Source organism: Python bivittatus, unplaced genomic scaffold (assembly GCF_059951505.1).
Source record: "Python bivittatus isolate LINGU-HERP-01145 unplaced genomic scaffold, Pbiv_v1 ctg000310_np1212, whole genome shotgun sequence".
In the NCBI taxonomy this organism is placed as follows: Eukaryota; Metazoa; Chordata; class Lepidosauria; order Squamata; family Pythonidae; genus Python; species Python bivittatus.
Window position 1 is genome coordinate 6,047,668 of NW_028277054.1, and position 143,220 is coordinate 6,190,887.

At 45.9% G+C, this 143,220-nt stretch overlaps 3 protein-coding genes and 2 long non-coding RNA genes across 7 annotated transcripts; 1 reads left to right on the forward strand and 4 right to left on the reverse strand.

The window, feature by feature from the left end:
- Positions 1 to 505: 505 nt before the first annotated feature.
- On the reverse strand, positions 506 to 19,546 carry LOC103067266 (protein BTG3-like). The gene is made up of 5 exons (XM_007437772.4): positions 19,486 to 19,546; positions 10,158 to 10,352; positions 5,623 to 5,760; positions 5,214 to 5,406; positions 506 to 2,258 (listed from the first exon to the last, which is right to left on the reverse strand). The coding sequence occupies exons 2-5, from the start codon at positions 10,328 to 10,330 to the stop codon at positions 2,073 to 2,075; spliced, it is 690 nt and encodes a 229-aa protein (XP_007437834.2). The 5' UTR covers positions 10,331 to 10,352; positions 19,486 to 19,546; the 3' UTR covers positions 506 to 2,072.
- A 4,547-nt stretch (positions 19,547 to 24,093) lies between these two features.
- On the reverse strand, positions 24,094 to 45,709 carry SPACA6 (sperm acrosome associated 6). Its single transcript, XM_088139961.1, has 9 exons — positions 37,144 to 45,709; positions 36,367 to 36,444; positions 34,014 to 34,082; positions 32,800 to 32,823; positions 32,604 to 32,681; positions 31,067 to 31,170; positions 28,050 to 28,206; positions 24,938 to 25,154; positions 24,094 to 24,250 (listed from the first exon to the last, which is right to left on the reverse strand). Exons 1-9 carry the CDS (start codon positions 37,433 to 37,435, stop codon positions 24,214 to 24,216), a joined length of 1,056 nt encoding a protein of 351 aa, XP_087996087.1. The 5' UTR covers positions 37,436 to 45,709; the 3' UTR covers positions 24,094 to 24,213.
- Positions 45,710 to 60,074: 14,365 nt separating this feature from the next.
- LOC148216115 (uncharacterized) lies at positions 60,075 to 90,212 on the reverse strand. 2 transcript variants are annotated; one of them, XR_015795986.1, is made up of 3 exons: positions 89,764 to 90,212; positions 61,488 to 61,591; positions 60,075 to 60,336 (listed from the first exon to the last, which is right to left on the reverse strand). It is a non-coding gene; the product is annotated as an uncharacterized LOC148216115 (long non-coding RNA). The 2 variants fall into 2 exon arrangements; XR_015795987.1 differs by lacking the exon at positions 89,764 to 90,212 and adding an exon at positions 65,945 to 66,368.
- On the forward strand, positions 66,412 to 71,010 carry LOC112542463 (uncharacterized). The gene is made up of 3 exons (XR_003086211.2): positions 66,412 to 67,103; positions 67,496 to 67,597; positions 70,554 to 71,010. It is a non-coding gene; the product is annotated as an uncharacterized LOC112542463 (long non-coding RNA).
- Positions 90,213 to 127,680: 37,468 nt separating the features above from the next.
- HAS1 (hyaluronan synthase 1) lies at positions 127,681 to 138,543 on the reverse strand. 2 transcript variants are annotated; one of them, XM_007441031.3, is made up of 5 exons: positions 138,474 to 138,543; positions 132,789 to 133,486; positions 131,046 to 131,271; positions 130,788 to 130,920; positions 127,681 to 129,385 (listed from the first exon to the last, which is right to left on the reverse strand). In XM_007441031.3, exons 2-5 carry the CDS (start codon positions 133,482 to 133,484, stop codon positions 128,710 to 128,712), a joined length of 1,731 nt encoding a protein of 576 aa, XP_007441093.1. In that variant the 5' UTR covers positions 133,485 to 133,486; positions 138,474 to 138,543; the 3' UTR covers positions 127,681 to 128,709. The 2 variants fall into 2 exon arrangements, with proteins under 2 accessions (XP_007441093.1, XP_087996088.1); XM_088139962.1 differs by lacking the exon at positions 138,474 to 138,543 and adding an exon at positions 138,279 to 138,451.
- Positions 138,544 to 143,220: the final 4,677 nt, after the last annotated feature.

Here is a 143,220-nt window from a genome sequence, read left to right on the forward strand (position 1 = left end):
TAGACAGTAGTCTACCAGCTTTTGTAATTGGAAGCACTGGACCACCTTTTTTTTATGATCCTAGCTGTGTTTATTTTATTTCTTAGCTCAGTATATATGCAATATATACTTGATGCAACAGCTGGAACTCCCTCCTCTTCTTGCAAAGTGATTTTTAAAACCTACGCCAGAAGCAGAAATCCAACACAACAGCTTTTTCTAGTGTGGAAACAAGTTAAAAAGTTGAGGTGCAAATTTAGGGATGCACAGCTCAGACAGTCTCCAAATTCAGCACCCCAAACATTTTCCAAGATCCATAAATGCTCCTGTTCTGCTCTCCCTTTCTTACCTGATTTCTCCCAAATTATCTTGCCCCCCCCCATCCTCGTTTTTAAGGCAAAAATAATATTTTTATCCCTGACCTTCAGAATCAAAACTTGGTTGAAAGGGAAGGGAGCCTCATTTTCATTTTATCAGATCACCTAAATCGACATCACAAAACAGACAGCCTCCATCTATCATTTATTATTCACTGTTTATTATTTTTAATACTTCATTTTGAAAGTTTTATAGAAAAAAGTATTTTAAAAAAGCAAAATACATTGTATCAATGGTGCATAAAAACAAGCTGCAGGTAATATATTATTTACACAATTGCATTCTGTCTATAAATTAAAAAAAGGTCCCTGATTGTTATTTACAAGATACATATTAATTATCATTAATAATAACACTTTGCCCATCATTGTCAATTCAGACAAGCTCCAAATATTTTAATAATAATAATAATAATTAAACTGTTCCCCACTCATCCCCCTTTTAACAACATCCCTTGAGGTAGGTAAGTATTATTTCTGCAGCTGTGTATAGAACTTGTCCATCCTTTGCAAGCACAGAAATTGCTTTCAGGCATAAAACTGGTCATCTTAAAAATCTCAGCTCCCCCCTTTTTTTCCCTATAGTTTCTAGCCCTTAAGTTGCAAGAATAGTACTTGAAAATGTAGAAATAAGAGTTGAAAGCCAAAGGCGAGGATGGCTAAGCAACATATAACAAGAGCGCACGATGCTAAAACTTTTTAGTCCCATCATTAGCAAACAGGATTAGCATGTTTGTTTCTCAAAAATGGCAGTACCGTGACTCCCTAAAACAATAAATTAATTTCTGCTAGTCACCATGAATAAAGCAAATGATTTCATCGGGATTAGAGTTGGCCCTAAAAGGAATTATCAATCATTACTTTTAAATGTGCATCTCAACTTTTACTGGGCAAATGTGCGCCGGCGGTTCCACAGGCAAAGTCAAGAAGACAGGCTACCATGAAGTCTGACAGAGCTCAACTTTGCTTGTGCAAAGCCAGTCGAGTTTAAACCACCACTACAGGGAAAACAGGTTTTGACCTCCCTGCAAGGAGGCTGCTGGTGAGTCCCCCCCACCCCCCCAAGGTTCCTGATCTGCAGTTTGAGAAGCCCTGAGTTAGCATATGGAAGGGGGCGATGAAACCGCGATCGCCCTCCCTGCTGATAGCAGCAAAAAGTTAAGTTATCCTTTTTAAAATCTCACAGGACACACCCACATAATTTAGTAATTATTAGCTAGGTTTTGCAGAAGCAGTAAATACCTTAAGCAAAGTTGGCTGGGCACAGGAGCCTGTTGACCTCGTTTTTCTTTCCCCACGTGTTCTTTCAGTCTCCAAATCAAAATATTTTCCCATCCCCGTTCCCCTCTGCTTTCTGCGCCAACTCCTAGATCTCATTCCCCTGCCAGTGTAACACAGGGCAAACCCAGGTCTCCAGTTTGATCCCTACATTGAAGTGCTAAATAATATACCATGATAATGCTACAGTTGTTTGGCACCATAGAAACAAGGCAGTACCACCCCCATCCTTCAGCCTAGGGGTGAGGTAAAGATGGTAACTCTGGGCAATGCCCCACCCGAGGAGAATTTCCAAGAGTTAGCAATCACCTGAAAGAGAATATAACAGTGGCTTTCTTCCCAGAACAAAAGGTCCCAACGTCAGTGTAAACAAGGCCAAACTCTCGATAGAGCTTAAGGTGCTGAGAGACCAAGGGTTTCCCTCAACCTCCTTCAGCTTCAGGCTTTGGAGGCCCGCTTGGTAAGGCGTTTCAGGAGATTCGGGTTGGGTTTCCGGGGCACAGATGATTTCGAGGGGACGTCGACATAGTAGAACGTGAGAGGCTGGTAGGCTGGGATGTAGCTGACCACATTTTGAGGGCATGGGACCCACAGAGGAGCTGGAATGTAGAAATACTGGGCAGCCTAGAAGGAGGGACAGAGAAGGCGGTTAAAAGAAGGAGAACACAAGACCCAGATCTTTGAGCTTCCCAGATCTGGAAGCTCAAAGACGCACAATCCATAAGGACTTTCACGAAGAATTGGTGAGCCCAACTCAGCCCACTGGGACAACCTGAATCAAATCAAGCCTAGTGTAATAATTAAGATAATGCCCTTCAGGGTGAGTTGGGCTCAGCTCCCAGTGTTTGCATCCATGGAGTTTTTCTTGGAGACAATGTGGAAGTGGTTTGCCATCAACTCCCACCAATGGCTACTTCTTTCAACTTCCCAGTTCAGCCTACAGCCCTGGAATTTCCTAGTGATCCCCTATCAAAATACTAACCAGGTCCAACCTGGCTTAACTTTCAGCTAGCTAGGTAACTATGGAGTAAGCCAGAGTCAGATCCCTGTTCCAACTATTTATATAGTCGCCCATCTCACACAAGGTGACTCTGGGTGGCGTACAACAATTATAAAAACAACTACATATAAAAAACAGTAAAAACACACAAAACAGGAGGGGATAAAATTAATAAGGGAGCCATCGTAAAATCTCCCCAGTCCCCTGGGTGCCCCAGGCCTGATCACATAACCAGGTCTTGAGGGACTTAGGGAATGGTAAAAGGGATGGGGCTAATCTCATTTCCGGGGGGAGAAGATTCCACAAGGTGGGCGCCACAGCAGAGAAGCCTGGCCTCCTGGGACCTGCCAAATGTAATTCTCTGGCAGACGGGATCCACAGCATGCCTCCTCTACCAGATCTGATGGGATGGGCAGATGTAATCGGGGAGAGGCGGTCTCTCAGGCAACCCAGCCCCATGCCGTGAAGGGCTTTAACGGTCAAAACCAGCACCTTGATTTGGACGTGGAAGGAAACTGGCAACCAGTGCAGCTCGTGAAGCAGAGGTGTAATGTCTACCACCCTAGGGGCATACATAACTGCCCGTGCCACTGCATTTTGCACCAGTTGAAGCTTCCAGATACTCTTCAAGGGAAGTCCCATGTAGAGCGCATTACAGAAATCCAAACGGGAGGTGACCAGGGCATGAGTGACAGTGATTAAGAATGGGTGTAACTGGCACACAACACGAAGCTGGGCAAAGGCTCTCCTAGCCACGACTGCCACCTGCTCTTTGAGCAGGAGTCGTGAGTCCAGGAGGACCCCCAGATTGCGCACAGGGTCTGTCTGGGGCAGTGCAACCCCATTCAGTACCAAAGATGGCATAACTCTAGCACCAGAAGGCCCCAGAACCCACAGCCACTCAGTCTTGCCAGGGTTCAGCTGAAGCCTGTTGTTCCCCATCCAGACCCCCACAGCCCCCAGGATAAGACATTCACAGCATTGCTTAATTCGCCAGGGGCAGAGATGTATAATTGGGTATCATCAGCGTACTGATGATACCTCACCCCAGGGTGACAGATGAGCTCACCTAGTGACCTCATGTAGATGTTAAATAGGAGGGGGGAGAGCAGCGAACCCTGTGGCACCCCACATAACAGGGGCCGAGAGCGGGATCTCTCCTCCCCAACCACCACCAACTGGAATCGGCCCTGGAGGAAGGAGGTGATCCAGCACACACCGTGCCACCCATCTCCAATCCTCTGAGCTGATCCAGAAGGATACCATGGTCGATGGTATTGAAAGCCACTGAGAGGCCAAGTAGGGCAAAGATGGATGCATAACTCCCATCCCGCCCTCGCCAGAGATCATTCAAAAGCATGATCAATGCTGTTTCCATCCCATACCCAGGCCTGAATCCTGACTGACAGGGATCCAGATAGTCCGCTTCATCCAAGGTCCTCTGAAGCTGTTGCGCAACCATCTTCTCAATCACCTTCCTCAAAAAGGGGAGGTTAGATACTGGACGAAAATTGTCCAGTATAGTGAGGTCTAGCAATGGCCTCTTGAGGAGGGGGTGAACCAAGGCCTCCTTAAGAGGTGAGGAACAACCCCCTCACTCAAAAATGCATTAACCATCGCTAGAACGCACTTGCACAACACCCCCTGGGCTGCTTTCACAAGCCAGGAGGGGCATGGATCGAAAGAGCAGGTGGCTGAGCTCACAGCTCCAAGGTCCACTTCCTCAGGTCCAACAGGTTCAAACTGTTCCCAGATAACAGGGCGAGACTCCTCCCTAGGCACCTCCACTGGACCTGCAATAAAGCCAGCGTCCAACTGAGAACGAATCCGGGCAATTTTATCCAGCAGATGCCGAGAAAATTCCTCCGCACGTCCCTGCAGAAAGTTCTCCAAGCCATCCTTCCCCGGAGGGCTCATGTCACCAGAAACAGGGCTGCGGGGCAGCTATTTGCGGACGCAATAAGAGGGGAGGAGTAATGATGCTTCGCCGCCCTTATCGCCACTAAGTAGGCATGAATAGCCGCTCTAACTCGTGTTTGGTCGAGTTCATCCCTTGTCAAGCGCCAGCGATGCTCTAGACATCTCTTCTCTCGCTTCCTCTCCCTTAGCTCTTCCGTAAACCACGGAGAGCGCTGGGATCCCCGAGAGGAGAGAGGTTGCATGGGCACGATCCGATCCAAAGCCTCAGCCACCCCTTTATTCCAAGCGGCTACCAAGGCTTCAGATGGACCATGCAGCAGACCAGCAGGAACAACCCGCATCTCCCTATGGAACCCACCCGGGCCCATAAGTCGCCGGGGGCTGTTGATATATTCACTCTCTCCATGCCTGTGGTTTGTATGCATTTTAATTTTTATAATTAATAAATTACTAAATTAATTATTATATTTTAAATCATATTGTTTTATATTCTTATAACGGTTGTATTTATAAGACTGTTGTTTTGGTTTGATTGTTATACGCCACCCTGAGTCACTTGTGAGATGGGCGGCTATATAAATTTGATGGATGGGTGGATAGATGAATGGATGGATGAATAAATAAATCCAGCTCCCGACATTGTCCTTGCAGTCTCTCACCTGTTTGGGGCTGTTTTTCCCATCTGGAGTTTTGCCCAGATCTGTTGTCTTAGAAAACCTGGCCAGGCTTTCATCCTCTGAATTCTCTGAGGGGGATTCTGAGTGATAGTCTGATGTTTCTGGCTCTGGCGTTGATTTCCCACTGGGGTTCTCTTCTTTCTTCACGCTGAAGTACCGGTTGTTCTCACCAAGCCTGGAGGAGCAGATGGGATAGGAGACTTCAGCGTGTTAAGGGCCTCTATCCATGTGGGTTCTCAACAGGCTGAAACTCAATAGGTGCTCTCACTTTTGGGGTTGGCTGGTTGATTTGTTAAGCAAGAGATCCAAGTTAGTAACCCCTTTTCTGGTGCCTCCAGGAGATGACCACGAGGTATATTTGAAACAGAACGATTGAGCCTAAGATACTGACCTGCAGCAAACTTCCCCAGGATCAATCCAGATGGAAATTTCACGGGGCAGTGCTAATTCCGAATAATCCAGACCACAGGCCATGCACGCCTTTAGGAGTGAATCATCAACGTGGTGCTTCCGATTGATCCGGATGCATCTGGGAAGAAGGAAAACAAAGATTCAGAAAAGGCTTCGTTAAAATGTAAAGCAAGTCGGATTCCCGGTACAGCCGGTGGTTGAAAGGGAAAAACCATATCACAAAACAAAGAAACAAAAACCCATGTGGTTTGCATTGTTCACTTTTATTCTGTTGGTTTTCTAAGAATTCACCCTTCCACCAAAGAGGGTGGTGTGAATAAATGATCCTCCTCCCTCCAACATTTGGCACAAGCCACAATTATATCACAGATGCCATGACATCACTGTGCAAATTGATATCATGATGATATGATGTCATGATGCACATGATGTCAGTCACTCTTCCTCTGCCCCCTGCTGTCTGCCTGCCCCACCAAATGCTCATGCCTAAAAGGAAACTCAGCCAAAACACCTTATCTAAGGATGACGTGTCTTCTGGCTGAAAAGACATTTGAATGGAGCTAAGGGTGCAAACAGATGTCTTGGGTCAGACCAACTGTCTAGTTAGTTCAGCATCTAAATCAGTGTTTCTCAACCTTGGGAGCTTTAAGATGCGGGGACTTCAACCCCCAGAATTCCCCAGCCAGCTGGGGAATTCTGGGAGTTGAAGTCCCCGCATCTTCAAGTTCCCAAGATTGAGAAACACTGATCTAAATTTTTGCCATGGCCAAGCAGATGTCTATGAAAACTCCACATGTAAGACATGAGACTAGGAGCGCTCCACCACTCATATTCCCCGTTGTCCAGAATTTGCCCATATTGGGCCACACAACCATCATAATTAACATGCCCAAAAGCTTTTTCCTTTAATTGTTCATCCCTCTGCAAGCAGTCCAGACTGGTGGCCATTCCCTACATCGTGTGATGGCAAACCTGATTGTTCACTCTTGTTCTCGGTGGACCAAGAGAACATTTGCTGCCTTTTAAGACCCAGGCTCAAAGTATCTAGCTGGCGTTTTGGAGAGGTGTCATTGCAATGAAGCTGGGAGGTGCGGCTTCGCACATTCACTTTGGGACCAACCCTGCCACCACCATTCCTTGAAAGCTCAAGGACAACAAAATCATATTGATGAAAGCAGAACCTCCCGTGAGTAAAACTGTGGTGCGGCAAGTTCCAGGCGGGATGTAGCAAACAAAAATTGCGGTGTGAACTGCGTGCTAACAATCGCCTGAGCAGCCAAACTAGTATGCAAACGGTGCCAATCAGTTACACAAATAGTCTCGAGATGCACAATACAGTTATGCCACAGCTCGCTCTGCAAACAAATGACTCCATAAAAAAGGCACTCATTGGTTGCTTCATAGTATACTTAAACGGCTGGGGGTGGGGGCAGAGACGTGGAAGCACACCAAGGCAGAGCTTTCGTTGCTGACCTCCACCATTTTTTTCTATTTTATTTTAAATGGGAACTTTAAAATATCCAAGTCCTTAGGACTCGTCATTCAACAGGCAGATTTAATATTTCGTGTAATGCCTCTGCTATATACTAAGTGCAGAAGCTCCTTTGCCTCTCTTTTCAAGGGAGATGGGCGGCCATATAGATACGATGAATAAATAAATAAAATAAATAAGATAATATGCAGCAGGATGGCCTGAAAGATGCACGTAGCAGCTCACCCTTTCGAAAGATTGTGGCTGATTCTTCAGACTATCTCTCGACCTGAAGCAGGCTGAAATCACACCAACCCAATTCAGGCATGCTGCCACCACCTTTCTTAGATGGTGGGGAGACCCAAATGAGGACATCCAGGTTCACTCAACAGTGCTGACCCCAAACTAAACATAGAATCATAGGGTTGGAAGGGACCTTGGAAGTCTTCTAGTCCAAGCATGCCAGATTAGAGCTCTGAGTGATGGGTGAACCCCTGTCTGCAGAAGAGCCCTCAATGGCTTGTTTCCACTCCCAACTGAAAAGACAAACCAGGAGAAACAGCGGCCCAATACACGGACATTCTGTTCATATCTTCTCAACACGACGCCAGTTCCCCCGTAAATCCAGATAGAGTTAGAAAGAGGATCAAAGGAATCAAGGAGGCCATGGCTTAACATATCTGCTGATAAATGTGGCTAAACTACACACATATCCAGTTTGTAAGATTTTGTAACTAACTCCTTTTCCTTTACAGTAACCCTGATGGGTGAGACTTTGAGAGACCCGCTCTTCTTGGTTACTGTTCAACAGTAGCCTACTTTTGTGGGGAAAACTGCCTTGAATCCTAGACTTTACCTTACAGCCTGGACGGAACCAAATGTTGATGCAAATATTATTAAAAGCCTGCTAAGCTGCTAGCGGAAGCTTAGAGGCTGCTTTTGGCCTTAAAAAAAAAAAAACCTGAAGACAGCTGCTTGGATGACCCTTCAGATAAACGGAAGTTTCAACATCTTCCTGTCACAACCAGGGTAAGTGTAACAAGAAGAAAAAAATCAGCAACCACTTCCATTTCCTCCATTTCAGCACACCACAATCCTGTTGACCGACAAAGGCTGTGAAATCACACTGCATCTTGGCTAACCGTGTGAACCAAGAAACCCCACCAAAGCTCCAAAATCACTCCGGTGTTTGCAGCGGGCCCCGTTTTCAATGCAAGTGTCATAGAATAGGGTGTCCCTGGGTTAAGAACACCCGGTTTAAGGATGACCCGTAGTTAAGAACGGAGCCTATTGTAGCAAAATTCGAGTTAAATACACAACGATTCGAGTTCATTACACAATCCTAGTTCTACAGTATTATACAATCATACTGTTCCGGCTTGCCTACAAATTCGACTTAAGGACAGACCTTGGGAACAGAACTTGTTCTTAAAGTGAGGACTACCTGTACCAGTTTTCCTATCTTACATCGTGGTTGGCAACAATTAGGGAGAAAACGTGACACCCCTTGGAAGGCTGAGATTGTCAGATCAAAGATAAGTGTGATACTTCTTTGTTATTGGAGTCTGTTTGCTTTTTTTTAAAGCTCTTCCATTTCGCTGTATGTTTTAAACTTTCCTGACCTCATTATGCAAATCCCTAATAATTATCTACTGGTTTCTTTGCAAGGCGGGACAGAGTGTTTAATGTTTCTCTCATAAGCAAAAATTGTATTTCCTCTGAAGGACAAACATAAGCCTATAACCTTGATAATCCACCACTACTGCAAACTGAATGTTGTTCAGTTAAAAATGTGGCTGGTTGTTTTGGTACTTTCTTAAAAAAAAAAAAAAAAGATTTAGGTCGCCTTGGCTTCAGATGTGTGCACCGGCTTCCGCAGTGCAGGCTTGAGCTTTTGAGGTCTCCATAAAAGTAATGCTAGAGAGTTGACAAGAGTTGAAAATAACTTAAACTGAACGGGAAGCGTTACAGCACCAGGCTTTGGGTGACAGCGGAATGATTAGTCTGCCTCTGAACATGTGCAGACGGCTTGGCTGGCCCTGGAGATTCTCCTTCTATGCACAGCATTGGAACATGTTGCACTATAGAGCAGTGTTTTTCAACCTTGGCCACTTTAAGAGGTGTGGATTTCAACTCCCAGAATTCCCCAGCCAGCATGGCTGGCTGGGGAATTCTGGGAGTTGAAGTCCACACCTCTTAAAGTGGCCAAGGTTGAAAAACATTGGTCTAATGTGTACGCTGTGTACACTTGCCAGGGGTTCTTCTTTGGTATAAAAATTCTGAGAATCCACTAAACTGCAAAGTTTCATGGGGAAGCTAATTCATGAATCAAATTATAAGAGGAAAACAGTTAATGGTGATTTCTACCTTTCCCACGAAATCCTTCCTCTCTCAAGTCTTCCAAACCACCTCGTCAGTTCCTCTACTGAAGCCTACTCGGGCTTTGTCCAAATGACGCCCCTCCAGATTCTGGCAGGAAACGATGGGAACCAGAGTCCCACACATCTGGTTGGGGTCATCTCTAAGCCATAAACCACAGCGGCTCAGTGTTTCTCAACCTTGCCCGCTTTAAGCTGTGTGGACTTCAACTCCCAGAATTCCCCAGCCAGCAGGGCTGGCTGGGGAATTCTGGAAGTTGAAGTCCATATCTCTTAAAGTGGCCAAAGTTAAGAAACACTGTTTTATAGGCTATCCTAAGAAAGCATAGGATCTCATCCATAGCTCTTCAGCTACAGCAGCTGAATTATCAGGAAGGGCAGAGGCAAACCGTGTGTCCGACCCGCCACGAAGCTGCAGTGCAAACGACGTGAATGATAACATCTGTGTCACTTCCACCACCATGTCACAACGCCCACGGTGCCCCCGAGTCTCTCTTGCCCACCCACGAGAAAGGGGGTCAAGATGAAGCCAGCTTCCCGGAGCTAAAACCGTGCACAGGCGTGACCACCCATCCACCGCCTCCAGGAACAGAAGAGAGAAACTTCTGCTCCCCGATCTCAGCCCGTCTTCCCTTCCCCAGCCCAGCCCACCCACCCCTCGCTTACCTATAAGCCTGTCCTTTCAGGGGGTTATCCGGGTACCAGTGCTGATGAAAACGGTCGCAGAGGATCCCAGCCAGGCACTCGCCGAAGCGCTCTACCTGCTCCCCGTCCAGCTTCTTGTGACGGTTCACCAGCCGAGCGATGAACCGGGCTCCTGTTTCAACCTCCTCTTTCATGCTGAGTCCTGCGTCGGGCGTCCTGGGGAGGGGGGAACACAATCCCATTCAGAGCTCAGAGCTCTGCCGAAAGGAGGGGAGGGCACCCCCCGCAGTTCCAGCAGCCCCGGGGTGCTCCCTGGGGCCAGGCTCAGCCGGAGATAGCAACCCAGTTCCGCTCGACGCGAGCGAGTCCTTTGTTTGGGGGTTGCGACACCGGTGCAGAGAAAGGTGAGTCGGAGTTGTGAGCGAGGAGGAGTGACTCACGGAGGAAGGGGAAGAGAGATTGCCAGGCTGTTGCATCAGGACGCGCCAAGGAGGCAGCAACGGGGTCACACTGAGGCCCTCACACGCGTATATGCATTAGCAAAGGAGAGCAGCCAACTTGGCTGGCCCAGGGTCACTCAGAGGCCATCTAGCCCAGCCCATGCGAGGCAAAAAAGGAAGATCAGTAGGATTAATGGCTGGTGTAACGTGGTCTGCTCTAGCCCTTTGCTCCTTCCTATTGGGGATTGATTTGTGGACCCCTTTCTGTCCCCCCTCGCCCCTGCCAAACTGGCTGTGAGCAGTGAAACCCCTCTACGTCACTGTTTCTCAACCTTGGCAGCTTTAAGATGTGTGGACTTCAATTCCCAGGATTCCCCAGCCAGCCATGCTGGCTGGGGAATCCTGGGAGTTGAAGTCCACACATCTTAAAGCTGCCAAGGTTGAGAAACACTGGTCTACGTTTTAAAAAGACATCTAAATGTAAATACAAATCTAACAAATACAATGAAATAACAATAAGTAATTGAGTCAAGATATGCAATATATAACAGACATTAACCAATCCATCTTTGGGAAGAAGAATGATGGTTAAAGGCCTTAATGTGTTACTGAATCATATTTCTAAAGTATGGAATTTGTCACTTCATGAAAAGCTTTAACTCCATCAAGGCTCGAGAGGATCCTTTTTTAATAATTGGAAATAAACTGACTCTCCTGATTCTAAGGAACAGATCCAGGATGTGAATCTGTTATCCGTATTTCTGAAAAATCTTTTCTAAGATGAAGCAATCTGTTCCTGTACGGTCTAAATTTAATAAGCTTACAGTTTGAATTACTTTTATCTTGCTATCTATAGCTATTATATGGATCTCTTTTCTTACAGTAATTAGTTTTTTGTGGGGGGGGGTCACTGTGTATTTTTAATTGCCGTAATATAATCAGGTTTACTTTCTTCACTGTACAATCGCTAGCTTTTATTTCTCTTCTGTTAGGGCTGTAGTTTTCTGTATTTCACTAACAAATGGAGCTTCCAACCAAATTTCGATATAGATATGGATCAACAATACATCCTTGGCCGCAGAAAGAACATTGCTAAATTCAGCAACAAATCTGCAAAAGTGAATCAAAAGGATAATGGGGGGACTTGACCAAGTAACATAACAGATTTTCATGGTTGCAATCTTCTCTTATGCACCCTCCAGGTAGAAAAGCTGGCAATAGAGATACAGTTTTTGTAGAGGATGGCAAGGATATTTCCAGCTATAAAAGACGCCTTAAAGAGGTTGATATCATGAACATTTTCAGTCCCACCGTGTATTTTCCATGGTGCTCTCTCTGTCTCTCCATTCTTCAAAGGAAACCTTATTTGTTAAATTTATATCCAGCCTTTCCTTCCCAGATATCAAGGCTGTGTATAGAGCACTCCCATTTCCCCCCTAACAACCCTGCAAGGTTGAAACTCAACCAGCCTAACTCACTCAGGGAACTTCCATGGCAGAGAATAGCTTTAGCACTGCACTCCCCAATCTTACTCCCACATAACCACCAGACCACATTGGCTGGGTTCACATAATTCACTGAACCTTAAACCCAGGTCAGTTGCTGTGCTCCCTTTGAGTTTGCTATACTCAAAATGAACATACAACATTCCAGTATAACAAAGCTGGGACTGGACCACAAACTACCCAATCCTATTTTAGCCTAGTGCAGGTTTTCTCAACCTTGCCACTTTAAGAGGTATGGACTTCAACTTCCAGAATTCCCCAGCCAGCATGGCTGGCTGGGGAATTCTGGGAGTTGAAGTCCACACCTCTTAAAGTGGCCAAGGTTGAAAAACACTGGTCTAGCTTGAGATCATCTGTTAAGCTGAAGCCCAGCCTGATAGGTTGAGCTAACTACACAATTCGAAGCTCCCACCAGTTTTTCAAAAGTGGAACCCTGAATTGTCACTTTTAACTCATTTATTTACATTTTTTTTAGCCTCCCACTCCAGTGGACTCTGGAGATCAAAGGAGAGACGAAATGGGATGCCCTATGTTTCATTTCAAAATCAATCCTATCCAGTTCAGTTTAGGTTTTGCACTCTGTTTGGGGGAGGGTGGCTTCAGGCTTTTGTTGGTTGGGTGTTGCCCAGGATCACACAAAGAAGGGACTGGCGTGCAGCTTGTACTCAGGCAGACACAAACAGCCCCAGCCCTAGATAAGAAGACTCCGTCCGTCTAGTCACAGGACTTTATGAACAAACTCTTCTCGGTGGAACAGCTCCGTTTCCTGGAACGGCTTGTTTCAGCAAAGTCCCTGCTAGCGAAGGAACACAGATGCACACCCACAACGGTTGCAACATCAGAGGCTGAGCTTGAAACAGGCAAGAAAGCAAAACAAAGGGAGAAAACAGGGTTGTGTGTTTGTCTACAAGCGCCAAGCACGTGTGCTCTGCTTACCTCCTGACATCAGCCCAGGCAGGCATTGTGTGTCTGTTTGTACACACACACGCCCTTCCCATAAGCAATGACCTTTCTACCTGAGATAGTGTGTGCTATACAAGGGATTTACAAGTCATTCTTGCAGAAAGCTCGCTCCCTGCCACCTTCCAGGGAAACATGGATGTCCCAAAATGAGGGTAATATGGGTCAGGGTTGCACCCACTCATATCTCTGCCCATCGCTGTCCCCAAAGCAATGTTTCAGTCCAAGGTCTTCTGTAAAATCTGGCAAAGAGATCGTTGGCTCCCAAACCCCACCCCAGCCCATTACTAGAACCTCTGTACGTGTCATTTACTACAGCAATGTTTTTCAACCTTGGGAACTTTACGATGTGTGGATTTCAACTCCTACTATTCCCCAGCCAGCATGAGAGTCTTCCCCAACCTAATGTCCTCTGGATGAGTTGGGCCTCAACTCCCATCATCCCCAGCAAAGAGACCAAACTGGCCTATAAAAAAGAGCAAATGAAGAATAGAAAAGAGACATGGCAAGGCAAAGCATTACATGGCCAGTACACACACACACACAAAAAACTAGCAGGCAAAGCAGATAACAACAAGACCTGGCAATGGCTAAGAGCAGGACAGTTGAAGAAAGAGACAGGGGGGCTAATTCTGCCTGCACAAGACCAAGCCTTAAGAACAAATGCATACGAAGCCAGAATTGAGAAGACAGCAACAGATAGCAAATGCCACCACTGCACAGAAGCTGAAGAAACAGGGGACCGCCTAGTTAGCTGCTGCAAGAAGATCGCACAGACTGACTACAAACAACGGCACGACAAAGTACCAACAATGGTGCATTGGAAGATCTGCAAGAAATACCATTTGCCTGCAAGCAAGAACTGGTGGAACCACAAAACAAACACAGTAATAGAAAATGAAGACGCTAAAGTGCTCTGGGACTTTAGAATTCAAACAGACAAGCACCTGCCACACAACACCCCAGACTTAGCAACTGTTGATAAGAAAGACAAAGAAGTCTGGATAGTGGACATTGCGATGCCTGGAGACAGCAGAATAGGAGAGAAAGGACTGGAGAAAATCACAATATACAAAGACCTGCAAATAGAAGTAGAACGACAAAGCAAAGATAATACCAACAGTAATAGGCCCCTTGGGCACAATCCCAAAACATCTGGAGCACCACATGAAGACCATCAGCATTGACAAAATCACCACCAGTCAACTGCAAAAGGCAGCTTTACTTGGAACAGCTTGGAATAGATGATATCTTTCAGACCATCGAACAACATCTGCCTACCCCAGGTCCTTGGGAAGGACTCAATAGGTGGATAAAAATGCCAAATCCAGTCTAAAACATCTGGCTGATTGTGCTACCAATCCTAATAATAAAACAATCGATCAATAATAGACAACACAACCCTCTTGCAACAGGGATGTAAAAACCACCCCTTTTGCAGCCCCCAGAAACTTCCCAGATGGAGCAGGGCCAAAAACCTCGTCCCTATTTGGGGGGGATTTTAGGACACCCAGTGGAATTCACTTTTTTTTCATCTTTTAGTCCCAGTGCTGCCCACAAGCCGTGGCATATACCCACTCCCACCTTACAGATGGGCCAGGAATCTGGTCCCTGACCATCTCACCAGAGAGGGGCCACCCTTTGCTCAGGGACTCCAGGCTGACCCCCATGTGCTGCACATGACAACCAAGTAGCCTGGAAAATACCCCCCTCCCAGGGACAGTTGGCAGCCCTGCCAGGTAAAAGAAAAAGGAACCCAGCTACTGTACAGCCGCCAGATTAAGCCAATTCCCAAGTGCCCAAACAGCCTGAAGCAACTAATTGGAAAGGAATGTCAGTCTCACAGGGTGTTCCCACCCAGTCACAAGACTGGCTAACTGCCATTACCGCAGCCGGCTAGTCTAGCTCACCTGGAGCTTTCCCTGTCTCAAAAAGACAGGTGAAGGGAGACCCAGATACCACCACAAGAACAGAGCCCCTTCCTTGGAGCTGCAGGGAATTCTCCATAGATCCCTCATTTTGAAAGTGGGAGGGTAAGGGGACAGAGAATATTTAATTCTAGGTAGTACCTGCTGGATCTCCAAAAATTGAGATTAACAGCCACCCTCCCCACATTTCAAACTCCTCTCTCTCTCTCTCTCCACCCACCCACCCACCCACCCATCCATCCATCCATCCATCCATCCATCCATCCATCCATCCATCTCTCCAAACTAACAGATGTTTAGACATCTATAGATGTTTAGATATCTACAGTGGGCTACAAAGTACCCACGTGACCGGAATCCGGGAAATGTCTTGCCAAGCAGGTTTTGAAATAAGAACAGGGGGAAAAGCCCAAATGTTTTTACCAGAGGCAGAACAGGAGCACAGACCCTCCTCTCAATTAATGTCAAGCCCAAGCAAGGAAGGAGAGAGGTTCTAAACGAACAAACCTGAGTTTGCTGTGAAAATCTATTTCTAATGCAACAGATTGGATAAACATCTACATGGGTGACTAAGCCAGTCAGGAATCCGGGACCCCCCTCCCCAATACTGGCCAATTGTTTCAGTCCAACCAAGTGGAGATTTATCCACTGGGAATTTAACATTATATATGTGACGCTGGCATTCAGATGTTGCTGTGCTTTCCAGTTGGATTTATGAGACCCCAACAAATGCTTGAGGTGGGAGAAGGGAGTTGTAGTTGAAAGGGCTCTAAGACAATTGTCCCCTAGTTAGAGCACAGATTTATAGCGGCTTTTATTAAGACTAACACATTTATTAACACATAATAACCCCAACATTTTGTTAGCTTTTCTGCAAAAATACCACGTGTTTCCCCTCTGAACATTTGCCCATCATTTCTCCCCATGGGAATTTCTTCTCTCTCCTATTTCCCTCTTGGACTTTTAGTTCCTTCTTCAACTTTAGTTTCTTTGGACTGTCCTCTTGCTTCATTAACTTTTCCTTTCTATCTATAATCCCAGTGATAATAAAGCTTATTCTCAGGACACTCCAAGGCTCCTTGCCAAGATTTTGGGGTAGGGAAGGAGCAAGAGAAGCAGTAATGCAGCAACATGATACCTGGGAAATCCTCAGTCCAAACCCCATCTTTCACACACACACACACACACACACAGAAAAATCACTAGATTGCAGATTTCACACAACCTACTACTAACTTAACTCAAGTTAACAAAACATAACTGCTGTATCTAACTAGCATGCAATGCTCTTTGCATCCAAATTCTGGGGTCTCCTTGCAAGACACTGTTTTATTAGGCTTGGCTTCAGCTTAACAGATGATAGAAATTTAGCCATTGTGCTTTAGGGCTTAAGAGATGAACTCAACCAGTTGTGATTCAATCAACAAACTGGTTCACAGAGTATGGCTTAACAGGATATGCAAAGCCTGCTTAATTTTCAGAATGCTATTTCTGTTTGAACATTCTTCCTTGGCTGGTGTCTTGGTTAGAATTTTGTTGTGAAGTCTATCTGTTCAGTTTTGAAGCTCCCTTTGTGCTAATTGCTGTATCTCAGTTAACTTTCCTGGCAAGCTTAGGGAAAGATTCTAGTCAAACTCAGTTAGAACCCCTTGTACATCCTGAATTTAGTTCTCAGGTCAGCACTCTTAGGATCCCAGTACAAATGGTCAACCTACTGACATAGTTGGGTTAGTTTGAAAAAAGGATGTATTTCTTTGTATGACACAATGATGTTTACATGTTCAGAGCCAAGCTTCATGCGATAAACAAACATGCCAGTCCATTCCTCTGTTAAAATTCAAAGTCCTAAAGTGCAGTTTCAAGATGGGATAAGGAATCGATCAAAGGAATGGAACCTCCAGGTTCAGAAGTAGCATACCTTTAAACCCTGGAGGCTAAAAACAAGCCCTCCAGCTTATGGGCAGCCCCCAGGGGCCATCATTAAATTACAGAGTGATGCAGTAAGGACATTTTTCGGGAAACCAAGCCAATTGCACTCCAATCGAGCACATGACCTGAAGAACTGGCTGGAAATGAAAGAGAAGAGAGGAGGGGGAAAAAGGAGAGAGGGAAGGGAAGGGAAGAGAAGAGAAGGAAGTGTTTACTAATAATGTTCCTTGCAAAGAGAGGGAGTGACGGGGGCGGCCCTCAACAATCACCCTATGGTCAGGCGTGGATAAAGTCAGGCTTCAATACAGATAAAGACTTCGGAAGTTACGGGCAGTTTCATCAGCTTTTGGGAAGACCAGGGTGTGTGTGTGTGTGTGTATACGCATGTGTGTGCATGCAAGGGCAGGAGAGGATAAGCATCAGTGGGGGGGGGGGAGGACGTGGTAAGTGCAAGGGCCGACTGGCACTCAGCAGGGAAGTGGGCATAGCAATGGGGACATATTAAGGGTGGAGGAGGACAGGACGGACCAAAGCATTTAGGAGTGATGAATTCCATACAGGGAAGAAAAAAAACCAAAACCTGGGGCCAACCTTTCTTGGGTCAGTTCAAGATCTCACATTTGCATTTATGCCATGGGGTTAGCTTGGTTAATTATGAGTTTCTTTTTATCTTTTTGTGACTTTGCCTCTTCGCGGTTTTTTTTTTCCCTGCCAAGAAACTGGATGAACTCAGAAACATGATGATGTTAATTTGGGAACCAGAGGCATAGATTATGGGAATGCGACTTCCCTGACTTCCCTCCCTCTCTGCGGGTGTTCAGGCGTGCATACAGACACACACAAAACTCATGGCACCTTCAAAATGGTTTGATCTGATAAGGCTGTCTGCACATGATCCCAGACTGGGACGTTTCAAGATGTGCTATGCTGTTAGTCTGTACAGTTTTTAGGGCCACTTCCTCCCTGAAGATGTTTAATTTCTTACACTATCATCCAGCCGTTGCTGGGATGAGAGAACTATGGCAAAAGCAGCTTTTCTAGCCTCGTAACAATCCTTGGGTGATGCTATATCAGTGTTTTTCAAACCTGGCAACTTTAAGATGGGTGGACTTCAAGAGGTCCATCCATCTTAAAGTTGCCAGGTTTGAAAAACACAGATATATTCTTCCTTCCCCTCCCCACCCAGCAGCAAGTGACGGATTTGACTAGAAACCAGCGTATATGGATCCTAACCCAGTGCACTTCCCCACAGCAAATGATCCTATGGCTTACTCAATTAACCCAATTTTCCTATGGCTTATTCAGTTAACCCAATTAACACACAAAACCTGATTTAGGGGCTTGCATCACACCTGACACCCCAAGCAATGAACCACAAAAAGATGGCTTAACAACGGCTGGATTCCCACCATGTGATGAACACCGGTTAGCCAAACTCCCTTTTACCCTGGATTGGTAGGCTGTGTGAGCCCAACTCCTGAACTGCAAATTCAAACCATAAGGACTGTTTTCATTGGGGATGCCAAGCTAAAACGTGGTTTATTCATTTGGGGTGCAGCATGCTTGAGGGCAATGTCTGGGTTACAAGGATGGTGGGAGAGAATGGGGGCCTCATGCAGGCCAGTAATTGTTCAGCTGGGTGGGGGTGGAAATACCCATCCTCCCTCCACTCTTGTCCTTGAGAAAGGATGGGGGGGGGGCACCATGAGAAGCCTTGCCCTACCCCCCATCAAAAGCAGGCTTTAGCATCAGAAACTATGGGGCAGATCAGTTCTTTTCCTTAACTAAACATAGGGCTGAATCCATGAAAACAGAATCCCAAAATGTGTCTATTTCACACACACACCCAAATATTCCAGATTTGCCCAGACATCTCCTTTTCCACTCGGTCCTCGAGGAGCACGGCATGCAGCGCGAAGGGGGCCCAAACGAACACTTCCCCTCCCTCCGCGGCCCGCCACTTCCTCAGACGAGCCCCCGGCCTCGCCACGCAGCGCCCCCCATCCCAACCGGCTCTCCCATGCTGCTGGCCGTGGGAATAAGTCAGCGCTGCGTCCCAGGCTCCCTGCAGCGGGCGTCGGGCTGGGGACGGGAGAAAAGGGAAGGAGTTCAGAGTGGCTAAACTTGGGGTCGGGGAGGGAGCAGGGACGGCGGGCGTGAGCGGAGCGGAGGGTCCCGAGGCGGGCGGAGGGAGCGCAGGGACGCCGCGGGAAACGTGTCCGGGAGACGCTGGACTCCTCGGGACAAACCCGGGCGGCCGGACACGCGGGAACGGCTCGGGAAGGGGGCAGAGACGCCTCCGTCCCACCACTCGTGTCCCTCCTCCTCCTCCTCCTCCTCGCCAGTCCCCCGTCCCCCATCGGACTCTCCACGTGGCTGAGACGGGGAAGCATCTTCGTTAAGAATCACGAAGCTCCCACGGGGAGGGGGATCCAATCCATCCGGTAGAGCAGAACCGAGGTTCAAGCCCCGATTTCCCACCCGCCCCGACCAAAAGCAAAGCCCGGAAAATAACCCGAGCCCTTCCCCAGCCCGCCCCGGCTCCCCCCGCTGCATTCCGGCCCCGCGTGCCCGCTCTTTGCCCTACCTTCCGCGGCAACGTGGGATTCCGCCCGCCACGCGGTCCTCCGCTTGAGCTCTCAAGATCGCCTCTGATTCACCAGAGGCGGCCCGCAGCAGCTGGCAAAGGGAGTCCCCGCCCCCGTCTCGCGCGCCAGACACGTCACTCGCCATATAAGGAATTCCTGGCCGCGTGGGAATTTCCAAGGACCCGGAGCGCGCTGCAGGGCAGGCGATAGGGGGCACTGCGGCTACGCGTGCGCGGATGCCCCGCCGCGGAAGACCCTGCGATTGTTACGCTGGGACCTAAAGACACGAGCACGCCGCCAGGGCTAAATGCGGGCTTGGGAGCGGGGTGCAAAAGAGGTATATGGCGTCCTTTTTTCTCTTTTGCAGAAGCAAACTCTCTTCGTCCAACCCACAGCGACCCCCATTCCTTTATTACAGAGGCCAGTTTCAGCCCTTTTATTCCCCGAAGCTGTCCTTGAGATTTATTCATTTTTCAAAAACGCACTTTTGCCCTTTCTTTTATTCCTTTAACTTCTGCCCTACAAACGGTACTACCTGATGCACGGTCTTTCCCATTCAGGTGAAAAAGACAGAAATGGAATTGTCTTTGTTAAATAAATGGACATACACTTTTTGATGTTTAGATATTTTTATCAGGAGATGGGCTTTTGTAACGTTTTTCTCAGTCTGGCTCTTGAATTTCCCTTTGTAAAGCAAAGTTATAAACGTAAAACTTTGTTTTTATCCTCTTTCAGATTTGCCCCTTTTCCAGGTTTGTCCTTTATTTTTTCCAAGAAAATGTGATCACCATAGTTAAACCTCAGTTTTCCAAGGTTTTAGGACCCAAGGTTGGAAAGATGTCTCAAAGGTGCCTCTTTGAGCAGGATTTCTATCTTGGGCTCTACACATGGAGAAGCTCTTGCACAAAACTAGTTTCCGTCTTTGAAACAAAAGAGTCATATTTTTCAGTCACAATGAACACCAGAGCTGTTGAGGTGGGATAAATTGACTTTCCTTCAACTCACTTCTAGGGAAATGGGAAAAGCAGGGCCACGTTGTGACTTTTGTGGCCCTTAGGCATTTTTGCTTTTGTGGGCCCCTCCTTCCATAAAAAGAATAGTATTAACAATTATATTTCATATGCTTTTTAATATTCATATGTTCACAGAGACATGCAAAGCGGTTAAATAATATATGTATTGTTTTATAAAATCAATATGATGCCTATCACTTATCCAAGTGACTAAACGTTAGTATTTGCGCTACGCCTACAGGTTACAAGAAAGATCAGCGGTTCGATGTTCAGATGTTGTGTCTTGCCTGCTTGTTTTATGAAAAGGCATGAAAATATATACATCTTTATTCAAAGGCATGGAAATAAATAACTTCTACTTTTTATACTTTCTGACTTAAAAAAAAAAAATTAAAAGGTTTTCATGGGCCTTGGGCACTGTGCCTGTGGTGCCTCATGGATAAGTCAGTGCTGGGAAAAAGCAAAGGAAAATTAAAGAAAAGGTAAAAGAAAAAAAGAACAATCAGGAAGACAATGCAAAAAGCAGTGGGCAGTTTCCCACTGCCAGGAGGGGCTGAAAGGACCCTGGGCTGATCCCATCTCCCAGCAGGAAATGCACGTTCTTAATCCCTTTATCTGTATCATCCCTGCAATTCAGCGGTTCCTTATCTTAACAGCTACTAAATCCATGGCTGACGTTTCTTCTTTGCATATGTAAAAGATGCAGTGACCATCTTTTCTTAGAAAAAATAACAAACAACCTGAAAAAGGGGCAAATCTGAAAGAGGTTCATAAGGATTTAAAAAAACTCTAATCATTGATGTTTATAACTTTGCTTTTCAAAGGAACATTCAAAAGCCAAACCAAGACAGCCAATAATGAAATTAAATCAATCTAAAGGACAGCTTTCTGAAATAAGGACTGTATGGTCACTGTAGTAAAAGGTCAGATCCCCTTAAATGGATCCCCACTCCCCAAAGTGCTAGAGGAGACAATAAGTGTGAGGGCTGCTTGAAAGCTGGGGGGGTGGGGAGGGAAGACACACCTTTGATTTCAAGACTAATTCCAGGATCTTTGCATTTAAGTAATTCATCTGAACCAGCCAGATGATTCACTACATGGAGGGTCAAGTCCTTCAAAGGATTTAGGGCAAATTTGGAATACAGAGAGAGCTGGCTTGGTGTGGTAGTTAAAGGCACCAGGCTAGAAACTGGGAGATGTGAGTTCTAGTCCTGCCTTAGGCACTGGGTGATGTTGGGCCAGTCCTTCTAGGACAGCGTTTCTCAACCTTGGCAACTTTAAAACATGCTGGATGGGGGATTCTGGAAGTTAAAGGCCACACGTCTTAAAGTTGCCAAGGTTGAGAAACACTGCTCTAGGAAGAAGGGAAGGGCAAGATGCTTCTGAAAATGTTGCCAAGAAAACTGCAGGGACTTGTCTGCATAATCACCAGCAGTCATGACTGACTCAAAGGCACCAAAATAATAATATAATTAACATGGGAGCCCAACTCAGTTTACCTTCAGTGGTTGCTTTGTGGGGAGACAGCTTTCAAACCACCATGCACAAAGGTTGTCCGGGGTAGGGAAGGTTTTGGGATTCTGGTTCCCAGCTGCTCCAGCCAGCAATGCTACCTGTTTAAGGTGATGGGAGTATCTGGTGGGCATTTCTAGAAGCTCTCTCCTAGGGGTGAGGCAGCTTTTTGGGTGGAAGGCCATCCTGCTCTCCTCAGAGTGGATGGAGCCAGAAAGACACTTATACACTGTTGAATATTAGGGGTGTTTTTAAAAATGGTATGCACTTATACATCATACAAGATCTGTTGTTTCCCCCACAACAACCCTGTAAGGTAGATTGGACTGAGAGAGAATGACCTATTGAGGACTGAAGAAGACAAGAACCTTGGAGTCCCTACTCTTAGACCAGCACTTAGTTCACCACTACACCAACCCATTATATATAATTAATATGATATAGTGTAAGTAATACAGTCCTTTGTAACATAAGCAATTACAATGGGAGCAACTTTGGGAGGGCCATGAAAATAATGCCCAATGCAAGGGCTTCTGGCTGTGCATGATGCTCAAGCAGGCCCCAGGCTGAGGAGGGGAAGTCAAAGGCCATCACTAGGGACTATTCACAGGCTTCATTGAACAGTGTTTTTCAAACTTGGCAACTTTAAGATCGGTGGACTTCAACTCCCGGAATTCCCCAGCCAGCATACTGGCTGGGGAATTCTGGGAGTTGAAGTCCATACATCTTAAAGTTGCCAAGGGCGAAAAACATTGATTTAACAGGCTTGACCAGGTCCATGAAATACTTAACAGCCAGGGAGATCCATGTGTGTGTGTGTGTGTGTTGTGTGTCTCAAAATGGCAACCATGGCCATGCTTTTGGAGTCCTACCCCTTTTTATTTTCATCAGGCATGTATGAAAAGGTGCTGAGCTTTGATGATGCGGCTGCGGCCCCTATCTTGACTTCTTGATACCCTCTGCTAGCAGCTGCATTTGCCTTGTTTTAAACTTGGGCAGGAGTTCAACAGATGAAGTATCTCCTAGCTATTTTCCCTGATCCAACCCTCCAGGAAAGCACCTGTTGACTTTTCAGCCCGCTGCAAAGTGTTGAAGGGTAGAAGAGCCACACCGAGAACATGAAGAAAGTTATAGCTTTTAAAACACATCCTACTGGTTGGCAGTGGAATTAAGCCTGTCGGGAGAGCTTAATGAAATTAGGCCATTACTTCTAGTAATTTCCAGAGCAATACAATCAAATGTTGGTAGTGGTGCCAACTTTTATCATAGGATAGCACTCCTGTGCATATCATGTGCCAACTTTTTCATCTGACAAAGCTCCTGTGTATCTAACAGCCCCAAAGCAAGCAGCTTTAAGCTTGCTTAAAGTTGCTGGGGAGGTTAGCAGGTTGGGTATCCTCCCTTCTATTTCTGCAAACCCAGAAAATGGGTTGAGTCCATAGCTAGGCTAAGCTTGCTGTGTGAACAGCAAGGTCTGACCTGCCCCATCCCGTCTGCAATGGCCAAGTTTGCCAAACCTCCCAGGGTGGCTTAAAACTGCAACTGAGCAGCAACTTCTACTGAATGTGTTGTGAAAACCCAACCCCTGGGTTAGCTTCTTCTCCAAACCAGACTATCATGAAGCCATCCCATGGCTTGCTTCTTTAAGCATCATGGATGAAGCCAAGCCAGCAACCGTGGTTGATGAGCACCCCACCCCCACCCCCACCCCCGTTCAAGGTCTTGTGAATGATGTGAACCGACCCACTAAACCGCAAACAAGCCGACCACGTTTGCATCCAGCCCGCCTCTGTGCTTCGTTCCTGCTTCGCTGCTGGTTGAGAGAACCGTGGTTACAAGGAGAAGAGAGTGGCTGTCCCGCGGAGGAAGGGCGAGCTGGAGACCGGGAAGGCCGGCCAGGTGGCCTCCGCGCTATAAAAAAAAAGTCCTTCTTAGGACGCCCTGAAAGAAAACGAAGGGCTTCGGACTTCCTACCCTCCGGTTTTTCCCCAGCTCCACCCCTTCTGTTAGGTAAGGACGTGATGCTTTCCGAGTTTCGCAGCGCTACAGTATTGCAAAACTCCGCGCGCCGTAAGGCGGGTTTGCTCTTTTTAATGGGGTCGGCGCGTGGCGGCCCGCCGCTGCCAAGCGGAGGGGCAAGCCGGCAAATCCAATCCACCGATAAGGGGTCGGGCCGAAAAGATCCGCGCGCCGTCTCCCGATTCACGTCTTGAAGTCCGTCGCCCAGCGATACATCGACCTGGAGAGGTGACAGGATAAGGAGTGAACCCGAATTAAGGAAGGAAGACCTCATTGCTCCGCGGGGGGGGGGGGTAGGGTGACAAATGATCCGCTTTAGAGGATTTTCCATCAACAAATACGGCGGGGGGGGGGGGAAGCAAAAATGAAGCTCGTCCAGCTGCTTCTTATGCAAGTTTCGGGGGAGGAGGAAGCGTGGGGGGAGATTGGCAACCGCGAAGGGCCGGGCTGTTCACTGGAGCGGTTAAGGCGGGCAAAAGAGGAAGAACAGGGCCACGTCGTGGCTCTCTTAGTTACTCTCTTGTAATACTGTAGTACAAGCGAGGCTGGGCGGGGGTGTGGGGAGGGATGAGGGAAAGGACTTCGGAAAGTCTAAGTACAGGGAAGACTACAGAGCAGTGTTTCTCAACCTTGGCCGCTTGAAGCTGTGTGGACTTCAACTCCCAGAATTCCCCAGCCAGCATGGCTGGCTGGGGAATTCTGGGAGTTGAAGTCCACACAGCTTCAAGTGGCCAAGGTTGAGAAACACTGCTCCAGGGTTGAACTGATTATAGGACTGAATATATAAAGCACCATTTCCTGATCAGTTTGGAGATAAGTGGGCAAGGAGGCTTTCTGGAGATAAAAGTATGATCAGCCCTGAGCAATCTAGCTACTGCAGTCAGAAGGACTCTGGGAAAGTACTTACAGAATGGCTAAAGTAACGAGCAGCGAAGTCATGGTTATGCCAAGGATAAGGACAATGACAGCGCTTGTCCTGAGATAATTGGGCTGGGACAGCAGGTCTTGAAGAGAGGGCACCTTGTTCTCCACCACTTCTTCCTGCCCTGCCTCTGGAGGGGAGTTCAGGATGGCTTTAAACATTTCCTGCAGCTTTTTCTCTTTTCCGAGCCTCTTCTCGGTCACTATGGTGGAAGGGAGAAAGGGGGGGGGAACGTGCACACACAAAACATTTTGCCTGCCACTCCCACTTAGGCAGTTGTGGGGTGGGGGCCTTCTAAGCAAAAGAGACTGGTGCTCTGAAGACCTTCCTGACTGGGCCCAAGAAAGAGATTTACATGTGCAACTGTAGAGCAAAAGCTGCTATAGTGGCATACATTTGTTAGATTTTCTTCATGTTGTGCTGTAAACTAGATTTAATGAACAGCTCGTTTGCCATACAGGTAGTCCTCGCTTAGTGACCACTTGTTTAGCAACCGTTTGACGTTACGACGGTGGTTAAAACAAAGGGACTTACAATGTCATTGTGCCCCTGCAGTCATGTGATCGCAATCCTGGCACTTGGCAACCAGCTCACACTTATGATGGTTGCAGCATCCCAGGGTCATGTGATCACCATTTGTGACCTTCCCAGCCTGCTAGAACCTGGATCTTCCTGCTCCTAGTTGAATACCTTTACTACTACATCATGTTGGACTGAGAGAATAAAGCTGCCCAGAGTCACATGGGCATCTTCCATGGCTGAGGATGGATTTGAACCTGGTCTCCCTGCTCCTAGTCCAACCTGTCACCACTACCCCATGTTGACTCTTAGGACGGGAAAGAAGTCTGGCCCAGACTCCCGCAGGGACCTAGAACCTGGATCTCCTTGTTCCTGGTCCAGCACCTTCACCACCTCCCCACACTGGTTCCCTGGCCCAATATCGCCCAGAGTGTTTCTATGGCTGATGGGGACTAGAACCTGGGTCTCCCCACTCCTGGTCCAGCACCTTCACCACTAGAACAGAACGGCTCTCTTATTTGCTAGATTTCCCCCAGGAGCTAAAAGCAGCGTCCAGAGCACTCGTGCCTCCAATATTTCTCGTGAGATGGGTTGAGCTTAGAGAGAGAGAAAAGACTGGCCCTGGATCACGAAGGCAGCTTCTGGGGCTGAGGCTGGAGCAGAACCTGGATCTCCCAATGAAGTACAACCTAGCTGGGTAATTACCTAGCCGGGTAATGAAACGTTTGCAAGAAAATAACCAAGCTCACAGAACCCCAAGGACTCCACAAAGTACAACATCTTTACCACCATACCAGGGTATGAAGGAGTAATATCAGAGGGGCTGGAATACATGCAACTGCATTTGATTTATATTTAAGTTGGGGTGGTGATCCCCTGAAGTCAGCAGCCAGGATTGAAAGTCAATACATTAAGTAAAGCACTGAGATACAAACTGAGTTCAGACATGATGCTAAGCCACAACTGGTAAATATACCATAGTAAGCCATGATTAACCCACAATGACTGGGTTTGTGTTGTGCAGCTCCCCAAGCCAAAATGAAACCCACAACCTGGTGGCTTAATGGGTTGGAGAACCCAGGCAGTGCTGTAGTTCTGTTATCACAATGAGACAACCAGGGAAAAAGGAAGTGATTTGGCACAGCTGGGGGGTACAACGTTTTGCCCACGGCTCAGGGGACAGCTGCTATGAAGGGGGAGGAAGGAGGCAAGCTCTGCATGAGTGGACCTGAATGAAAATGCTGCCTTGGGGGAGTGTGGGGCCTGAGAAGAGAAGAGAGGAAGAAGAGAGTAGAACTGTCTGTTGAGATATAGTGGCCAGTGGTTGAACCATAGTGGTTCAACTTCCATTAAAAGAAATGATCAGTGGCCTTATTAAAAGCAATAGTGATCACACCTACTGCAGTGTGTGGAACAGCTCCAGGCTAGGAGCAATCTGTGAGGGAGTGAAGTCGGGAATCGTAGCTGCGCTCCGGCAGAAGCGCTTCTCACCCCATTTCCCTCATACGTTCATTCATCCACACACAACTTTATTTGCAAGCATCCAAGCCTGCGTTCCAGCTGCCTGTGAGAACGGAGCTACACCCTGGCCTTTTCAAGGACGTGCCCACGTCCAGAGGCAGCTTCACCCCACCCAGGTCCTTTGCTTAAAAAAGAGTCAGGAAGGCGTGTGTAGGAGGAAAGGTGATAAGCTAATGACATGCAGACGGGAAGCAGGGATGACAATCTGAAGATCGGCAGCTCTTACAAGCGGGCAAGAGGACTGTCATGCAACTGCCAGGACCACAATTTAGGAGGAGCAGCATATCCTGGTGGGAGTCCTGCCTGGAGCTTGGCCGGGAGCTCGGTAGCAACTAGAAGAACCGTCACCCTGAAGCAACACTTCATCCCAACTAGAGGAAGAACATTTGGGAAAAGGCAAAGCTTGTATGCCACTTTACAGACTTACGGACTTTTGCTTGAACTAAGTATTAAAGCAGGATTCCTCAACCTCAGCAACTTGAAGATGGGTGGACTTCAACTCCATGCTGGCTGGGGAATTCTGGGAGTTGAAGTCCACCCATCTTCAAGTAGCTGAGGTTGAGGAACCCTGTATTAAAGGACTATTAAAGACATGTTTACATGGCAACATCACCTTGCAAGTCTTAGATGGGTGCAGAGTTGTTGTTGGGGAAGGGGTGTGCTGCAATAAAGCATTTTGTACAGGTTTGCTACACTGTGATGGGTCCTGTCCTTGGAAAGCAAAGAACCCTCACACAAGCCAGATATAAACAAGAACCATCTCAATGTCCCCCCTGCTCCGAAGATCTGTATTCTCCCACCCTTTTGATTTTTTGCAAATGGTTAAAGGCTTCATTGGTTTCCCAGGTTGGTGGTGGAGATCCTTTAGGTTTTGGCTAGCGATAGTCTCTGTCTTGGGTATATGGGAGAAGGCGGGGGTTGAAAAAAATTCTTAATTATAAGCTGCCCAGAAGTGACGTGGAGTTGGGCAGCCTCAAAATTGGAATGACAAATAAAAGCCCTTCCCCATCAATGTCTGGCATCCCCTTCTGTACTGCAAGAGATCTTCGCCCCTCACCATTGACGTAAAAATACTTCCTGATCACCACATCACCTTCCTCTTCAAGTTCGCAGGCAAATGTCCCGTGATGGGATCCCAGAGTGGGTCGAATGAGAAGGGAAGGATTTACTCCAAAGTGAAGGTCTTGGAAGAGAAAGAGTTCCTCCGTCCTGACCTGTGGAATGAGGTGAAGAATCAGGCCCTAGAAGCTAATGCTTTCCTCCTGTATCATCATCATCTTCACCACCACCACCACCATCATCTCCCACTGTTTCCTTCCATAGCACCCGATCCTGCTCCCCAACGGGAGACCATTTTGTGGTTTCATAGCTCTTCCGAAATTCCCCAGAGCTAGCCAAGACAAGCTCATTTCTGCTTCCAGATGTGATGGCAAAGATCTCACCATCCTGGCTGTGGATGATGAGAATAGGGGTGTCCAAAGCCCGCTGGGTTAAGGCGGGCGGCTAGCAAATCCAATGGAAAGGCTGTGTTTCTCTTTCACGCACCTGCCTTCAACCAGTTTCCTCCTGCCACTATCAGCCCTAGAATTGCGACCCTCTTTGCATTTCTACTTTATCAGTTATGTTTTGCTTTTCTTGAAAAGAGAAACCTTTGCTTCCAGTTACCATAAGAATTCAACAAAGGGGCGTTGATCTGTGTTCTATACTTAACAAGTTTGGGGAGAAAGTAGTGGACTATATAAATACGATTGTGTGACCAAAGCTAAACTTTTCAGAGGATAATATTCTTTTGAACTAACTACTACATGGAACTTGACAACCGGACAACATAAATGGATTCTCCGTGCCCTTCCTTTGGCTAAAAGACTGATGTTGCAGCCTTGGAAAGATAAATGTATGGTATTGTCGAAGGCTTTCACAGCCGGCATACGATGGCTGGTGTGGGTCTTCTGGGCTGTGTGGGCGTGTTCTGGAGGTTTTGTTTCCTAACGTTTCGCCAGCACCTGTGACCGGCATCTTCAGAGTGCAGGAGCACAGACAGGAGCAGTTCTCTCTGTGCCCAGGGTGAGGTGACCCTTTTGTGGTATTTAGAGAGATCCGGGGGGGGGGAAGGGAGGGATTGGGGGTGTGTGGGTGGGGTTGGGTTACTGAGTGGCTGCTTGTTTTGGTGTCAGCATCTGTGTGTATCTTCCTGGGGATTAGGCAGGGTTTTTCTTCTATTGAATTGTTAACGAGGGGCTGCTGGGGGTGATTAGCAAGTTCATTGTGTGAACTGTTCACATGTCACATGAACTTGCTAATCACCCCCAGCAGCCCCTCGTTAACAATTCAATAGAAGAAAACCCTGCCTAATCCCCAGGAAGATACACACAGATGATGACACCAAAACAAGCAGCCACTCAGTAACCCAACCCCACCCACACCCCCCAATCCCCCCTTCCCCCCCTCGGATCTCTCTAAATACCCACAGAAGGGTCACCTCACCCTGGGCACAGAAAGAACTGCTCCTGTCTGTGCTCCTGCACTCTGAAGATGCCGGTCACAGGTGCTGGCGAAACGTTAGGAAACAAAACCTCCAGAACATGCCCACACAGCCCAGAAGACCCACACCAGCCATAAATGTATGGCCCCATTTAGTCAATGGACTGAAGACTGGATTGCCTATAGATGTAGACTTTGTATGGACAAGTACAATGAAATATGTGACTCATTAATACAAAATATAGTAGGTTAAAAAAATTTTTTTTAAAAGATGATAGTCATATAAATGTATTAGAAATATAATACATACTAGAATAATATTTGCATTCAATAAATATATATATAGAATTGTAATTGTTTACTGTTATAATTATGTATTAACATGTGGGTTTTTTTGGTATTTCTTTCACTTTTTTGTTAGAGCACTTTGTGTGTTTTTTTTTCAATTAAAAAAAAGGGACGTTGATGGAGGAAATACTTTTGGTGAGTTGGTGATTATTTCTCCCGGACACACACACACAATTTTCAGAGATAAAGATGCAGAACGAGGTAGTTGGAAGACCAGATAAAATAGACCAGATAAAATAAAGTATTAGTGTATTTCCACCCCCAGAGAGAGGGAAAAGGTCAGGGCTCACTTTATTGCACAGGAATAGACACTTATATCAGACACTGTAGGAGGAGAGCTACAGAGTCTGTGGTAGCCAAAAAGTCTGACATGAGTCTGATAGCTCCTTTGAAGATTAACACTTTTACTATGAGGCATTATAAAAGGTGTTGCCAGACTCTTTTACACACACTCTCTCTAATGTTATTGCAATTTTAAACAAGAATGAGGGAAAAAATATACAGAAAAGCACATTTGAAAAAGAATATATAAACATCCAACAGATTAATTATTTGCAAAGTTATAAAACCAAAACAAAGAAAAATTTAGAAAATAAATAATTTCACATTCTCAGCTGGATGGGTGCTTTATAGTAGACCTGTGCATATGGCCAACCTTCCAAACAGATTTGGACCTCTTCTGGGTGTTGATGGGATGAAAGGATTGATTTGATCGGTCAAATCAGATTGGATGCATTTGAATCCATTTGGGCTGTTCTGAATGCTTTCCACACATGTGTTTTATAATGGTCCATGGTGGGTCAGGTTCAGTCCAAGACAATGCAAATAAGTTGGATTAATTTTCCAATTTGGCTCAACATTTTCTGTGCCCAGGTAAAGGTTCAAATTGGACTCAGTTTGCACAACCCTGCTTTCTAGCAGCTTTTCAAATACTTTATAAGGGATTATATGGTTTCACAGAATTGAAATAGATACCATCCCCTGGAACACACAGCTCTAGAGGAATTGCATTTCCCCAACGTTCAAATGGGATAATGCAATATATCATCACTGCTGGTAAATCTATAAACCCTTGAGTTACCAACCTAGAATACAATTGTATGACTCAGGGGACTATTTGCAGGTAAAACCCCCTTAGAACAAGGGATCTAAGGAATTAAGTTTCATCTCCGACAAACTGGAGGAGAACTTGAATCTTAGAGCTTCACCCATGATCTAATCTCAATCCACAAAAGCATTACTTACATCTTTGACAAATTTCCACCGGAAGGTCTTCTCCGATGAAGTTTGAAATGTAACTTCACAGTTCAGAAATGTTGCATCTCCTTCCAATTTGTGTATATCCTGAACTGGAGAATCGTGGAGAGAATATGTGTGTGTGTGTGTATGTGTGTGTGTATGTACTTGCACACACACATGCATAGATACCATGTTATTGGCTTTTCAGCAGAACATTTGATTTCGTCAGTGGGCCATTATCGCTATTATTCCAATTTGCTGGACGTTCTTCTGTCGGAAGGGGGGCGTGTAATGTACAAGCTGTGTCCGTGCAGGGTTTTTCACTGTGTTCTGCGGTACCCTAAGGTTAAAGTTGATAGAGTTCTGTGAAAGACTTAAGGGCAAAAAAACAAAACAAACCAAAGAATTCACTTGAATACAGCCAATTTTCTATTATTAGAGCTTTTCCTCAGAATCTGAGATTTAAAAACCAAGCCTAACAGGTTCCACAGCTTGAAAAACTTGGAAAACCCTCACGTTCGTGCGGTGTAAGCAAGGCATTAAGGAATGAGTGGTTGCGTTGACAAAATAGGTTGAGGTGGGTTAAGTTTAACCTTGGATCAGTTTTTCTCATGGCTTAGCATGTTAAGCAAGCCCAGCCCATTTGAGTCACTTATGGTTCAATCTGTTGCGCAGATCCAGAAGAAGAGTTACTTTAGTAACTGCGTGTCTTGTGTGAACACAGCCAGGAAATGGATTCAGCCAAACCTCTTGTTCTGGGAAGACAAGCCAAAAAACAAGCCAAACATCCTGGGTCTAAAAAATGCAGCTCTACCCATTCTGGGCCCAGAAAATGGGGTGTTGAGGGACCATTCGTAGCCTGGGAATCTTGGTTTGCCCCCTCCTGACAAACCCTTCAAATAGGCTCAGAGTTTTAAAAATATCCAATTCCCCCAAACCAGAAAAAAAAAAAAAGAAAATTAAAAAATTAAGAAAAGAAAAAGCTCAGCCTGTGGCCTTGCCAACTTTGCATTATTTATTGCCTTTGATCTGTCACCAAATGCTTGCCTGCCCCTGGTTTACGCTGGCACCATTCACACAAAGCATTTAACCAGATCAGGTACAAACCCAGCAGCACGATCCACGCAGAATATTAAGAAAGATTGCCCGGTGATTTTGTTTGGCTTTGGACCTGAGAGCTGGGTGTGAACCCAACCCATTAGCTCAGAGTTCACGGCGCCATGCAACCTCAGAATATGGTTTCATTCAGAAACCGGAAAGTGTGTGTGTGAATGGAGCCCCCGGACTGCCTGGAGCTCTGCAGGGTTTCAAACAGGGGTCTTTCCCAGCCCCTCCTGGGGGCCCTTTACGGCTTGTTTCACGCACGGCATTTACTTAAACCACAGCCCTTCCTTATCACTTCCTCCACGCCATCATCTTCATCCCTGGAGAAGTGTCTGAGCAAGACCTTCTCTGCTACACTGCGGCCATAAAATTCCCCACCGCTGGCTGCTTTAATTAGCAAATCTCTAGTTTTTTTTTTTTCTTTTAAAGGACGTTTTACTGGGGCAATCGATGGGTAGCTGGCAATCCACAATGCTACAAGATGAACATTTGTACTGGTGCGCCTCTTTCTGGTATCCTGCAAGGAACATGGAAAGAGGTTGTGAGAACAGGAAGAGAAGCTAATGAGGGAGAGGGGTGGATGTGAGAGTGATCTCAGCTGAGGAAGGAGGGTTAAAAAAAAATTTTGGACTCACCGCATGGTGGAATGCAAGACGGTGCTGTAAAAAAAAGACGGGGGAATTTGACATGTAGTTTTTCTGGTTTGACATTTGACGAAAACTGGAATGCACAGATGGAGATGAAACAATATGCTGGATCCTCCGTTTTGGTAGGATCAGTCCAAGGTATTTTGCAATCCAAAACGGAGCCTAATTCATCCCTCTACTTGCTGGCTGAGCCAACATTTTTAAAGATGCTCCAGAAGCAGGTAGTTTCCCCTAACTCAAACCAGGGCTGACCTTTTTGCAATTAATAATCCAGCTGATTCTTCAGAAAAACTAAGCTGGGCACGAAGATCTCATCCTTTGCCCACCCTTGAAGCAATTGATATTCTTGGGTTGGGTTCACACAACAGATTTACCTGGCTGAGTTCAAGAAGGAGCAGCGGCATTCAGACGACGTGCCAAATCCCGCGGGTTCCCCCCACCCCCCTGGCTTAGCATTTGTGTGAACCCAGCCTGTTCGATTGTTTCAGGGGCCAGTGCGGGTGGGTGAACCAGAAAAAGGGGTTGAGTCAGAACTGAGTTAAGCAGGTTGTATAATCCCAGATCTTCAGGGTCTGCTAAAGCAGCCAGAGGCATCCACTGGTGTGTGTATGTGCTTGTGTGTGTGTGTGTGTGAGAGAGAGAATTTGCAACACACGTAAAAATTGGACAGGGCTTTGATGGCACCTTCACACTTTTTTTGACCCCCTCTTCCCTGTGGATGACGCCCCTGATTGTAACTAATCATGGCCTGTACTGGCACCATAAAAATTCCAACAAATAAGCTGTTGTACTAGAAGGAGAAGAGTTTGGGGGGGGGGGTGTTTCTTTTACACTTTCCTGACCATGCCTGCTTGGGCAGGCAAGCAAGACTCTGTCATTCATTGAAAGATGCATGTGTGTGTGTGGGGGGGGGGCATTTGAGAACAGCGGTGGAAGAGCTGCCTCTACACCAGTGTTGTCCAAACTTGGCCACTTTAAGTTGTGTGGACTTCAACTCTCAGAATTCCCCAGCCAGCCAGGCTGGCTGGGGAATTCTGGGAGTTGAAGTCCACTCATCTTAAAGTGGCCAAGTTTGGACAACACTGTCCAAAGCCGGTGATGAGGAACACCCTCAACATTGAGTGTTTGAACAACACTCAAAGCCAGTGATGAGGAACGTGTTGTGAGATCGCCTCTCCCTGAAGCAGCAACGCTAACCTTACCTGCTTTGAGTAGCTCCATTTCTTTTTCTACTTCTTTCACAGCCTCAGGAACCGCCTGCTGAAAAGGGACTGCGGAGAGGTGGAGGAAAATCCACCTGTTGTCTTCCCTTTGATCAACACATCCACAGCCAAGCCATGCAGCTTTCACACGGGCTGCGTGCTGGAGGCATTAAGCTGGCTATTCCGGACATTCAAGCAGCCGCTGGGCTTTCTGCTTGAATGACTGTCTAGGCCTGCTCACCTCCCACTTACTTAGGGAGAAGGAAAGTTTTGCTTTCGTTTTATTGGTTAAAATGCACTGTTTAAAAATCAGGTGTGGGAGGGAAGGATGGACGGAAGGTCTGTGGGGGTCTCCTGGGTCTCCTTGCCCAGGTCCCCCTCAATGCTAGCAATACATCCTGACCTCTGTGCCAATTTTTAGGGTTGTACAAAGATTTGACATTTCCATCAAGTTTCCAAAGCAAATGGACTTCCAGATTAGATTTAAATTTCATCTTTCATTCAGGAGCTCAAGGTGGCATGAAGAGCACACCCTCTTGCTACTTTTCCCCAGAACAACTCAGTGAAATAAGTTGGGTTGAGAGGGAGACTAGCACAAAGTCATCCTTTGGGTTTCTCTAGCTGAGGGGAAACTAGAAGCTGGGTCTCCCTGTGCCTAGTCCAGCACCTTCCCCATTGCACCAGATTGGGTCTCAATGAATGGCTGATTAAATATGGACTGATTTGGATAGCTTTGGCCCAGGCAAACCTATTTTTACTGTTCAAATTTGGCAGTCCAAGCTGAATCATCTTGCTGATCCCAATCATGTTTGGGCATTACTTTAGAAAATGGGAAATAGTTTCTCTAAGGCAGTGCTTCTCAACCTTGGCCACTTTAGGATGTGTGGGCATCAACTCCCAAAATTCCCCAGCCTGGCCGGGGAATTCTGGGTGCTGAAGTCCACACATCTTAAAGTGGCCAAGGTTGAGAAGCACTGCTCTAAGGAGTTAAATACTGTAAGTTATAGCTGTCATCCACAAATCATTTCCTGAACAGGAACTCTTCTGTTTATTTTAGTAACATGATTTAGTGGAATGTAGGAAGATTATAGATGCTGCCAATGATCTAATGTTAAGAAAGAAGGGGGGGGGGAAGGTGATGTTTATTCTTCAGCTTTAACGGGTCAACAAATGGTCATTTCTCTGTATAATATTGAATAAAAGAACCAGCTTGCAGTTGATAAAAATAAACTTTTAACTTGGAAACAGCTCTTTGCTCTTGAGAAATCTTTTCCAGAGAATCTGATAGATTATAGCTGGGTTTGGCTTTGTGAGCATTTGTGAAGCTCAGATGTGCTCAATTTAAAGCCCATTTTCAGAGATTATTCTTCCAGCCACTGGCTATTTGGCTTCTAAATAATGTCGCCGCTGCAGGTTATTTTTCTGCTACTGGTGCCAGCTTTCTTTAGTTGATGTTACTCTTATTTAAACTAATCCTTGCTGGAAGATCCAGAACTTCTCTCTATCCCAGTGTTTTTCAGCCTTGGCTGGCTAGGGAATTCTGGGAGTTGAAGTCCACACATCTTAAAGTTGCCAAGGTTGAAAAACACTCTTCTATCCTGTCTTTGCACCCAAATTTTTCAATTCCCTCTCTTCTTGGTTGATGGATGGAGATTGTTGGAACCTTGGACCTCCCCATTTTATACCCCTCCCTCAGGAAATTATCTGATAGGAGGACATTCCTTGAATGGCATGTTGTGCTCTGTGAATCACCACAGAGGCCAACCTCTTCCTGGGGTTAGGGTCTGTCTCTATGCATAATTAAGGATGCAGCATTATCGCCACTTTCTTGGGAATAAGCCACATCGAACATCAATGTGGCCCTTGCTTCCAGACAAAATAGCCCTTGCTTCCAAAAGGTGAACTATTACCCACATTGCTCTCACTTTTCAAGGGTGGCCAGAACCCTCTGAAGAATCCCAAATGCTCAAAAAATTGCCTTCTCCAAGCTTATATCAAAATAAATCTGCCATAACAAGATATATTATGGGATTTATGCATTTACTATAAACCAGTGTTGTCCAAACTTGGCCACTTTAAGATGAGTGGACTTCAACTCCCAGAATTCCCCAGCCAGCATGAAGTCCACTCATCTTAAAGTGGCCAAGTTTGGACAACACTGCTATAAACCTATCCATCCAACATTTTCTAAATCCAGAAGATAAGATGAGACTTCTGTAGCATTAATGTGCCTCCCTGTGTTATATGTATGTCATCCCACTTTTCTCAAAATGTCTGTTAGCTGGTCTTGGTCCTACAAAAATGGTGGGAGATAATCTCACTGATGCAGCAAAGTTCTATGGAGCCTACCTACCTTTGGTCATGCCTTTTTCTTCCAAATAGAAGACCACTCTGCCAAACGCATCCTTCAGCTTCTCTATTTCAGATACATCTGGGGTAGAAAGAGAGAAGCTAGTGTCGGGTGTTCGTCTATTTCCGGGTGGAGGGGCAAAAGCTGGCCATCGAGGGCAGAGAGTGTCTATATAATTCTTAGGTCAGGGCAGAGACTGCTTCTATGAAAGGCTTCAGGCCAACATCCAAAAAAGGCAGGAGCCAAGCATAACCCCAGAACTTTCTAGTTCAGTGTTTTTCAACCTTGATAGCTTTAAGATGTGTGCACATCAACCCCCAGAATTCCCCAGCCAGTTGAAGTGCACACATCTTAAAGTTGCCAGGGTTGAAAAACACTGTTGTACGGTGTATTAACAGAATCTTGAAAGCCTCTCCAACATCTTCACTGCCTCTTTTTAAGGACAACAAAGTCAAGGCAGTGCTGTTCTGGGACTCTTGCCCATGCTTCCTACTTTCCCAGGGCCGAGCAACCATTTCTCCTCTCCCACCAAGAGCTAAATTCCTCTATCACCTCCCTAATAGCATGGATTGCTCTGCCTGATCTTTCAGGCCCTTACCATCTTTCTGGCTAGGGAACTTCTGTGAAGTAAGCTAACGCCTTTCAAAATGCAGAAATCTGACAACTGTAGCCTTGGACTGTCTCTCAGCCCCCCTGAGAGCATCTGCAACTCTCCCCACTGGACAGGAACATCCAAGCTCCACCGGTGCCCAACTTCTCCCTTCCCTGGACAGCACTCACCCACCTGGGTCTTGCTAAATGGACGGAAGGCAGTTTCCAAACTCCGCAGGCAGGTCTGATGCTTCTCGCTCCGGTAGCCCCAAAAATATTGGCATATGCGAAGACGCTGGGCAGCAGTGGAGAAGCAGTGAAAGCATGCAGTTGCCCCGCAGGAAAAAAACCACCAGAGGATCAGGACATCTCCGGCAGACATCACTGAAGCCTCCAGGAAGATGAATCCCCCCTGAGAAAAGAACTCTTTGATGAGGTCATAAGGCAACTCCAAGGTGCTAGTTATGACTTCACAGTTCATGGTATTGCCAGCAACGGAGTGTTTAGAAAAGAATGAACTGCTGGGAGAAGCCAGTTTTGATTTCTCAAGAATAAATCATGGCAAAACAACCTGTTCTCCTTTTTTGACAGAGTGGTCAGTTTAGTTGTCCATGGGAACACGGTGCACCTTCACTTCAGCAAAGATTTCAATGTAGTCTTTTGGGAGATTTTGTGAGCTGGAAAATGGGCAGAAACCAGCAATATGAATTTCAACAGGGACAAATGCAAAGTTTGGCTAGGAAAAATGAGAGACACGAGTATTGGATAGCAGGGGAAAGAATCATGTATGTGCAAAAAGGATTTGGTTGTCTTGTGGCCCACAAGCTGAACATGAGCCAGCAGGGTGAGACAGCTGCTAACAAAGCAAAGGCAATTCTTGGCTGCATCAACAGAGGTATAGTATCAAGATGAAGATAAATCACTGTTCCTCTTTATAGCGCATTCGTGGAACTACATGTAGAATTTTAGAAAGCGCATCACATTTTAGGAAGGACATTGTCAAACTGGGGCATATCCAGTATTCAAGAAAATAAGGGAACTGAAAGGAAATGCTTAACCAATGGTTCATATATGTAGCCTGGAAAAGAGAAGATTGCAGGGAGACATTGCGATGGCATGTATCTACAAGGGGGGGGGGGTTGATGTGATGGACAGAAATAGAGCAGCAGGTTCTCAGAGAAGGGAGCACATTCCAGGAAGGGGAGCAAGACAAGAACAGCACAGGCTGGAGCAGGAGCACGGGAAGAGGAAGAGATTTAGGATAGCCACTCCCTAGAATCTCCCAGGGTATATCCACTAGGTTAAAGCAGTACACATTTCGTCTGGCAAGGTTATGTGGTGTAAACAATAAAAAAACTGAACTTGGCTGGACTGTTTCCCTGTTGTTCTTGGGCTGGGCCAACAGACATAATAGCCATTGTTCAGTCTCTGCCAGCCTTACTAGATAGACCAGACAGGTCACACAACCAGAGGAGCCAATTTGACTTTATGATAAAGCTATATTAACAGAATCTTTCAAGTCTGAAAATACATTTCTCTCCCCCATCTCCTTTACAGCCCGGGAACTTAGGGAGGGTCCCTTCTGAGCCTTTTGCCTCTCCCACTATCCAGCTGCAGGCTAAGCTGCCTCTTATCTGACCATTCCCTAGGCAGCATCTCTTGGTCCCATCTCCCAAGGTCTTTCCCACATACCATTACAGTCTCCGAAGGCCGAAGACAAGGCAGAATGGTTCAGCGTTTTGTTTCAGAAGACAGGGCAATAATTGATTTAAATTATACAGAAGGAAATTCCAGTGGGCACCAGAAAAAATTCTGGGTGGGAAGAGCTTCCAATAATGGAATAGACTTTGTCTTCTTCATTAGTCTGACAGGAACGTTGTAGTAGTAGGCTCCTGTGCCAGGAAGGGGATCTGATTAGATTAGATCCAGCCCTTACCTTCTATGATTCCACAACACACAAAAAGAAGGTCTTTCATTGAGTGAAATGCAAAAGGATATAAACATTGGTGTTTTCTTCCAGACGACACACCATTGACATCCGCTGGTTTCTAAATTCCTTTGGAATAAACTTGCTATGGACAGTGTCAATGGGTTAACAGTTGCTGTGTTGTGTTAAGAGGTTCAGGTAAAGCTTCTAATTGTGATATTCTTAGCCAACGTGGTGAGGACACACAATTGGGTGGAAAAGGAGGAAGGAAAGTGTTAAGGTTAATTGGTGCTGGGCTGAGAAATTCTTCATTTTTATCCTATCAGTTCTCATGCCATTTGACGAAAGGGAATTTGCTTTCCAATGGACTTGGATAAATTCCTATGGAAAGAACACGTGACTTCCCAGGACTGGGCTTGCACAAAATGCTAAAGCCTAAACTCAGGTGAATTAACTACTTACATTAATTAATTAAACCCAGATTAATGAAACACAACTGCCAGGTCCTCCAAATATGCTTTGCCCAGGTGAATAAGGCAGCCCTTCTTTCACAGCTTAATGTCCACCCATCTTAGCCTAATCCAGCCTCCTATGTGAACATAGCCAAGGCATGAACATGTCCTGTCTCTCTGGGGTGGCCTGCAGCTTTTCTGTCTTCCTCTGCTTCTCTTAAGCCCTAAGGAAATATAGCAAGAGAGGATGCCGTGTTTGAATTGCAAAGGGGGTGTCCTGCCTTTGTGAACCAGAAAATTTCTCCTTCTGAAGAAACCAGGCAAAATTGTTCTTCTGCCCCACCCCGTTTCTCTGCCCACAGATTCGATCAGAGGATTTTTCAAAACGCCACGCGGAGCCTCTCGCTGAAATAAATCTGACGTCTTTGCTCTGGGGGCTTGTCAAGTTCACACCTGTTCTCTACTAGAAGTAGGGCAATAATGGCAGAAGATCGCCTCTCTCTCACCCCCCAGAAATGGATAAATGCTTTGCTGAAACAGAGAGGCTGAAAGAGAGGAACTCTCTGGGCTGTCAAGATGAGCAGCGGCCGCCCTCGGCTCCGGCAATTCTGGATTTTCTTGGCATCATGACAGTCAGGCGTTACGTGTGCAGAAAGCTGGGATGGGAAAGATGAAGGATCTCGAAAGCCAGACTTCCGTCTCCATGGAAACCAGACAGTTCTGCTCGAAGCTGGGAAAAATATCTTTTACATGGAAGGATGGCGGAGGGGGAGGACAGAGATGGCGAGAGGTATTCTTAACCATGACAACTAGATCGATCAGGAATGGATGAAAATGCTGGTTTGGTTCACAAACCCAGCCATCACGTCCTACCTTGAGTCTTTGTCCTTGCCGATTCCCAACCAGAGTTCTTCCGACTCCGTCTGGTTTTATATTTGGCCTCCATACCTGCTTCCCTTGAATTCAGCTACACATTTTGTATTCAAAACACCTGTCATTTTCGACTCGTACGCTCTGGGAAAGTCCCGTTGTGTGTTTGTTTGCAGTAGGCGAGAGCATCTAATTAATCTTCGCTTAGCTTGGGTTGGGTTAGCCCACGGATGGGAAACTACCAGAATATCCCAGCACTGTTGGCTAAATCGGGAAGTTGTACAAGACTCCCGGAAGACAATGTCAAATTGCCTTTCTATTGTTGCCAAGAAATTGCATTAGGGACTAAACCCAACTTGACCTTTTTAAAAAAGAAGGGAGGATTGATTTCCTAATTTGTAGATGTAATACTTCAGCGCGCCCATCTTTGGGGTTGAGGTGACTCAGCCTCAGATTGGGGGAGGCAGGGGGCGTGTTTTGAAGCAGCCCCCTAAAACCTGTGCTTCGGGATACTCCACCTGCCTCCCCCAATCTGACGTTTTTAGGACTACAACTCCCAGCATTCTCAGCTAGCTGGGAAAGAAGTGGCTGTTTCACTAGGAAGAGGACGACTTTTTTCCATATAAGGCCCACATTAATGCTCCCTGGGGCATTTTGGTTCAGGGGCCAGATCCAAAGTAGAGCTGGTTTTCTTTTAATTGCAATCTGGGAACAGATTTGGGGTGTGAGGCCAGCAAAAGGGTTCAATTGCTCCCGAGACAGCAAGATTGATTTACTACCTCCTGCATCCAGTCTGGATGTTGTCCGATCCAAAAGTGTGTGCGTGCGGTTGCCAGTGCCAAGTCCAAGTCATTAGGTCATACCTGCGCATAAAGAATTCAAGGGCTCAGTAGCCACATTGACATGGCAGACATGGCTTGCCTTTTCCTAACCACGTCCTGGCCAGTGTTTACAAGGCCCAGGCCAGCAGTGTTGGGCGCAGGAACCAGATTTCCGTGAACTCAGACAGGCAGGGAAGGGTCATCCCTGCAAAATAAAGGCATTCTAAATACGCTCAGAGGCCATTTGCTCTGAGATCTTTGTTTTGAAAGATCTCCTCAGCCTTTGAGGAACCTCTCCACCTATCTGAATCACTAATGTGGTTGGGAAATATCCCTTGATGAGTGATAACGCCATTCAAATGTTAGACATGGAAACATTCACCGTTAACAGTCCAATGTGCATCCATTAATAGCTGAGAATGCTGGGAGTTGTAGAATTTAAATGCTTTCTTCGGAGTAATGCAGTTTATTCTTGCATAGGGTTTCCCCAGAGTTGTCAGCTCTGGAGTGGGGAAAGCTGCATTGTTCAGCCAGCAGCTGTCTCGTTGTGCAATGGGAAAAGTCCTGCTTTGCACTCTGCTTGCAATAATGAGTTCTGGTCATTTGTGAGGGGCAGCAGTCGCTCGAGAGCAGCGCAGTCAGTCTGTGACGCGCATAGTTCTTCCGCCCCGCGTGCTTCCCCTTGCTTTATATTTATGGGTGGCTTGGGCTAAAATGCTTATAGACGCATTCACCACCTTTTTTTAAAGTTTGTTTTTATGGGGATGTCAGCTGTCTTGGGAGCTTTTGTATACAAAAGTTTGTATAGAGATGGAGTATGGTCACATGCCAAAAATAAACACATTTCAAAACAAACTCTAATCCCGGGGATTCCTCATGTCACTGTAGCTAAATCCTTCCAGTGGCTGAACCCCTTTGAATGTTGCCCTCTGCTGGCTTTGGTCTGTAAAAACGTATCTGCAAAGTCCTGTTTCCTGCAGTTGCAGCCCATAGATAAATTTCTTATGGCTGGCCACCCTAGAAGACTCCGGGCAGCCGCCCAAAAGTAATGCCCTAGACATGCTCAGCTTTTCATATCTAGAGAATCACCAATCACTCTATCAAAGAACCTGGGTCCCGAGAAGAAAAGACATACCTTTACAGGTATTCTAATATATTTAAAGTAAATTCTAAAGTCATAAAACCACCCTAATACTGTTGGTAATACTTTATTACTACTATTATTAACTGTAAAATAATGGAAAACTCGTGGGAGCTGGAGTGGTGTCTGCTACTAAGACAGCCATCTTCCCCTAAGCCCAAACCAAAACATATACAGGTAGTCCTTGTTTAGCGACTGCCTCAGACAGCGACCATTCACAGCTACAACGATGATGAAAAAGTAACTTTACAACCAATCCTCGCATTTACAAGTTTTGCAGGTCTGAAAAGCAAAGGAAAGCTGAAGGAAGATCATAAGTACAGTTGTGGTTTCACTTAGCATCCTCTTCACTTAATGACTGAGTTGCCAGTCCCAATTGTGGTTGCTAAATGAGGACTCCCTGTATTCAAACAATGAGAGCTCACTAAGCCCAAATCTTGCTGAGGCTGTTCCAGTCCTGACTCCAGGAAATGTGTGATTGAGACGACAGCCAAAACACGCTCTACTCTGGAGAACATACACTGTCCTCTGGTAGGACCTTTCCTGATGTGGAGAGGAGAACTGTGTCGCAGTTGGTCTAATTCTATATACCACCGGTTGAACAGCACTGCTCTAAAGACCTGCGTGAAGATCTTTCTGGATCATTATTTCGACCACCCAACAGATACATGAGCTAGTGTTATGAGTGTGGTGGTCTAACGCATCTGGAGAACATTGCACTGAGAAAGATTGCCTCAGATCTACTGATATTCAAAATCAGCCCATCTCACAAGTAACTCCTGTTCAAGACAACTGTATGGACTCTTCTGTGGTTGCTAAGTGATAGGCATGTCTCTGATGTGTCAATATTATCTCTCTTGGAGTTTGGAAAACATGATACGAAGAGATGGCTGACATCGCAACAGCAAACTGGCTACTGCTGGTGAGTTTCTTCACATCCTCAGCAAACTTGGATCAAACTTGAGTGAGCTATTCCATTCTGTTAGCAAATACTACTTATTTATGGGATGGACGTCTATACTGTTTCTTCTTGCAAAGCTCCCCAAAGGGGTTTACAAATCCAGTAAAACCACCACCACCACAATCCTAGAATTACCAAACATCAACACATTTTTAAAATTGTTTGCAAAGCCCATCTTGGCTAACTTTTAGGAACATTTCTGATGCCTGGAGATAACCGTGATGGCTCCTTTTAAGACTGTGGAAAAAGAAATAAGAACATGTGAGATATGGGTACAAATAAAATACATGCTCCGTTTTGTTTTATATTGTCGATGTTCCATTACTTGCACAAAGGTCTTGGAACATGGTGGGTTATAGCGAAAAATACACACAAACCTTGACAATGTGCTCTTTAATGGAGAAGAGAATTGCTCCTTCAAATCTGTAACAATCCTGTTCAGCTTGAGGGGAACAATGGAACCGCAGGCTTGCTGAGAAGAAGGGATCAAGCATTTGATGGTGCCTCCCCACAAACAGCCATAACAGCACAGAGGCATCTGTCAAACCTGCTCCCTTAAGAAGAGAAGAGGCAGCTTCCTTCACCCCAGTTCAGCTTAAAGAGCGACTTTAACTACTGGGACTTTGTCACAACCATCCTTGGCAAGCGTAGCTGTATATTGTGGCTAGGAAGTCACTGCTGGATGCCCCCAAATTTATGTATTTTACATGTATGCCCGGCTCAGCTCAGGAGGGCGTACATTTCTCCCAACAACCACCTTGTAAGTTAGGCTGAGTTGCATGACTGGCCCAAAGTCTCCCAGGGAGCTCCTGGGGATGAGGGTGGACTTAAATCTGGGTCTCCCGGGGGCCAGTTCAACACCCTCACCACCACCCCAAGCTGGCTTTCCAAAGTAATTAGCCTGTCTGCCTACTGATTATGGGCCATCAAATTGTCAACTCTTAGGGACCATATAGATCGATCCTCTCCTTGACTTTCAACCTATAAATATGGATATGGATGTCATTTTCTCCATAATTTTTCCCCACAATAGCACCCTGTAAGGTTGATAGGGTTGAGAGAGAATAACTGGCCCAGGGTCACCAAGTGACTTCTTGTGGCTGAGCCAAGCTAGGACCTGAGATTCCCCACTCCTAGTCCAGCACCTTCACCGCTACCCCACCCTGGCTCCTCTGAAAGGGTGGCCTTTTCTCAGCCAGGAGCCAAGCCAAAATCTCGATCAGGGCATAATCCCACGTAATTTTTGTGCCCTATCCAGAGACTAGATTTCTGTAGATCACATACATTCAAGACATTGACAGTTGTGGATTGTTTTCGACAGGGGCATGGCCAAAACAATCATTACACCACACGGGGAGGTGGTATCTACTACGCCTGGATGACACAGCTCAGCCTCACCTTGAGAAAGAACTTTGTGTCAGGGAGGTGATGAAATGTTCTTCCCTGCAGCAAGCAGGCAGCATGCCTTACCCTTGGCAGCATTACCGTGCGGCCTGCTCGTTGTCTCTGCTCCTATTTGCCCGAACTGGGAGGGTATTGCAAGCATGGGGGGGGGGTGCAGAAGCACAGCAGAGCAGCCCCCTCAAAGATCAGCCCTGTCCTGCCCTAAAACTTACAATAGGTCCCCACCTGTGCCATTTGTCAACATTTGAAATGGAAGCCACAAGGATGTCCTGTGCATCGTGTGTCATCAAGCAAAGGACATCATGATGCCTACGATATCACTTGCCCTGCCACCCCTCCTTGGGATGACTCCCACCATATGTGAACCAGAGAGAGCTCCCTGCTATGAGAGTCATCTTTGCTTCAATACAGTAACATTTGTAGGCAAGCACCAATGATTACAGCTGACTCGGGGGAAGGACAGAACAGGTATGTTGGATGTAGAGGGGCCCAAGATCAACCCATAGGGTTTCCAATTAAAGCAAGGCTGGAGAAGTGGTGTCCGTCCTAATATTATGGGACTCCTACTACCATCATGCTGAATCTTTGGCCAGGTATGGGACCTGGAGTCCAACAGTATGTCCATAATTCCCTCTGTGCTAAGAAAAAGAACACAGAGAGGTGGGGGGATCTCTGCCTGAGAACCTGGTCACCTCTTGCAAGTCTGAGCAACCAGACTTCCCCAGGTTGACCCCTTCCCCATACAACTCCCAGAGGCCCCTGGCATGGCTATAACTAGGAAATCTGGGAGCTGGAGTTCCAAACCCTCTGGAGGACACCAGCTTGGCAGGGGCTACTGTAGTGGGCACAGGCATTTGCAAGGGGCAGGGCAAGTGACATCATATCCATGATATGGTCATCCTGCCAATTACACGAATCATGTGTTTTGCATCACTTCTGTGATAATGTCATGGCGGACATGACAATCATGGCACCTCCTGGACGTCAATTATGGGGGGGGGGGTGTCACATTTAGCTCTCCTTCCTCCTCCTAGCAAAAACAGTTCTTGCCTTCATAATTCTCATGGACTAGAAGAGCTGTACCTTTTCAAAAAGGGACTCTTTGTCTACCACGTCCCTTTGACTCCATCCTGGTGGAACCCAACCATCATTTTGTTGGCAGGAGGCAACCCACTCAGTTCCCAAGGCCCTCACCTGTGACCTCTGGGCTTCCTCACAGGTTAAGGGTCTCAGGGACAGAGAAGATGCCAGGAAGGAAGGAGAAAGGAAGCAGGATGGCAGAGTCTAGACAATGGGGACTGTGAAAGGGAGGAACAGGTGTCTTCCAAAGGAAAGTCCTTAACCTGGGTAAGAAAAAAAGCAGCAGCAAAATGAGATACAACATGCTTCAAAGTCAGTGAGCCAAGAATAAAAACAGGATGCAAAGTTTTAATTCTCAGTGGCTGGTAGAGAAAAAACATATCTCACCTTAGGTTTCCTTTCTTCTCCTAGTCCAGTGTTTCTCAACCTCAGCAACTTTAAGCTGTGTGGACTTCAACTCCCAGAATTCCCCACCCAGCCATGCTGGCTGGGGAATTCTGGGAGTTGAAGTCCACACAGCTTAAAGTTGCTGAGGTTGAGAAACACCGTCCTAGTCCATTGTTCTCTCACTTTGGTCGAAGCAGAGAGTAGAGCAAAAGGGGTCACTGCCATTTCTGAAACCCTAGAGAAGCTTCAGCAGAGCTGGTTCAACCCCCCCCCTCCATTTCCCCCCCTTAAATATTTAAAATGGAATAAAACATCCTGTTGCTTTCAAACAGAACTTTTCTCCAAACCCAGATTTGGATTTGGTCAAGAGATTTGCAACCTGGTCCCACACCCACCCTGATCTAGATTGTGATTTCAATATCTAACCTTGAAGGCCAGCAGAAAAATAAGAATGAGGAATGCTTTGGACATGTGGAAAGCAGTTCTCACTCAGGAGCGCTCCATGTCTCTATTTAGCTCAAGTCCCAGAGATTGGTGGGGGAAAGCTTTAGGTGGTCAGAAAATGATCAACTACCCAGATCTATTTCAAGTCCCAGAGATTGGTGGGGGAAAAGCTTTAGGTGGTCAAAAGATGGTAGACCAACTACCCAGATCTATTTCATCACCGAACATTGTGTTTCTCTGCATCAGCAATCAAGCAAGCTCAATGCAACAAAAAAGGGGTCTCTACTCTTCCTCCTTCATACCATCAACCATGTATCTTCCCTTTGCAGCAGTCTGCAGGTTCTGTCTCCCAGGCTAAGCACAGCATGGACCTTATCAGAAGTGATTCCTGGAAAAGTCTTTCGCAGCTACTGCAAGAAATAAGTATCTTGAGCATCATCACTTACAAAGCGGAGCCCCAAGGACCGTGGCAGTGTGAAGGAAAAAAAACTGCCACCCCCATGTGAATTCAAGATGGGCAGGATCAAAGCTGGTTTGTTAAACAAGAATTGAAAGCTTAAAAGGCTAAAAAGCAAGAACAGGTGTATGAAAGACAATGGTATGAAATACCAGAGTAAAATGCTATTGAACAGCTATACCCAGGCAAGAAGGGGGTGGGGGGAAGCAAGCTGGGGGAAAATAATCAGAATTAGAAAACTATTGTGGGTAGTCCACCAAACATTTGAAAAGAATTATGGATTGAAAGTTTTTAAAGGGTGGTTTTTTGAGCCAAACTTTATCCTCTCTGCAGCTTGATCAATATCAGAGAAGTTTGCAGAAACTGGGTCATTTGTAGGCCCAGCAAGGAGAAGCAAGTGAGAGGTTTGGGTGGGGTACAAATTTACAACAATTTTGGGGGGACCAGCTTCAGGTCCCTGCTCTGTGCCCTTGGCATCATGGCACATCTTTGACTCTGGAAAGGCTCCTTTGCTTGTCAAAGGGGGGCCAGGCCCATGCTTTCTGGAACGTTCCAGAAGATGCCTGAGGACACAGCTGTGGTGCTGCTGCAAAAGGAAAAACAGCATCCATTTCCTCTTGGGGAGGGGTGGCTTCAAGTCGAGGGAGGGACAGCTCAGAGAAGCTAGGAGTGAGAGGCAGGTGAATTTCGGCCCAAGTCCCACAAGAGCAATTTTCCACCCCACACATCGTCTTCTCGGGAGTCCTTACCTGCAACCTCGGCGTCCTTAGAAGTTGTCCTGTTCTTTAGCCTCCGACAGACCCCTGGTGTGGGCTGCTCGCCTGCCTTGCTGGCCACAACCAACCACCGGTCAACACCGTTCTGAGGCAGGGAGAGACAGCAACAGCTTTTGCTTCTGGCCAACGCGCTACCAGCCAGCCTGCGAGGCAAAACCGAAAGTCATCGCCTGAATGTGGCCATTGTGTGCGACTGCTGCCCGCTGAAGGCCAGCGAGAGCAGAAAGAGGGCCAGAGGCAGAGTTTGGGCAACTGGCTTCACCTGAGCAGCTAGAAGCTAGCACTCATTCCACGTGGCATGTTGTCTTTTATTGTGGCTTAAGGCGCCGTGTGAACGGAGCTCCTTGTGTTCGCTTACGATGCAGGGTACGGCGCCAACCCAAGCAGTGGGTTAATTAAGTCACCGGGTGAAGAGGGTCGTGTGGACCCAGGCACCGACGAGGGGAATGCAGGGGAAATGAGCTGTCCTGCCAGCACTCCGAGGGACACAGAAAAGGGCTGGAGTCCAGGCCAGCCCCGCTCCTCAAATGCACAAGAAGGTTTCTGTGCCTGTCTGTCTCATTCGCGAGATCAGGCTGGTCTCTCGTGGCGGCAGCTGCTGCTGCTGCTGAGCAGAGCCAAAAGCTAGTTCAGTGATGTTGCAGAAGCAACACAGACACACAAAGAACTTCGCCCTGGTATGCGCAGGTTTCCCGAAAGGGCATCACACTGACCTCCTCCCTGCACGTTAGATCAACCTTGGCGTTCTCTGCAGCTCCCTTAGGCCTGCAAAGCGAATGCACCAACCTCTCTACCCCCCCTTCCAAGATGTGCCCCACATCTTTCTCCTCGTAGCAAACTGCCATCGATCCAAAATTGTGCTGGAGGCAACTGCGGTCCAGAGATACCCCCTTTCAGCCCCCGACACCAGCACCATGCAGAAATAGCAACCAGTTGCCCAGCAGGTATTCTTGGACAGGGCGAGTCTGTTCTGCCCAAGAGGTTATTCAGTCTCTGCTCCTTCAGAGCTGTTAGACACAGGGCAACATCCTTGTCGCCTCCCTGCCAGTCACACCCGATTTTGCACATAGCACGCACCAACATTGCCTGCGTCCCCATCCAGATATCTTTTCTTCATGCATTCACCTGGGCACTTACAGCACACAAAAGCCACCCTCTGCATTTATGTTCCACTCCATCCTCTTCACGAACAATACATTTCCTCCTCTCAGCAGCGTCCTGCTTTTAAAGAACCTGCCCTCCACACCGCCTGCGTGTACAAAACGGCTTATTTTATGGCACATGCAGGTGACATGACATACCCCCTTCTCCCTGCTTCTTGTGCCACCTGCCCCAGCATACGTGTTGAGCCCCCACCTGCCCTGCAAACATAACCCAGGGCTTACAGACTTCTCCTGGCATGTAAACACTGGGAGATGGGGGACGGGGGGAGACCATTTGCCCAATCTTTCTGTTTGCACATTCCCTTCTTTCCCCAATCCCGGTGGGTTTTTCCGAGGCGATGTGCCCATTTTTAGAGGGAGAAGGAAAAGACCCATCGTACGGCTGGAAGAGGGTGGTGAGCCCAGGGTGTCTGAGAATGGTAACCCCTCGAGTGGGTGTGGTCGCCGAGGTATGTCTCTGCATCCTATCAGAATTAAGCCTTTTTTGATGCCCGTGCAACGGTGTGCCCGTTGTCTTTGGGGTAAGGCGAGGTTTTTGGAGCAAGGGCTCAATCCCCAGGGAGAATGGGGGGGGGGGCACGATGTTCCATCAGGAAGGGGTGGGGTGGATGGATGGCAACCCTTAAGGAAACCCGTGGGGGAAGGTGCCAGGCATTCATCTCCTCTTCTGTGGAAAGGGGGGGGAAGCAGCACCCCTGAAATGCCCATGCCACTTTGAGAACAGTTGCCCCAGGTGGCAACTGTTGAAACTGCAGAGAAACACCACTTCTTCCCCTGCCCAGTTTCACTCCCATTTGCCCCCAAAGATGGCATTCTACAGCCATGGCAGCAACCCCCCCCCCTTTTCCTTTCTGGGGTCATTGTCCTGCCTCTTCCCCGTCACCGCCCCCACAGCGCTGGCTCCCCACCCCTCTGCTCAGGCTTCCCGGCTTCTGATCCATGCCTTGCGTGCCATCTGCCACCCCACCCGTGCCAGGACCCTTTGGACCCTCTGCAGACCCCTTCTGGCTGCTCCGGGCAAGCTCTTCCCCAAGCCCTTGTTCTCCGTCACCTGTTCCTTGCCCTCCCCGTCCCCTCCCTTCCCCTCCTTGCCTCCCCCACCTGGTCCTCTTGAGCCCCCTGCCAATTTCATCAGCTCGAGGGCTGTTGAACTCCTGCGCCCACGGAGGAAAGGTTAACCTGCTGGCGTCTTCTTCGCCATCCGCCTTCCTTGGTGGCCATTCTCTGTCCTTGGTGTTCGCTCGGCTGCGCGGATGAGTGTGCTGACGGATGCTCGCTTGCTCGCGCTCGCCCGCTCTCTCCCTGCCTCCCCATCACTCCCTTGCTCTGGCTGTACGCCTCTCTCTCTCTCTCCCTGGGCCACTGTCTATGCTGTAGCAACGCAATGCGGCTGTTGTCTGGAACGGAATGCAACTTTATCAGACTTGCAGGATCCAGACGGTAGGGAGGGCGGGGAGAAGGAGGGGAGGAGAGGGAGCGGCGGAGGGGCGGAGGGAGCGAGGGAGGAGGCTGGCTGGGAAAAATTCAAATAGCAGCCAAACCAGACAATGAGCAGCAGGTGAGGGTGCCAGGTGTGGTTTTGCCCACAAAACCTGCACTCTGTGCCCAGCAGACAAGGGCACCCAGACAGGGTGCCAGGGCCGAGAACCCCAGGTACCAGAAGGTGACCCCCCAAGCCCTGCCCCGTGCAAACCACGCCACGCCGCAGGGGCCAGATGTGCCATGCCGCCTGGGCACCTGCCACAGGTCAAGAGTGCCCTACTGCTGCCCAGGTGTGCCAGGGCCCCGGGATGGAAAATGCTTCACCTGCAATATCATGCCATCTCGGGGGGGGGCACACTGGAGCAGGAAGCAGGGCCAGGAGAGGGGCAGTGGAGCAGAGAAGGTGAAAAGAAGGTGAGGAAGAAGAAGAGGAAGGCTCTGTGGAGGATTGTACTGTAGGAGTGGAGCAGAGCCCTCATATTCAAGGGCAGTATACCTCAGAGTAGTAGACAGGAAGGACCAACGTAGTTAATTGTTGCCTTCTTGCCCCATTCCTGTGCTGCTGAAGTATCTGACCAGCCCACTGGAACCACAGACTTTTGTCCAAATCAAGGAAGGCCATTTTCTCACGTTTTTTAATACGTGTACAAAACACAAGGTTGCCACATTAAGTGCATACACACACACACACACGGAGTGCAGGAGCCCCACACCGATGTACACAACCTGGCACTGCTCGGAGACAACACAAAGAGCAATTATAGCCCACACAAAGCATCCGGTGTGGAAATGAAGCCACCCCTCCCCGCCCACAGAGCTGGCCGAAAAAAGTGCACTCTCTGTGCCAGTTGGGCATGCCTGACCCCCACGTCAGAGCTACCTAGCCCCACACATGTTCTTTGCAAGGTCTTTGTGCTCTTAACAAAGGCTACATCCCATAATATAGCTTCCACACCATCCCAGACAGCCACTCACGGCACAAACAAGGACAATTCGCATGGCAAAACAAAGACCCCTTCGCACTGTTCATAAAGGTTACAAAACCCATCGCCACCTCTTCTTCCAGCACCTTTGTGAGCTCACAATTGCACAAATTGCATCGGATAGTGACTCCACCCTCACCATTCACATGCAGCAGGAATTCATACCTTTTCACTCCGCAATGATTCATCTGGAAGGAGCATCACCCGCCCCACGTCCAGCTCTCAGAATGTGTATTAAGGGTCCAAATTCTCTCTCTCTCTCTCTCTTCACTCTAAGGGGAATACAACAAAACTCCATTCACCAAATCACCTCCAGACCTACTTTGCAGAATTGCCGGTCTGACAAAAATGTGGCTGGGAGGGAGAAGGGAGAAGGAGGGAGCAGACCCGGTGCGATGCGTGGATCCCCACAGCATGCTAAACCCTAGAGCTGTGTTAATTCAGCACCGTTCCTGCAATCCTATGCACGCAATGCCCAAACCTCTAAACCAGTCTGGCTTAGCAGAATCATCCAATTTGTACGAGACGTTAAAACAATGGATGGGTTCCAACAACCTGCTGAACCATAAACTACCCAACCACATTTTAGTCTCCCATAGCATGTTGCATAAATGCCGGCTGAGATCCTTGGCAGGATAAGCATGTAATAAGGCAACCTCTGGTACCCTTGGTGTTTTTCTCCTTGACCTAGTCCTATTTCGCACTACTTCTCCAACATTTTTGCTCAGCCTGCGTTCTTTTCCCCTCCACAAAAATTGTTCCATGAATATCTTTATCCATTCGTTCTGAGGTCAGGATGAATGACAAGTATGCCATTTATGCAGTGAAAGGCTTAACTTCTCCTTTTAGGTCTCATGCATTATATCCATGTTCTAATATCTGGCTAACCAAACAGGACATACATATGAATGTACCTGCCCATCCACAGAGAAAGCCAATACCTTTGTTCAGGAAAGAATGCATGAACTTTACAGTCATGATTTTGCAATGCACAATGGAAAGCTGAATTCTGCAATCATCATACACATTTACATAATTACTTTATAGCATTTCCTCAGCAGAATATGTAACTTTGCTTTTTTTTTTTTTTTTAAGGCTTCTGCTAATCACAAAACTGTGCAAGTCATTTTATTGGAATAACTTACTTGGCAAATGTGCAGGTTCTGAAATTAAAGAAACCTCTGGGAGGTTTCCTCCCAGAGGGTTGAAGGTTTGAAAGAAGTCTCTGGAATGCATAATCATCCTGCCTTTTCCTCTGACCAACAGATTAAAAGAGGGGTTTTTTTTGCTGCTTCTGAAACCAGCAGAACTTGTGACAGTGAGACAGACACATCTATTGGCACACCAGTGGAAGGGACTCCTCCAATTTTCTTAATGTTTGTGCCTATTTCTGACTTTTAGGCTGCCCTGCACATTTCCAAGAGAGAAAGCAGGAAAGCTATGGCTGTCATTCACTAGCCTAATTCCAAATGCAGAAGGGCAACTACAACAATTCCATACATACTGCATTGGTACCTGCTCAGTTGCTGTTGGGAATTCCTGAGGTTCCACCCAGCTGTTTGCAGCTGCAGGAAGTCACTTCTACTTACCCGGATGATGGCTGACACCCTGCTACCAAATGGACCATCTCGTCTTGTCTTTATGGCGATGCCTCAGGGAAAGCTAGGAGGCTGTATAGTTATCTCCTGATGGTGTTATTCTCAACCATACAACCTACTACCTCAACACGAGGCACGCAGTGGCTCTGGTAGGCGGAGGAGAGGAGGAAGAAAAGGATGGTTTCTCAGGTTTCATCGGGAGGAGTACTGCAGGGTTCCACCGCAGACTGAAGAAGACTGGGCATTAGTTAGAAGATCCGGCTGTAAGAGACTGGGAAGTTTTCATAGGGCCCTGATACATGACGGAGCTGTTTTCAGACAACATACTCAACCAGGCCAGTTGAAGTCTCAGCAACGACATGCCCACCTGATGATAACTTTGGTTACTGTTGGCTTCGGTTACGTCTTCTGTAGTTTAGCAGTGCAAAACCTGCCTGTTTGGCTAGTTTATAGCTCAGTGGATTGTGGAACTCAAAAAATGACCTAATTCAGTAATTAGGTTAAGTGTGTTGCGTGAACACACCTGGAGTGGTCAATTTTGCCCCAGGTTCAAGGAAACATGCTGCCTAATGAAGAATAAAACAGAGAGATTGGCTTCCAGCAAGAGAACCAGTGCCAAATTTTCAAGGATTTTTGAGTGAAAAGTAAAAACCACTCCTAGTTTTGGGGTTTTGATAACACACATGCAAACGTGTGGGTTTGAATGAGTATGTGTGTATGTGTATCTCTCTCTGTGTGCGCGCGCATGGGCATTTACACCTATACATACATACACAAGCACATCTATCTATCCATTCATCCTCTATCTATCTATCTGTCTGTCTGTCTGTCTATCTATCATCCATCCTCTATCTTATCTATCTAGATCTATAGATATCAAATATTTTCCATTATCACTACAGCCTTCCAGCCAGCCACAAAATATCAGAGAGGAAGGCTTTGTATTGTTTTAAATTTTTATATTGTTCACCACCCAGAGCTGTCATAGTGTTGGGTGGCCTATACATTTAATATTTCTTAATATTTATTCTGCATTAAAATAAATAAAATAAATTCTGTGAAGCCTTTATAAAATCAGTGCCTGTAGAACACAGCAAACATCTGGCATTTTGTATCCCTGCTCACATCTACCTGCCAGCAAAGAGTAACTGCAAGGATTAACATGGGTCCTACAGCACCTCTGGGCCCCACCCAAAGGTCTCCTCCCACTGACTGACTGGCAGAGCTGTGATTATTGCTGACTCAAGAAAGAAAGGAAGATTCCCTGCCAAGGCCACTCAGCGCCATTTGGAGTAAAGCAGCATAGAAACATCCGTAAGAAATAAAATCAATATAATGGGAATTCTGCAACCTTTAAAATTTATACCAATGGGGATAAGCAAGCATCACTTCTCTTTCTTTTCTTTACTATTCCTGTTATTGGTTTGAAAAAGTGATTCTAGACTTACTAATCATAGGAAGAGACATGGGACACCGCAGGGCACCCCCCCTACCAACCCTAAAAAACCAAAAAAGGCCGTTGCAAAGCAGCCCCTTTTAGCAGGCATCGCCCACCCTCAGAAGCGCATCTTTTCAGGCCTCTGATTATCATCTTTTTAAATGAAAGCTAAGATAGTCAGAAAGTTGAACCCGGTGCTCACGTTGCTCTTCTGTATTTCTCCATGAGCTTTCCGACGAAGGCTGGGAAGAAAAGGAAGAGATGGAAGTTGCCAGACTGTTCCCTTCTCAGTGGAGAGCTCAGCCCTCGTCAGGTTTTAGTGAAACTGATGGTTACGCTCCAACTCTAGAAAGCCGGTCCGGTGTAGCAGCATCTCAGGAGGTCTTGGCCAAGGTCGACACATACCCACAGACTCGAGCTTGTGTGAGGCAGTCGTACCGCAAGTTCGGATCTACGGGTTTATGGCAACCGGCAAAGCCACAGCAGGAGCTGGGTGGAAGACTGCTGGGGAAGGGAAGCATCACCCAGCTGGCGATGTATCTTGACACCTGCAGGTGCCAAGGAGATAACTACGCCACAGCGTAGAAGCAACAAAACCTGGAAGGCTGGGGAGGGAGGGGGAGAGGAAACATATAGGGATGGAGGAGATGAAAAACGAGAGGGAAGAAAGACAATGTTCAGGGAGCGCAATGGGCAGAAGGACTAAGCTCAGCCATTCTGCTGAAGCTAAGCCCATCCAGAAGAGGTCAGGGCCTGGCTGGGAGATGGTATGGCCCTTGTTCATGGCAAGTCTGAAAGGTAGTCTGGATCTTGGCTCAGGAGCTGCTGGGGGCAGATTCTCTACTGACCTGAACAAGGCCGTTTCAGCACAGAAGATTGACATTTGAGTTTCCTACTCATCCCATTTAAATCCCAAGACCCCAAGCTTTCATGTAATGATTTGGTTGGGAGTCAAGCTCTACTGTGGCTTCATTTTGGATAGATCTATGAGCTTTTGGATAGGTCTAGGACCTTCAGAGAGAGGTCTCTATGCCATGGAGATATGCCACGGAGCAACCTGTCTTCTTCTAAAGAAGAAAACCCATCCAGAGTTGTCAGGCCTTCCAACTAGGCTCCAGCGCCACTCTTTCTTCCCCCCAAATCTGCCTCTTCTCCTCTTCCTCTTCCTCCTGTTCCTATTAGCAACACTTGCTTTAGTACAAGCAGACCCCCTTCCTTTGGAAACTGCCTATATGCGGGTGTACAATTGCATATATATACATGGCATGTGTCAATGGCATGGGTGCAACTGCAGGTGGGGGTGGCATGTGCGTAACTGCAAATGTGCGTTGGCGCACAAATGCAGGTGTGGGTGGCATGTGTGCAACTGCAGGCATGCACGGCAAACCACCCCGATGCTGGGACCTTCCACTGAAATTTCCCACCAAAATTTCCCAAATTTTCAGCTGGTGCCCTGAGTATGCGTTGCACTGACAGTCATCATGATACACCCTGCCTGTTCATGCAGCTACTGCCCAGTAACTTCTCTAGGGCTTGTCAGCAGAGGAATATTTGCTAAATGCTGCAACAGATGGTTGACAATTGGTTCACATCGGCTGTTTTAATCAAATGGGCTGGGTTGCTTCTTAGAGCTTATTCTGCTGGCTTGTTAATGGGGTTGTAAGCTATACCGGGTAAAGGCCCAGGAAAAGATAGACCAGTGTTTCTCAAGCTTGGCAGCTTGAAGATGTGTGGACTTCAACTCCCAGAATTCCCCAGTCAGCCGCTGTTGAAGTCCACACATCTTCAAGTTGCCAAGCTTGAGAAACTCTGAGATTTTTGTGGGCTGTGGAGGAGGAATGCAAGCTGAAGGGTTAAAAATAAGCTTTTCAAGCAAAACGCACAAGAGGGCGCTCATGCGCCATCAGCATTTTGCTATGTGCAGGATATTGTAAGTTTAACCACGTAATGTAAAGAGAGGCACTTGCCGTGCTTTGAAACATCTCATGCAATACAAAGACAGTGGCTGGGTGATTGCTTAGTGCTGCTACGTTTAGTTTTAACATTTCTGTATGACCTACCCTGCACCAGTTCTCCCCATCTGCCACGGAGCGACCTGCCATCCATACCTTATTTTGGAAAGAGCCCAGGACTTTGTTCTAAAATGTCCACCTGAAAATATTTCCAGAAAATCCATCTGCACAGATCTGATTCCAGTGGCTTTCGGGGTTTTTTTGTTTGTTTTTTTTGCTTTTGCTGGGAAGGGGTGGACAGAGGATGACAGTGACAAAATTTAGGGATTTTTAATCCTCAAGAATAGACAGAATCTGCCTGCAGACCGAGAATGGGTATTTATCAGCTGATTCTGTCTCTTGCTAGCTGTATTGACATAGAAGCAGAGGTAGGATCATGAGCTGGAGATTTGGCTCAGAAGTACAATAAACGCTGCTCTTTGGGTTTAAAAAGCAAGACGCCATTTTACCGAAGGAAGACGTAGACTGAGAAGCCTTGGCCTGATGAAGGCCACTTGGCTGATAACTGATGGGAACTTCTTGATTTTTCTCTGTCCCAATCAAGGCTTCTTTTGTGTGTCAGGCTGCCCCACAAAGAAGCATCCTAAGCTTCAAAATAGGTTAGCAAAACACAATTGTTCTTTTCATGTGACAGGCAGTGCTAGATAAATAAACCATATTGGCCTAGCCTCTCACAAAGTACTAAGACAATGGCTGAATTTCCCATCTCACATTGAATCACAACCTAGCCCATCCCCATTTTAATGAGTTATTGGGCAAACCCACCACTGCGTAGGCAGGGAAGCGATGACTTAAGTTCAGTTTCCAAATCACAGGAAGTAATAATTCTACATTATTCTGCATTAGTCACACCCCCATCTCAAGTACTGTGTCCAGTTCTAGGCGCCACACCTTCAGGATTCAGACAAACTGAAACAAGCAATGGACCTCATCAGGGAACTAAAAACTATGTCCTACTTTTGACTTGCATTCCACCAGGTTTCTGTAGTCCTATAACAAGTGATTGGAAGAGCTGGGCATACATTACTTTGAGAAGAAAAGAATGAGGAAGAATGATAGCCCTCTTCAAATACCTGAAAGGGTGACATGCAGAAGAAAATCTAGATTTATTGCTTCTCATCCCAGAGTCCAAGATAAAGGAGAAATGGATTTAAGTTGCAGGAAAGGAGATTCCATGGAATGTTAAAAAAAGGTTCTTAACAATAAGAGCAGTTCAACAGTGGACACTAATTACCCAGAGAGGTGGTGGGTTCCTCTTCATTGGATGGATCCAGCTAGTAGTTGGTTGGGGAAGTTTTAATTTGGATTCCTGCCCCGAGCAAGGGACTGGTTTCAATGGCCCCCTTCCAATTCTAAGATTTTATGAAGCAGCACCTAAGAACCAGTGTTCCTGACAGAGGAACAGATCAGTCCTTCTGTTCTAGCTTTCATGACACAGAAGATAGCTTGTTTCCATGGGTGTCTATTACTGAGTGACTAAGGCACTTCAAGAGTTCCTCCATTGCTTGCTGTGGAGAAGAAAGGGCAGTTAAGAGTTATTGCTCTCTGTTAGATCAGAATCAGCGAGTGAAGAGGCTATGGGCATTTCCATGTAGGAACACTGGGTGCAGCTGCCCCCATGCTTTAGCACTGGTTTCAGCCACGATAATAAATAGATCCATCAGGGCAGAATATCATTTAATACCAACCCACTGCTCCTGTAGGGGCACAGGGAAGGACAACAGGGGGGAAGTGAGTTCTGCAGATAGACTTTCTGGGAATTTTGATTAGCTGAGCAAGGAAACAGGATACTGGACTACATAAACCTTGGGAATGATCTTTTGGAATTCCTCTTGATGTCCTTAAGCCAAAGGTTCCTATGTGGCTCACCAAGGACATCAGAGGCACTAACTACAAGGGGAAGCCATGAATCAGCTGAAATATGAAAATAACTCAACCCAGATTTACAAGGTGGGTGGGCCTTGAAAGCCAGCATATAAATATCATCTTCATTATTATGCCCTATAACAGGATACTTGCACTGATGATACTGATCACAATCATAAAGATGCTGAGGTGGGTGATATCTGGTGAAAAATACTGGTCTAAGACATTTGGATAGCAGAAGCCAAACATTCAACGCACCCCTGTGTCCTGATTAACACTGAGTACGATCCCTCCTACAAATTTTTTTGGGCAAAGCCCACTGAAATGACTGAGATGTTTCTGCTCAGAGCAGAAAGAGAGAAAAATGTTGGGTCTAGGGCAACGCACAACTCCCTGGTGTTATGAACATAAAACAAGCCTTGCTTGATATGGGCAAGCAGCCCAACTAGTTCAAGTGATTTTGGGAAATTCACAAGCATGGAGGTAAGGCCGTAGCCCTCCTTCACAAATCGATCCTCTCCAATAGCTGGTATTTATGGCACTCTGCCTATAATCTACCTGGCGATATAAAGCCATCAGGATAAGTAATTGTTGCTAGCTCAATCCTTCATGATTTGTTAGTCCCCTTTTAAAGCCATCTAGACTGATGGCCATCAGTTTCCTGTGCATCTTTGACACGCAACTTTGGAAATTGGAAAGATTAGGTGAGTCACTAATGGTCTTTTGTTAAATACAGAGCTGAAACTAGAGCTACTTTCCCCAAGGTGGTGCCCCCCAGATGTACTGGAGTTCAACTCGCATCCTTCCAAACCAGCCTGCCAAAAGGAGGTCAACTCCAACATCAAGAGGTCTTCAAATCTGAAAAGTTTGCTTTAGAATCAGCGCTTAGGAGTGACAGTTCTCAGATCATTTGCCTTCAGTAAATCTCCAAGAAAACTATGCCACTATATTCTCACAGAAAGGCTGGGAGTGATGGGAGTTGTAGTCTAACACATTTAAAAGGCATAGTTTGGGGAAGGCTAACCTAGATCCTGCCTTGGGGCCCAAAGCACCAGTAGAACCCTGGGAAGTTTTGCATTTCCAAGATGAAAGGGAAAATATTTAATGCTCTAGCCAGAAGCAGCAACCTATTTTCAATGCAAGAAAGTAACACACTGTCCACTATTATCACACTTGAGTGAAACTGCAGAGCTAGGCACATCTACTACACACATAGGTGTAGTTGTTAATGTAGTCATTGGATGGGACCAGGGAGACCCAGATTCATGTCTACTCTCAGCCATGAAAGCTTCCTGGGTGACTTTGAGTCAGTCACTCCCTTTCTCAGCCCACTAACTCACAGGATTGTTGTGGTAAGGAAAAATGGGACAAGTGAGTCCTATTCACACTGCCCTGAGCTCCTGAAGGAAAGGTGGGAGATACATCTAACAAAGAAAAGAAATATTTGTTCACCTTGGCATATCTGGAGCAGCCCTAATGGAGGCATTAAAGGCAAGGAATCTCAACTAAGTCAAGCAACCTCTTTGTGACCAAGGAGACATCCAGGGTAGAATTTTTGGCAGGGTGCAAGATCTGGGGAACAGTTCTCTGAAGAACAAGGAACTGAGTATTTGGGTCTGCATGATGCATTTGACTTAGTTACTGAGTTAACCTGTGTTCTAGGTTTGCGCAAATACTGAATCGTAAACTAGTCACACCACACAGAGCCACGCAGTATCTAAATCAACAGGAAAGGCTGAAGCTTAGTGTGTAAGCCACTAGGCCTCTAACAGACTTGGATAAAGATGCCAAAAGAACTGAAACACAGAGAAAAGTAATCTCATGGGCTTATTTCTTTGGGCACAGCCTGCTATGGGACTATGTTCAGCTAACCAGGTTCTTTGGGAATAGCCTGCAACATAACTAGGGTTGCAGATTGAACGGGCTCAGCTGTAGTTCCCCACCTGAAAAAAGGGAGTATTAGCCACAAAAGATGGGCAAATCCAATTGCAAAGTCAGAAAGTCTTTAAATATGCAAAATGTGAGGGGAACAATGGTTAAAGCTGTGAGAAAATCTTACCATCGAGCCATTTTTTGTCCTCCATGGGGCTCAGTGAGTAATGGGTATTCTGCTTCTCAGCCTATAACAACAAAAACAACAACGACACTAGGAGAGGAAGTTTTGAAAAGAAATTGCCCAACTGTATGATGATAAAGAAATCCCCAAGGTTAGTGCATTCCCAGTCTTGATACTATGCATCTGGAGTCTAGTCCAGGGTTCTTCAAACTTCTTCAGAACATGGGATCTGTTTTTTAAAAATGTAACACTAAATCCCAGAACCCCAGACCAAAAGGCAAAGCTTTAGTGATAGAAAATTAGCTGTGTTCAAGTGAAGTCTTCTTTTGCCCTTAGGAACGCAGTTTGAAGAAAACTCGGCCTAGTCAACCTGAGTCTTCACGGAGAACACAAAAAATGGTGTCACAATTCTTTAAATATTCCCACTTTCACAGGGCTTAGTTTTGTACAAAAGCAGAAGCAAAAGCATAAAGACCTAACACCATCTGGCTTTTCTTAATTCTATCCGTCTTCCTTGCACCTTACCCACCTTCCAATGCAGTCACGTTGCACAGGATTGTGGGATCCCCACTCACAACCTTGTCAGATAGCAGGCGACTGATCTTAAGACACCACCAAACTTTATAGGTGAGCAGGAATTGGAATTTGCATTTCTCACCCAAATCCAACACCCTAGCTGTTATAATTGCACTGGTCTTCAGGGCTGGTTGCAATTACTCAATGTGTGTTTGTACGGGGGGTGAGAATGGTGTGTGGACTGAGACAATTAAGAGATTCTGCACACGGTCAATGACACCATCCTCCAAAAAGCAAACAGTGGAAATGAGAGATGCTGAGTTTGTTATGGGGTTTGGAGAGTCAGTCCTGAAAACTTGCTGATACTCTGCTTAATGGGAGTCATCCATGAATATGTGAAGTTTAGGATTTGGGATGTCTTGGTCTTGACAGCAAGCTCCATCCTGATGATTCTTCTGAGGCAGAAGTCCAAGAGATATAGACCTCCATTTGTGGCATACTTAGGAACACACTCTAGCAGGTTCCTGCACTAAGTGGGGTGAGTGGCCTCACAGGACTACACAGAAATCTGGGCAAAAAGGAACTCTCTTTTTGTGGGGAGGTGCCCATGAGAACATCACAATTTAAGGGCAACTTAGAGTTGTCTGAAGTATGGAATATTCTTTTGAACCATAGAGGAAGAAGTATAGATGAATTTACCTGGAAGCAAAAATGTGCAGCTCCTTTTTGAAGGCATTTCACCACTTCTACTCACGCTGTGGAAATTCATGATGGATGTGGACGTTTCTTCTCAGGCCAAATCTCTGAGGAATTTCAAGAGAAGGCAAGGGAATTTTTAAAAGATTAACTCATTATCTAAATGTATGAGTCTCTGAGCAAGTCTCTATTCTCCTTTGATATATATAGCATTTTTGTGATGTGGGGGAATGATTCCTCAGCAGAATATGGGTGGACGAAATTATCTCAGAACTCCAGTAGCCCAAGAGGCAACTCCATGTGGAGGTACCATATGAGGTGACTCAGTATAACTAGACCCCTCTTAGGAAATCTTTATGGATTTTCACTGCTGCCACTCCTTAAAATGGATCTTATTGTACACTCTGAAATATGGATCCAGAGAAGCATCACTTTTTGCAGTGATACCTCTGCCCCACAATTTCAGCACTGCCCTTGCTCTCCCATAACAGCCAAGAATTCTTCTACCTAGGAGTTGGAATTGACTCTTAGCAAACCACAAAGACAGGCCTTTTCCAGAATGATCTGTCCCTTTCAGGTCTTCCAAGAGTGTACCCATCACTGCTGTAACCAACTCCATCCACTTTGCTGATGATAGTCTTTTTCTCTTTCCTTCTGCTTTTCTCAGCATTGTGGACTTAAAAAACCTGGGTCTTCACATAATGTGCCCAAAATAGGGTAATTTGAAGAATCATAAAGGCTTTCAGATCATAAATGCAGAAAGGACTGAAGTGAGATCAATGAGCAGACAGTTGTGTACTTGCACATTATTAACCTGCTTTGTTAAAGACGTGATGACTGCATTCACACGTTAAACTTGGTTAGTTTAACCGTGGTTTGTAATGGCTTAGCATGTGGCACAAATCCAGCACATTTGGTCAAGTTTATGACTCAATTATTGTGCTAACCCAGAAAACAGCTTAGTTCAATAACCACATGATTTTTTGCAAAGGAAAAGCAAAGATAGGAATGAGAGAAATAAGAGCGAGACATACCTTTCCTTCTCTCTGCCTCCCTACTTCCACCTTTCAATGGTGAAGATTTTAACAGAGAGTCAAGATGGGGTAGTAAAGCTATAGATTGGGAAAGGGGTCCTCCTCTGAGCTGGGCTGCACTGGGGGAGGCAGGGAACCAAAATAGTAGAATGGCTATTCTCTGGGCACCGTGTGCTCAACCACTGGAGCCACCAACCCTGGCAAGGTGGGAGAAGAAGGCAGACAGCCGTAATGGTGGCCTGGAGGGTGAGATGCAGTGTGGTGCAAGGAGCAAAAGACTGAGGGAGACAATGGCAAGGAGACAGGGACGTGCAAGCAGAGGAATACTGAGATCTGGGCACTGTGCCACCTCCCTGCCTCCCTCCCTCAGGCGCTGCTGCATCACCAGCGAGTCCGGGGATGAAGAGGAGAATGCAATATGGATGCAGGCTGGCTGGAAAGAAAGGGGGCCTCTCTGCAGGGTTGGGGGGGGGGGGCAAGGAGAATCTGGGTGAGCTCAACAGCATCAGAGAGTAATGAAGGAATGAGAAGGTTAGCCAGATCTGGGAAAAGGAGGGTGAAATCGCCAAGGAAGCAGAAGTGGCATATGGGAGTAGAAGGGAGAGACAAGGAGAAGGCATCTTGGCACCACTTACACATTTCAAAACTGTAGACAGTAGGAACGTAGGGGAAAGAGACAATAGCCCACCTCTCTTCCACACCCTATACCATTGTGGGTGGGCAATTCCCCAGGGTTGTCTGGATCATTTTCTTCCCACTTCAGCACATAGGCTGGCACAGCCGGGCACATTACCATGGTTACCTGCTGCCATTGTCTGGCCTTTGGGTCAGTGCCCGTCTCCCATTCCCCCCCCCCCCCCGCGCGACTTCCCTTCTTTTCCTGTCTCGCTCTCTCGCTCTGGCCTCTAATGAATTCACATCACGCTGTATTGCGGTATGCTGTGCCAACTTGCCCGCCAGCAGGCTGGCCCCCAGAGTGCCAGCCAGCCAGCCAGCCAACCCTCTGCCCCCACCTGCCTGCCTGCCAGCCCTTCTCTGTTGGCCAACCTGGCCTCAAAATGCTGGGGATGAGCAGCAGGGGAGCGATCCTCCTTGCCTATATTGTTATCTGCCAGAGCCTGTGCCAACTCTTAAGTGCCAAGCTTGCCTCCTTCAAGGCCCCCAGACCCTGTCTTCCTATTTTTTTGATTCCAACATTTATTCAGACAACCTTCCAATTCTGCACCCCCCTCCCCCATAAATTGCCAGCTGCCACCAGGGTACCAGTCTGCTGTTCCGACCTTCTCACCCATCCACACAAAGCAACCTGACTTCTTCGGTGCCAGCCAAAATTCACCCCCCTCCCTGCCCGACTAGCCTGAATCCAGAATGCAATTTAGATCGGGTGGTATTTGCCAAACCTGCTCCCGAGGTCCGAACACAGTGTGTTGCCCCCTCAGCCAATGTCTGCATCTTCTCCAGAACAGCCTTAGCTGCAAAGGGCACCTCCTTAGGGAGTAGACGCGACTTCTCTTAACAAGACGGGAAACAGGAAGGTGCCAGCAGTGGGGAACACTACAGCTCTTTATATGCCGTGACTTTTAAGTGGCTTTCTAAGCAGGTTTGGCGGGAGAGAGGGTATAAAGAAGTACAATAGCCTGTGCAACCCTCCTACTTACAACCCCACCCCTGTGATGGGCCCTTTGGAGCCACCTTGCACCCATGTTCCCATTTCACATATGGCCCAAACTTGGTTTCACCTTTCTTGAAGCACAGACTTGCTGGAACTAGAAGCCCTGAAGCACGTGGGTTCCTCCCCCCCACCCAGTAAGTCCTTGGGATTACTTTGTTCTTTTGCCACTTGTGGGGGGGGGGAGGGCACCCCCCTTGCCCCCAGCTGGCACCTGAAGCCTGCCCTGTAATCTGTGCCCATCCTCGTGGCAAGTCCCAAGGGTGTTGTCTAATGCAACTCGGCCACCGTGGACCCTTCTGAGATCTCCACCTGACCTGGCTGCCCACCCCCCCGTCCCCCCGCATTCCCCATTTCTTCTCCCATCGCTGTCTCCCTCACCCTTTAATGAAAGTGAAACGGCAGTCTGGCTGCCAAGGGAACCTGGGTCGCTAGGCAACGACCGCCTAGGCCTTGGCATCATGCCAACTCACCCTCTCTTTGCTGATCCATTGCCCACAGCACCCGCCAGCTCCAGCACGGCTTCCATCAATGCTGCAAGTCTTTCTCCTGCTCAGGCCTGACCCACGGCAGCGGCTCCCTTCCCTTCCCTTCCCTTCCCTGCAGCCCTCTCTCTTCTTCTCCCCACCTGATCTGCCAGGGTCAGTCCTCTCCTCCCACCCCCACCCCTCCTTTCCCCCTCCAGATCACTCCTGTGCTTTTGCCCTGGCAGAAAATCAATAATAATAATAATAATAATAATAATAATAATAATAATAATGCAAAACAATTCAGCTTTCCGAAGGAAATGCAGCGACACGGAAAAAGCCGTCCGAACGGAGCCACGGGCTTGACTCTTCGCTAGCCCACTGGCGCAGTTTGCTGCTCAGCCCAACCTGCCAAGCCAGATCGGATTCCCTGGGAAACGGAGGGCTCCAGGCACCCCCTGCTGCTGCTTCTCTGCGGTGATCGTCCAGCCTGGAGGCTGATGGGGGAATTCCTGAAAGGCCTTTAGTCCTCTTACACAACCGCACTGCGGCCAAAGAATTTTACAATTCTGTCGGGGGGGGGGGGAGAGAATTTAGGCTTATATTCAGGCGCATATATTCCCCAGAATCCCAGCTTTGGGTAGGATCAGCCCAAGGAGGCAAGGGGGTTTTGCAAGCTGCTGGTATGGCTAGCCGCGTCTTGAAGGAGCCCCAGAAGGGGTGTGGGTCCAACAGCCATGTGCCAAAATTAGCTGGGTGTGCACTAGATGAGCCACCAAGGGCTAAAGATGCTACTTTGGGGGTGGGGGAAAGGGCCTCCCCATAGGGTTAACTCTGAAGCCCAACATGCCTTGGCACTGCTAGACAGAGGGAGGATTGGGGGACAGGGCTTGGAGACGCTGTCCGCCATTATGCAGACTTTGTCACAACTTGGCTCTCGGCTACCTTCCTCTGTTGTCTCCCCGTTGCTGGTGGGCTACCCAACAGAGCAAGGGGCAAAATGGCCTCTCAGCTCCACTGCGCAAAGATAAATGGGGGAACGCCAGCTTGGGTTCCCTTGCTTTTTTGTTCGGGGACCCCCGGACTCCCACCCGAGCTCCACTGTTATTCCCATCCTGGCCTCCTCTCATTCCCACAGTACCCCCAAACCCATCACCCTACCTGGTGACGCCGCTAAGTCTTAGTCTGCGGCACCACAGCTGAACCCAAGATAAAAACTTTTTTTTCTTTCCTTTTCGAAAATTGGCACAAAAAAGTGAGAGAGACAAGCCTTTTAGTGTCGCGCCTCACCCTGCTCAGGATGGGTAGGTCTTCAAGGATGCCATCTTCGGGGCTCAAGCGGGGAGATGCCCAGGGTGGTGGGGAAGGAGGAACGAAAGTGAGAGGCTGCAGGCGAGAAAGCAAGAAAGAAAATGGAGGGGGTCAAGCTGGCACAGAGGGCGAGAGGGACGACAGGTTGGGAGTCCTGCCAGGGTGTGCCAAGCGGGGCCGAGCTCTTGCTTGAGGCTTGGGGCAGGGGAGGGGAGGGAGACAAAAGAGGGAATGGGGCATAATGGCAGGCGAAAGTTGGAAAGGAGGTGGGCACTTTGCTGGGAATGGGTGAATGCTCAGTGCCAGCGAAGGAGGGAAGAGAAAGAAGGAGAAGCAGAGAGGGCGGGAGAGAGCAAAGGAGAGAGGGACGCTGGGAAAAAAAGGAAAAAAAAAAAGAGAGAGAGCTCTGGGCCATGATCCAATAGCCGTGGTTAACTCTCTCCTCCCACCCAACCCGGCTCGGCTGAGCTAAACGGGAGTTTCCCTGCACCAGAGTAGGAATTACAGCTCTGGCCTGGGGTAGCTGAGATTGGACCGGTCTCTCTAGCCTGTTTCCTTGATCCCCAGCCCCAGCGGACCAGGGCTGCCCGTTGGGGCGACGTCTCTGGTCCAGATGACGAGAGAACGTCCCAACAGCCCATCTTCTCATATCAAGAGGGGTTTGACTAGCTCCAGCAAAGACCTCCCGGGTTCTTTTGAGAGTGGAGGTCCACCCTTCAAACCCCCCCCCCCCAATATTTTCATAGAGAACCAACTTTCATTTCCCCTTTTAGAGATCTCCTTCACTGGCTCTCTTCCTCTCTCCTGTTTCTCTCCGAGTGTCTCCAGCTACCTTCCTGGTGGAGCCCAGCTATGATTTTAACGCCACTTGCTGGTGCCGAAGTGCCCAGCGGCAGCCATTTTAGATCTCTTCCCTTCTCTCTCGCCATCCCAAGGCTATTCAGAGCTTTCCCCTTTCTGCACCCCAGCATTTTTCTTGAACACCGGAGAAAGGGAAACAAGACTGAAACGTGGTTTTACGAGCGATGGCACGACCAGCTCCAGGATTTTAGGAAGTCTTTTCCCGCTCCTAAAAGGCTCTTGGATTTAAGAGAGGAATTCCCATGCATCCAAACTGCCCTGATGGATCCAACCAAAGGTCCGTAGAACTGAATATCCGTTTGCTAATGGTGCTCTCTAGGTCTGATGGGAAGACACCCGCCCAGGTAGCCACCGCGGCTACGAGCCACACAGATTCCTCTTCCTCAACCAATATGACAAATCCTCTTTGAAGCCATCTCATCACCTCATCCTGGCGGAAACCATCTGCATACTTTAATTATGAACTGTATGCAGAGCTGATATATTATTATTAGTAGTAGTAGCAGCACTAGTAGGGGTAGTAGTGTTATTAAAAAAAGGCTTCCTGAATCCCTTGCCAAAGAAACGTACTGACTTGGTTGGCACGAGAGGAGGAAATGCATTTCTCTCTCCCCTTTTTCTACCCCATGTACCATTTTCTAAACCTCTTGCTTTTCCAATATTCTGCAGAAAGAAGGAAGCATGGCACCTTTTGAATAACGCCTAAATGCTGCTGAAAGAGACCATGCTAAGAAGCTGGTGCTGAGCATCATTTAATACCGCCTACTTCAGGTCAGATTATAACCCCAGCTTTGAGTCACAAACCTCTGAATGTTACCAGTATTTTACATAGGCCAGTATTTTACGTATCTGCCTTGAAGCAGGGAGATAAGCAGAAGGAGACAGGAAAAAACAAAATTCAGAGTCTCCTCAGATGGAATTGTCCCTCTTCCCTCTGGACCTTCTCCCATTAACCCCCCCCCCCCAACTTGCTCATTTTGGATATTATTTGGATTGTGTGATATTGTTTGGTAACAATTGGGTGTTACTTGTGAGATGTCTTGCAAGAATCTCTCTGCTGAAAGTGAAAGATAGGACTGAAATAATTATTTAAGGCATATATAGCTGTCTCAGACGTACTTCTCTAGTGTTCCCTAACCTCATAACATCCCCAAAGAAGTCACTTGTGGTTATTCCTCTGGTTGTAACCGACACAGGAAATGGCAACTCACAGTTTGAGTTGGTGGCAGAATCAATCAGTTTTTCCAAATGTAGAACTCTCCAGTGAGTTGGACTACAATTTCCATCATTATTCCCAGCATGAAAGCTACAGTTACATAAAAGCCTCACCAAACTATGTCCTACCCTTCCAAATATTACTTCTCACAAGACCATTTATTTATTTATTTATTTATCCCCCCCCACCTTGAAATATTCCAAAGGGACTTCAGGCACCTCCAACCTCTCCCTCTCCTCCATTAAAGTCTTCCAGGCTAATTTTAAAGTTCCTTCTCCAGTGGGAGATCTTCAGCTCGGTGCTGACAAAGAAAAGCTACTTGCGAGCCAGCATGGTCACTGCAGGTTAAATCTATGCCATATTGTAATTTAGCTTTCTGGTTGCTAAGCATCTGGGGGCAAGAGGCCATCTTCCAGGCTATGTCCATCACAGTGCAGGTGGTGTAGAGCTGAACATAAGCACTTCTCCAAGGCTATCCGTGCCATGGCGTAGATGGTTTGGGAATCTGCTGTGTCCCATTACTCAGCTGAGTTGCAGAGTCCATGCTGCAGAATGACACAGTTGTAATGCTTGCCTTTCCTTGGGACTAAATACATCCCATATCACTGCATTTTATGGTCTAATACAGTGTTTCTCAACCTTGACAACTTTAAGATGTGAGGACTTCAACTCCCAGAATTCCCCAGCCAGCATGGCTGACTGGAGAATTCTAGGAACTGAAGTCCACACATCTTAAATTTGCCAAGGTTGAGAAACACTGGTCTAATAGCTCCTGACCCTTCTTTCCAACACACGTCCCAGTGCACAAGAGGAAGAAAAGGACACGTACAAGCCCTTAACTTCCCACTTGAGAAAAGTACCTGCCCGTTCTGATTAAACATCCAGTTTTAACCAGTTTGGAGAGGCACGTCCTCTGCTCTTAGGTTGATGGGGGAAACTTGAATAGATGGAGTGAGTCTAGTCCAATTTTGGGAAAAGGAGGAAATCGGAAGCAGCAAATACAAGCAGATTGATCCTGCACAAATCTTTAAAACCCTCTGGTGAGGAGCTGGGGATCTTTGGAAACCTTCTATCCATGTACACAATAGCCCACATCACACTATGCCATCTTTTCCATAGACATAAAGCTCAACTGCTGAAAGAATTATTATTTTGCCAAGTCTTAAGGAGGAGTTATTTTATGCCTTCATTCACTTTCTGCCTGAACATGCCTAGGCTTCACCATTTCCTTTTGAAACTCATAGGACCCATATTCCGCTGACAGACGCCATGCTTTGTGTGCAAAACAGTCCAAGTTTAGTTTCTGGTATCTCCTTGTTATAAAAGGGTTGCAGGTGACAAAATAGATGTGTTCTGGACAGCCATCTAATAGCTAATAGTTGCCATGTTTTCACCTGGAATCCCTGTATTGAGCAGGGTTTGCACTTGATGATCCAGTGACCTCTTCTACCTCTAGGGCAGCATTACACATACAACTAACCAGGTCAGTTACAAACCTGGTGTCACAAAATAACTTGGTTAGTTTTAATCCTGGTTAAGCTTTGGGTGGTTTCACTGGCTTGTGTGAATCCAGGCCATTTGGCTAGTTGAGTTAGTTTTAGGCACAGTCTATAGAGTCAGGAACCCAAAGTGGGTTAATTTCTAGAATGAATTAACTGACATAGAAGATTGATTACTTCAGTAATCAGATTAAGTGCACTGGATGAACAGAGCCAGCCATTCTAGGACTGGGAAGAATATCAGAGTCACTGCCAATCTTATTAGATAATTCCAGGTTAGGTGGTATCATTTGGTATTACAGTAGGCAGTTTTATAAGTCCATAATCCATTTGCATGTATTATAGTACACACATAGGAGAGGCTCAGAGCTTAGTCAACTATCAGTTGAATTTAAAATGTTCTGGCACCACCAAGTGATTCCGTGGACCTGGTGGTTGCCACATTTTCAGTATCTGAAGTATAATATGAACACGGGAGAAAACAAGAGAGAGAGAGAGGAAGTGCCGCGTGGTTCTATGGAAACCTATCTGCAGTGGCCTCTGGCACTTCCTTGTGCAGCTGAAATACACACACAGTCTTCTGGATTTGCCTAAAAGTTTATACCAACTGAGAGAAGCAGCCCATTTCACACTGAAAGCATGTGTCTCTACTATGGAGTGGAACTAGTTTAAGAGGCCCTGCTTTTTAGTAGAGGACTAAGTGGGGTGAGCTGCAGGCAGGTATCATCTGGTAGGGACTTATCAACCATCTCACTGAACCACAGCTCCCAGAATCCTTGCTCTGGAAGCCATACACCTGTTGTGTAGGTCACCTCACCTACCATGGGGTAACTTTGGTGGTCAGCAGCTGTGGAATATCACCGGCGGGGAATTGTCCACGGAAAGAGAAGAGAAGGTAGCGTATGTATCGTCCAAAAGGAAGTGGGAGAAACAGGGCTTTTCTGTTCTAGGGTGATTGGGCTCCCAACTTTAAGCATAATGTGGGTAACCTATTTTTCCTCTAATCCCACAGAACATGGGTTACCAGGATCTACATGAAGTCATAAAGGACCTATTCTCCAAGAAGAAACTGAAGAGATCAGCAAACACAGCCAGTTCCAGAACAGGAATCTTAACGTCACACCCATTAGCTGGTGCCATCAGTGCATGCTCATCTATCTGAACCCCAAAATAGTTTTTAAAAAATGGCAAGAAAAGCAATATAGATAAGGTCCTCCAGATATACAATCATCTGTATAAATCTACCACATTCACCAGCATCCAGTACAAGGCCTTGATGGCATATGCAATGACAGAAATTATGTAATTTGAGGGATGACATCATGACACCTTTGACACAAACCACATCATTTTTGTCATTTGTGTGATGACATCATGATCCATGTGACGTTGCTCCCTCCCCCCATGCCTGTATCACATTTTTGTCCAAGTAACTGAAATAAACCAAATTTTGATAAAAATCTGCCTCCCTCCCTGATCTCAGATGAAAAAGGTGTTTTTCCAACTCAGGGGAAAAGAACATATACTGACTATGCATTTTTATTGAGAAAAATAACAGTTCCCTAATTTCTAAGCTATTTAAATCTTTGATGCGGATATCTGAATTTTTTTTGGGGGGGGGGTCTAGTTTTATATCTTAAAGGTGCCAGTAAGCTACTGGGAACCCAGCACTCCTCACTTTTGAATAAATGTGATTGTTAGCCATGGAAGGACAGCTGGACATACATAGAAGGCTAGATGCTAAACAGACAGAGGACAGGGAAGAAAAAACAATTTGATAATGGAGCCAGCAAGTCTCATTTAGTCACAGTCACCACCTGATGAAGAGTTCTGGAGAACTTGAAATTTTTCTCGCTATTTTGTGACAGTTTGGAAGCCTAATAAAGATATTGCCCCATTTATTTGAAAGTAACACCTTGCCAAAGCAGCTAAGCTGGGGGTTGTGAACTGACTATTATTAATGTGTGCGAACAAGGAACAGGGACAGGAGCAGGTGAGAATGAGGTTACAGTACTTGTACAGTACATTAGCCTATAATCATTTACATTTATTCTGAATCCAAATTTTGGAGGCTTGGTTCTGACAAAGAGGGACACCAGGGGTGTCTGGAGGATGTGGTCAAAAAAATCAAGAACGCAACCACAATGGTGTGATCAACACTCCACCTGTTTTTTATGTGCATCACTGGTCCACCCCGTTGTGGTCACCATGTCGGCTTTTGTGATCACACCTGCAGACACCCCTGGATGACACACTCTTATCTATTGTAAACTAACTTCCTGAAACACACAAGCCCTAGGAACCTCAGATTTAGATGTAGGCCTTGTCCTATACAGTATGGAAAACTTCAAACTGTGATGAATGTTAAGAATGCACATGGATAGTGGAGAAATCCACTAGTTCTAGTCTCCAACAGCATTCATAACAGTCAGTCACTTTTCTTCCCTTTGTTCACAGGTAACAGCTATTTACTTAGCATCACGGAGTTTCCTTGAATTTGCCTCAGCGATGACAAAGGCAACACTCCTATTTAGGAAGGCTAAGAAAAAAAACAGCTAAGGGTCCACTGGGAACTGCCAATACAGCCTAATTTTGTGGAGGCTGGCTCACTGTCTGTTTTCTGAAAACTCGGGTGCAAGGGAAACACGGTTATTTCCTGCCCAAAACAAAGACCTCCGTATTCCATAGCAGGATTCTTACTCTCCCAGGAACTCACTGGGAGTCTGTGAACAAAATCCTGGAGGTCTGTGAACCTGGATCAGAAAAAGATTACAACTTTGTTTTCATTAACATTTAACTGAAATTTAGCTTTTCATTCAATAATGAATGTAGGCAACAAAGTAATTTATGGCCTCTGGACTCCAAAAATCTTTGTTAACTTCAATAAATCTCACCATCTAAAATGATTAAGATTAAAAAAAAAAAAAAACCAGGACATACTTAGTTACATGAAGTACCTTTTCCTCTGAAAGTGTGTAATTGATATGGTCAACAGTTTGCATTTCAAAGGTTTTTTTGTACCTAAATATCCATACAACCCATTAATATTTTGATGACTGTGTTTGAGTATAATTGGTTTCCTTTGCAATACAATCTATGCTTTTTAAAAAATGTTATGCAATGAAATGCATTTTTCTGAGAAGGGGTCTGTAGATTTCACCAAACCTTCAAAGAGGCCTGGCACAAAAAGGTTAAGAACCCCTGTTCTATGGGTTTATTCTAGAAATCAAATTTGACTTGGGTGTAACATGCTCCATATACATCAAGTCAAGTCCTTGTTAAGCCAATCTCGGAGAAAAGAAGGCAAGTACATGTGGGAATTGAGATACGCTGCCAACCATACACTGTTTTGCTCAAGGCATCCGATGCAGTGAAAACTGAGTTTTGCCAAAGCATGTAAGAGCGATGCATCTTGGTCCTGTCCAAGCTTACATGATTCTGAAAACACTGTGACCCCAATGTCTCAACCACTCAAATTGCTACTGGCTTAGCTTTTTAGATCTCCCTTGAGCCCAGAGATTTCCACTTTTCTTATTCCAGTTGGAAAAGCAGTTACCAGCTGTGTTCTACACCACTTAAAAAATAAAAAAAATAAAATTAAGAGAGCACACTGCACAATGTTTGTTGTTGTGGCTTTTTGTGTATAAATTAGCCACTTCTGATCAAAAGATACAGCTTTTACTGAGACTCCAAACATTAAGCAAAGGCAAAGTGCTGAATATTTAGACCATCTGCTATATGGTTATTCTACTTCAGAATAAACAGGCAATGATGTCTACCATTTGAAATCTGTAGCAGGACAAGATGGAAATTTTCACGCATGCACATAACAAGGATTGCAAAGGGAAAGAACTGATCTAATGACAATTGATGGGGGAAAATGATCCTGCACTAAAATCCTTCATTTTACTGCTATTCACAAGCAAATGGGCCGGGTGGAGATCTCACACTAAGTTGAATGATCACCAGTTCCACAAACCCAACTTCATTAACTTTCTTCTCTCTTCCCCTTGCAGCAACTCTTTGCCTACTTGGGCCAATGAAGTCATTGAGAAGAAGAAGAAAAGCCCATGTATTACTCATAGATATTGATAACATCATAGCAGTAATCCCATGTTAATGTTAAGCAATCATGGTTCATTGGCTTCATAGGCAACCAGGATGGGGGTGGAATTGTGTGGTTCCATGTACAAGTTGTACTTGCAAACAATATCTTGCATGACCTGCCTGCATTGTAAATACATTAAGAGTCTGTATGCAGTAGACTACATATTCCCACTCCAAGTTTCTTTTTTTCCCGACTTTTTTAATTGTGTGAGAACCTGCCCCCAAACTTCACTGTGCTCCGTGGATTTTTTTAAAGACTGGAAACATTTTTTTTAAAAAATAATTGCACTTTAACACGTTTAAAGACAATACTGTCTTTCAAATGTTGCAGAGATTGTGGGTGTTTCCAGATTTTTGGGGGAGGGAGGGGTCTTGTGGGAGGGTTCTTAGCATTCTTAGTCTTTGTTCTTCTCCAATAGGCTGGACAAATGCCAGTTCAGCATCCAACCTCAGGAGAATTAGCTCTTCTTTGGTGCGAGCATCTAATTATGTTCAGACACTGCAACAAGTACAGCAGGAGTAAGTGAACAATATCGCTAACTCCTTTCCGCTTTCCATCTACTCTTTCCATTCTGAATTTTGGGTGTTTGGGAAAAAGATGGATACAGGAGTGCAAAGGAAAAGAGCTCATACTATCGCCTGGGCCTTTGAGATGGACTAACTGCACACCAAAAAATGTGTATGGAAGCATCTAATGCAGTGTTGTCCAAACTTGGCCACTTTAAGATGAGTGGACTTCAACTCCCAGAATTCCCCAGCCAGCATGGCTGGCTGGGAAATTCTGGGAGTTGAAGTCCACTCAAAGTGGCCAAGTTTGGACAACACTGATCTAATGCCAGGAAGAGGGCTGTGTTGCACAAAAGCAGTAAAGGGTCTTTTGGGGAGCAAAAAGCTGGGGACAACTAACCATATTCTGGTCTTTGTCTCAGAGCAATCCTTTGCAAATGCTGAACAAGAAATAGTGCGACATCAGGGTACTTAGGAGAGGTTTAAAGTGCATCCATTTGTAGGTGAAAAAAATAACAGCAAATTCGGGGTAAAGGTAATGTTTCTTTGATTCAGGCTTGACTTCTACTGATTATGGATACCTTGGCTGATCCTGTAAAAGCCAGGCCCGGTTTCATCTGATTAATACTTTGGTGAGGAATTACTAGGAAATTCCAATGTCACAGACCAGATTGGATAGTTGGGGGGTGGGAACCCTCCAATTCATAAGAAGACAATGGGGAGCTATTTCCATATTGTTGCCACAAAATTATCAGAAGTTGGACTCAGTTCAAAAATGAACAAAACTGACTTTCTACTGCCCGATAAACAGATTATAATGTATAGCAATGCTTAAAAAGTAGGGGTGATGCTCAAGCCATGATTTTAAAGAAAAGAACGAGGAATCTCAAGCATATTTTCATTTCTGCAGTCCTGAAGAATGTGAATTTTCCCTTGAATTGTGCACATGCATTTGAGTCTCTCTTTACAACCTTAAGGGCTAGTATCCTGCTTTTACTATAAAATGAAAAGCAGACCTTCTTCTTGGTCTGTGGATGTTTATGATCTCCAAATCAACATTTATGCATGAACAGGGTATGCAATTAAAGGTAAAGATGACCTCAAGTTGAGCAAAATTCAGTGGCTGCTTCCATACTGTTTTATTGGAAACAATATGGATGTGATCTGGCACTGCTTTCTCCAGGGAATTTTGTGACTTCACAATCTAGTCCACTGTTTCTCAACTGCAGCAACTTTAAAATGTGTGGACTTCAACTCCCAGGATTTCCCAGCTACACTGGTCTAGAAAATATGTATATTGCTCAGCAGGCAGAAAACAGAAATGAGAGGGATGTCCAAAGAAATGAAAGAAAAAAAATCCAGCTACTCAGAACAAACCAATCCAGACACTAACAGAACAGCAAACTAAAATAACATACTGTAAGTATCACCAAAGTAGTACAGTAGTATTATCTAGTGGGCAATCCTTTTCCCCATTTGAAATAGTCACTATTTGTACACTGAAAGTGAAGATGAGCCTCCCCAGTTATAAAGTATGCATTTCAGAACCAAAGGTGCTATCAGTATATTGTGAAGTAAATAAATTCATCAATCTTTTGGAAAGGCAGGAAAAAAAGGCAATTGCCATAGATAAGACAGCCCAGTGCTTTTGATCTAATCGGTCAAAATGTTCCTTGAAAAGAGAAATGCTTTTTCTCCAGCATATTCTTGTATTAAGAAGAGAAAGCTGACTACTGTACATATTTCTGCACATAAGCTTACATTTTGGAGAATGGCCATTGAAAGTAGATCTGCCTCTCAGACTATTTCTAAGTTTGCATAGCATGCAAAATCCAAAGCATGGTTTACAAGCTGCAGTGGCTTGCATCACATAAACCTCTAAGCCCAAAGCCAAATAAAATCACCTTATAACCAAGTGCGTTGCCTGAATGTGGACTGTTTGTCCATCTAGTCCAATACTTTCAGTTCTGTCTGGAAACAGCTAAGATCTAAGATGAAAACTTTTCCCAGGACTGTAGTATCTTCAGTATAGTCCTGGTTAGCCTGGCAAAGCTCTATGTTCTGCAAGCAAAGCAAATGCTCTATCACTCAGCTTGGACTATTCCCTTGCCAGAACCTGAAAAATGTTGTGGCTTGCTTTAAGAGTTATATAAGTCAATCCAGAAAGAAGTGGTATCTTTGCTTTTAGATTTGCATAGGAAGTATGAAAAAAGGCTGCTTTAAAGAAAGCAGAGAGGTGCTGCGCACAAGGCCTGAAGCCCTGCTCTCAAATCACTTCCAAAGTGTTCCCAGGCCTAAAGCAAAGTTAAATGCAATTTGCATCTGCAAGTTATTACCCTTTAAAAAAAATGGGGTTGAAAATTACATAAGAGCTCAGAGAGCAACTAAAGACCAAGATGGCGGCAAAAGGAGATCTTGGCCTCCTCACTTTGTGATTCCACACACTGCACATCCTTGACCTTTATCAGCATTTGTCTCTGTCACACAAACACACACGCTGTCTTGCTTGCTGTGTTCTGCCACTGTCCCAGGGAATATCTGGATTGGAGTAACTCTAGTTCCCATCCCCAAATTATCTGGATTTTTAAAACAGCAACACAGGGACTACATCCTAGGGTCAGGCAACTCTCTCCCCCACCTCAGAAGCCTCATTTGCTTGCATTCAGATATGGGCGATCACCTTTACTTTTCAGACTGCCTTCTAACCCAGTTCCATTGGCCCAACACCACTTGGTCACCTGTCCTTAGGCAACTAGCAACTTTCCTATTTGCAGCTTGCATCAGCATAGAACATGATTTGAGATGTGGGGGGAGGGAGGGGACTCTTTTTACCTAAAATCCAGACTTTTTCATTAAAACCACTGATGGAGGACACAGGCCAGCGGGGTGGGGAGCCAAATCACAGTGGGAGGGGTAGAAACACAAGTAAGCAGGAACACCACAGATATTTTCTGTATCGACTGGGGCCCCACCAGATCCAGCCAAGGAAGTGGGGAAAGATGCAGAGCAGTGTACCTACAATAGGGAACTCTTTTACTTTTTTTTTACTTTTAAGCTGGGTGTTGAAAGGGGGGGGGTCCTTTTTCATCCTACAGTGGAAAAAAAATAATTGTCTTTTCCATTGCTGAACAGTAATTACTCATCATACAAATTGAATAAATAATATAAATTGAACAAATAATACAAATTGTATTAATACAAATTGAATAAATAATAATAGCAATAATAATAATCAGCTGAACAGTATCACACAGAGGGAAGGGAGTTTAAACTCTCCTTTATAGATTTTTTTAATGCATTGCTTCGTTTTTAGACTGTACGTTGGTTGTCTGTAGATTTTTTAAATTATTTTTTCTCCAAGGATGTTTTATGTCTTGATGTACCACGGAGAGCTGCATGATTGCAGCAATATAGAAATGCAATAAATCATAAAATAATACATCATGATGAGCTCTACCATCCCCAAACCCAGTTTACTGTTCAACCATGAGGAAAAAAATGAGATCTTTTGGGCTTGGAAAAAGACCAAGAGGCTATGCAGAAAGTCCAGCCTGTACACTCCTGTGATATGGAGCAGAAGTTTTCCTGGGCAGGATTTTGTGTGTGTGTGTGTGTGTGTGTGTGTGTGTGTGTGTGTGTAGAAGGGACAGAGACTTTCCTAAATAATGAAGAGTCTTCTGGCAGCCTAAAAACATTACTGTATGGCAGGGTTCCTTAGCCTCAGCAACCTGAAGATGGGTGGACTTCAACTCCCAGAATTCCCCAGCCAGCATGGCTGGCTGGGGAATTCTGGGAGTTGAAGTCCACCCATCTTCAGGTTGCTGAGGTTGAGGAACCCTGTTGTATGGGACAAGTTCTCTGCCCCATGCCTCTGTTGAAGTGAATGGAGCCCTACAAAAGCTTGTGACAAACTGAATCTTTAAGAGGCCGCAAAACCTCTTGTTCTCCTTGCAGCAGATTAACACGGCTACTTCTCTGGCATTCTCACTGAAGGGATCAGGCACATGAACTCAAAGTGAGGCTTCATGCAGGTCTAGCCAGGGCTACAGCATAAGGCAGTTCACCAGACAAGCCTTGGTGGAAAGAACAACAGGAGAGAAAAAGGAGGAGTCACTTGAGAGAGCAGGAGGTGTCTGAAAGGCTGAGGAGCCCAGGTCACCGGCAGGGAGGTGAAACTCAAAGCCCAGCTCTGCAAGGGCTGCACCCGCAGTGAAGAAGCCCGGGAGGGGAGGGGAGGGGAGGGGAGGGGGGCAGGAGATCAGGAGAGAAAGTCTTCTGCAAGTGATCAATTCACACATCCAGCAAGAAAGGGGGGGGGGACAGCAGGGGGCAATGGAAAAGGACAGAAGGGTGGGAGGCAGTGGGGCAGAAGAGAGCCTTTGCAAGTGAACAGCTCATACCTCTGCCAAAGGTGACTGCCTCTTCTAGAAGAGGAAAAAACAGAGGAGGAAAGAATGAGGAAAAAGAAAGGCGGGGGGTGGGTGGGAGAGGAATGGGAGAGAACAAAAAATAAGACAAAGGATGGCCCACTCTCCAGACCTGCCCACTGCTGCACAGGACAGGATATGTTCAATGGAGCTTGGCCTCTAGTGGAACAACAGTCCCCCATCCTTGGCCCAGGCCCAAGTTCATTGCAGAAACATCTCATCCCTCACAAGCCTCCAACTCATGCAGAGAGGCCTTGCTCTCTCTCAGGTTTGCACTAGAGAAGGAAAAGAGCAGGGCCTTCTTAGTGGTAGGGCCCTCTCTCCAGCAATGCATCTCTTTCAAATTCAAGCAGGCTCTTTCTGACCTTCCCTTCCAGCGATGGCTCCTGCTTTTGTTTCAGCAGATGCTTGGAAAGCGAGGCAGCTTACAAGGTTACATCCACAGCAAGTTATTGCCTAACTTCTACCTTCAGATAGGAAGCTGGCTTGTAGCTTTGACTGCCTTAATACTAGTAGTAATAGCAACAACTACTAGTAGTAATTGCTGTAGTTCTTTCTGTTGCAATTCTTATATTGATTCCTGGAAAAACCTGTAAATTAGTCAAACAACTCTAGGGGCATGATGGAGGATAGATAGATAGATAGATAGATAGATAGATAGATAGATAGATAGATAGATAGATAGATAGATAGATAGATAGATAGATAGGGCCACCTTTGCCTCCTGCAGCAGTTCCCACATAACTAGCCATTTCCCTGGAATCAAAGATTGAAGGAATAGCAATATAATAATTGCTAGCAATGACAAACTGTGTCCCCTCTTAATACCAACTAACTTGGCTAATCTGTTAGAGAGGTCAAAAGGACATATCCTACTCCTGCTAACCTCCTGATTTCAGTGCGCTGGGTAACAACGAAGGGAAATTCTGCTCTTCGTAATGGACCAGTAGGACAAACGTTTCTTCCCAACCCTGCTTTGCATTCACATAAAAATAAATCCAGAGCATTAAGCCTTCTTGTAGGATTATTTCAGGAGGAGTGTCTTTCCTTCTGCCTCTTTGTTGGAGAACAAAAGTACATCACAGCTTTTTTTTTCCTCTGCAGGTAAAATCACACCTGTGAAGTCCCTTTCCCTTAAGTACAGCAGAAAGAGGCACTTGGCAAGATGTACCTTCACATTCCCTGATATTTGCAAGAGTTCAACTGAGTTACAACTTCCACTTCCAGTTAAAAAGTTCCAAGGCCCAACTTTTAAAGGGTTCCTATTCAAAAGTTAAAATCCCATCCTTCTTATTCCTTCCACACCTTTTCTCTCCCTTCTTTCAGGGCCAACTGACAACCCTTTTAAATCAAGGCAGCTGCTGCTTATTGTCAGTTGATGGCTTCTACATGACATCCCAACATTTGTTAGAGTAAAAATAGGTACACTTAAAAAAAAAAAAATTACATGTGCTTTATATTTGGGAGAAGAGGCAGGGACTAGAAATGGCTTTTGGTGAGGCCCCACAGCTGGACCAACATGCCAAAAAAAAACCCAAAAAGCAAAAAAAAAACCCCTCTTCCTGACCTGCTGATTTCTCTTGCATTTAAAAACCACCAGGTTTAGCTCTTGCATGATTGCCTTTGTATTATGCCTAGTGAGTTCCCAAGAAGTATTATTTAGAAAATTTTGAAAGCCATGATAGAAGAGCAAACTGCTCAGAAGCAAATCCAGAAGCAAAACATAATCTGCCATTCCCCTCTCTATGCCTGTAAAAAAGAAGTCTGAACTCCATTATTATCTGCAGCAAGTCTATAGTCAGTGAGAAAATAGGAAGAAGTTGAAAAGTATATTTCTAGTCCTCATGAATTCACTGGCCACCAGGTATCTCTCATTCAAAGGTGGTTGTTTTGTTTTTTGCCTTTTCAGCTCCAGCAGAGAAAATGCGGTAGTAAACATCTGAAAACGTTCTCAATTTTTCTTCAAAATTTCAAAAAAAATCGAAAGTATTTTGAAAACTTGAAAAAGGGGGGTAGCAAATCTGAATCGTTCTTGCTGGGTTTAAGACCCCAAAGAATCGGAAGGGGTTGTGTGCGTGTGTGTTGTGGGTGTTAATGGCTCAAGAGGACTGGAAGCTGGAACACGGAGGCTACAGGACAAAGATCCAGCGCCACAGCTATTTATCTTACAGTAACGAATACTGGCAGAATGGGATCCACCAAGTGAATTGGAATAGAAGAGTTTGGGCAAAGTTGCTGAAGGAGAGCTAGATGGGGGTGGGGGGTGGAGTGAGGGCTGGGCCTGGAAGGGTTAAGGGGGAGCAAAATTGTCAGGCTGAAGCCTGTGTTAGGCCTTGTTGCCATGGCGGCAGACTGTCTCACTGGCACTCCCTGACCCCTGAAGGGGGAACTTGGGGAGGGGGAAAAAGGCTGAGACACAGACACTCCAGGAGGAGTTGGGGCAAAGTCCCTAGAGAATCAGTCTAGCACCTGATACTACAACAGTACAGCCACACACACACACACACACACACACAATTTTCTTTTTAAAAAAGGGGGGCGCATATGTTGCATGATAGCTGGCTGGAAAACACCCGCATGCCGCAAGGAAAAGCATCAGAGCCAGGTGGCAATCTCACATGGCGATTTGCAGGGTTATATATGCATGCTACCCGCTGATGCAGACAAAGGGTAACGCGGATGCATGCATCGCCCGTTGATGGATGCACAGACGCAGATGAATGACAATGAATTACAGGTAAAAATCCATGTGCAAAATGCAGGGGAAAGGAGCTGGCGGGCCACGGAGGACAATTGCAATCAGGGCAGGGACCCGCGCAGAGGTGATCCCGCCCCGCAACTCCCACACCTCTAGGGCAAATGGTACATTCCCATGTTCAATGGTACATGAAAGACACGGAGCAGTAAAAGAGCCAAAGATTTGGCAACCCAAAAGAGGGGGAGCAAAGATCACTGACCCTGTTTTGGAGCAGGACAGCAGATAACAACAGAGCAAGGAGTCCCAAACACCTCCATATTTATTTTAAATACAAGACAGAAATTCTGGACTCTCCTCTCTATACAAATGTAGATCTTGCACATGTAAAATCCCACATGGCTAATTCCTCCCCACACAAGCCTTTGGCCTGGCTTTTTTATTTGACTCATTTTAGCCATTTTCTTACAGGCAAACTGGAAATTAGACTGTGGGTTTGATTACCAAATAGATTGTTGTTCTGATTTTTACTCTCTTAAATTTGGTAAGGCCTCCCAGAGTCCACTGAGTTTCAGGTGGTAGATAAATCGCATAATACATGAATAAAATGTCACCAGAGGCAAAAAGGCCCATTTGCTGCAATTTTCTGAGCATTGTCAGCCTATGTCACTGCCACTGTGCGCCACTTTGCTTCTTCACACTCTCACTGTGCAATAGATGCAAGAACACGGGAAGTTTCTTCATACTATCATGCTTACATCTCTGATCCACAGTCTCATAGCATTCTCTCAATCCACACACTATGCTAAGCCATGTTGGTTTAATCATGGTTTTCAGAATGCACCACAATTCGCCTGAATTCACACAATATGCTAAACCCTAAATCCTGGTTTCCAACCATCACTATGCTCCGTAAAAGCCAAACCAAACACATTATGGTTTAGTGCTTATAAACACTGGTGCTTTCCTGGTTGAGATTGAGACCAGAACCTTTTCCTTACAAATGTGGGTTCTGTTAACTGAGTTTTAAACTCTTCACACACAGTCCCTACCCCTGGGCAAGATGGTGCTATCCCAAAGGAAATACTCTAAGAAAACCCATATCCAACATTTACATTGCTCTCAGCTTCACAAGTTTTAACTTGTGAAGGTTAATATTTTAACCATGTTGATGGATTGTTCTGTGTGCGAAACCCACTACCTGTGGCCCAGAACTACTTAACTAGACTGGCCTGGCTTATGGCAAAATAAGGCACCAGCACCAATCTGCAAGTCTTCTGCAAATTATCCAGAGAACAAGGCTCTTTTCTTTTTCTCTCCCTGTCCAAGCAGAAAGCAGTGTTGTTTCAGCGCTCAGCTCTAGAAGGCAACATTAGTTAGCTAGTTGCTGGTGGCGGGAACAAGGTTAGAATGGGAACTTTGTCCAAAGGATTCAAGATTTTTGGATTTGGCTTTCTCTAATTTTCGGAGAGTTGGGCAAAAAGCCCCTTGATCAGCAATTGTGGCAAGACAGCTTTCTGTTTGGTCCTACGCCACAGCTTGCCATACCGTTGTTTGTGGAATAAATCACAATTAGCCAAATGGACACAACATGCTAACTCATAAACTGTGGATTATAAACCACAATGGCTAAGTACGTGGAGCAAGCAAAGCGAAAACCAAACAAACCCCATTCTGGCTTAGTATAAGGTGTGAAATCAAGCATTGTGTCTGGGCTCAAGACTTAAGCAAAGGAATCCTTTCTCCACAGGTAATAACCAGCCCCTTTAATAATAACCAGATGTGATGGCTTGAAACAGGCTGGAGCCTTGTGTGTATGTTTAAGTCAGTGTAGGAGGATCCTCCACATCAATGTGCAATGACACCAAAATGACAATGCGCAGGCGATGCAGTCATCACGCCGATGCTGCAACTACATACTTGTAGCAGGACATCCGATGTCCATGGAATCAGCAGTCTGTTTCCTCTGCTTCCCCATGAGGAAACCCATCGTATGCCATCCTTCCCCAACTTTGCTTTCCAGATGTGTTAAAGCCCAAATTCCTAGAATTCCCTGCTAAGATGGCTGAAGGTTGGGAATGCTGTGCTATAGAGGCCCAACACATCTGGAGAACAAAGATGGGGAAACATGACATCTGCAGAAGAAACACCCCAGTAGCCAGTCCTGTTTCAAGACAACTTCCATATCATCTGGTTCCATGCTTACCATCATTAACATAGGTGTTACGCCAAACAGAGAAGAAAAGCTGGAGGAAAAAGGTCAGGGCTCCTGTTACATACACCTAATCATATTAATATATACCCAGACTATGTTCTGCCAATTATTCCCTTCCCCAGGTTATCCCCTCTTCAGTTTTTCAGACGATCATAAAACCCTGATCTCCAATTAGAAACACTTTTGCGTCCCTGCATGCCCAGGAATAGAGACAGCCACCCAATTAATGTCCTTTTATTTTTCATGAAAGCTTTGAAAAAAAGGACGGTTGGGTTAGCTGGTGCTTGGGACTAAACTGGAGAACACAAGATAGAAAAGGAAAAGGAGCAGTCAGAAATCCTTAGGGTAGACTTCTTTTTTTATTCTAAGCAGACCAGCCCAACAATCAAATTTCTCCCCTCTGTCCCTTCCCTGCCACTCCCAGATGGTAGAAAAAACAAGAAACAAAATAAAGGGTGACTCTGCCAGCCTTTGCAAACCTTATGCACTGGGCCTCATATAAAGCATGCGTATTAGTAGGAAGAGATACACCTTTTAGCAATTTCTTCCAACACCCGTCCTGATATGTATTTTAAGAGGAGGAAACTGTTTTTCGCTTTCTCCCCTAAGCTGAAACTGCATCCTACTGATCGCCATCCACTGTCAGGGTGGGGGGAAGAGAAGGGAAACCTTCTAGTAGTTATGCATCTTCTCCCTCCCCACTTCTGTCTTTTTATCAGGATGAACGCAGGCCAGGGAGAGTTTAAAACTAGGAACACATACACAACACACACACTCTCTCTCCATGGTGTATTAACAACACTAGGGACATGGAGATGCATCCTGAAAGGTGTGCAAGCAAGAAAGATGGAGACATGCAGAAGGAAGAGGTAGACAGGGCAAGATGGAGGGATGATGCTGCAGACCTCGTATGGTTCAATTTGGCATGAGCTGGCAGAAATGGAGTATAAAATCTGGTAGAAAATGGTGCAGTGGTGAAATGGATGAATACAGGCAGATGATTAAGTAAATATCCAGCGTAAGATTGAAGGTTTGAGGATGGATGAAAATGACTAGAAGGTTGCAGGGCATCACATGGTTGAGGCTAAAGAATGAATAAGAATAGGTTAGTGGGAGGGGGTTATAGCTAGAAGATGCAGAAATAGATCAGTTCCTATAAGGGAGATGGATGAATAGGGAAACACAGAAGGCGGTCTCTGTGTTGCAATGGGTGTGAATTGGGAGACAAAGGTGGAGACAAGGAGATGGCTGAATGAACTGAAGCAATTGATGGACATGTATTATGTCTGTGTTTCAGGGCAGATGGGGAAACGGAGGCAGCGTGCCACTGCACACCAGCCATGATGTTTGGACATGGGGCAGATTTCAGCACACAAACGCGGACAAATCTACCTCTTGCTGTGGAACTCAACTCCAGCCCATGGCCGTGGGAAAAGGCAACCCTCTCCTACATGTTCCTTAAATCCCTGAAATCTCCAATTTTGCCAGATCTCCAACTCATCTCTTCCTAATACAGTACAAGGTAGAATAAATTATAACTCCATTCTCTAACCATTACCGATATGACTGGGGGCTGGAAATGACTGGCACTGTAGTTTCACATATCCAGAAGGCATCAGTTGTGGCTGTGCTTGCAACAAAGAGAAATGTAAAACAACCCTTGGTACCTTCTACTGAATGGGAGCTTTGTAACATCTTCTGTAAACATAGATATGGGTAGAGATCGCTTCTGGGAAATTCAAGCAAAAGAGGAAGACTGAGAGAGAGTAAAGGGATGTAGAAGAATGGGAAGAGAATAGGCAGGGTGATGGGAGGGCTGCAATATTTCTCTTTCTTCCAACCCCCCCACCCCCACCCCCACCCCCACCCTCAGGTTCCTGCGTGGTTGCAATTCCTCCCTGCTTCACACATGCATATACAACCTGCTGTACAGCTGATCAGGAGGTCAAGTTCTTAAGAGGATTCTGGCTTTAATGATGAGAGTGAAAATAAAAGAGGGGGGGGTGCTGAGACTGTCTAAGACTGCAAGCTTATATTTCTCTGGGTAGAAAAAATCGACTGTACATGCGTGCTTTACAAAACCTCGAGCATACAACCCCTTGGCCATACAGCTGTGAGGGTCCCAAAACATATCTCCTCCCAAAGCCTGACATAAGCATGTCCCATGCATGCAAAACACATCTCTCTCTTTCTCTCTCTCTCTCAGTTATAATTTCACATGCCCAAGATTTGGCCTCAAAGCATTCAGTAACAAGAAAGCTTATACAAACATACCAATCAAATTACATACATGGACAGAGAGAAATGAGCGTTTGGGTTCCAATAAGTAATGTATATGCACACTCATACACACACACCAACACATCAACTGTTAAGCCCAACAGGAGAACATGCCACCTTTAAGGGAGGAGAGTTTTTGTATTTAATCCAAACTAATCCCCATTCACCATCTGCATTAAAGATGAAAGATGCTAGAGATCATATTCTTAACTTCCAGCAAATCAGTATACCTTATTCCTCTACGAAGGACTGGATACAGGATGCAGCCATCCCTTATGATAGGGGTGAACTATCTTTTTGTAATCAGTGGCTTGCACTGAACTCCTTTTGGGTGGGGCAACAATGCGAACGATGTAGAACCTAGGATTATTTTTTAACACTGCCTTTTCTAACTACGTAAAGCTTATTTTAGAGCTTCTACTACTACAGTTTTGTGTATCTGTCCCCCCCCCCATGTCTGGTATCTCCAAAATGAGAAACAGGGGTGAAGGCCACCTGCCCCGAGTCTTCATCTTTTCTACCTCTGACCTAAGCGGACCAGATTAGCAGGTTCAAGCCTAGATTAAAGGGGAGGGTCTGCATTTCTGTTAACAAATGATGGAAGCCAGCACAAAGAGGGTGGAATTCATACTGAAGCAGCATCTGGGTGGTGTGTCAGAGATAAGAGCACCTACAGAACTTTGTGAGGATATAAGGAACACCTGTGTGGTGCATATGGAGTTAGAAAATACTGTAATTAGGAATGCCAATTGGGTATGGAGGAATGAGGTTAACAGATGTAGAATCATTTGTTCATCCTGGATAGGATCCAGCTGACGCTGGCGACATTCTACTCAGAGGTGACTGTGCAATATATATCACCAGGGTGGGGAGCCAAAAGACGATGTCCCTTGCTCCCTGGATGATGCCCCACCCTGGAACATTTGAGCAGAGGCTGTCTGTGCGTACTCACACATGCGCAGATGCGCTGGCACCTCTGATGAAGAACATATGCCTCCGTAGCCTTGACTGCAGATGTGTTTATGAACACGGGTTAACTTTCTTGAGCGTGCATCCCTGGTGAAGCCATGTCCACTGCTGTGTGTGTGCATGTATGCCCACACGACATGTGCCTTTGCCTCTATGTCAAGAGAGGGAGGGAAAAGGAGAGGCCATCCAGGGCATGGAGGACAGCGAGGCTTCGTTACATAAAGGGACATAAGCCGAAGATTTCCCATTTGAAGCCGCTTCCCCAGCGGCTACCACCACGATGCTGGGCTCCCCTCCCCGTTTATAGCCCCTAGACCTTGCTCTCCTCCTAGACAAACTGATTTATGCCGAGGCGAAACTCTGCCAATGAATGGAGGCTATGCCGACAGAGACCCCTGACCTCGCCCGTGACCTCTGACCCTGTCTGGCTTCACAGACAGGCTGCAGCTGGGTCTCTCCCCCTTGACCCTTTAATTCCAGACCTGCCCTGCCCCACCAAGGAGCCCGCCAGACATTAACCCTGTGAGTGCCGCCTCGCTTTCTCTCTTAGAGGCTCTGGAAAAAACGATGCGTTCTGAATCCTTTACCTGAGCTTAAGCTGACCATTGTGGAGGGACGGCTGCATTTTGGAAGGAGGAAGCAGAAATTCTGCATTCAACGGCTCATCTCACCTGCCCCCCCAGACACACACACATTTGAACCCTGGGCCACCCCATTTCAGCGCTGCTGTGCTTTATCCTAAAGTCACGTTCTCCGGCCCCACGCTGCGCCTGCCCTCTGAGATCTTCAGTCTGCCAGGTTCCAGTCAACACGCGCCGAGAAACGTACCCCCCACCCCTGTCTGAACCCCAAGCCATCTCTGCTGTTTTTTCCTGGGCTCCTGCTCCTCCTCCTCTCCTGTCGCACTCAACCTCCACTCCTCCTAAATCTCAGCCCGCACTCGGATTCAGGAATATCGAGCCACCCAGGGCAACCCCCGCCCCTTCTCTTATTCTGAGAAGGGCAGGTTAGGGGCAACAAGTAGCAGCAAAATGTACAGTCATTGGAGATGGGGGGAGAACTGAGCTCTGCTGGCCCCCCTCCCCCATTCCTGCCTGCAACTGCAGAGAGGTGCATCTTGGGATGAATAAATTACACGGGCAATGGAATGGCAGGCACAATTCAGGAACAGAGGGAAGAAGACAAGCAAAAATACAGTGGGGGGGGAGAGAAAGAATCACTACTGCCTGCATGAATCCCCCCCCCACTTTTTAAAAAGGCCAGCATCCCAATCGTCTGTCACTCAGGAGGTCAAAGGCATAACCAGATAATAATCTGTAATTGCTCGAATTCCTCTACAACCATCGGACTAAAATCTTTAAGGCCCCGTGTCCGAGACCCTCTTCCTCTCCATCCCCTTGACACCCCCCTCCACCCAACGCTCCCCCTGAAGGGAAGGGGCACTTCTTCTCTCTCCCCAACCCCGCCAACCCCCACCCCCCTTTCTTCCACTGCAGTCAAGGAAGGCATTTAGGGTCCAGGCACCTATTTTTGATTCTGATTTACTGCTCCATCAGTGGGAAAATGGGGTGGGGGGCAGATTCTTCCCCAATCCCAAATTCTGGTATTGCGGTGCACCCATCTTATGGCAGAAAACAGGCAGGCAGGCGGCGGGGGGGGGGGGGAGGGTTCAGACGTGCTAACCCTTAGCCTGCAATCTTGGGCACAGCTTTTGCGGAACTTACTTCCGAGAAATCCAAGGAGCGCACCGGGCTTGCTCCAGAGTGTTTCTACTCTACTCCAGAGGCCAGAGAGGGAGTTAAATAAATGATTCTTTTAAAAATAATGAGCCACGGTGCCCTCTTACCCTTTATACAGCCTCAACTTCCTTCCTTGGCAGGGCTTCCCATTATCTGCATGGCCGCCACCCCACCCTGCTCACCTACCTGATCCACTGGGAGGAGGGACTGCAGTGGTCCATCCTCCCCCCCACCCCATGTAGAGCTCCCACAAAGTATGCATTGTGGCAGGAAGATGGGGGGAGAGATGCAAAAGAACAAAGAATATGTGTCTTTAAGGTGCAGGGGCCGCGGGGTGGGGGGACAGGGGGCTGTCTGTAATTCTGGAAGCGTAGGAAATACCCTCCCAGGCTTCCAATTCTCTCTTCAAACTTGACCTCCAATCTGCTTCTCTTTCGTTCTCTCCCCCCCCCCCCCAATCATTCCAGGCTTTCTGCACAGGAAAATACACAGTGCAAGAGGCTGAGTGGAAAGGGGCCCCCGCAGGGGAAACGGGGAGGGGAAGGGGGGGCTGTCCAGCCAGGAGCTGTTGCTGCACCTGCAGGGAGGGGAAAGTTGTCTGTCTTTTCTCTCTGCATCTATTTACCCGCGCCCCCCCCCCTCGCCTCTAAATGCAGAGAGGAGAGATTCCCTTCCCTTCACCTCCAAGGAATGAAGGACGGGGTGGACGGGGACGAACCGGGCGGGGGGCGCACAAGGGGAGCGTCCAAGAGAAAGCAGCAACGTCTGGATGGAAGGGCAAGGGAGAAGTTGGGGTTGGGAGGGCGGAGGGGGGCAGCCAAAGACGCCGACCTCCGATTCTCTCTCCCCACCCACCCCCCTTGAAGAAATCGGAAAGGTGAAAGGGGGGGAGGAACGGGAGGGCGAGAAGAGGGAGGGGGGAGGGAGGGAGGGGGCGGAAAGGAAAGCCGAATGACAGAAGCCGGGGGGAATTGGGGCGGGGGGGCGCGGGCGAGCCGCCGCTGCCCTAGGCCCCTTCGCGGGGGTCGAGCCGCGGAGCTTCCAGCGGGAAGGGACCGAAGGAGGGCAGAGGCGGTGGCCCTGATCCAATCGCGGAGAAAGGCGGCGCGGGGCAGAAGGAGCTTCGCCAGCCCGGGAAGGCGAGGCGGGCGCTGCTGCGGAGGGCGAAGGCGGGCGCGAAGGAGACGCGTCCCCGACCCCGCTCCGCTCCGCTCGCGCCGAGGAAGAGGCGGCGCGGGGCTCCAGCCCCCGCGCCTGGATGGCAACCCTCGCCGCGCACTCACCTGCAGGGCGCCCGAGCCTCCCCCTCCTCCTCCTCTTCCTCCGCCGCCGCCGCCGCCGCCTCCTCTTCTGCGTCTCCACCGGCAACCAGAGCAAGTCTCCGGGGCCTGCCAGCGCTGCATGCTGGGACGGCCTCTTTGGGGGTGCTGGTGATGTCATTGGTTGGAGAAGGGGGGGCGGGATATTAGATCCCCTCCCGGAAAAGCGGGGGGGGCGTGTTGGGGAGCGAGCGAGCGAGCGAGCGGAGCGAAGAAAGGGAAGCCGAGGCAGGCAGCCGCCGCCGCCGCCTCCCTCCCTCTCTCGCCTCGGGGTGGCGGGTTTCGCCCGCGCTGCTGCGGGATCGCGAGAAGCCAGCCGCCTCCTGCGCCCGGAGCCAGCCAGCGCGCTCCGAGTCCGGGATCCGTCCCCGCGCCCGTCATGCACACTTCAAAGCCAGCGGGGAGGGTGGGGGGCTGCGCTGGAGTCGAAGCCCTCTGCAGCCAGCCAGGAAGGAGGAAGGTTGAGCCTGCCCGGGGGGGGGGGTGTGAGAGGAAGAGCCGGCTGGATCCAGTCCGTGCGCTTTCTCTTCTGCTCCCTCCATTCCGGGGTCGAGGGCCAACCGAGCGATAAGCATTTCGGGGGGGGGGGGGATTAATTTATCAGAGGGTTGCGCGATTGATGCCATTTTTCAGGGGCGAAATTGGAGCCCTCTCGGAGCACAGCTTGGTGACAGCCCCTCTGAGCATGTGCGGAGCGCCCTTCCCTCGCAGGCGTCTACAGAGAGGCATGCACCATCGTCGTCGTCATCCGTTTCATGCTCCAACACCTGGCCTGTAGCCAACCCATAGGTAGGGGGGAAATGATCCCCCATCGCCCCTCCTTCCTTATTTTTCCATGCAGGTGGGCAATGGCATCAGGAAGAAAAGGCGCCCGGGACTAAGGAAGGCTTCCACTCTCTACGGACGGGGATCTTCTGTCTTTCAGGGGGAAATCTTAACGCTCAGGCTGTGGATCAGCTCCTCTCTCTCCCACCCCCCAACTTTCCCCCTTGAACAATCTGCAGAAAGATCTGGGTTCTGTGCCGGTCTGCCCCACTCCATACATCCGAGGAAGGAGCGAAACGCTTCTATCCCATTTCTCCATCCGCATTTGCACCTTTGCATTTGCAAATCCTGATATAGGATCTAGTTGGCTACAGTCCAGTCTAGGCTGTTCTCTTTAAGTTAGAATACGCTTGGACGTTTCTTATCTTCCATGGGACAGGTTCTAGTCTAGATAGCAAGATCCCCAAATCTTAATGAGAAGAAACATCAGGACGCTATTAACAACAAATAAAAATAAAACGTTTGTATCGTATTCCACCTTTTGACTTGATGCAGCACGATGGCATACAAAATGATTTAAAATCCAGAAATTACGTCTAAGCAATAGTTTGATGGAGTAACAAAGTACCAAACACCTACATCTCTCTCCGTAGCCCTTTTCCAAACTAGGCAATGCGTGAGATGAACGACCACAGCAAACCTGGAAAAAAAAACATTTAAATAAAACGCAGGTTTTAAGGAAAGGACTATCTGAACCAGAACCATCTCCAATCAGTTCAAGGGGGAGTCAGAACAGTCAAGTTGGCCACAACCATGAAATTGAAGTCCTGCCCTCTTTTATGTGTGTGAAAGTAGTTGAGAAGGAAGCTTACAGATATCCAGGGCATGTGCCACTTTAAAAAGGGGAAGGGCTTTAATTTCATGGTTGTGACTGCCATCTTGACTTTTTTGACCCCTCCCACTGGGAACACCCCAGATCAGTTTCTAAAAATTGGAGTGAAAGAGCCTGGTACCTCAGATACACATTTCTGTCTTGTAGTGATTCCATCTGTACTTCTAAATCCCCATATTCTTAATCAGGCTAGAAACCAGGAGGTGATGAGTTCTAGTCCCGCCTCAGGCATGAAAGCCAGCTGGGTGCCTTTGGGCCAGTCCCTCTCTCTCAGCCCAACCCACCTCACAGGGTTGTTGTGGTGGGGAAAATAGGAAGAGGAAGGAGTATTAGGTATGTTCTCCGCCTTGAGTTATTTATAAAAATAATAAAAGGTGGGATTAAAAAAAATCTAAAAAAAAAGAAATATATATCACCAGATTTTAATTTTTGTATTTGCGATGGGAATTTTTAAAAAATTATTTTAAGGTGTTTCGCCGCTCCCATTCACTTGTGGAGTGGGTAGCCATACAAATTAAATAAATAAATAAACCTATAAATAACATACAGGAGCAGTTTAATGAGGAACTTAGAACCTGGAGGGCCCACGAATGTGACCACTTAATTCAAATCATTTCACTCCTCAAAAGTTGCAGGGGGGGGATGTTAGATCACATCGTTTTTATTTTTCTCTAGGAAACGATTACCCTTCTGCAAAGCTCCCAATAGGGTTTCAAAAACAAGGAAAGTAATCTGTATCAATATGGCATATTAAGGAACAAAGGAAGAATAGTTTATAAAAGCCTTAAAAACTCTCAACGGTATTATTATTACTGTTGGTCGCACAGTCAGCCAGATGTTTAGACTGGATTTGGCATTTTTGTCCGCCTATCGAGTCCTTCCCAAGGACCTGGGATAGGTAGATGTTGCTTGATGGTGTTTAAGGTATCATCGCAGGATATAAGCTGTTCCAAGTAAAGCTGCCTTTTGCTATTGACTGATGGTGATTTTGTCAATGCTGATGGTCTTCAAGTGGTGCTCCAGATGTTTTGAGATTGCGCCCAAGGGCCTATTACTATTGGTGCTATCTTTACTTTCTTTTGCCATAGTTGTTCTATTTCCAGGTTTTTATATTTTGTGATTTTCTCCAGTTCCTTCTCTCCTATTCTGCTGTCTCCAGGCATCGCAATGTCCACTATCCAGACTTCTTTGTCTTTCTTATCAACAGTTGCTAAGTCTGGGGTGTTGTGTGGCAGGTGCTTGTCTGTTTGAATTCTAAAGTCCCAGAGCACTTTAGCGTCTTCATTTTCTATTACTGTGTTTGTTTTGTGGTTCCACCAGTTCTTGCTTGCAGGCAAATGGTATTTCTTGCAGATCTTCCAATGCACCATTGTTGGTACTTTGTCGTGCCGTTGTTTGTAGTCAGTCTGTGCGATCTTCTTGCAGCAGCTAACTAGGCGGTCCCCTGTTTCTTCAGCTTCTTTGCAGTGGTGGCATTTGCTATCTGTTGCTGTCTTCTCAATTCTGGCTTCGTATGCATTTGTTCTTAAGGCTTGGTCTTGTGCAGGCAGAATTAGCCCCCCTGTCTCTTTCTTCAACTTTCCTGCTCTTAGCCATTGCCAGGTCTTGTTGTTATCTGGTTTGCCTGCTAGTTTTTTTTTTGTGTGTGTGTACTGGCCATGTAATGCTTTGCCTTGCCATGTCTCTTTTCTATTCTTCATTTGCTCTTGTAGACCAGTTTGGTCTCTTCAGTATTCAGTAAGCCTTCTTCATGATCCATCTTCTTCAGTGTCCTTCAGTATCTTCAGTAAGCTTCAGTGCATCTTCTTCACTGTCCTTCAGCTATTCTTCCAATGCCCTTTTTTCTTCTTCAACTGTCTGGTGTACTTGAAACATTCCACGCCCCCCTATGCTCCTTGGTAAGTAGAGTCTGTCAGCATCACTGTGTGGATGAAAGGCATGATTCATTATCATTATTTTTCTGGTCTTCCTATCCAGGGCTTCTAGTTCTGCTTGAGTCCAGTCCACTATTCCAGCTGTGTATCTAATGACTGGAATTGCCCAGGTGTTAATTGCCTTGATGGTATTGCCTCCACTGAGTTTGGACTTTAAGATTTTCTTCACTCTCATGATGTATTCACTACTAACCTTCTTCTTGACTTCAGTGTGCTTGATGTTGTCAGCTTGAAGGATTTGTAGTGATCTTCTTCATCCAGACTCTTGATGTTATTTCCATAGAGCATCTTGATTCCTTCAGTTTTCACTGTTTTCTCCCTGTTGATGGTAAGGGTGGCACATTTGTCCAGTCCAAACTCCATTGCAATATCTTGGTTGTATATTTGGACAGCGTTCAACAGCAATTCTAATTCAGATGGTGTTTCTCCATACAGCTTCAGATCGTCCATGTAAAGGAGGTGGGATAGACTGGCAGATGGTTTTGATGTTTGATAGCCATGGCCTGACTTGTTCAGTATTGTTGACAGAGGAATCAATGCAATGACAAACAGTAGTGGTGATAGTGAGTCTCCTTGAAAGATTCCTCTCTTGATGTTAACCTCTCCCAGTCTATCACCATTGACCAGCAACTGTGTCTTCCATTGTGCTATTGATCTTTGGACAAAGCTTCTGATGCTTCTACTAACTCCTGTTCTTTCTAGGCATGTGATTATCCAATTATGTGGAGGGAGTCAAATGCCTTCTTGTAATCAATCCAAGCTACATTCAAGTTGGCCTTCCTTCTCTTGCAGTTTTTCAAAATCGTCTTGTCAGTTAGGAGCTGATCTCTTGTTCCTCTGCTGTTTAGGTGGTTTCCTTTCTGCTCATATGGAAAGAGCTTGTTTTCAACTAGATGCTGTTGGACTACATCAGCTACCATGCCAGTTAGCAATTTGAAAATTGTTGGTAAGCAGGTAATTGGCCTGTAGTTGCCTGGTGCTGTCCTTTTTGTTGGATCTTTCATTATCAGGTAGGTTTTGCCAGATGTTAACCAATATTCAAGTTCACCCCCTTGCAGTATGTTGTTAAACTGCTTGGCAATGAGTGGGTGCAGATCAGTCAGATGTTTCAACCAAAAACCATGCAGTTCATCTTCACCTGGTACTGACCAGTTCATCTTCACCTGGTACTGACCAGTTCATCTTCACCTGGTACTGACCAGTTCTTGATCTTCCTTGCCCTTTTCTCCAGCATTTCTGCTGTTATTACATTTCAGCTTCTTTTTTATTCTTATCTACCTCATTTATCCAAGCTGCAACAACAACAACTGTGTTCTTGTTGTGTGGGTTGTCCCATGGCTGTACCCAGAACTGCACTATTTCTTCTTTGTCAGGTGTTGACTGGTTTATTTCAGACTCTCCATTGATGGATTAGTAGAAACATTTCTGATTCGACTGAAATTGGAGATCCTGCCTATAGTGTACAATTCGAGTTTCGTATCTGCTGATCTTCTTGGCTTTGGCTGTTATTTGCTGCTTTATTATTTCCAGCGCTTCTTTGATCTTCCTTGTTTCTTAGGTGATATTCCTTGATCAGGTATTCTTTGGTCTTCTTGTTCTTCTTGTTCTTCAGTTTCTTTTCTTTCCTCTGTTCTAGCTTGCTTGCATCTGATCTTAACATGCAGCTCTTATTTTCCAACCTGATCTTCCATTTTGGTGGTGCACTGTTTGGCTTTTTTTCTTGTTTGTTGATTTTGCATCCAAGGTATTCAGTTATAACTGCAGCCGTGTTGTACGTTAATTGGTTTGTTTTTTGCAGTGAGCTGGTGCTTATATTTAATATTACCGCATTGGCATCTTTTAATCATTGTGCTAGCTGTTTCTTTGTAACAAGCTTCCATGCAGGCAACCTTATTCTGTTCTTTTTGTGCTGTTCTAGATGCTCAGTTATTCTTTGTTTCAATTCCTCTTGTTTTTTATAAGGGCTTTGTTCTTTCTGAGGAGAAGGCAGAGGAGAGGGCGCCTGGTTTGGGAATGAAAACGATTCAACAGTGATGCTGGCTTCCTCTACTGCCAACTCCCCCTGGTTTGCCTCTACAGTCTGAGCTACTACTGGCAAGGCTTCGATTTCTTTGCCCTCAGTAGACCTTTGCAGTTCTTCCAATTCTACTTCTGTGAATATTTTATTTCATATTATAAATCGACGTTGACCTGCTAGCCTCTGTTCTGTTCTTTCTCATTCTGGATGTTGTTCTTTCCAGAAGTGGCGCATTCTTTTCAGATATCCTCTTCTCGTTGGACTTGATTTGTAATAGCAGATCATTATTTCTTTGTTTTCAGTCTTTGTATATTTGCGACAGGTAAACAACTTTTTTTCCAGTAGTCGTGCAGCTGCTGGCCCTGGTTAAAGGTGAATAATAGGCTGATAACTAAGCATTCCCTCAAAAACTTGGATACTAAGCTTCATAAAGATTCAAAGGTAAGCACTGTAGCAACTAGTGTGGGGTGGTGGGTGAAGGTGTTGAACTAGCCTGAGAAAACCCACATTCACATCTGACCTCACCATAGGACCTCCTTTTAGGCCAAGCATGCTTTCAGCCCAGCCTACCTCACAGGGTTGCTGTGAGGAAAAACTGGAGGAGACAGCAGTGCTATGTACGGCCTCAGGACTGTCCGAATTTAAAGTGGGCTGTAAATCTAACAAATACATAAAGCAGTTTCACTGAACAACATTGCAACTCACTGCAATTGAGAACCAGAATAGTCTCCCACACAACTCATTGCACAGGTGACACACATAAGAAACAGCCAGAGCTGCAACCGCACCGTCGTGGCCACCATCTTGACTTTTTTGACCCCACCCTACGGACACCCCTGGCAGTTGTCCATCTGTTTTATCCTGTGGATTAATGGCCAACCTGACGGTGCAGGAGGAAAGGTGGCTGCGTTGTTCGTATTAGTGGCCTTGCGTGCTGGCATCAGGATGAGACAGTCTGGTTTGGCATTATGTCCAAGTGAGACCACTGCGTGCTAGACTGGACCCCTCTTCTCCTAAGCTTTTCCAACAAATTCATGCTTTTGTCACGAGCAGCTGTGGATCTGAAGACTGCTTGACAGTGCTCTTAGCGCAGCTTCTCACAATGCTTTGAGGAGTAACATGTGGGTGTACTTTAACCCCATTTGTGTGTTATTATTTTGCTTAGCTCGAGTTGTTTCAGTTCCAGTTTGCATACGCTGGACATTTCAATGTTTGTTTTGATGGTTCGGGTCATTCCTTTGAGAAACAGATGAATCGTACAAAGACTAATGTCTATAATGTTTCTTCTAGATGTGATATCATACAGTATACGTTCCTTTACACTTGGGGTGATGTAGACATCGCTTCACATAATGGTTATGATAGAGCTATTTTTTCATTTTCTGTTTTGTATGTGTGTGTGTTTGTGGGTGCATTTTATTTTTTTTTAAATTTACAGAGGCGAGTATGTCTCTGTGTTGTAGTGGTTCAAGTGTTGAACCAGGCCAGGGAAGATCTTATTTCAAATCCCCATTCAGCAATGGACTGTATCATTTTCCTTTGCTTATTAGAAATCACTGCACATCACTCGCTTATCACTCATCTCTGGCTTTTCTTCCTCCTTACCTTGGTATTCTGGATCAGGAAGTAAGCAGCTATCAGAAAAGGGGACTCGTTTTTAAAAGTGCTGCTTTAACACCCTGTAATATTACTGTCCTAGCATCTAAGGTTACTTGATGGTAACCTGACTCCACAGGATTATGTTTTGCAAACCGTGGGTGAGCAGAAGGGGAAGTGGATATTTAATCTTGAGGTTCTGAATAATTGCACTTCTGGATAATTGCACACAATTTGTCCAGGTTAAGCATCATGTGCGAGAAAATTAAGGTAGGGCGCGAAGAGATAGCAGGCCAGACGAAGCAGAGCAAGAAAGGGTGTTCATGCAAGGCAAGACTAGAAAATGGAGGAAGTTAAAAGGTAAAAAAGAAAAGAACTGGAAGGGAAGGGAAGGGAACAATTGGAAAGAACATGAATCCTAGTGTGAATTAGGGACAGTTTAGCTGGTTGTCATATTCCTCCGGTCCCTCTCCCAGAGCATTACATTTTCCTACTAATGCTTGATGTCAAATGTAATTGATTAATTAATGATGGGGGGTGTTTTTGACATAGTTTGGTTTAAAAAAAATAAATGCATGGGAAAATGCACAATAAAACCCTAAAAAATAATTGTTCTTATTTTAAAAGCAACTGAGTAAGAACCTCACTATGGGATCTAACAGGAGAAAGCAGAGTTAGAGTGTGACACTGGGCAGAAAGGATATCACTGTAATTAAGAACAGCTTTCTCTTGACCTAAATGCCAGAATACCTAAGCCAGTGTTTTTCAACCTCAGCAATTTTAAGATGTGTGGACTTCAGCTCCCAGAATTCCCCAGCCAGCATGGCTGGCTGGGGAATTCTGGGAGTTGGTCCACACGTCTTAAAGATGCCAAGGTTGAGAAATACTGACCTAAGCAAATGGTCTCTTTGGCTCTGGTGGCACCATGGAAGCCTTCAACTAAGGGGTTGGTTCTAAAGGAGCTCCCTCTGGACAGAACCACCAGATGGTTCAAAGATGAGAAGGTCCTCGAGGACTGTAACGGTTGGCTGGCCATTCGCGAAATGGGTAAAAGATCAGAACTCTGACTTGGAACTCAGAAAGGACTGGCAAGCAGTTATCATTCCCCACACCGCTGGGCAGGGCAAGACAAGGAAGGGGGGAAAAAAACTACACAGATTTCAGGAAGGTATCTTAATGTTATCCTGGGAGTAAATACAGAAACTTGGAAACCATAAGAGGAATTTCTCAGCCTCAGTTGGGGGAGTTCATGAAGGCAGAGTCTCTGAGTGATTTGAAATGCTTCTTCCCAGGTTTCTTGCCACCTGGGCAACCCTTGCCATTTTTATTTATTTATTATTAAATTTGTATGCTGCCCATCTCCCCCCAACGGGTGACTCTGGGCGGCTCACAGTTAAAATCAGAAACCCCATCAACAATTAAAAATCCCCCATAAATAGTTAAAATAAATTAATCCATTAAAAATCAGATATAGACAACAAACCCTGTACATAAATATGAAAAACATTTATGAGATAATCTGCCCACACTTACCTTCTACAGGTAGTCCCCAGTTTAAGTCCGTTCCCAAGGTCTGTCCTTAAGTTGAATTTGTATATAAGCTGAAACAGTATTATTGTATAATACTCTGTAAGTAGTATGGTGTAGTGAACTTGAACCATTGTGTATTTTAACTGGAATCATTGTGTATTTAACTCGAATTTTGCTACAGTAGGCTCCATTCTTAACTATGGGTCGTCCGCAAACTGAGCGTTCTTAACCCGGGGACTCCCTGTATCGCTTGATCATTTAGGTTTTTTCCTTTCCTTTCTCCAGTCTCCCCACAATCTCTCAAACCAGTGAAACTGCTGGAGAACGAAAGAGATGTGATCTGGGGAGTGGAGTCTGATCCAAGTTGGCAAATGATCAGCCTCAATTTGTATGAACCAAAAGTGGTGAACAGGCTTCCTCAATATTCAATATATGGCAGGGGTTTAAATCTGGAGATTACCAGGGCAGTAATCATAAATAACAAGGGCCAAGCTATTTGTGTCCAAGGTATCTCTTGGGCTTTCATGAAGATCCAGCAGAACACTTCCTTTACTGATTGTAATTATAATATAATATAATATAATATATAATATAATATAATATAATATAATATAATATAATATATAATAATGCAATAATAGACAAGTCATTTTACTCTCTCAGCCTCACAGAAAATGCATTTATTTACTGGAAAGTTACAGGTGGGAGGTGGGAGAAATAATTACATTAAAATAAACAAGCAATGCAAGAATATATCCTATATTTTTTTCTCAGATGCTTGAAGATAAACGAGATCAGTCTGGCATTCTGGATATTCTATTCCTATATTTATAGAGTCTGGATCATTTTTCTCCCTCTTTTTGCTCATCTCTTTTACTTTACTATTGCTGGCATGGGGGGGGGAGAGGAAGGAAGGAAGGAAGGAAGGAAGGAAGGAAGGAAGGAAGGAAGGAAGGAAGGAAGGAAGGAAGGAAGGAAGGAAGGAAGGAAGGAAGGAAGGAAGGAAGGAAGGAAGGAAGGAAGGAAGACAATTGGGAAGAAGGGAGGAAGGAAGGAAGGACCCTGAGGCTGGACCACTTTCACCAAGGGATATTATTCAAATCTGTCTTTGATCTGGAGCCTGAGACACAATTTTTGAGTTCCAGGCCCAAGTTCCAGCTGCCGCCTTTCCTTTGTTTTTGCAATCTTCTGGACTTCTTGCTAAGCTAACATGCAGTTGTTTGCTCTGGTTTATTTATAGCCGTCCAATTGGAAGGACAAATGGAAAATAATGCCGAATAAAAGGGATTATTATCATTGGCTCGAAATGGGACGGACGTAATTAACAGGGGATAGAACTGGAAGAAACACTGCAGGGCAAACTCCGTCACAGTAACTCTGGTCGCGATTCGGCAACTGGGAGAGATTGTTTTGCTTCCTCTCCTCCTCCCCTCCCGGATGCCCGACCGCTTCCCTGAGCACGGCTGAACCTCTCAATCCCCCATCCGAGCCTCAGGTTCACTGTAGGACAGATTAGACCCGTGCTGATCAAGTTTAATGCCTTTACGGGTGGCAATTGGTTTCTCCAGCCAGGTTTAATAGGGTTTATGGTTGCGGCTAAAGCCTTTGATGTTTAAGGGGAGAGGACTGCTTGGGAGCAGGTAGTGAATGAGATGGGACCTCCTGTACAGAGCAGAAATTCAAATTCTGCAAACTAATTTAGAGAAAGTAAAGCCAATCTGTGCACCTATGGATTTCCTACAACAGCAAAGCTATACATGCACGGGGGGGAATAGCTTGTTCCTGATAAGATGGCTTGGATAGATAGATTCCGATGTTGCTCCGGGACTTTTAACATCCTACGGTTAGGAAAAATGCCACTGAATGGCTCGGCCGAAAGAAAACAAACGAGTCCGCGACAAAGAAAGTTTTCCTGCTCGATTTCTGCACGTTAGGCAGGCCGCTGTTAAAGTCAGACAAACAGAGACTGTAAAAAAAAAAGGGGGGGGGAAGCGAAGTGTAATTTTGACGAAGGGCTTATTCTGTAGAGCAGCAACCGGTGCCTTGGGCAGTTTGCAAGACAAAGCCCTTTTTTGTGACCTTCCCAAGTTCATGCTTCCAAGATTTGGCAGTGGTGCAATTTCCCACTGATTTTGGACAGCAAACAAAAGGAAGTAGGTGACTAAGCCTTTGATAGGTTCAGCACACCTATAAAGGTTAACCCCTGCCATGCCCTCCAAAGGAAGGCGGGGGGGCGGAACAGCTAAAAATCTTGCCCCTGCTCTCTCCCGCATGATCAGAGATAACTATTTTATCTCTTTATCTCAGAGATAATTATTTTATCTCTTTATCTGATCTCTGATACGGTAAAAGCATTTATTACTTTTGTAATGCTCTTCCAATACGGCTAATTTGCATTGAAAACAGAGCCACCAATAACCCCAAGAGCAATAATAACGACTATAAACGACGACTAACACAGTCACCAAAACGATTCACTGGAACATCTGTAAAAATGATCGTTTGCCAGTAATGAAGAATTGGTGGGAACACATCGTTGAAAAAGTAGCTGAAAGTGAGCAGGTTAAAATATTGTGGGATTTCCCAATATGAGCTGATAAAATCTCGGCGCGCAACACACCAGGTTCAACTGGGGTTGAAAAGAAGAAAGTGTGGATAATCGATGTGGCCATGCCAGGGGACAGCAGACTAGAAGACTAAGAATTGGAGAAGATCACAAAGTAGCAAGAGCTGAAAATCAAAGTTGGAAGATTGGGGTGTAAACCAACCGGTGGTGATGCCTGTGGTTATGGACACACTGGGTGCCCTACCAAAAGGCCTTGGACGGCACTTAGAAAATCTGCGCCTTGACCAAATTTCCGTCTGTCAATTACAGAAGGCCACACTACTTGGATCCACACATATGCTATGTCAATATATTACGACAGCCTAGATTCTTGGGAAGAATTTGATGCGAATGAGGGCCAACACCAGCTAAAGAACTGGCAGCTGTGATTTCATGTTGTGGATAATAATAATAATAATAATAATAATAGGCTAAAAAGGGAGCAAGATCTCAGAGTAGTTTTAGAACAATGAAGAATGTTGCGTTTTTATTTTTAAAAGCCTCCGAAATAAGACGGGGGCTTGCCTTGACTGGAAAGGTGAGATACAGTAGCTCAGGTGGTTTCAAACCTTTTCAGGACACGGATACTGTTCGTTTAAAAGAAAAATTCCTGTAATCCCCAGTGAAGAGGCAAATAGATAGAAAATTGGCTGTGTTTAAGTGAACTTCTTCTTTTTTTGCTCTTTGTCTCTTTGTCTTGATGGAACCCCATCACGTTCCCATGGAGTGCTAAGGTTTCCCTGGAACACAGTTTGAAGAGAGCCTGTTTGGTCTAGTGGTGAAGGCACCAGGTGAGAAAGCAGGAGACTCTGACTTTGGGCCAAGCACTCTCTCTCAGCCCAGCCCACCTCACAGGGTTGTTGTTGTGGGGAAATAGGAGGAGGCAGGAGTACTAGGTATGCTTGCTACCTTGAGTTATATATAAAAATAATAAAAGCGGGATGAAAACATCTAAAAAAAAAACCCAACCAAAATCCTGCTGTAGTGATTGTGTTGAACTAGGGAGGAGATGCAGGTTCAAGTTCAGCTTCATCAATGCTCAGGCCAATCTACCTTCCAGGGTTGTTGTGTGGAAAATCTGGAGGAGGGAGTGCTATGGGCACCGGCTTAAGTTCCTGGAGGAAAGGTGGGGTATAATTCTAGGAGTCTGTAACAGGGGTGGTGTAGTAGTGAATCCTGCAGTGGGAAGGGGGTTGGACTCGATGACCTCTGAGGTCCCTTCCAACCCTATGATTCTATAAATCGAATCGCCAGAGCATTTTGCTACAACAGACCATCTTCAGTTAGGGTAGCCTTTCCTTAGAAAGCCATTTCCCTAATGCCAGATAATGAAAGACGTGCAGAAGTTTTTAATACACTTGCAGGTGCCTATGAAAACCGAAAGCCTCTGGATGCAACATCTGGGCTGAAAAAATCCAGAGGACCATTAGATGGTAGCAAAGGGCAACTTTTCTGAATTGCTTGGGTGCCTTTAATTCAGAAAACTCACTCTTTGAGCTCTCATCTAATGGTGATCTGGAGTCCTCTTTAAAGTGCTGAAGCAACTTCACCAATTGGGGCTGGAGAAGCAGTGGGAACCCGACCATCTGATGAAGCACCAGGGTAACAAGATAGATCATTGTGCGTACTTCCCCATATTCGCAAACTTTCTAAGCCTTTTCACTCTTTCCTTTTTTCCCCTGGGTCTTTCCCTCATCCAAAAGAGAGAGAGAGAAAAAAGGAGGCACATTAAATCTGAAAAACAGGAGTTTTTCAAATGGGGGGGGGGGGAAAAGATTGAATTTATTCATTGTACCAACCCACAGTGCAATTTGTTTGAGGTTTTAGCGTGTTGTGTGAACCCAGCCAATTGTGGCTGATTTCACTAATAACGTTTAATTCTAGTGTGATGCATAAGCCCTCTCAATATAATGGGGTTCCTGCATCCCAAACAAAATTGAACCAGGGTAATTGAACCACGAAGACCCTGCCGGGAAGTGTCTCCCCAATCTCACTTACCATTTGCAGCTCAACTAACCTTAGTTTGCAGACTGTCTTTAATAGCAGCTTTGGATGTCGATCTTTTGAGGCCTCTGTCAGTTTGGTTTGGTCGATTCTGTTTTGGTACACGGGTGCCTCACCATTTGGAGGTTCTAAGTCAAGGAAAAGGCCAGCTGATGCTAACTGGTATTTGGGGGGCCAGTACTTTTCAATGCTAACAATTGGCCATATTTCAGAATAACTTAGGGCATCAGGTGACTTACTTTGGCTCTGGGATTTTCAGCCCACGCTCTTATCCCAAGCAAGAGAGCCAGGGTGGGGTAGTGGTTCAGGGGTGTAGAGAGTACAGAAGATGACCTTGACGGAAATATGCAAGAACTGTGTGTGTGTGTATGCCTTCAAGTCAGTGTGGACTCCCAGCGACTGCCTGGACAAGTCCCTGCAGTTTTCTTGGCAAGATTTCGGAAGTGATTTGTCATTGCCTGCTTCCTAGGGCTGAGAGAGAGGGACTGGCCCAAGGTCACCCAGCTGGCTTTGTGCCTCAGGTGGGACTAGAATTTACGGTCTCCCGGTTTCTAGCCTGGTGCCTTTAACCACTATACCAAACTGGCTTTAATTGCAAGAACTATTACCTAAGCAAAACTGGCTGAAATATTTTGTTCAATCCAGAGCAATGAGATAAAATTCATAAGCAGATACCTCCATGTCAGCCCTCCAAGGCAGACCAAACTTGGAAACCAAAGGCATGCTAGCTAATACTGCTTTTATTATAAGGTTATAGTAACAGAACCTTGCAAGTCTGAATGCACTTCTCCCCTCCCTCCCTTTATCTTTGTGAGAACTAGGGAGAGTCTTGTCTGAGACACTTTCTCAAATGACAGTTCTACCCTGGACTCAGATTTCTTTTATCTGATTGTTGTCTTGGTTGCAGCTCTTCCTCCTGTTCCTCAAGGTTATTCCGTCTGTCTATTACACTCCCCAATTCACTGGAATGGTTTTTCTCAACCGTGAGAACTTTAAGATGTGTGGACTTCAACTCCCAGAATTCCCCAGGCAGCTATGTCCACACATCTTAAAGTTCCCAAGGTTGAGAAACACTACACTGGAGTATAAGAAGGAGGTGGATGCAAGCCACTCGATAAAAATAGTTTCAGTCTTCCCGTGGAGTTGATTTCCTGGTCTGGTGCTGGACCTAAGTTCTGCTCTTCCCTCAGGCATGGAAACCAAGTGGATGACCTTGGGTCTCTTAGCCCAAATCAGCCTCAGGCTCTGCAACAAATTGGCGGCTAGACAAACACCTTGTTGCACCACGTATTGATAGTTTTGCTGGAGGGTGCAGTGCAAAAACAAGTGGATCCTGAGACCACGTGGGACAAAGGCTAAGAGCCACTATAACTCTTCTCCCCAACAAAATATCCACTTTTAGGGGTAGGTAAGGCAATTAAGGAACCAAACAGCCTGAAGTATCTTGGGCAGAAGGCAACCAATGGCCTTGATAAAGGCATTTCATGACGAGGAACTACCGTCCTTTTTGTAGGAATGGGTCTTGTCCTTCTGGATGGAACCCAACCAGCAGCTGGAACAGCTGTCATGTAGGTAACTTTGATTTCAGAAAGCTACAATCCATAGGCAGCTTTCTATGCTCAAGTCCCATGGTCCACTACCTGCAAAGCTACCTTAGACCATCTGCCTCCTGCCAGACTGAAAAGCTGTTTCCGTTCCTCGGGGAAAACCTCACCGTAAGCCTTTACAACTGACTGCATGGTGCAGCCTGGTTGTAATAAAATCCAGAAGCAGCAGAGCATCAGAAATGTCAGTGCAGGCGACCTGAAGACCATCTTGGGATTTTAGAAGCAGGTCTCGATGCAATTACATTCTTCTTTGCTTTCCGACAGGAGCAGACAGACCAAAGACTGGGCTGGTGGGCCAACTCAAAAAGCAGAGAAGAAGAAGACTGGGAGCCAACAAGTCTAGTTTTTCAGTCTGGAGAAGAATAAAGGAGAAAAAAAGAAGGGGTGTGTGTGAATAGGCGAACAAAATGGTGGATGAATTAAACATTATAAGTTGGCATCAGTCCTGCACTGGGGTGAAAAGAAATCTCAAGTCTGAAACCAAAGAGGGTTTTACAAGAGGATGACCATCAAAACTACCCCTGAGAGTTGTGGACTCTGTAGGACAGTGTTTCTCAACCTTGGCAACTTGAAGAGGTGTGGACCTCAGCTCCCAGAATTCCCCAGCCAGCCATCTTCAAGTTGCCAAGGTTGAGAAACGCTGCTGTAGGAGAAGAGTGATGTTAGTCAATGGTGGCAAAAAAATCACAGCTCACGGAAGCTCCTGCCTTTTCATAACATTTGTGAGTTGGAAAAGGTGCTACCAGACTCCTCCTGATTCACGGGGAGTTGTGAAATCCTGGAGTGTCAGGGACAAGACCTTTTCTGCAAAACGCCCGACGTTTTGGAATCCCCATTCTCAGAAAGACTTCATTGGTCTGGGCCCTGTAAATAAAATGAAATGAAAACTGAAAGACGGATTATCCCTATTGCCTTGGCCTACCAGAAGCCCACAAAAGATGCCTTGGGTTCTGTTCGCCTTCCCGTCATGTTCACATCCTTTGCTTTCAACAGATTTTAATTTGCGGCTGCCTTTCTTTCTCTTCTTCCTCGCCTTGTTGATTTACGCCCTGCGTTTGGAGGTGGGGGCGCTCCACCCCTTTGGCATTTCTACGCTGGCATCTCTTTGGCAAGGATTTTTTCAACTCAGCCCAGGGGGCAATCCGCTGATCAAACCTTACGCGTCAGACCCTGCTGGAGATTTCAAAAAGCAGGAGGGCAAAGAGAGAAGGGGTTTGACAAAGAAGGCCACAACCTTCAGAGCTTGCAAGCCTGCCTCTCTGCCCACACACACACACACACACACACAGCCATGATTACTCCCTTGTGCACTGGGCACCGCTACAATTCTCCTAATGCAATACCCTTGGAGTGGCATCTATCTAGCCAGCCAAGGGTGACGGCTGTTGGTGTTCTGCTCCTTTAGCGGGCTACCCAAAAGGATCATAGGAGAGCCCTGTCTCCCTTTCGCCTTGCAGAGTTGCTGCTGCGTTGTCTGTGGCCATAGTGCTCTTGTGTGTGTGTGTGTGCGTGTGCGAGACCGTGACTGCATGGTGTTAACGCTCCTGGCTGCACAGAGGAAGGGGAGTCTCCTTCCACCACTGCTTCAGCTTGCTGTCTCTCTCCTTCCCAGGCGCGCACACTGGCTGGGCTCCACTTTTGGCTGGCAGCCAGGGGAAAAAATTCCATCTCCTCCCCGCCCCCCCATTGCCACCCGCCTTGGCTTGGCTGCTGCAGCTGGAAGCAACAGCAAAGATGGGGAGGAGCCTCAATCGCCAAGCACAGAAATGTCGAAAGCAAGATCCTCGCTCTTCAGCATCTGGAGGACGGGCCCGGAGCAGAAGGCAGGGCTTCTCCCCTGTAGAGGGTGCTGGATTAAAGGCGGTTGGAGCTGCTTATTTTTGTTCTCATGAGTCCAGCTAGATCTCAACAGCAGTCCCATAAAACTTTTTTTTTTTTTTTTGCAGAAGTACCCTTTGGGTCCCCAGACTGGGGCTGGCTCGACGCAAAATGCAAATGATTAGCCAGTGCAATGGCTGGGTTTATATAGCAAACGGTGCTCCCGTCACTGGAGTCTGTTGTGGCCAGGCTCAAACACCAGGCTAAGACAATGGCTGGGTTTCCCCTGGTCTCTGAACCACAAATGACCAACCAGGGAGGGGTGCAAAGCCCCTCTCTGGGTGACCATGGGCCATATGTTGTGGGCCGCTGGAGTGACACACCAGTTGGAGACAAGGTGGCCCTTGGGTCTGGAGCAATGATTAATGTAACGGAAGCGTGGTGGAAGCATCGGCAGGAGGCCCTTGTGAAGGTGAACGATTCTCTGAACAGATCTTTTTCTTGCTCCTCCACCACAATCAGTCCTCCTAAACCCTGATTATTGTGACTTGTCCCAAAGCTGAGGATAACTGTGAACATCGCAAACTGCGTGATTTAATGTTTTAATTATTCCAAGCTGCCCGGAGCATTTCCCCCACCCCCCTTTTTCTATTCTTCTCTTTTCTGCTGAGAAACTGACTACAAATGGCCTAAAACGAAGACATACAAGGCTGAACTTTGCTCTTCTCCTGCATCGTGGGTTGAAGGTGGGACTTCCTAAGATGGAAAATTGGGGAGTCTCTCAAAAGGACCAAAGGACATTTATTGATGATCAACGTCTGGGGCAAAAATGCCTTTGTGATATGGAATATGGTGTGGGATGCTGTAGAATTTCAGCAAGACAAAATGGATTAATTCAGGAACCAAATCAGATGTCTTGTGCAAACCCCATTATTGGGTTGGTAGCAAAGGCAGGTGTGTCTGCAGGGTATGGTCAAAAAGTCACGATGGTGGCCACCCTGATGCAACTGAAGTTCTGCCTGCATCACATGTAAAACATACGTAGAACTTCAATCACACCATCGTGGCTGTCACCTTGACCTTGTTTTTTACCACACTCTGTGGACGCCCCTGCACAAAAGTGAAAGATATACCTGGAATGGTTTCCTTTGCAATCTCCTCCCCCCAAAGCATCCCCAACAGCAATTCACTAATAACATTCCAGTTTTGCAGTCATGAGCAGCCCCTCAGGTTCCCAAGCGACTCCTCAGGGCTGTTAACTTAGTCCTCTTGTTCGAGGATGAACTCTCACTTAGAAGAGAGCTGACACCAATCTGATTCAGAAACTAATTTAGATGATGATCAGAACCTTTGATCCAACTCCTTGACTCCCCAGCCACATTCTGAAATCAGATGAAGAAGAGGAAGCTGTCTGTTTGAAAACTGGAGAAAAGACCTTTGTTTCCCTGGGTTGGGGGAGAAGAGAATGAAAGAAGGAGGATTTGAGTCACTTGTGACATTTGACATGAGATTGCATTTAAAGTGCAGGTTTTAAAGTTGCAAATATATTCTACTGAAGAGGGGGGTGGTTACTGGAATCAGAGCAGACAGGTGTGTGGATTTTAATTTTTTCCCTCGATTTAGTTCTGGGGGAAAAAAAATCTGTCCCTTGAACTGGACATTTCAAGGAAGTCAGTGGGGGAGTTTGTTTTCAGATAGATTCTATGGCTAGTCAGTTTTCCAGTAAGTATTATTTCCTCGTCCAAATTATAGCACACTGAACTTCATGTGTAGTTTAGGTTCTCTTGATATTTTTTGTCTGAACGTGGATTTTTTTTCCTTAACAAAACAGTCAAACAGGCAGAGGTACAATGGGGTGAGTGTGGGGCTTTTATACCTTCCTTAGATAAGATGATTTTCAATGGGATGAGCAACAGACTTTCAATCACGCCTTGCTAGACCTGAGTTTACATATCATTTCATTATGTGCTTATTGGCTCATCACATCTATCATTGCTCTTATCCAGTGTTTCTCAACCTCGGCAACTTTAAGACGTGTGGACTTCAACTCCCAGAATTCCCCAGCCAGCCATGCTGGCTGGGGAATTCTGGGAGTTGAAGTCCACACGTCTTAAAGTTGCCGAGGTTGAGAAACACTGCTCTAATCTGATTGGTTGACTTAATTCCATCTCCCTTGATTATGGGAGACACCATGACACCATGGTGGGAAGTGCGATGCTTCTTTGAATGGATGTTAGGTTGGTTTTATTGCTGTTTTATTGGTTTTGTTGTGGGCTGCCTAGGATTGCGGCATATAAGATAGACCGCCCTATAAGTATTTCATGCAAGGAGCTGCCACAAGATCAACTCAACATGCGCTGCTTCATCCTCATCCTAGCCCAAGGCTTCGGGGAAGAGCCAGGTCTTCACAGTCTTCCAGAAGGCTACAAGAGAGCTATTCAAGGATAGCTCTTCTGTCCTACTCTTTCCACAAGCCCCATGTTGAATATGGCCCTCTGGATGGGGAGCAGGGCCCCTGCATTTTTCCACGTCACACCCCTCGCAATGAATAAGTAGATAAATCAATATGCCGTGCGTGACACCTTGCCTGCGTGATAAGACCGAGCGATGAAAAGAAAGGAAGTCGAAGTGTTGCATTTCAGATGGTCGGGCCGGGGACCAGGCCAAGAGAAAAATAAAAAGTCAACACACCTATTGTTTGCATCGTAGGGACTCGGCAGTTGGAGGGCTGCCTTCTCCCCAGCTGCTGCAACGGTGTGGCGGTGTGGCAACAGTGTGTTTAACCAGGTCAGTTAAAGACTCAGGAGTTGCATGTGCACGACATGTAAGCTGTTGGTCTGTTTAAGCAGGGGGATGACTTAGCAAGCTTGGCCAGTCAGCTCCATCCACCCTCTCCAGAGGTGCAGAAACTGGGGCTTTCCTGTAAGCATTGCCATCAATTCCACAACAGGCCTGACCCTGCCAAGCTGACCTGGCCAGGCCCAAACTCTGAGGCTCTCCTTGCCTTATACTACCTTACAGCCCCGGCTTTCTCTGCTCTGGAGAGTAAACCCCATGGCCCTCTTTCCAGCCTGGTGCAGAAGATACCTAGAAGCTGCAAAGATGCCATTGTTTTCCCCTGGAAGAGGGACCTCCTTTCTTCAGGTAAAGATGTGCTGGAGGGAGGAGGAACGGGCGGATCTGCAGGGCATCGAGCCTTGCCGGAGCAACCTCCCACCCTCTTAATTTCTGCCTAGTTGCATCTGAAAGCTTCTTAGGAATTTCAACCTCCCTTGCGGCTGCTCGGCGTAGCTCAGGGGAGGGGTGAGCCAAGGACACAGAACCAGACAGCCTCCGTCCTGCCCACATTGGAAAAGCTCCGATCCGATTGGTCAGTTCTGGGCTTCAAAGAACTGCCCAGGAATGTGAGTATCCTTGATCGTGGGGGGGATCATCTCTTTTCTTTCGAACAGAGAAGATCGGGGGACTCTCTCCAGCAGTTGAAGCCTTGCCTTTTCCTAGCCCTTGTTCAATCTGGTGACAATCAGATGTTTCTGCTGAGGAATATGACCTACCCCAAATTTGGACATTTGCCACCTGAGGGGACCAGCTGTAGCAGAGGAGATGTCTTTAATCGCTGTCTCTGTATTTTAAATAGCTCCCTCGAAGGGGTTTTGCTAATGTCACTCATCTGGGGTGTCAGTAATGAGGTCGGGGGGCGGGGGTTGCTTGGTTGACTATCTGGGATCAATCAGGGCTTCTTCCAAAGGATGTGAGCTTATATGACAACAGTAGTGCACAGACTAAACCAGTGTTTCTCAACCTCAGCAACTTTAAGCTGTGTGGACTTCAACTCCCAGAATTCCCCAGCCAGCCTTGCTGGCTGGCTGGGGAATTCTGGGAGCTGAAGTCCACACAGTTTAAAGTTGCTGAGGTTGAGAAACAGTGGACTAAATGCTATTTTTTGAAGTACCTCAGGGCCCTACAAGGATGCTACACCGGGGCTATAAAGGAACATTTCAATGGTGGTCACTTAATGTTGAGAGTTGGGAAACAGTAAGCAAGGGTCAGAAGGTAAACATTGCAGGTGCTGAAGGAGTAAGAAACGAGTCGAATGGCTCCCTGTCTTAGTGATAGATGAAAAATTCTCATGTCACCAAGTCCCACTTCCCCAAAGCCTATGCCAGTGTTGTCCAAACTTGGCCACTTTAAGATGAGTGGACTTTAACTCCCAGAATTCCCCAGCCAGTCATGCTGGCTGGGGAATTCTGGGAGTTGAAGTCCACTCATCTTAAAGTGGCCAAGTTTGGACAACACTGGCCTATGCAAACTAGACAGCAGCCATGCCAAGTTCCATCTTTAGCCCACCCTGGGCTCACAGGCCCCCTTCCCATCCCATTTGGAGGCATGGAAGCAGGATTCACACCATGTGCCGAACCCTAAACTCGGTTCACTAAGGGCAATTTCTGGGTTTGCCTTTGTCCATACAAGCAACCTTACGGCTTAAAGTATGGAAGAATTCATGCAACATGCTAAGACTGCAGGGGTGCCCATAAGGTATGGTTAAAAAAAGTCAATATGGCAGCTGTGAAGCTCTCCCCCATCATTTTTATGGGTGTTGCATGAGCACATTAAAAAAAATCAGGTGGACCCTCAATCGCACTGTCACAGACCCATCTTGACCTTTTTGACCTACAGACATCATTTCTTAACTATATGCTGCCCAGCCCCGTTTTAGTCTGTTGGGCATCATGATATTGGCAAGACAGTTGACCTGATGATTCATCGAAGGCACTGAGACAAAACAGACAGGGACTGAAGTACAAGTAGGTCTGCAAAGGGGGATTTTATCTAAGGCTGGGCAACTATCTTTACAGAGAAGGGCTGAAGCATCTTTGTCTTAGAAATCATCCTTTACTCCAACCACATATAAGAGCTGTTAGTTTAAAGCACAGAGAGATCACTAAGAAGGCATTTCCACCCCAAAATAAACCTGCTCGGACAGCATGGTCACCAAAGATCATAATGATATACTTTGGAAAGCATTTCCCCCCCTTTTCATAAGTCTGGGAGGTGTTTAAAGAAAGCATCATTTCCATGGAATGATCTGGGAAGATAAAATAAATTTTGGCCCATTTGCAGTTGCCTTTCAAGCCCAAACAGGCTGCTTTGCAAATTCAGGTACAGACTTTTTTTTCCTTGAAAGTGAATCCCTTGGTGCGATCGAAACCTTTGGAGGAACTCTTATTAATCCCTACAAAATGATATGGTTGGACCAGCTGACCAAACCTCTTGTTCTCTCTCTTTGCATGGATTCTCCCAAGTATTCCTTGACTGACCTCCCTCTAAATCAAAACCATCTCTTGAAGCTGTGAATATTTTTGTGGTTATCCCTGATAGCTGAATGCTGCACTTTAGGCAGAAAAGAACATGACAGTCTCATTAAAATGTAGTAAAAAACTTCTTGATGGTATGATCTATTCAACAATGGAACCATCTCCCTGTGGAGGTTGTGAGTTCTTCATCCCTGCAAGTGTTCAGGAAGAGGCTGGACAGTCACCACTCATGGATGGTTTAACTGATTTTCCTCCACATTGCAGAGGGTTGGACTAGATGATCCTGGGAGTCTCTTTCAACTCCACAATTCTGTGTTTCTATGATTCCCTTCTTGGTGTCTTCTCTCTGCACCAAAATGCTGCTTTTGAAAGATCTCCCAATGAAGCCTGAAGAATACAGTATTTTCCCCCTCCCCTAAGCAACTGGGAAAGCTTCATTTTTTTCTATCTCTGCGGACAGGGCGGCAGTCAGGAATAAATGAGCAGAGCTCTCTTTCAACTGGAGGAGAAAAAGCTGTCGATTTCTGCCTGCAAGGGAGCGGTTACTGATGGGTGTTAAAAATGATTCCAAGGTGGCAGGCCTGGGAGGTACTGGAGATATTGTTATCTTCCCTAGGGACGGAGAAGTGTTAGGAGTGGGGAGGGTTTGGATAGAAAGATCAGGTGATTACTTCCTCACACTGTGTGGAATTGTATAAGGCTTCACATCTTTTTTTTTTTAATCCAGCCAACCCCCCCCCCCCCCCACACACACACAAGGAGGAAAACTAGAACGGTGCTCTTCTGCTGGAGAGCTTGCATTCCTATTTGAAAAAAAAAGAAAACCAACCAACCAACCAACCAACCACCCTCCCTCCCTCCCCCTCCCCCTCCCCCCTCTCCCCCTCCCTCCCTCCCTCCTTCCTTCCTTCCTTCCTTCCTTCCTTCCTTCCTTCCTTCCTTCCTTCCTTCCTTCCTTCCTTCCTTCCTTCCTTCCTCTGACTCAGTCTGGTCAGACTCCCGGTGCTTTGATTATGTGCGATCAAGTTAGTGTTGATTCTGAATGACCACACAGATAGACCCTCTCCATGATGATCAGTTCCTAATATCCTTCTAGTCTTCCAGTGGTGCCCCCCTTGCCACTGTAACTGAGTCCATCCCCCTTGCTACTGACCGTTCTCTTCTCTTTCCTTCCACCTTTCCCAGCATTACAGCCTTCTCCAGAGAGCTGGGTCTTTGTATAATGTGTCTGAGGTAGGATAATTTGAGCCTGGTCATTTGTTCCTCGAAGGAGAACTCTGGGTTGATTTGTTCAACGAGTAGTTGGTTTGTTTTCTTGGCTAGCCCTGCAACTCTCAGGAGTCTTCTCCGATACCAAAAGTGTCAATACTTTGTCTCTCCTCTTCCTCCAATGTTCATTTCCATCTCAGCAGTTTACAGGTATACATTAAAAACAAATATAAGAATAATAACCCAACAGAATGCAATAGAAAATATGATAAATATAACAACACAACTAATGTTAGTGTTGAGTGGTTTTACAATTAATCTCAAAAGCCCCCTGGAAGAGCCAGGTCAATGAGATCTAACTTCTTTGTCCCATAAGGGGCTGATTCCATTGGAGGAGACCCCCTATACAAGCTCACTCCTGCCACACCCCTGATAAGGGGGGACCTTTAGCAGATGTTCTCTGGAGATCCAAGCCAGATAGACAGTCCCATCTGGGAAGGACAGTGAGACTGCCTCTGAGAAACAAAGCCCTGAGTCCATTTTAGAAGGCCTCAGAAATGTATCTCAGGGCATTATCATTTGTTAACACAATACTTCTTTATCAATCAACCCCCCCCCCCCCCATCTCTTACTGCTATGCCTATAGGTATCCTTCCTCCTTGGCAGTATTTAGATGACTGTTTTGTCCCATCAGCACAGGACAAATATATTTGTTCATTACTGAACTTTTGGGTTTATGTTCTAGTAAATGGGTAGTTGACTTTACTTTTTGTACTTCAGCTGGAGACTGGGGAACATAACAAACAAGGATCCCCTGGAATCGGGGGTTATGTTCAAAGGGGAGCTCCCAAGCTTCCTTCTATTGTCTCAATTTACCAAATGGTGTTGCTATCTCAGCTTATACAAGAAAGGCAGAGAACATCTCCTTTCTCCCCAACTCTAACCCAGAACAGAAATTGCTGTTGACTTTGCTGTTAGTTTTAGCACAGTAGGTCAACCAAGGACACTAATGCTCTAGTTTGCAGCTGACACCCTTGTACAAAACTGACATTGGCTTTTTCGAAGTGGGAAAAAATGTGATCAAATCAAGGAGGACTGTCCCATAAAGCGCCGGAGCAAACACCATCCTGTTCTGGCCACTGGAGACAGAATCTAGAGGCGCACATTTGAGGCTGCATCCCTTTGGAGCTTTCAAGAGCCCATCATAGGCTGCACGGGCTTAGTCAATGATGGGTGTCTACAGCTGGTTGAATCCATTTGTGAAACAGAGTTTCTCCTCCATACAAATGGATTTGGGTGCAAAGTCAGTCCCTCAATATGCGTTGGTGCAGGATGAGAGAGCTGGGAATTTCCAAGGAGCATTTGATTGACCAGAGAAAACTGGATTAGGCAAATCAGAGAGGATGCTGGGATGAATTATGCTGGGATGTGGTTGTGATGAATGTGCAGGGAGCTTATATAACCTTGTGATGCCGTCGTCATTGCTCAGATGAGGGGAGATCCGTCTCTTGGAGATTTTGGACCTCCCGAGAGTCATAAAATTACGGCTTTTTTGGGTGGTACTCAGTGGGAATTAGCGGTGGCAGCGACTTCTACAAAGTGGTGGTTATCTATGCAATCGTGAACATCAGCTATCGCGGTGAGCGTGCTTAGATTGTGAATGCTGGCCTGGATGCAAGAGAAAATCATCTCTTGACACATATATACGTATAAAACATAACACCCAGGTCCATAAAGATATAGACCAGTGTTCCTCAACCTCAGCAACTTAAGCCGTGTGGCCTTCAACTCCCAGAATTCCCCAGCCAGCCATGCTGGCTGGAGAATTCTGGGAGTTGAAGGCCACACGGCTTAAAGTTGCGGAGGTTGAGGAACACTGACATAGACACTGAAGACATAGACCAGTGTTTCTCAGCCTCAGCAACCTGAAGACGCGGAAGATAACTGTCTCATCTGGCAGGAGGGATTATGGAGGACAGAACCCGCGGCTGAGTTCACATGTTTTGCTCAACGAGGGTTTGATTAATCCTGGTTTCTTAATTCAATCAAAATCAGCATGGTTCATACAACCTGCTCAGCCCAAGCCAATCTCATTAGGGTTGTGAGGGTGCTATTGTACAGAAAACTCAGACGTAATCTTAGCATGACTCCAGGGCTCATAGAAGGCTGACCCTGCAGTTCGCATTCCCTCCAGCAGAGGCAGACCGGAGCGCAAGACGAGCTGTGGGATAATCACGTGCTACAGAATTCCTAGGACTGGACCATTTCAGCCTGCAAGTGGGAGAATTACATGTTTGAAGGTTTTGCACATCTGCTTCACCCTCTGGACAGAGGGATGGTACAGCTCAGAAGGGACTTTAGCCTATCCTTTTTTTTTTCCCCTCTATTGTTTCCAGGTTTTGACTTCGGGGGAGCTTTTAAAAAAATATTTAATCATACTAGCAACATGCAAACCTGTTGGGTGAATGGACCACATGCAGGATGGAGATATGTGTGTGTGTATACACATATATACGTATATGGTTTTACTGCTTTTTGGTTTTAGCTGTGCATTGTTGCTATTATGGTTGGGTTGTCAGCTGTCCAGAGTTTGGGCGGCTGTACAAATGTTTTAAATAAAATAAGTAAATATTTTTTTTACTCTTTTTTTTCCCCTCGGTGCATGCTGATTATGAGGGTGTTGTGATCTTTTTGGGGCTGGCTGTGTGCCTCGGAGTGGTCCAGGGAGGAGGAGGGTGGGAGAAGGAAGAGGCTGCGTGAGAGGAAAGGGTTTGGGTGCATTTTGGCATCGGAGAAGTTTGTGAGGATTGTTGTGGGCGAGAGACGTCGCAGCCGGGCAATTTTCTAGCAGTTCTGTTCCTTTAGCGTTGCTCACCCACCAAACCCCTGTCCAACCTCACAGGGGTAATGCAATGGCATTCCACAAAGTTTGCACACACTTGGCTTTAGATGACATACCATCCAGGAAGTGGATTAGGCCATTATTGACTCCCCTCTAAAATGTCAGCCCCTCTAGGTAGACCAGACCAGAAAATCAATTCCACAGGAAGATTAGAACTATATTTTATTGAGATAGGCTCTGATACAGCGTTTCTCAACCTTGGCGACTTTAAGATGAATGGACTTCAACTCCCAGAATTCCCCAGCCAGCATGGGGATGGCTGGGGAATTCTGGGAGTTGAAGTCCATTCATCTTAAAGTCGCCAAGGTTGAGAAACACTGCTCTAATTACAGAATCTCACCAGTCTGATGGTGCTGTCTCACTTCCCCCTTCTATACTCCAGTGAATTAGAGAGACTGAGCCCCTTCCAAATGTTATCTCTTTGCTCTGGACTTAAAAAACGTTCCATCCCCTTTTGCCCAGGGAACAGTTCCTGCATATATCCATCAAGGTCACCTGAGGGTATCTGACCATCCTACTGGGTTAGATAGGGTAGGTGCGCTCCAGGTCCCCTCCCTTAAATGTTGCCACCCGATGGGATCTCAGAGATGTGCCTTCTCGGTGGTGTACCAGCCTTTGGAACAACTTCCTACAGGCGATCTGAGGGATCCTGCCCTTTTAGCCTTCTGGAGGGCTATGAAGACCTAGCTTTTCGCCCAAGCATTGGGCTAGGGTGGAGGTTGAGTTGTAAGGATGTTTGGTCTGGTGCCTGGGGGGAAGGGTACCTTCGTTTTTAACCATGTTTTATGGATCGTTCTGAGCCGCCTAGAGTCATTGTATGAGATAGGTGGCTATATAAGTCCTGTAAATACAAATAAATAAATCTTCCTTACTTGCTACAAAAAAAATATAAGAATAAGAAGAGAGCATTCCTGATTCCGCCGAGAAGCAATTTGTTCCAGTACCACCTAATGTCTAAACAACAGTACGATGTTATCCATGCGGACTTCCAACAATAGTCATCAGTGGACAAGGTGACTATGCAGGCTTTATTCTACATCTTCTACAGCAGTGTTTCTCAACCTTGGCAACTTTGAGATGTCTGGACTTCAACTCCCAGAATTCCCCAGCCAGCCATGCTGGCTGGGGAATTCTAGGAGTTGAAGTCCAGACATCTCAAAGTTGCCAAGGTTGAGAAACACCATTTTACAGATTTGTGTATCTGATTCCATGGGTCATTTCAGCAAATCCTCATCATGCTATTAGGAAAAGCGGACTTGTAGCAAGTCTGTTCCTTTAAAAGCCCTGGGGAGGGCTGTCCTCATGGCTGTACCCCCATTCCCTGATGAACACCGCAGGTGTACGGGTGCATGCCTCCCCGTCTCCAAGTGCAAAAGGCTGCAAAGAGCAGGAGGGTGTTTTCAGCCTTTCAGGATGAAATCCCCCAGCTGCTCACTACATTTTCACCAGCAACCAGCCATGAAGGCGGAGGCCACAGGTCACTGCGTCACAGGGGATCAAAGAGGCTGACCCTTGTGTTCTGTCTGGAACAGGTTAAGCCGTTGCTGTTTTGCACGTTCCAACAGTAGCCGCAGAACCAACAGCGAAGGGAAGGCTGAAAGGTTGCAAACCCTTCTTAGGTGAGACGGTGTGGGTGGTGTCAGCTTTAATCCCACGAATTATGAAAGGAGAATGTGACTTGGGTTAGGGTCAGAAGAAGTCAGGGATCAAGACAGAGAACATGAGCAAACAGAACTATTTGTACACGTACAGTGTAAACCATGTGTCTGGGTCTGTGTGTTCAGAAGAGGTACCCCAAGGGACTACTGTACTGTAGTGCCTTAATATCATGGGATTTTTTCTCCCTCTGCTGTCAGATGCTGGTAACACATACGTTCAAACATGTTGAACATTCTGATGCAAATCTATTTTAAACCCATTTAACCAGCCACTTTCCAAAATGCAGAACCTTGGCAAACACTATTTTGAGAAGAGGCTGCCAGAAAACTCCAACTCCCCGCCCCCCCAATAACCAATCCATCCATCCATCCATCCATCCATCCATCCATCCATCCATCCATCCATCCATCCATCAACAATCTTCCAGGATTCCTTGAACCAAGGTTGTGTTCTTTAACAACATTTTATGGCTGTGATACTAAAAAAAGAGAAAGGAATCCCCTCTAAAAAGCATGCAAATGCAAATAAACAAGGATGGATATTTATATATAATTTTTGTGTGTTTGTATACAGAAAAAATAAGCCTACAGGCAAAACAAGGGTGGGGGGAATGCTAAATCAAATGCAAAGCAAAGACGGCAATAATTCCATCAGTAGAAGACTTGTTAGAGTTTAGTTTTTAAACAATGTATTGAACCTTGATTAAGTAGAATTATATTTTTCAGTATTTATTTTATTCCAATAGAAAGCCAGCTCAAAAGCTGAGAGCTGACACATTTCACCTTTGGTATCTGGTATGCAAGTATTTCAGGAACATGTGATGTTCTTTTTGGCAATAAGTCAAGCATGGTAAATCCCAAATGCTTAATCAAAAGACAAGTTCCAATTTTTTGAACAGAATTTAGCAACATAGCTCGGCTGATGGACCATTTTTCTCCCCCAAACATTTCTACCTTCAAGACAACTTTTCATATTTTCCAGAATGCAGTGGCAGAATTTTAACAACTTGCTAGGCTGGATGAAAATGGGGTTGGTTAGTCTGCACTTCTGTGTGTCGTGACAAGTTCACCCCTTTTTTTTACCATGATGTCTAAACCAGACCATCCCCTTAAGCCAAATACAATGTCTTCATTTGGGCATAATATGCTACGAGACAATAATCATTATGGCTGGTTAACCTGGGTTTAGAAATCCACGGGTTGTGTGAACACGGGCATTACACAGTTCTTGGGACAGGTTTCATAGACTCGGATCCCCATGGCCAAATGCACAGAGCCATACAGAGGAGAGTTGATTGTTTATTGATTCATGGCCTGTTGGCCATAAAGTGAAAACAGAGGCTTGAATTGTTCTGTCAGAGATTTGTGAGTTCATTCTGGATAGTAGGTGTTGTGTTGATCCATAAGTTGGATCAGATGGACCCCCAAATCCCTTTCAATTCTCTAATGCCAATCCGTGCTTCTCCTTGAAACTTTGAGAATGCAGCTTTTCAGTCTAAACTAACTTGTAGGGTTATTGTGAGAATCAACAGTTCTCTTTCTCTCACTATCTCCATCCATCCATCCATCCATCCATCCATCCATCCATCCATCCATCCATCCATCTCTATATGCATTCCGATATGGCATGCCACCCAAAAGGGGCACAGCTTGAATTGCAATGCCATGATACTGCTTTTTATCATCCAGAGAACGCTCCTACCCACAGTGTCATTTTCGAGACTGGATTCCCATTTTGCTCTTCTTTGGATCCTTTCTCTGCCGAGGACTCTGTCGCCCAAAGTCTTCCCCCCTTTTAAATATTCTTTGGCCTCCGTCCACGTGGCATCTTTTGGTGGGGTGGCAGCTAGCAGATCCATGCCCCATGGAGCTTGCAATCCAGCAATCAGTGGTGGGTAGAGGACAGAAGAGAGAAGGAGGGAAACCTGAGTGGGAGTGACAAAACCCGTCTTCATTCATTTTTTTATTTTTAAAAAGCATGTACTGCCTTTCAAATAATTTTTCCAGAACACCCTGAGAGCATGTGGAACCCACAAGTTTAAACCCAGAACAGCAGCTAAAAGTAGAAGTCGACCATGTCGGATAAATAGAAATGAATTATTTGGTGAAGCCAGTCTGTAAGGTGTCTTTAAGATACTAGGGGATTCTTGGTCATGCCAGGGCAAGAGATCCTCCTGGAATTTAAGGCCAGTATGCGCATAAGGTCCCTAATGGATTGATCATCATTTGGAAATGCAAAAGAGGCTGTAGAAAGTTGCCCTTTCTGCCCTTTCTGCCCCTCTTTTCCATCTGCTTTAACTCCACTTACATTGTACAGTGCACTGCTTAGCCAGGGTTTCTAAACAGGCTTCAAATCTTGGATAAGAAAGCTACTCTGATGAGACAGGGGAGTCGTGAAGTTAAAGGGGAAGGAAGCACAGATGTCTGTACATCTTTATCCAGGAGATGGCACCAAAAGTCAATCAGAAATCAAGCAGCAGGACTTCCACCTCCCCCCCCCCCCCCCCGCCGCTTTAAGATATATATTGGGCTTTGTCAAGTCTATATTCAGTTTTCTTGTACCTAGACATCATCATCATCGAAGTTTTAGAGTAAGAGGTTATCGTATGATTTATCTACATCTGCTGTATAAGAAGTCGGAAGGTATTCTTTTTATAATTTTTTTTCCTTCCCTTTTTTTTTTTCCTTTCCATCACTTTTGTATTCTTTCTCTGTCCCTAACTCTCTTGTTCTCTGTTTTTCTCCTCGATTATCAGTTCTTGTTTGCTGTCACGTTTATGCTTGCTATAACTTAATAAAGTTCTTATATAAAAACGGTCATCATCATCAAAAACAGGTCACAATAAAACAAAAACAATCTATAGCTCTACCATGATCAAAAATGTATTCACCTAACAGAATGTAGAAACGAAAGGATTTTTGACTGCAGAGCCTAACGGAAATAATCTGGGTGGGGATACTGCAGAGAGATAAATCTCAGAAAAGGTATTTAGAGAAAGTTCAGTGAAAATAAGGATTGTTGTCCCCCTGTGTGGCTTTAGCACAGAGGTGGTGCCAGCATCGACTGGCATGGCTGATGTCACACAGCTAAGCAGGGTCGAAGCTGGTTAGTGCTTGGATGGGAAGCCACCAGGTAATCCCCCAGAGCTAGATTTTGCCACATGGTGGCAATGAAAACGACATAGATGCATCCATAAACATCTACAATGGAGCTCAACTGGAAGGAGACTTTACTGTTACCTAGTGAAGCTAAAACTCTCCAGATGTGGCTGAACCACAACTCCCAACCACCTATAGGAGCCACTGCTAGGAATTGTAGTTCTGCAACACGTGGGGGGCCACAGGTTTCTCATCCTTCCTTAATACGTGTACCAATCTTCCCATGTAAAGTTAAAACCAACAGAATTCACTGATTCAGCATGACCAATTCTACTACAGGAGAAGAAAAAAACCGCAATGTTTGCAGACGTAAATTGCACAAAAGTCTGCCTCCAGGCTGTGTGTCTGTCTGGCTGTCTCTGCATATCGTGAGTGTGTATGCACATAGATCAGACTGAAATGATGTTAACTTTATTGGCAGCTTCCTTCAGTCTTTGGATGGAGTGAGACAGTGTTTAATAGTGTGAATTAGGTGGGAAGCGTTGCCATGACCTGGATTATACAGCAACATGTTGGGTTAGGGAGGAGTGCAACTCAGAAAATATTGCATGCACATAAGGCCCCTGCTTTGTCTGCAGATGTTCAAAAGGAGCCTCAATATCTTTCTCTTCCATATTAAAAATAATCTTTAAAAATGCTTAGGCATGTTTAACATTTTTAAGTCATGAACGAACAACGCAAGGGTCCCTTAGCTCTCCTTTTGCACACCCAAACTCTGAACTACATTTGGCCAAATGCAGGCTACTTTGACCGACCTTTAAACCCTAAAACACTCAGAGGTCCTGTAGTGAGTAAAGAGGATGGTCTTGAAGGACAGAGGGAAGATCCGCTAAGAAAATGCTTTACGAAAACACCTCAGACAGGCCTCCCCTGAATTCTCATGAAGATAAAAGAAGGAGGAAGGGAAGCACATTCAGACTTGCAAGATCCTGTTCCTACAGCTGTTCTAATAAAAGTAGTTTTAGGTCTGTCTGGTTCTTAGTCTGGTCTCCCTGGTAGGGCTGACAGGTCCTGAGCCTTTATGATCCTGCAGCCCCCTAAAACTCCCCGTCCCCACTTCATGAGGACGACTAACTTAACAATAAAACTGCTGTGATTGGTGGAGAATTTTGAGTTTCTCAACCTTGGCTACTTTAAGATGCGTGGACTTCAACTCCCAGAATTCCCTAGCCACGCATCTTAAAGTTGCCAAGGTTGAGAAACACAGGTTTTGACCAGGTCTCAATTCACTCTGGATTTTGCTCTCCACCTGAGCGAGTCTATTGTCCTCTATTGCCCCTGTACAGGGCTGAGTAAATTTTTCTTTAAAATGCAACCCCTTTCTAATTAGTTCATTCATTCATTCATTCATTCATTCATTCATTCATTCATTCATTCATTCATTCATTCATTCATTTCACTGCCTCCATTCAAAGGGACTCTAAGCGGCATACAAATCTAAAACAGCGTGACTTTCTTTGCAGTTGAGTCCCACAGTTCAAAAACCTCTGGCTCCAAAACCCAAGGGGGAGGACCTTAAAAATCCTGACCTTTGCGCTCCATGAACCAGAAGCACAACTCCTTTGCCCATCCACCCCCTGCCTAGCCTATGCCCTGGAGGTGCCAGATGTTTGCCAATCTGCTTCTAAGATTCTGCCAGTGGTTCCTGGCAAGGCTGGCTGGGGAATTCTGGGCGTTGAAGTCTGCACATCTTAAAGTTGCTGAGGTTGAGAAACACTGCCTTAGAGCATGTCGGAAGGGGTGAGAGAGTTTGGCTCAGAGGATAGGTTTTATTTTTCTCTGCTTCATCCACTGCTATGCTGTCGTGCTTTGCTCAGCAGGGTGGGTCCCGTCTGCCTTTGGGTATCACTTCATTTCCCTCTGTGAGAGTGTTTCCATTCCCTCAATTTCCTCTCCCATCGCTTGCAACATGTATTGGTTCCAGCCATGCCAGTCTCAGCTGCAGGTGCTGCTGAATTTTGGCTGCTGATAATAGTTTCCTCCCAAATGCCTTGCTTGGCTCACACCCACAGAGTGACTCAGTCACAGAGGAATGTGGCTATTAATAGCCAAGGGCCTGCTGTGGGTACACGCCCTGTGGCTCTGGGGGGAACTTGGAGGTTTCATGGGCAGGGATGATTTCTTCCCCAGTCCAGAGCTCTAGTGTTGTGCTGAGTGTTGATGGACAAGTGCCATTTCCTCTGTTCCCACCTCTTTTTTCTTCCCATTTAGTTTCATTTTCCCCATGTCCACGTCGGTCCCTCAAGTTAGACCAGACTAGGAAACCAAAGTCATGCATGCTAATACTACTTTTATTATAAGGTCACAGTAACAGAATCTTGCAAATCTGAATGCATTTCCCCTTCCCTCCCTTGATGAGTGAGAACTAGGGAGGATCTGATCTGAGGCGCTTTCTCGGGTTACAGTTCTATCCCAGACTCAGATTTCTTTTATCTGAACGTTGTTTGGTTGCGGCTTTTCCTGCTGTTCCTGAAGGTTATTCCTTCTGCGCATTACATCCCCTAACAATCCAAACGTTGCTATCAACTTCTTATCAAATTGTTTAAAACATATTTTCTAAAGATATTTTCAAATCTTAGGGCAGTCTTTTCCAACGTGGGTATCCTCCAGACATCAGCCCCAACAACACTGTTAGCATCGTGACATAATTGTGAGTTCTCCATCTGGAGGTTTGGAGAAGAGGCTGGACAGCAAACTCTCAAGCATCGTTTAAAATGGTTTTCTTGCCCATGGCAGAGGGTTGGACTAGATTGTCTGTGGGATCCCTTCCAAGTCCACAGTTCTGTGATTCTATGGGACTGGTGCTATGCTCATCCCTGCCATGCATTCTGAATTTTTTTTTTCCCTTTAGGTCCAAAATGTTGCATTGTCCTACATACTGGATCAAACTTTTTTTAAAAAAATTTACTTGGATGTGGTTTCATAGCGGCATCGAATGCTTTCCATGCCAAATAATCCCAGGCTTAGTTAGGACTAGAACTCAGGTCTCCTGGTTTCTAGCCTGATGCCTTAACCACTACACCAAACTAGCTGTCTTCACAAGTAGAACACAAACCAGCAAATTCTATTGGTCTCCTGGGTGCCAGGCATACATCTTTCCTCACTCCACAGATCCTGGGAATTTAACCCAGGGCCAGCCTGCCAAGTATGCATTCTTCCCCTGAGCTTTTTTCCTCACAAATGCTCTTTTCCTTTTAAAGTTCAAATTCCCTCCGGGATTGAGTCACATTGAGCTGGGTCCAGATCACAGCCCTGATATTCTGCAGGAGGATAAGATCTATACTTCCTTCCTTGAAACTGCTGTTTCTCCCTGCAGATTCATCTCTCAAGTACCGATAATTTCCCGTATGTTGTAGCTTCTGGGTCCCAATGGCTGACTCAGCCACTCAAACCAGATGTTTTGTAGCAACTGAAGAAAACGTTCTCAAACCAGGGTGGACCGAAGGAAGATTACAGCGTCATTTGCTTGTCTGCCTACGTCTTGCAGAACTAAGGACTGAATGAGCTGTCTCACTCAGTAAGTTGCTGTCTCAAATCCATGCCAAGGGTGAATAATCCCCTTCTCATATGAGAGACGGGTTGAGTGGGTGGGTGGGGGGTGAGGAAGGGAAGGGTAGGGTAGGGGGATCAACCTAACGGCAGACTCATGAACAAGGGAAGTTTCTTCATCAGGGACTGGCAGAGATCCTTGCATTAAAAAATGTTCAGCGCTGCTCTACGGGCATGTGGTGTGCTTCCCAATATTTTATTTATTTATTTATTGAGCAAATTTACATAGCTGCCCCTCTCAGCAAAAGTGACTCTGGGCAGCGTACAAGCAGAAAAACCATTCAAGCCAGATCACGGCATAAAAAAAATCAGACATAAATCACCACCAAAATAAAAAATAAAAACGTAAAGGAATAAGAACATAAAAGGATCCTAGGACAGCTGGCGGTCAACCATCATTTAGGTTCATTCAACCACTTTGCAGGCTCCCTGTGGGATCCCCAGGGTTGATGGAAGAACCACGTTTTCAGGGCTTTCCAGAAGACTAGCAGAGATGGGGCTAACCTCACCTCAGGTGGGATGATGTTCCAGAGGGCAGGGGCCATGGCAGAAAAGACACATCTCCTGGGTCCTGCCACATGGAGCTCCTTAGCGGATGGGACTCGGAGCCTACCTCTTGTTCTGCACCTGAAGGGGTGGGTAGATGTAACCGGGAAGAGCAGTCCCTCAAATAACCTGGTCCCATGCCATGTAGGGCTTTAAAGATCACAACCAGCACCTTGAATTGCACCTGGAAGCAAACTGTCCATTCCTTATCAGTTAATGGTGGTGAGCAAGGCAGGGATGACCAGATCCATCTGTCAAATGTTGGCTCAGAAAGGACTGGAGAGAAAATTAGGGCTTAGCTTGACCAGGAACCTCTACGTGGGGATTTCTGTTTTTATCTTTGTTTTTATGGATTGTTGGGAGATGCTTAGAATCATTATATGAGATAGGTGGCCATATAGGTTCTGTAAATAAATAAATAAGTGCTTTCACACCCATTTATTTGTAGAATCCCATACACACATTCCTCTTTATTTAAACTGGCTTACCTGTCGCTTCCTCTCTCCCATTGGGAATTCAGGATTAGTGTCATCAAGGTAGTGCAATCTTTCATAAAAGCCTATCCCTAGTGGTTACCACCCATCCCACCAGATTTGGCAAAGTAGGCATGGTTCAGGTCCCCTTGGTGAAGCAGTGTTCCTGGTGGGTCCTAGGAAGTGTGTCTTCTCTGTCCTGGCACCTGTCCTAGGGAGCAGCCTCTCTCTTGGAGATATAGATGACCCTGACCCTACCGGCCTTTCTGAAGGCAGTGAAAATCTGGCTGTTCCCCCAGGCCTACAATCAAGGCACCTTTCCTATGCATTTATTACAGATTAAAAAGAAAGAATATTTTCTTAACCAGCAGCCCTTGAGTGATGAGAAAGAAGGTCCCCATTTCTACTATTTGGCACCTGGCTGGCTGTTGGATCAATTTCACAGCCATCAGACCCCTTGTAGTTCATTTCATAACCCTGTCTAGCTAGTGTCACAATGCCCGTGGACACATTGACTTTTCCTGCTTCAGCAGCATCTCTTTGACAACTAAAGTTGCAACTTCAAAGCACTGTACTTGGCAGTGCATGGAAGCCACACTAGTCCAAAAAGGCCACTGTAAAATCAATAAGGGAAGAGAAGGGATTTGGGAGAAAGTTACATCAGGAAGACAGGTAGAGCGTGCACCAGACAATAATAATAATTTTTTTTTTTACACAATACATAATCATACTTTGGAATTTCCTACCGCAAAATGTGGTGCTGACTACCAGCTTAGCTAGCTTCAAAAAAGGATTGGACCAGTTCATCAAAATCATGGGGATCAATGGCTATTAGCCTTGATGGCAGTGTGACTGACCCAGATGGCCATCTGCTGGGAGACTCGTGAGCTTCCTTGTGCAGTTGGTTGGCCACTGTTGGACTAGATGGGCCAGGAGTCCGATCCAGCAGGGCATTGCTTATGTTCTTATGTACAGCAGCTGATGCATAAGGTAACCTCCGTGCTGATCTGTTAAAGGAGTGTAATGTCCATGACCTCTGATAAATGGCTTTGGAACAGAATTGGCCACCAGAAAGCATATGCTGATCGCCTCACCTCAATGATAAGGGGAACTACCAATTCCTGAAGCCAACCACTACTCCTGCTCTTTGTGATCTGTCCCAGCTGGTGGTAGAATGGCAATCTTAGATACATCTGAATGAGACTTTCTGAACCAATTTTAGTTGGCCTTTTGGTCAGGCGAAGGCTGATTTGGTCACCAGAAACAATGGCATCTGCTGGTGCCTATATGAGGTGCCAGAGATAACTATCCAATTGTCTGTACCCATTTGATTCGGTCCAGCTGAGTGGGTGTGCTCCAGGTCCAATCAGTTAAAGGAATGTAATCTTGCAGGACCCAGGAAGTGTGCCGACTCTGTTGTAATCACTGCCCTCTGGAATGATCTCCCCCCAGATAATTGGGTGGCTCCCACCCTTATGTCATTCAGAAAACTGTTGAACTGGATGTTCTCCCAGGCTTAGGGGAATAGGGTGATTGTGGCACCTTGTTTTTGCCTTGTTTTATTTTGATTTGACCTGTATTGGTTTGGTTTTGGTATTTTGCTCTTCTGGCCAGTTGTATTTTATATGGTGGATGGATGCATGGATGGACAGATGGATGGATGGATGGAGATGGAGAGATAGTAATGCATGCTTAGTTAGTTCTGTTAGAGAACCTGGCACCTTCTATTACCACCAACCATGGTATCTTCACCACCTGGTAGATAGAATCTCAGAGAGGGACTCACTAAACGTAGTCTTTTCCACGAGATAGTGTCCAGATGATCTTGCTGGAGCTTACTTTTCAATCTCAGACAATGTGGTGATAAGTTATCCCCCAGTGTTATATTTACATCCAGCTGCTAACAGAAGTCGCTTAGACCTTCAGGGCATGGTTCCATTAATACGTTGACAAGACAGAGAAGTACTAACATCTGTCAACCTAATAACAATTATCAAATAGCACTTGCTTATTTTGTTGGGTTGTTGTAGGATAACAAGGGTCATCTGCAGGGTACGGTTAAAAAGGTCATGATGGCAGCTGCAACAATGCAACTGAAGCTCCACCATTTTTATTTTTTACTTTTTTCACCATGTCCTGTGGACATCCCTGCTGTACGTCCTGTGTTTTATTGTGTAACAGATGCATTCAATCAGGTGCTGGTTTATAACAAAATTTGCCTGGCCTAGGGAGGAAAAAAAGGATGAAACACCAGGAAAGAGATTTTATAAAATAAATAATGTTTTATTTTACATTGCTTATAAAACGTCTTTTAAAATCATCATTCAACTTTTTTTCTTTTTAAAAAAATTAAAAAAGAACTCCTTTTTATTATTAAAATACGGCAAATAAATAACTTCAGATCCTCCTTTTTCCTGCAAGAAAGGTGTTCCTCAAATTCCACTGAGACAATATTGTGCCAAAAAAATTAGAGATGGTTGGTGCAAATCTGACCCACCACTCGGCTTTCTTTCCAGGAGAAAAAGAACAAGGAAGGCAGAATTTTCCAGCTTCCGTCACGCAATTGTAAACGTCTGTGTTTCTTTTGTAATCAAGTCTTCACAAGGTATATATCATAAGACATTTTTTTTTTCTTTTTGCAAAAAAAAAAAAGCCACAAAAAACTTTTTTAAAATTATGTAGCATCCAGAGATGCAAAAATCTGATCTTAACTTCTGGCAAAGCAAGGGTTTCCCTCACCACTCCACTTTTTTTTCTCAGCAAGATCCTACCTCCTGCAGCCTTCAAGAGAACTGCAACGGCAAGCAATGGATACAACATTCCCATTTTTTCATTCAGTGGTTGTGGCACCAGCATTTCAGTGCAATTCAGTAAGTCCCTGTGCAGCCCACTCCCTTATGTGGTGGCATCACCCAATGGCTGCAATCCAAAGAGTACCTGGGCACTGAAGTACTCTTGGAATGAGAAAACTCAGCAGTAATAAATAGGTTTCAGATCAGAAACATTCCTCAGGACAGGAAGAGAGAAGACAAGTAACCCCTCATGTTTTGTTGGATAAAATAAATATCCTCCCTGAGACTCAAACTCACACACCCTCACAGCTCCTGTACCATCATTTGGCTCCACCCTGGATTCAAGAAGAGAACCGAGGAGTTTAAACTTCAACTTGAATGACAGATACCATGGGTTTAAAAGATGAAAGAGTTGGACTTCCTCCTCGAATGATAAACTCCTAACTCTGGACCCCGGACATGCTCCAGTTAAGCTGCTCTGTACTGCTACAGCTTGGATGAGAACCCAGGAGTCTGGAGATCTTCACCCTCTTTCCTGCTCACACCTCAAGGCTGTAGAAGTCCATTCGTTTCCGGCAGCACCTCCGAATCCATACCCAATAAAGCATGACCATGAACGTCCAATAGCCCAAGTAGATGGCCAAGCCAGAAAGCAAGTACCAAATCTCAGCTTGTTTGGCCTCTGTTGTCCAATCAGCCAGAGCCTCTTGGTAGATAGTATAGGTCAGGCCTCCCAGTAGAAGCAGACCCCAGATGGAAACGGGTAGCAGAGGCATGTAGTTGCCCACCATTTTCTTCCGGCCTGAGGTGCCCCAGCTGCTCTTGTTCATGGTCAAGATGGCAAAGTACTTGGCTGGGAGTAGGCCTCCCATGTAGAGGACAGCATAGAGTGACATGAAGAGCATGACTGGGTTACTTCTCAGCCAGCAAGCATAAAGGGCTTTCACACAGGCCACCAGCTGGACGCAGAGCAACACCCACAGCACATCCCACAGATTCCCCCCATAGAAGAGCCGCAGGACAGTGGCTGTGACAAAGAAAGGGAAGATGCCAGAAACCACTGACTCGTAAGTCATCCAGAGGTGATGACGGTGCCACCAGAGGGCATTGTAGAGCCATTCCCGGAAATACGACTTTGTCCAACGGGTTTGCTGAGCCAGCCAACGTAGGAATAAGGATGGGGTCTCTGAGTAGCAGCGGGAACGGGCTGTGTATCTGGTACAAGGAAAAGAAAGAGGAGAACATTAACACGAAAGGAACAAGACACAATTTGACTCCAGTCTTGAGTCCTCCCTGCACTGTTCCTTTTCTGATCATTGGCTATACTAGCTGAAACCTTGGTCCAAAATATCTGCAGTGGGAACTGGAGGATAAAATGGTGAAGTTTGCCACAAGAAACCTGCAAGGGACACTATAGCCCTGGAGAAATCCATCCCATTTCTGCAGTTCCCTACCTGCAAAGTGGGGAATCAAGAGAAGTGAATATGTGTAGCTCAGGCTTGAACTGTGGAGTCCTTGGGGTTCTCTGAGCTTGGTTCTTTTCTTGCAAACGTTTCATTACCCGGCACCAGCAATCATCACCCAGATAAGCAAAGGTTACCACCAGGCACACAATCAAGCAGCAAACATATGCTAATCAAAAACTACCAGAGGAGCAAAACAGAACCCCCACCCCCACCAGCACTGGCAAGGCAGGCCACAACACATAAATAGAGAGCAAACCCCATCCCATTTTAGCATTGAAGATGTTACCTAGCTGGGTAATGAAACGTTTGCAAGAAAAGAACCAAGCTCAGAGAACCCCAAGGACTCCACAAAGTGGGGAATGCCTGTGTCCTGCCTCATGAGGTCATTGTTGCGAGGAAATGAGAGAAAGGCCACACAAGCGTTTTTCTGTCTGAGTTTGTTTGCAACACACTAAACTAGGTGGAAAGGGGTTGGAAAATCTGTGGTTCAAGATGTTGTGGAAATGCAGCCCTTCTCTTTGCAAACTATAAATCCCTTTTCATATTAAGTTCATAATATAGTTTCTTTATTTGAACAAAGCCTCTTATTTAAAAGCAGAACTTAGGTTCATTAACCCAAATTTATCATGTCGTATGAACCTAGCAAAAGAGTCTGGGAATACTGAAAGGTGTTGCGTGGTGTTAAGTGCACAGCAAAAGCTTAATAGTTCAAGCTCAAACCAATTTGATTTCATAACGTAACACTTTAATAGGAATAATGTTTTGGCAAAGATTTGCTATGTCAGCTCACTAGCCAAACACCAGAAAAGGTAAAAAGGGCTTGAATTTATTTGTAGTTGGGTAGCACAGCACCTGCAAGTTCTGCCACCAGTGTCAGTTAAGGCGGCAAAACTTCAAAAAATGTCAGAGATTTCTTCATTTTCTTTAACCGCTCCCAAAGGGCCACCTCTGTGTTTTCACAACAACCCTATAAGTCAAGAAGTCATTGAAGCTTAACCTTGAAGGCATCACAAATGAAGTTCAGTTTTGAAATGGGATGTCCTACCTACAGAAATTTAGCATCCTAAAAGTACTACCTCAACAGACTTCTTACATTGGCTACTTTTCATTCCATACTGCTCCTATTCCATCAGATATCCAGATTTCCTTACTTGGTGGCATAGCCGATGCTCAGCATCCTGTTGGTGAGGTGCCTATCATCCCCAAAAGTGCAGTGTGTTCCAAGGAACTTCTGATTGTACCAGGACTCCAGAAACTGCTGTAGGAGGTCATTCCGATACAGACCTGATGAGGCCAATAACAAGGACGGGTGAGATAAAAAATACAGTGAAGCAGGGAAATACATTCATCTGTCCAATATCACTTCCTCAGAGAAAGGACTTGGACATTGTTCGTGATGGAAGCCTTACCTAAGGGACCACTGATACAGGAGACACAGTTGAAATAGGACTGGCAGGCACGCTCAATGTTGAAAGCCATCCAGTAGCGCAGGCTGCTCATGAAGCTGATGTAGGAATCGGAGAGGTTGAGGATCCTCACATCTCCACCAACAGCCCCGTAGCGTTCGTTTGACTCCAGCACCTTCACCAGTTCTACTGTTGCTTCTGGCTCCAACTTGGTGTCTGAGTCACATACCTGGGAGAAGCCAAGAGTTTAGGCTAAAGATACCCCTTCATCAAGGAGATCTGAGTGACTCGAGTCTGGATCCCAAGTTCAGAAAAACTTCACAGGTCACCTCTTCTTTCCAAGAACTGGCTCAGATTGCACAGTCCTTGCAGGAGAGTTCACCTGATGACTTGCCACAGATTTTGCAACTTCTCTTTCTTCCCCAAAACGATGGTGCTTCTTTGTGGACTTCATTAATATATTTTATATCTGATTGTCATGAAGTGTGGTGTACATACATGTGCAAGCCAGCCCAAAGGCCACAGCAGAACCAGAGATATACATAAACTGTAACGGTCTGTGAGAATAACCTTGGGAGTCAGGAGGAAGAGCCACAGCCTAAACAATGGTAGTTCTCTGGAAAGGAAAGGCTGGTTTCTCCAGGAAATCAAAACCATTAGTTACCAAATCTTGCACATCTGAAAGCACTTCCCTAATCCCCTGCCTTTACTTTCCATAGAACTAGGGAGGTTCCCTTCTGAGATGCTTTCTCCACCCCATCCCTCTACCCCCATCCCACCCCAAAGATATCAGATTTTTGTCTAAGCTGAAGCTCTTCCTTCTGTCTCCTAAGCTTATCATCACAATCTCGCTATATAGAGATACATGCCATATGCAGCAGTTGTGATGCAATGTAAGTGCACACTCTAGTAAACAACCAGGTGCAACCTCTCTCAGCTTGTAACAGTCACTGATAGGCTTAAAAACATCACAGTTTACTTCCTCAGTTGCCCCATCTGTAGAATGGGAAAGATAACTAACCTTGGAACTGATACATACACAAATGAGAGGGAATGCATTATTTGTTTACTAGAAAACCAAGATTACAGGGTTAAAGATAAAGGAGCTTAAGAGATAAAAGGAAGGACACCCTATGGGAGGTAATTTATGTAGCTCAATTTTATTTATTTTTTTTTAGATCAGTCAAGGTCAGTGAGGTTCAAGCACCTACAGTTTGCTTAGCATTTTAGCTTGGACATGGTAGGAAATTCATGTCTGCTAGAACTTATACAACTACCACTCTCAGCAGCTGAAATGAGATGACAGAAGTCGTAGTCCAATGAGAGCAAAGAAGCCATAATTGAAGATAAGCAAGTTTCAAGACAGATAAACAACTGGGTGCTTAACTGCTTGGGTGAAGAATAAGGTCTAGAGCCAATTTCCCCAACCAAGTACCTTCCAGATGTGTCAGACTACAAATCCCAGCACCCCCAGACATGATCAGGATGTCAGGGTAAATTTGCCAATACATCTGGAAGAGACTAGTTATGGAATGCTGGGATAAGATGTTGGCCTAGAGTTCAAATCTCCACTTAGCTCTGAAGGTCACTGTGTGTTTTTGGACCAGTCACTACCTGTCAACCTTCCAGAATTATCCTAAGGATAAAAATGAAGGGGAATATACTGTATTATACACCAAGTTCCTCCAATGGAAGGTGAGATAAGTAACACAATAGTATAAAACAACAAGAAAAGAAGTCTGGTACCTGAACATAGTCCACTGAATTCCCAAGGGCCTTGAAAGCTGTGTACATGACTTCCCTCTTTCCACCCCACTTCTGCATGATGCAGACACATCTCTTGGTGCGGATCAGCTCTTCCACCACCAGTTGCCCAGGGTCCTCCATATCAATCTCGGTGTAGGCAGAGGGTTCGTCTCCAGTCTGGTAACTACTGTCCCCTTTATCCACATCCAACTGAGGTTGTTGATGGTAGTTGTTCTCCCAAATAAAAGTGCCCACATCTTCTCCAGCAAAGACTTCTTGGAACATATCCATCATGTATCGGTCCTCAGTGCTGTTGCCATCTATTACCATGATGATCCGGAGTTTCTCTGGGGGATACAGGGTTGCCTTGACAGATTGAAGGCATTCGCGGAGGTAGGCTGGGTCCTCCTGATAAGCGGAGATGGTGAGGGCCACTGTCTTGGTATAGCTGCAGGTCAGTGAGTCCCTCCGCATCCTCTTGTGCTCCAGGAAAGCAAAGAAGCTTTGGATGATGAGGTGGGATGTGAGGAAGGCTCCGTAGAGACCAAAGGCCATGATGTGGTATTGGTCAGCAACGAGCTGGATGCCTGTAATGTAGGCCCATGCCAGAATTGACAATATGAGCAAGGCAAAGCCAATGGTGAAGATCCGACGTCCAGTCGAGACAAAAAATTTGGTGGCTTTGGAAACATCCATCCCTAGAAGAAAGAACCAGGGAAGTGAGTCATCTCAGTTTTTATGATGAATATAATTTAGTATTTATCGGTAGGAACAGACATTTGGTGCCATCTCACAAGAACTGACATCAAAGATGCAGAAGATGATCCTCTACCTAGATATAAGTAAACTACTTCCATAGCAATATAGTGACATTTTGCTATGCCGTGGTTGAATTTAACCATGGATTGTTGAACAAGACAGAATGACTTGGTTCACCCCGAACACTAAATCATAAACCATGTCTCACAAACTCCCATGGCTGATTTCACAAATCATGCAAAAATATAATTTACTTGGTTCATATTACTGTTGTGTGTAAACTCCCGTTAATAAATCATGATTTATGGTTTTAGCATGATGTATACACAAGGCCACCCCAGCCTCTTTTAACCATGGACTCTGACTTAGCATAGTGTATAAAGCTCATCGCTACTGATGGCCACTTAAAACACTGAAGCATTAAGTCAACTGAAGCTCAACCATCTAACTATTAAATGACTTGCAACCATTCTTCCAGTTGATCCATAGGGAAAGGATGCCATGGGGGTTTTTCCATTAGGAAAAAGGGTTGAGATGCTTGTCTCCCAGCCTGTGTGGGTACCACCCCTCCAGACTGCTCCCCACCTCGCTACACTAATTTCCTGGCACCATCTCAGAACAAAGCTATTAAAAATATATATTTATAGGGCCAAGAAAGGGGTGTTTCTCCAAATCATAGCCATTGGCAGCAATAGGTCATTGAATAAATAAATGACCAAGTGCTTGAGATGGCATGTATCATTACCCCTTTCACATGCATGCATGCGTTCTTTCCTACTTAACCCTTCCTGATACAGAATATCAAAAACTCCCTTTTCCTATGTTCACCATTAAGGGCACAATCATGGGTAGACTTCAACTCCCAGAATTTTATAGGGCAGGGCTGACCCTGCCGCTAGAATAAAACTGCTCCCTTAGGCAGCACGTGCGTTAGCATCAAAGATGAAAAGGCAAACCAAACATGGTTAAATAGTTTATCATTGTTTATGTTTGTTGCCAGAGATGATTGAGGGGTTTTCTGCCTCCGTTGGGAAAAAAATACCTTGGTTAGCCTTGGGTACTGTAGAGAATGACTTTGGAAACAAGTAACAAAATGGGGTAAGCTGGCCCTGAACAGGGCAGTTATTCCATGCTAGGTATGGAAACAGGTCATCTTGGAAGAGTGCCCGCCTTTCAGGTATGGTAGGAAATCCCAAAATGATCTTAGTCAATACGGCCAATCAAAGGATTAAGGCATCTCCTTAGGTTCTTAACTTAACTGGTGGGATTTACTTCTGAGCAGATCAGTGTAGGAGTCCACCACCAGATCAAAACTCTGGGATCCTGGAACAGCTTATGAGGTTCTTAACGGCAGACAGGTCCACATTCTAACCTAAGTCCCATCTACGATCCCAACTTCTACTGCTAAACCACCACTTACAAAATCATTAGGGGTTGGTGGTAAGTACACATGACCAGCTGAGAACCAATGCCGGTGTCTGAATAGTCATGTGAACAAACATACTAGGAAGAGATGAAAGAGCTGACTATGTGTTGTTATGGGAGAACTCCATAGCAACATGTTTTGGGCAGCATTGCTGCTAAATTGGGCAAGACTGCAATCTCTGAGCCAGGAGTAATATCAATCTCCACTGAACTCAGCTCTAAACCTGGGAGGTAGCCTTGCGCAAGCCATTGTCTCTCGGCCTCTCACTTGCAAGATAAGAGATCATCTATCACAGTGTTTCTCAACCTTGGCAGCTTGAAGATGTGTGGACTTCGACTCCCAGAATTCCCCAGCCAGCCATGCTGGCTGGGGAATTCTGGGAGTCGAAGTCCACACATCTTCAAGCTGCCAAGGTTGAAAAACACTGATCTATCATGTTTTCCAGGATTGTCGACTTCTTAGATAGGTGAGCTTGTAGCCATGTTTGGCAGACAGGTTACGGGGCAGCCTTTTCACCTCTCTAAAATGCTATAGTTATGTTGCACGGTACTGTAATGTTTTAATAAGGGCCAGTTTGGTGTAGCGGTTAAAGGCATCCGGCTAGAAACCAGGAGATGGTGAGTTCTAGTTCCACCTTAGGCACAAAGCCAGCTGGGTGACTTTGGGCCAGTCTTTCTCTCCCAACCTAGGAAGAAGGCAGTAGCAAGTCAATTCTGAAAAATGTTGGCAAGAAAAATACAGGCACTTGTTCCTGTAGTTTCCAGGAATCAAAATCAACTTGAGGCCCATGTGCACACACACAGCTTTAATACAACACAGAATCTTTTTTTCTTCCTAGTGTTTTCCCGCAGGTGCCGGGTCTGTTTTTTTTCAGATCAACCGAATGTTGATCCGTTGGTTGCAACAGGAATTAACTGACCGGCTTGTTGCCCGAGCCTGACGTCGGGGACTGAGAGGGACTGGCCCAGAGTCACCCAAATAGGACACAGAAATAATACAATTATTATTTTTATTGAATTCTTGTGTTGCATGAAGTTAATACAACACAGAAATCCCCCCTCCCCAATAATTATGTCTAGCTTCCATGACTACGTCACTGGTAAATCTTCCAGCTCAAAGAAGTTACATGCAGATCACCAGTATACCAAGCAGATAGAGTTGGATTACACCAGTGTTTCTCAACCTTGGCAACTTTAAGACAGGTAGGCTTCAACTCTCATGCTGGCTGGGGAATTCTGGGAGTTGAAGTCCACCCATCTTAAAGTTGCCAAGGTTGAGAAACACTGGATTACATGCTCAGTCTCCTAAGTAACATAAGCCATCTTCTAGAGTCTACATCCTTTTAGAGTCTAAACTGACAGAACATTGCTATAGCAGGAATGGGGCAAGAAGGATAGCAAAGGTGTGACTCCTGAGATACTGCTGAACTACAGCTTCCACCTGCCCCAGCCAGCAGAGCTAAGGAGAAGACAAGCTAGGTGTTTTAGTTTAGAAAGGCAAAAAAAAAATAATTATTAAACTTGCATACCACCTGACTCTCATTGATTCTAGGTGGCTCACCACAATCAAAGCAATTACAATAAAATCCATAAAAGATAAAGATAAAAGATGGCAAGCATGGTGAATCCAGGGGTCTCACTCTTCCTTGCCAAAGGCCTGGACGAAGAGCTATTAAAATTAAATAAAATCAGTTTTCCCTTCTGAGGTCTTTGACAATGGGCTCCGATGAATGGCTTTGGAGAGCTGATCTTCAAGCTTCATTCTCAGTCCACTGGTCCCAACGTTGGCCAAAAAGGAACATCCAAACCAAATCAAACCAAAGATGACTTTAACATCCACAATATGTGGAAACAGTACTGGCTAGAGAATTTGACCCCCACAATGTCGAAGCTTGCTCTGCATCTCAGAGAAACCACCTGGATTTGACCAGCCCCGTGCGATATGGTCAACATTGAACAGAATTCTCATGGGCCATGGTACATGTGCAGATGCCTTTTATAAGTGGGGCAAAATAACATCACTGAATTGTAATTGTGGGGCTGAAAGACAAACTATCCAACATATAGTGACATCCTTTTAGAGTCTAAATTGACAGAACAGTGCTATAGCAGGAATGGGGCAAGAAGGATAGCAAGGCTGTGACTCCTGAGATACTGAGTGCGAAAACAGAGCCTATAATGGAGATTTTGCTGATTTCCTGGCTGTGACAAATGGAGTTAAAAATTTATATTTGTAATCTAGAGATACGTCTGTAATTTTATATTTTATATCTTGTATTTTATCTCTTGTGCTTTTATTCTACCGAATTGCGGTGGGAATGTGCCATACGATAAACAAATATGTGGCGATCTATAACATTCACAGATCGGGACCCTGATGGACCGTGCAAAGCAGCCTTATACCAAGCTAGATCCTTTGCCCATCTATCTCAATCTTTGTCAACACTGATCCGAAGTAGCAACTGCTTCTAATTTCGGTAGAAGGGTCTGCACCGGAGCGTGGCTCCTTAATCTTCACGCCGCTTGTTTCAGTCATAAAGACAGCTTGCTCAGAGAAAAACGTAACCCTCTACCTTTCTAACCATCCCCTTTGCAGCCCCGGCCGAGAGTTTTGTTTCTTCTCCCCAGGCTGGTGAGAGTAACTTGCAAGAGTAACTTTTTGACTCAGGGTGCATTTTTTAAGCAGCGTTCATAACTTTCACCTGCCTCCCCCCCCCCCCTTTTCTGGGTCTGGTAGAAAGCCTTGCATGAACGGACTTACACACCCACCTATTCTTTTCTTGTGGATTAATGAATCCAGACTAACAGTTCCAATACACAATCAGTCATCCCGCTCAGCACACCTTAGAGCAGGAACTTTCACCGCTGATTTAACTATTCTTCCTGTAAGGATGAACAGACGTGTAAAACAAAAAAAAAAAAAAAAAACTCCTTGTAATTAGTCTCTATTGAATATTCTTCCCTAAGCATCACTCATCCTCTGTAAGCAGGCCTGGGGATTTTAGATGCTGACACTCCCTGCTTTCCACCTCAACTTTACTTAATATACATTTTATAAAGAGATGCGATTCAGGTCTCCCCCCCCCCCCCCCTGCCTCCTTTGACAAAGGTCGGTGTCAAATACCGCTTCTAAAACCGCGCTCCAGCTCGCTAATGTGCAAGACCCTGACCAGGCGCTTCAGCTGGGCAAGAGCGCACTCTGCATACGCTCCAGGGCGCAGTCCTCCTCTAGCGCAACGATCCCAGGCTAGCCACTGAAAACAGACATCTGGGCGCGAACTCGGATCACTACCAAGCAGGGCTTACAGATCCGCGCAGCATCCCCCAGCCATTGTTGCAGCGATGCGGCGCTGGAGGAATTTCACCCCGCTACCGAAGCGGCTCGGGGTCTCAGGAAGGCGCGTGAATGCCCGGCCCGCCGCGGTCGCTCCGGCCCCCCGCGCGCCCTCTGCTCGCCAGGCCACGCGGGCTTGGCCGCCCGTCCCCGCGGCCAGTTCTTACCTGCGGCGCCGGGGCGTGCGAGGAGCAGCCCGCGCAGGACCCGAGCTGGCTGGCCGAGAAAGCGGGGCTGTTGCGCGCCTGGCGGGGGAAGCTTTTGAATCAGGAGGGGCGGCCCCTTCCCTGCGTCAGGGCTGGGCTGGGCTGGGCTGGGCTGGGCTGGCGGCATTTGATGTCCTGCCTCATGCCTGGGCTATGTGCTTCATTCCGGTGTATTGGGTGGGGGGCCGCCCCGCCGGGAAACACGCCTCTTGCTTCATGCTGGTGGGCGACTTCCTCTTCTCCCGCGCCGTCCAGCCCGAGCACGTGCCGGGAGGGTTTGTCCTCAGCGAAAGGACGGGCGGAGGCGAGCGGTTGCCGGGCTTTGACCGACGGGCTTGGGGTGAAGAATAAAGCCTCCGTCGAGGGAAGACCGATGCCTGGTCGCTTCGTGGACGCGTCCACGAGATCTGTTAGGCCGGTGGCTGGCCGGCCGTGGTCTTCCAGGTTTGGCTGCCACTGGAATTTCCTGGTGGTCTCCTATCACCAAACCCCTACCAGCTCCAGTCCTCCTTAGCCTATGGAGTTCCACCTAGAAATGTGGTGCGTCTCTCTTTTAAAAGGAAAGAAAATGTTTCAGTTGTCTTTCTTGAACTTTGCACATGATCAGGAAGCACTGGGGTGCATGGGTTAAGATGCTGGCTAGGGCTGGGGTGTTGCAGTTTTATGGAAGCTCAGTCTGTGCTTGTTGGACCGATTCTGGCCTGGTTTGCATAACACACAGTCACCACAATTGGCCAGGTTCACTCGATAAGATAAACCATAAACTGTGGTTTATAAATGTTATCGGTTCAGCCACTAGCCAGCCAAACACAGAGTGGCTTGGTGCATTATCTGAAACCATTACATAGCCCCCGGCCAAGCATGTCTCACAGGGTTGTGTTTGGACAAAATTTGGAAATATGTGCGCCAGGTTGAGATTCCATGGGAAAAGTGGAATATAAATCTAAAAAACTAGGAAGGCAGTGCCCCACAAATACCTGTATGGTGGTCTTTCTCCTTGCAGGGTGTTCCTAGCTATGCTGAATCAGAAGTATGAAACTCAGTTTAATTGTAGCTGAGTGCATCCTGCTGAATGAAACTCTTCATGCCTCCCAGCTGAAAGTAAAACTGTTTTGCATGAGAGCCACAGACAAAAGAGTTGCTAAAATTCCAGCGAAGGGGAAAAGAAAGTCAGACCAGAAGAGGGTAACGATTTGGATGACGCAATCAAGGGCAAATTTTAGAAAAGAGTTGGGGAAATCCAAGCGTAGGATAAGGCTAGCAGATGGGGCGAGGCAGAGGGGGAAGACAGGAAGCAAATTGGAGGGGGATTTGAAATGCCAGGCCAGGCAAGGAAGAGAGAAATTGGATTTCTATTGGTAGAAATCCAATAGCTGGAATAAGGAGGCTTGCATGGATGGGTTGATCCTCAGGAGGAAGCCAATTGTAAAGCAGGAAAGGGGAATTGTGGAAGCCTAGAGCTGGAGGGGCTCTTGAAGCCCAATTTTTGCTCCATAAAGCATTTGGATTAGATGGTTTCCAGCTTCTGCTTTAACACATTGGTGAAAGGGGGGGGGTGTCCCAACCTCTCAGCATCGCTGGTCCCCTTGTTGAATTGCTCTTAGGATGTTCTTCCTAGAGTTCAACCAGAATTTGCCTTCCTGTATCTTTAATGTCCTCTGCTCTGGGAAGATGGAGAACAGGTGTGACCTTCTTCCTGTGCTATAAAGTGGGTCTGGATCTCTGGGATCAGCTTAACTCTCTCTTCCATTTCCCTTGGAAAAAAAAATGGTACTTTCTTAACTGTATTGAAGAAGCATATCCCCTGGAGTTCAGTTAAGCTTCCTGCCAAGGCAGAGGCCAGAAGGCTGTAATTTGAGCATCTTTTATTGGCCTGTTCTATCATTATTAGCATCACCAGATTTCCTTTATTGCTTTTTTATATATAGATTTCTCAAAGGCTGGGGAGGGAAGAACCACCCACGAACACACACATCACTTGAAATGTTTAGATCTAATCTAATTACCTGGGAGTAAGTTTGATATAACTCACTTAAACCTATCTGAGTTCATGCAATGCTCTAAACCAGTGTTGCTCAACCTTGGGAACTTTAAGACCTGTGGACTTCAATTCCCAGAATTCTCCAGCCAGCTGGCTGGGGAATTCTGGGAATTGAAATCCACAGGTCTTAAAGTTGCCAAGGTTGAGCAATACTGCTCTAAACACAAAATGTGTGTTAAAGTGCAAGTGTTGGGTTCAGATATTACAGCTTAACCTGATGACCTGATTCATACAACTGGCTAAGGCTCTGCCTGGATTCCCACCGCAGACCAGATTTTGACCTGCCCAACCCTGTTTTGGCCTGGCCTCATGGGGGGATGGGAACCCAGCCAATTGGACTGATGCTTAAATAGACATGCATAAGATTGATTATGATTAGACTGGACCCTTACCCCAGTTAATCAAGGTTTCTCAAAGTTAATGGAAAAACACGTTTTTGCAAAAACAGAGGAAGACAAGCTCTGTGTGGATTCAGAGAGGCATCTGTGGTTTGCATACTGTACCTGGGCTGCAAAACTCCGAAGGATCACTAGATGGAGACAGAGAGACGCAGAAACACTGGCTGTCTGCTGCCCCCTAACTCTCCTTTGGGATTCTGCATCCAGATCTGGTGGGCTTACTCTGAAGTTTCCTCTTTCCGCTGGGGTTCCTGCATTGCATGCAAAAAGCCCCATGCATATATTCCGGCATCTTCCAGGTTAAGGCTTGACAAATCTCTTTCTGAAACATTGGCGAGCTGTGGCCCGTCAGTGACCACAGTAATGAGAGAGGAAGGCCAGTGATCTCATTCGATATACAGGCTTTTCTTGTGAAATGTTACCTGCCATTATCGGATCTAAAGGCAAGAGACTGTTTTGTCCCACCAGAAGAGATCTAGCTTTGGGGGATTAGTTAGTCAGTTCAGACTCAGACCATTAATTGCGCCTGTTTTCAATTGAGCAATGGGGGTGGGGGGTGGGGTGGATGGCTGGAACCCATTTATTTATTTCTTTATTTTATTTGTCATGCTGCTGATGTGCCAAACAGCCCGGATTCATGCAGGAGCAACGTTCTCTAGACGGTTTAGAAAGTTACTTGGAAACATGAAATGTTGATACATACATATATTTTTAAATGAGGAAACAAGAAACCCCCTGGTAAAATTTGGTGGCATATGTATATGATAAATCCATAAAAAGCCACAGCAAGAGAAAAAACTAAAGCAAAAACTTGTAGGGTGTACAGAAACAGCTCAGGAAGGAAAATATGTGGTCTGTAACATGGACTATCCTAAACTGAAAAGCAGAAATACTTAAAGGAAGGACTTTCTTGATACTTGGGGGGAAAAGAAATACAAAATGTAAAATTCTGCGGTTCTGGTTTCGGCATCAGCTTCTAAAATCCAGATCTAGTCTTACTAGTTTTTCTAAGGAAGTTTTCCTGAATGTTTTCCCCATTATTCTTCTTTGAATACAAAATATGGAATGAATAATGTCACAGAGAAATAGATATGTAGATATCATTGCTCATTAAATATGATATTAGATATCATTAAATATCAGTTGCAGTGCTTGGGGGCAAAATATGTGAAAAACAACTCAATTATCCCTATCTTATCCATCAAGTCGTGGATTAATTTTCTATCTTTATATACATTATACTTAAGTTTTTAAATAGGAAGGAGAATATGGAAAAGACTCTCAGGTATTATTTGCCATTATAAACGTAAGAAGTATTTCCCCACTATGCTAACCCATTATGTTATATTGTTAACCGCACACCACATGATCAGCCATTCAGACTGTAAACCACAATGCCGAGGTAAAGGAAACTGCATAATGATTTAATCATGGATTGGGCAATCTGCTTGGAGATGCTCAAGACCAGTGTTTTTCAAACTTGGCAACTTCAAGATGTGTGGACTTCAACTCCCAGAATCCCCCAGTCAGCACATTCCCCATCCACGCATATTGAAGTTGCCAAGTCTGAAAAGTACAGACTGGGGGGGGGGACCCCAAACAGGTAACCATGCTGGGGGGGCAGAAACAAAGGATAAAACAATGGGTAGTAAGAATATGATGCAAACCACATGACTGATGTACTCGGGTGTGATATCCTGACACAACGCTGAAAGGCTGGGCTGTGTGTTGTGAAGTCCCAATGCACGTTTCTTCATTTCTACCTCATCTTGCTTTTCCTGGAAGCTTGTGAACAAACACACACCATTGGAGAGACTATTTCAATATATTTGTAATCTTCAGGTGAGACACAAAATGCTAAACGTTTCTAGTAAGTCTGTTTCGTTCATTTTGCAATGATGGAAGTAATCTAGAACGGGGATGCCCGATGTGAATAAAACAATCTTTAATTAAAAGATTCCTCACAAGCCTGCCGCCATGTTAGTTTCTTCAGCCAATGCTCCTTCCTACACTTTCAAATACGAGGGCCATGTGTACTTTGAAATGATTTGGAACAATAATGTCTGTAGGAAGGGGGCAATGTCTCCAAGATGGTGGGTGTGGCATGGGGATCAGAGCTTCAGTCCCCATGCCTCACCCACCACCTTTCAGATTTTGATTCCATTGTAGGTACCCATCATTTGGAAGGATTTTTTAAAATTCTGCCTTTTTATTATTTTTATAAATAACTCAAGGCAGTGAACATACCTGATACTCCTTCCTCCTATTT

What these genes read in the sequence shown, in the direction of transcription:
- HAS1 (XM_007441031.3), bottom strand. Translation starts at nt 133,484, where the DNA reads ATGGATGTTTCCAAAGCCACCAAATTTTTTGTCTCGACTGGACGTCGG. An exon ending in ATTCAGTGGACTATGTTCAG is followed by an intron (nt 131,272 to 132,788) that starts GTACCAGACTTC and finishes GGCTTCTCCCAG; the next exon opens with GTATGTGACTCAGACACCAA. An exon ending in CTGTATCAGTGGTCCCTTAG is followed by an intron (nt 130,921 to 131,045) that starts GTAAGGCTTCCA and finishes TGGCCTCATCAG; the next exon opens with GTCTGTATCGGAATGACCTC.
- LOC103067266 (XM_007437772.4), bottom strand. Translation starts at nt 10,330, where the DNA reads ATGAAAGAGGAGGTTGAAACAGGAGCCCGGTTCATCGCTCGGCTGGTG. An exon ending in CCTGGGGAAGTTTGCTGCAG is followed by an intron (nt 5,407 to 5,622) that starts GTCAGTATCTTA and finishes CTGCTCCTCCAG; the next exon opens with GCTTGGTGAGAACAACCGGT. An exon ending in GGAAAAACAGCCCCAAACAG is followed by an intron (nt 2,259 to 5,213) that starts GTGAGAGACTGC and finishes CCCTCCTTCTAG; the next exon opens with GCTGCCCAGTATTTCTACAT.
- SPACA6 (XM_088139961.1), bottom strand. Translation starts at nt 37,435, where the DNA reads ATGAACTGTGAAGTCATAACTAGCACCTTGGAGTTGCCTTATGACCTC. An exon ending in ATTTAGCAAGACCCAGGTGG is followed by an intron (nt 36,445 to 37,143) that starts GTGAGTGCTGTC and finishes TTTCTACCCCAG; the next exon opens with ATGTATCTGAAATAGAGAAG. An exon ending in GGTGGAAATTTGTCAAAGAT is followed by an intron (nt 28,207 to 31,066) that starts GTAAGTAATGCT and finishes CTCATTCCACAG; the next exon opens with GTCAGGACGGAGGAACTCTT.